Source organism: Labeo rohita, chromosome 18 (genome assembly GCF_022985175.1).
Source record: "Labeo rohita strain BAU-BD-2019 chromosome 18, IGBB_LRoh.1.0, whole genome shotgun sequence".
Lineage (NCBI taxonomy): Eukaryota > Metazoa > Chordata > Actinopteri > Cypriniformes > Cyprinidae > Labeo > Labeo rohita.
In genome coordinates, this window is record NC_066886.1 from 3,367,873 (window position 1) to 3,503,015 (window position 135,143).

The 135,143-nt window shown below is 32.4% G+C and overlaps 2 protein-coding genes across 2 annotated transcripts; both read left to right on the forward strand.

The window, feature by feature from the left end:
* The first annotated feature begins 18,422 nt into the window (after nucleotides 1-18,422).
* slitrk3a (SLIT and NTRK-like family, member 3a) lies at nucleotides 18,423-23,406 on the forward strand. Its single transcript, XM_051134313.1, has 3 exons — nucleotides 18,423-19,268; nucleotides 19,554-19,628; nucleotides 20,480-23,406. The coding sequence occupies exon 3, from the start codon at nucleotides 20,529-20,531 to the stop codon at nucleotides 23,142-23,144; it is 2,616 nt and encodes an 871-aa protein (XP_050990270.1). The 5' UTR covers nucleotides 18,423-19,268; nucleotides 19,554-19,628; nucleotides 20,480-20,528; the 3' UTR covers nucleotides 23,145-23,406.
* Nucleotides 23,407-46,170: 22,764 nt separating this feature from the next.
* si (sucrase-isomaltase (alpha-glucosidase)) lies at nucleotides 46,171-109,071 on the forward strand. Its single transcript, XM_051134312.1, has 48 exons — nucleotides 46,171-46,233; nucleotides 47,181-47,304; nucleotides 50,584-50,687; nucleotides 50,767-50,887; nucleotides 51,458-51,567; nucleotides 51,653-51,804; nucleotides 54,675-54,846; nucleotides 55,792-55,891; nucleotides 56,138-56,250; nucleotides 57,959-58,084; nucleotides 59,206-59,337; nucleotides 59,737-59,853; nucleotides 61,600-61,713; nucleotides 62,235-62,319; nucleotides 62,413-62,530; nucleotides 64,264-64,435; nucleotides 66,067-66,183; nucleotides 66,625-66,779; nucleotides 68,169-68,253; nucleotides 70,133-70,189; nucleotides 71,842-71,966; nucleotides 73,220-73,308; nucleotides 73,928-73,977; nucleotides 74,098-74,271; nucleotides 76,622-76,765; nucleotides 76,884-77,078; nucleotides 77,525-77,679; nucleotides 78,263-78,431; nucleotides 78,967-79,063; nucleotides 81,683-81,795; nucleotides 82,074-82,199; nucleotides 84,629-84,760; nucleotides 84,941-85,060; nucleotides 85,773-85,835; nucleotides 87,429-87,545; nucleotides 87,837-87,927; nucleotides 88,014-88,152; nucleotides 88,242-88,375; nucleotides 89,882-89,916; nucleotides 90,175-90,291; nucleotides 98,883-99,031; nucleotides 101,212-101,296; nucleotides 101,410-101,466; nucleotides 101,637-101,761; nucleotides 101,937-102,025; nucleotides 104,371-104,420; nucleotides 104,998-105,159; nucleotides 108,073-109,071. The coding sequence occupies exons 1-48, from the start codon at nucleotides 46,228-46,230 to the stop codon at nucleotides 108,151-108,153; spliced, it is 5,463 nt and encodes a 1,820-aa protein (XP_050990269.1). The 5' UTR covers nucleotides 46,171-46,227; the 3' UTR covers nucleotides 108,154-109,071.
* The last annotated feature ends 26,072 nt before the right edge of the window (nucleotides 109,072-135,143 follow it).

Sequence of the window (135,143 nt, forward strand, 5' to 3'; positions counted from 1 at the left end):
TTTGTGATATTCTCTTTATATTTAGATGCTTTTGATTCAACAATTCAAACATAATTGCTTTTTAACAAGTAATTGTGGTGGCAGTTTCTCTTTCTAATAAAGATGTATTGAGGGCCAGAAACAGCAAGCAAAATAAAAGAAAATCTGGTAACTGTTGTTTTGGTAGTAATGATCATAATAAATAATCCATTCGGGGATATCTAATTTATTTTTATTTAAATTGTTGCATTTGTAGTTAGAGCCCAGTTTCAAGAGTTTTTAATAACAAATACCATAGCTTGTTTATTAGGAAAAACTATCTGCAATGACAACGCAGTAATCACAGTGATGAGGAGGCATCGTACCTGTGATTACTTTCTTCATATTGCAAAAGGCATTTTATTCACTATGAAGAACTTCAATACATTTTCATAAGGGCAAGTACAAAGTAGAATCAAGGACTTTAAAGTCTGGACCTCCATGAATTATGGACCAAGCTTTCAGTTTTCCTCCTGTGTTTTGTTGTAATGATCTTTGATCATAGGGAAAAACCTGGCCTTGCTTGGCCTTCAGATATTCCAAGAGATGACTTGAATCATTAAGTGCCTGATGAAAGGAAAACAATGTTTGTAAAGAAGTAGGAAACAAACATCTTCAGCATGGTGCCACTAACGTTGTGCACTGCATATGCACAAGTCTATTTAATATCAACAAGATGTTAATTAAGTTACATGTAGTTTGCCTTCTCAAAGCAATTAGTACAAATGGTTTTATCTATCTATTAATCAGTCTATGACTGATAACTGAAGTATTATGTTTTCTTCTGTTGCTTATGAAGGATGCATTGAGATTAAATCTTCTGATAACATTGGGGAAATATTTATACCGAGGGAAGTGATATTGTCTGTTTTGAAAGTGGCTTTCAAGGTTCGTCACAGTAATTCAGCTTCACCAGTAACTCCATATGCCAGCGAAATGGTCGATTCGTTCCACATTAGAGAGTTATATGATATTTCGGAGAATAAGTCAATAAGTGTAAAAACTCAATTGATATTGCATGTAAACAGTCTTATGGATTGTTTTGCTGTGCATCTCATCATTGTTTTGGTGAACCCCAGTTGCTAATGCTTCTATAAACAGGGCAAAGAGTAATGGAGATAGTGAAGCCTTGTCTTGTTCCTCGGTAAAGCGTAAATTGTTTTGATATAATTCCATTAGTAATGACAGTAGCCCTAGGTGAGTGATAAAAAGCATTGATCCGCTGTGTAAATGACTCCCCAAAGCCAAACTTTCTTAGTGTCACAAACAGAAAAGTGCAGTTTACGTTTAAATGCATTTCCCGCATCTAAATCTAAGACAATTGGGTGTTTTATTGATTTTAGAAATATGCAATAAAATAGAGTTTATTATGGCATGAGGCTGTATTTAAAAATGAGTGCTGTTTTGATGTAGGTTTGATGTTTATTGCCAGTTTATTTGCTGATTATCTAATTGTTGACATATGATTGACTTCCCTTATTTGTTTGTGGTTTCAATTGATTTGATTGTTGTGTGTGTAGTTTATGTAATTCACGCCAGTTGAACTCATGTTGTTGGTCTGGAAACTCAAACAGTCACAGCAATGATTGTTAGCGATAGAGTGAGGCACTTTTTGGTGAAATTAACCTACAAATGGCTTCAAGTTGTCTCTGCATACTAAGTTATGATACGAGAAAGTACTTTAACATTAAGAAAATTACTTTAAGGCTGTTTTTCTCACTTGATTTGATCTGTCTATCTACCTAGTATGCATTATACTTTTACCCCTCATAATGTATTTGGGTCTATTTTGTCCCAGAAGACATAAAAATTCCTGAAAACTGCCTTGGAAAGGCAACAACAACAACAAAAAAGGAAAGTTCTTTAAGACCCTCAAAAAACACATATTTTTAAATAAATAAATACACAATGTACTTATTTATTTGTTTGTTTGTTTGGTAACACTGCAATATTTTGCATTTATTACAGGATGTATTAATCTTTGTTAATGTTAATTAATGTTAACTAATGAACCTTATTGTAAAGTGTTACAATTTATTTATTTATGTTTTTGGCAATTATTTTTTAAGAGATATAACCATTTACAAATGTTACATTTACCTCTGAAGTTATAGTAGTGCAAAAAAGTGTACATTTAGCTTTTTCCACATATATCAATTTATTTTTATTTTTTTTTATTTATTTATTTTTTGATAAACAATAAAACAAAAAAAAAAAACTTTTTTTTTTTTTTTTTTTTTCACGTTGCTGAATATATGTAATATAGTTTTAGCTGAACCAAATAATGACCCGAAATGCAAAAATCTTATACAGATTTTTAATACTGCATATTATGAGGATTAAGAAAGTGGTTCTCACATTTACATCTGTCATGCCCCCCTTTGTCACATTCTTTCGGTTTTTGTCCCTTTCTGTTGAATCCCAGAAACAGCTTTATTGAGAAAAATATCAACAACAACAACAATGCTTCATAAGTGTTTTCTGTTTTCACTGTCTGAATTCCCAAACCCTTCAAAATAAATCATCTATGGAATACAAAAGAGATGGATGAGAGAATTGTAACTGTCAAACTCCAGAAAGCACATAAAAGTTTTATAAAAGAGTCCATCCAACTCGTGCTGTTCAAAGTCTTCTAAAACCATTTAATAGATTTGTATGAGCGAGAGACTGAATTTGAGCCATTATTCCCTGCTAATCTTCCCTTCTGTCAATCAAATCCTGTGCATCAGTGATCTTTGTTTAAACAAGTGCACTCGACACCTGTGTGAAGAACTGCACAGAAAGTTCATCGGTTTTCGCACAGGAGATTTAAATGTGAGAAACTAAATGAGATTTTAAAACTAGGGAAGTCTCCCACGCACCTCACAGTTAGAGAACCGCTGCTTTAAGGGATCAGGGTGAAAGTGGAACCTCAATAGACCTTTTCTGCGGCTGTGTAATAGTGTGAAAATGTGTTGAGCTGAGCTGAATATCCGCAGGATTTGTTTGTAAAACCATAAAATACATTTACACACAGAAGTGGCTAAAAATGCCTATCGCGTAAGATCGAGATCCTCTTCAGCTGTATCCATTTATTGTCCCAGGGCTGAAACACCTTATTGTGTCAGTCAGCTGCTTGCATGCTTAAAAAAAAAAAGCATATTGAACACGGCAGGTATTAAGAGCTGGAAGTAGAGCAACAAGGTAGTATTTTTGGGGCGGGAAGCACAAAGACAAAAATAGAGGCCCTTCAGTTCTCCATCTCACTGCGCTTGATGTCAACAAATCCTTTTGTGTGATGACACTCAAAATGGAAGGTGTGCGTACAGGTGTCGAGTTGACAGACGGAGCATGTGCAATCACAACACACAATTTTTTTGGAAAGCCACACAGAGGATGTGCTCTTGTATTCAGTGATTTAATCTGGAACACAACAGAAATGAGGGGTCTTTAAAGAAACAGTTAACCCAAAAATTAAAATTTGCTGAAATTGTACTCTCCCTCATGCCAGTGTTGAGGGGTAATGCATTACAAGTAACACGAGTTATGTAATCACATTTCTTTTTCAAGTAACTACAATACAAATGCTGGGTTGTTTTTTAAACCAAATGCTGGGTTCAACTTGTTGGGTCATTTTATTGGGTTATTTTTAATATTTTTTACCCATGTGCTGTAACTAAGTTGCTGGGCCATTTTTAACCACTGGGTTGATCCTGTCTCTGACGAAACAACCCAGCTGCTGAGTTAGAGCGCAAGTTTTCTAGTCCTCTACAAGAGAGAGCGGTTCTCAGCGCCACAGATTTGCACTTCTTCAGCAAAATAAAGGATTGTATACATGCTATTGCATTTATGTAGTCTTTACTGTGCTCTTTATTTGTATTATTTTACACAACGCAACATAAGGACGAGATGTCAGTCAGCTGCGTCAGCAGCAGTTGTTTCACAGGATGGAAACACCTTTTGCCTTGCATAAAATAAATGGATTTTATTCGTTATTGAGTTAAATCTTAAAATATGTTCTTTAATGTCAGTACTGTTTGATTATGGGCCATTTTTGGAGTCAGTCATGGCATCTTTCAGCTATGAGCAAAACGCGAGGCTGTGGTCTGAAGTTTGCAGTTAACCCGGCAAACAGCAGCCCTTCAATGGCTCAGATTTCGCCGACACACCAGCATAACAGTTAGCACTATATTTTAGTAAAAAGCGATTACAGAGAACGTTTGAATACACGCAAATTAAATTGCCACTTTTAAATGTTACATTTTTATGTCTAAAATACTTGTTAAACGAGTTTAAACATATGTAATATTGTAAACTATACTGTATTCACCCAAATAAATTCAGTTTGTCTTGCGTTTTGTCCATGTGTTCTTGCTTAATAATAAACATTCATTTTTTGATTATTGCTGTTGCCTTTAGTAATTCTGTGTGTTTTTTTATAAGTTCTAGTCCATTTTAAACCAGCAATATCATAATTATTAAACAATAGTTGGCTTAAAATAACCCAGCATGTTTGGTAAACAGATTTAACCCAACAATCAAGTCAAAATAACGCAGCATGTGTTCTGTCCAATATTTACCCAGCCCTGGGTTGCCAAATAACCAAAAGTTGGGTTGTTTTTAACCCAGGATTTTTAGTGTAAAGTAACGTATTACTTTTCAATTCACAAGAAAATATCTGAGTTACTTTTTTAAATAAGTAACGGCAGTTACTTTTTTTCCCATTGATTGATTGCCCCCATGTTGAGAGAAATGGGAAGTAAGGTGTTACTTTAGTTCTAGAATAAATGTGAACATGCATTAATTCATCTCACTCACAAAAACGGATTCACTGTTCCTCAGAATGAATAAAAATAGTGAAATGCAACTCAGAGTATGATGCAAACCTGTAATAATTAAATATGTTAAATACAAATATCCTTTATGTTTTTAATCTAATTTTATTAACCAGTGTCTTTGCTGCTGACCTTCAATGATCCAATTCAACCATACTAATAAGCAAAAATTACTTAAGATACTCAAGATATTCTTTTTTATTGCTGAAATGTGTTGACTTTTCTTCTACTGCATTCTGCTGTACAGACATGAATTTACTTTTCCTTCAGTTTGAGGCTTTTGGCGTGAAAGGCCAAAAATAGAACTTCTTATATTAAATATTCTTCTTATATTATATTCTTATATTGGCCAAAATATATGTCCATAACCCATTATAACACTTCAGTCAGTGGAAAAAGTCCATCTCCTGTTGTCCTCTCACAATAAAATCCATCCACATATTTGTTTAGAACTATTTTGGATGTTTTTTAGCTTGTAAACAGTGCTTAATCTGTGCAAATTTCTCTCCTGATTCAGACAAGATGACTTTTTCGCCGGAGAAAGCAATGTTAGGACTCATATTTTAACTGGAAGCAATAGTTTAAATATAAAAATGTCATCATGGTGTATTTGTTTCTTACTAACATGCAGTTTTTCACTTCTCAAGATGTTAATTGATGGACTTGTGGATTGTTGTGGTGTTTTTATCAGCTGTTTAGACTCTCATTCTGACGGCACCCATTCAGATCCAATAGTGAGCAAGTGATGGAATGCTGAATTTCTAAAAATCTGATGAAAAAACAAACTCATCTACATTTTGGATTGCCTGAGAGTGTATAAATTTGAACCAAAACAGAATAATGTAATATTTTCAAATTATCTTCTTTTATTTTTTTTCAGTCACTTCATTATTTGATCGCAATTCGAATCTGTTTTCAACCAAACTTGAACATTTTACCCAGTAGTATTTTGATGTAATGTTCATCCTAATTGAAGGCAGAAGGCCTCATCCGACATAAAAAAAGGCTTGATTTACAGACAAATTGTGCTACTTCAATAAACAATCATATTCTCTGTCATCTGCGTTACTGTCGTCATTACCGTAATTGCCGTCATTTTAAACTCATTTGCACTAACACCGAGCGTTTTGTACTCTTCCCATAAGGTTGCAATTCTTGCAATTGTACAATGCTAATTTAAAGAAAATGTCCTCTCATTTGTGAAAAAAAGGACAAAACGCCCAGTTCTCTCAATCTCAATCTGCGTTTTGCTTCCATTATTGACAAGGAAAAAGACAAATAGTTCAATTAGTTCACAAAAGAAAGGTTGATGTAAGTTATTCAGCTAAGCTTTACCTACATTTAGGTTTAGGAAATGCTTGAATATGCTAATTTAAGACCTCCTGTTCAGTGTTTCACCTCTGACGTTTGGCACATCATTAACTCTTCACTTCACATTACGTTTTAATTGGAGCAATAATTATCATGAATTACAGTAATTACCATAGAGGTTTTTTTCTTTCTGTGATAATTCTTCACCGTCACTTTACAATCAGTGTCTCATATTTGTCCTGTGGTTGTTGTGGGCAGTGTGGCGAATTTTCTGTCTTGATGTTTGGCCTTTAGGCAGCCAGATGAGTCGAGGAAGATAATTGCAATAATTAACATGTCCACACAGTTTCTAGTTGACCTCTGGTGGGGCGACAGGTCAAAATGTCTCTGGTCCAAAAGTGTGTCAAACCTGTTTCACATGAAACGGTTTATAGGTATGAAAAATTGAGATGGGGTGTTTATTAAAATTCCTTTGATCGTGCAGCTTTCTTCTTTGGTTGCTAAATTGAACAAGGATATAAATACTAATGCAAGAGAGTATTTTACCATAGTGATTTTACAGTATACATCACTGTTCAGAAGTTTATAGGTCCTTATGCTTACCAAGGCTTTACTTATTTGATAAAAATGCAGTATTATTGTGGAATATTGTTGCAGTTTAAAATAAGCAATTTTAAATCATTTTATAATCATTCTAATATTTTGCTGCTCAAGAAACATTACATATTGTTGTCAATGTTGAAAATATTTGTTTATATTTTTGTGGAAACCATAATACTGTATGTTTTGTTTCAGGATTATTTGATGAATATAAAGTTCAAAAGAATAGCATTTATGTGTTTCACTTCTGAAGTTACTACAAACTAAAATATTTATATATACTTACATATATTTACATTATAACTATATTTTGAAATAAAGTAAATGTTTTATTACATACAGCATATATATATATATTTTAGTTTTATTATATTTTATTACATTTAACTTTATGTATTAAAATAACTGAAACTAAATAAAAAATAATAAAATTATAAAGAAATGGTAAAAAAAAAAAAAAAAAGAATAAAAATGGCAAAAACACACACACACAAAAACTTTAACCAAAATTAAAGTAAAAACAAAAATACATTTTTTTAAAAAATTACTTTTAAAAACTTTTTAAAAAGCGCTAACAGTTTCTCAGTACAATAACTGACAACAACAACAACATAAATTGTTCCAATTTAAAATAACAAGCCATTTTAAGTCATTCTAAAAATCATTTTAATATTTTATTTTATTTTATTTTATTTTATTTTATTTTATTTTATTTTATTTTATTTTTTAAATTCTGCTGGATCCCTAAGATCGTTTCTCATTTTAACTTAGTTTAACTTGATGTACTAAAATAACTGAAACTAAAATAAATAAATAAAAAATGAAATAGAAATATTTAAAAAGATTAAAAATGACAAACACACACACAAAAACATAAAAAAAAGACTTCATCAAAAAATTGAGTAAAAACAGAAAATCAATGTTGAAAATATTTGTGCTGCTTAATATTTTTGTGAAAAACCATGTTACTGTACTTTTTCAGAATATTTTCATGAACAGAAAGTTCATTGGAAAATTGTTACTTTGTTTTTGTTTTTGTTTTTTGTGTTTTTTTTATTGTTTGTTTATTTTTTTCACTTTTTTGTAATTCTGCTTGATCTCTAAGACCTTTTCTCATTTTCATTTAATTTAACTAGATGTACTAAAATTGAAAACTGAAAACAAAACTGAAACAAAAAAATGTAAAAATAATAAAATTATATAAAAACATTAAAAAAGAATAAAAATGACAAAAACACACACACAAAAACTAAAAGTTTAACAAAAATTTAAAAAATACAAACAAAAAAGCAATTTTAAGTAATTCTGAAATCATTCTAATATTTTGCTGCTCAAAAAACATTTTGTTTTATTATCAATATTGAAAATATTTGTGCTGCTTAATTTTTTTATTAAAAACCATGATACTTCAGAATATTTTGTTTGTTTGTTTTTTTTTTGTTGTTGTTGTTATGCTTTGTTTTTTGATGAATATAAAGTTCATTTGAAAATCGTTACTTGAATTTATTTATTTATTTAAATTCTGCTGGATCCCTAAGATCTTTTCTCATTTTTATTCAGTTTAACTGAAACTAAAATAATAATAATAAAAATAAAATTTAAATAGAAATATTAAAAAAGATTAAATATGACAAACACACACACAAAAACTGAAACTTTAACAAAAAGTAAATACAGAAAATATTAAAAATATTGAAACTATTAATAAAAGCTCTAACAGTATCTCACTAGAATAACACTGATAAAAACAGAAAAAAAATGTTGCAATTTAATAAAAATAACAAGCAATTTTATGTTGTTCTAAAATCATTCTAATATATTGCTTACCAAAAAACATTTTGTTTTATCAATGCCATGATACTGTTTTTTTTTTTTTTTTTTTTTTACAATATAATAGAATGAATAGAATAGATTAATAGAAAGTTGATTTAAAAATTGTTACTTGAAATCATTTATTTATCTAGTCAGTTTTTTTAAGTTTAACTTGATGTACTAAAAGAGCTGAAACTAAAACTTATATTAAAGTAATTTTAAAAAACAAGACATAAAAAAAAAAAAAAAAAAAAAAAAAAAACAAGCATGAAAAACTAAAACTTTAACAAAAATGAAAATATGACAATAAAAAAAAGTTCAAACTATTCAGTATCTCACTAAAAAAATATACTGACCCCCAACTTTGACTGATTTTCATCGTCCTTGTTTTCTTCCTCTTCTCATTCTCCGACTTCCTGTTTGTCCTTCTCAGAGCGATACAGAACGTGTTGATCATTTTACGGGGTCACCACACACTGCGTCAACACTACCATGGCCTAATTACTCAGCTGTGGCCCAAAGACAGGGAACGTTGTGATGTGCAAGCCAAACAGAGGAGCTGTAAAGTAGGCCAGCCCTGTTTCTATGTTTGAAGAGCAGTTTAAAATCGCATTACTGTGAATAAGCAAGCGCAAGGTCTTGTTTTGAGTGCTGTTTGCTATTGCTCATACTTTTAAACAAAATTCCAACCCATGTTTGTGCTACAGATATGACTAAGACATCAAATAATGTGCTTTTTATTGTATTTTCCATTCAAATTTAGGAATTTGCATTGGCAAACAATTAAATATCCTTGAAGCATTGAAGGAGGCATCCGAGCCCTGACTCTTTTGACTTTGGCCAACCTCATATTTCTTTAAGAGAAGGTAAAAATCTAGCTGCACTAGTTGTCAGCTGTTGGCCATAATGTGATATAAATGCATTCTTGCAGTCTAATTCTTTTTACCCACATATACGGGTCTGATTAATTGTGTCCTAGTTCTTTTACAGTCTCACGTTGTCAGAGAAGAAAAGGTGTTTATACAGGTGTGGGCATTGAGGGTGATGGGGCTGTTAACGTTTTAGCTTACTATGCTAAATTTCAGCCTATTAGTAGTTCCTCTGCAGGATTTTACCCTTCTCTCTCTCCCATTTTTTCTAGAACTTCATATTCTGAGTAAATTAGTATACCTCTGAGATATTATGCTTGCAAAATGGGACAGTTTTAGGCCATAGCAAACTGCTTCTGGAGGGAAAAAAAAAAACAGACGAAGCTGATTTCATTCCCCATTTGGGAGATTGACATCTGTCCCATGCGAAGCATTATTTGCAGACTAATTTTCTATTGGATAAGATATTTTAATAGTAATTTCCCAAAATAGCATTATGTTTTTTCTGTTTATGTTCACAAAGTTGTAAACAAAATTATTGGACTACATTTGGAAAACATATAATTTCATCTTTATTCATTAAGTGTGTTATTTGCTGGTTATTTGCAAATTTGCTAGTCATTTCTGAAGGAAAAAAGTAGTTTCTACACTATTTTTTTTTTATGTTAATAGAAACACATCTGTGTGAATGTATCTGTGCATATATATATATATATATATATATATATATATATGTATGTATGTATGTATGTATGTATGTATATCATTTGTGTGTATTAAATAAAAATAATAATAATTAAAATTAGAAATGTTGCCTTGCCCACTACCTGAAATAAAAAATAAAATAAGTTTAGATTCTGAAAAATGAAAATGAAAATGAATGAATGAATGAATGAATGAATACATCATTAAATAAATTAAGTAAGTAAGTAAGTAAGTAAATGTGTTGCTCTCTCTTTATTTGTTAATTTACTAGTCATTTCTGAAGGAAAAAGTTGTTTCTAGACTAACATTTTTTGTTAACCGAAATCAATCTGTGTATGTATGTGTGCATATAGGGCTGGCAAACAATTAATTGTGATTAATATATATATAAATAAATATATATATAAAATTTTAATTAAACGTGTATGTATGTGTGTGTGTGTGTGTATATATATATATATATATATATATATAATGTGTATTAAATACAAATAAAAATAATAATAATTAAAATGAGAAAATTTTCCTGTATGTAAACGTGTTACTTTCTCTTTATTTATTTATTTACTAGTCATTTCTGAAAGAAAAAAGTTGTTTCTCACTAACATTTTTTATGTTAATTGAAATCAGTCTGTGTATGTATGTTTGCATATATAATTTGTGTTTTAAAAAAAAAAAAAAAATCATAATTAAAATTTGCCTTGGCAAATTTTAAACAAACAAACAAACAAACAAACAAACAAACAAACAAACAAAAAACAAACAAAAAACAATAAAATTCATTCATTCATTCATTCATTCATTTAATGACTGAAAATACAAAAAAAAGTCTAAAAATAAAATTTAAATTTAAAATAATGAAATAAAAGCTAATTGAAAATATGAATACATACTACAACAGTACTAAAATAACACCATAATAACCTAAACACTCGAAATCAGGTGGCTGTATGTGAAAATCATTGTTAAAACTGTATTAAAATTACCTGAGACATTCCCAGGATGCCTTATTGTTCCCATCAACAGCTATCTTTTGAGATTTGGGTCGCCATCCTGCTAGCTTCTGGAAAATCCTCTGGATAATGTCTTGTGACCCTATTGAAGAAGAAGAGCAGGGTTGTTTGACCCAGAGACTGGGAAGAAAGCCGGCTCCACGCTAAAACATCGAATCAAAGAGAATTTAAAAAAAGCCCCGTCATGCTTGATATTTTTGGAGTGCTTTTGATGTTCTGGGTCAGCCTTGGAGAAACCTCAGCAAAAGATCTGGAACACGGTGCAGGCAGCCAAGCAAGCAGGGTGTTTTTCCAGCTTCTGGCAAAATACTGTGAAATCTGGCTTTCAAAGGGAGGCAATAATGAACAAGGTGGCAAATTCGGGCACCAGTCACAAATGAAGTGTGTCGTGACAGAGGCAGATGGAGTGAAAGATGGTTGATAAACAATGGAAGTGTAGGCAAAAACTTCAGTAACGCTTTAGATTAGGGAACGCATGTTCACTATTAAGAGTTTTCCTTCAATAAACTCTTAATTTGATGCTTGCGATAGCAAGTAAAGTAGCTGTTGTAATAGTTATGTTTAGTTAAGGTTTTTGAGGAGCAAATTATGGAGGTAGCCTATGTGTTTTGTCTGTCAATAGAATAGCCGCGTCTGAGGCAGTAAATTAATAGTATTATGTTTTCATCAATTCACAGGTTATAAAGATTGTTGTAGCTATATTGGTGCTCAGTTTTTCTTGCTCTTTAATACATTTGGCTAAAATCTTATGATATAAAAAATAAACCGCTATGCACAGGATATTTAAAACGTACAAAAGTATATTGGCTACAACTAGACGCCAAATGTTACGATGCTTCTCCGCTCTTCAAACACAAAAACATTTGCCTTTATAGACAGTGTTTCTTGAGTAAAGAAAACGCTGTACTTATTCAAATATCTGGGCCTGTATTCACACAACATCTTAAGGATAAAAGTAGCTCACAACTTGCTAATTTAGGAGAAAATCTTAAAAATAATGGGCATGTCAATCCTACATTTACGACTCCCTTAATATTTGCTCTAAGAGTATTTCACTCCCTGCTGAAAAAAAAACAATACATCACAGAAATTCTAATGATTTCCACAACAGATACCATTACAAACATTACAAACCATCAACTTTTAACCATTAAAAAAACTGTTTCATGTAATGTGTTTTGAGACATGTTCCATTAAAATTTAGTGGGTTTTAACAATGTATGATATGATTGAAAGAAAATGGTACTTTTATTCAGCAAGAACATATTAAAATGATCAAAAGTGGCAGTAAAGACATTTATAATGTTACAAATAAGTTTTATTTCAAATACATTATGTTCTTTTGAACTATTTTATTCATCCGTGACTACTGAAAACCAGAATTTATCACAGTTTCCACAAAAACATTAACTGTTTTTTTTAACATTGATAACAATCAGAAATGTTTCTTGAGTAGCAAATCAGCATATTAGAATGATTTCTGAAGGATCATGTGACACTGAAGACTGGAAAAATGATGCTGAAAAATCAGGTTTGATCTTATGAATTTTTAAATATATTAAAAAAGAAAATAGTTGTTTTAAATTGCAAAAATATTAAATAAATGATAAATGCATCCTTTGTTAGCATACACATTTCTGAAGGGTTTTGCACATTTTGCATTTTATTAAGAAAATGTGACTGGTGCTTTCCAGCTTGATGCTAATGTTTTGATATTGGTTTCCATGCCATTGGCATGTACTTGCTGTGTTTTGAGTGTTTTGGCTCGTTGCTATGCATTTGCTAGAGTGTTTTGCACTGAAGGTTAACTCTTAGGGTTAGGGATTTGAACGAACCCCTAACCAAACGTATAAGCAAAAGTGAAATTGATCGGACTATACATTGTGAATTTTCACAGTTCCAGCATGTCTGAGTGGAATGCTGTTATTTGCTGAAAGGAGTTTATTGTGGACGGGGGGATTTGCCCTATGTTCTAGTAATCCTGGTGGTCTTTCATGTCTCTTTGGCACAAGTACGGCATGCTCATAGTTGTGGCACAGACAGCGCCCGGGCTTTCTGCCACAGTGAAACATGGCTCCACCAACTGCCTCATGCTCTCGGTGTTATTTTTGGGAGCTGCTTGCCCACAGATTCATGTGCATCCGTGACCTGATACATCAAAGAGAGCTGAAGCACAACATGACACCTGCCTCAAATCAACAGACCTATTGACTCCGTTGACCATGGCTGTACTTAGCTTGGTGAAAAGTTACAAAATGCACTGGTGTGTCAACATTTCTTTCAAATGAGAGAGTGTGTTGACACAAACTGACTTGGGTCTTCTACAAATCCAACATGCGTAGAGGAATAAGCGTTCCACTTTCATCAAAGTGCAGTATCTTTAAATAACCTTTCCAATGTCAAGTCAGTTTGCTGTCACTGTGAGTAATGGCTGCTGCATTTAAGGCTGGACATGTCAAGTACTTTAGTGATGGAAGATGAGTTTGTATGTGATTGACATTGCCATATTTTTGTTTTCAGGACGGAGAGATTCCAGGGTGGCTGATGAACCGTGACAAGAGAAATGTTGTTTCAGGCCAAAGGACACCTTGAACATTTATTATTTAATGGTGTAAAGACATTTCAATGTAAAAACCCATTCCTTTTGCTCCTATGATGCATTGCGAATGATGCGGATGCCATTATTGTATATAAATACCTTGATTTTTCGCAATAAATAAATAAACTGAATTTTCGACAATTCTTCAGTGTTGCACAACCCTTCAGAAATCATTCTAATATGTGGATTTGATACTTGGTTTTCATCAGTGTGGAAAAACCATGCTCCTCAATATTTTTTTGCTCTTTTTTTTTAGGATTCTTTTATGAATAAAAAGTTGAAAAGAACAGCATTTAATAAAACATTTTTCCTAACAATATAAGTCACTTTTTATCTCTCTAACACATCTTTGCTGAATAAAAGTATTCTTTTTTTATGTACTGCCGTCAAACTTTTGAATGGTCGTGTGTATTGTTACAAGGCATTTCTATTTTGAATAAATGCTGTTCTTTTCAACATTTTATTTACAAAAGAGTCCTGAAAAAAAAGTATCAAGCAGCAAAAATTGTTGAAAAATTTCAGCTTTGATCACAGGAATAAATCATATTTTAAAGTATATTAAAATAGAACACTGTTATTTTAAATTGTAATAATATTAATAAATATTACTGTTTTTTTTCTGTATTTCTGATCAAATAAATGCAACCTTGATGAGCATAAGAGACTTTAAAAAAAAAAAAAAAAAAAAAAAAAAAAAATCTTACTGATCCCAAAGTTTTAAATAGCAGTGTGTATATAAAATTAAATATATTTTATTTTACACTTATAATAATAATTTAAATTGAAATGTAACATCAGACCTGTAGGTCTTCTTCTTCTTCTTTTAACAAATCTAGGTTGGTTTGGTTAACAAACCATTTAAAATGGCTCATTTTTTTATATTTATTTATTTAAATCTCTATGCTATGGGGAAAGTGCATGCACTCTATTTTTGGCAGCAGCATTACTCAGAGCAAAGCAGTCACAAGTGGATGTGAGAATTTGCATTTCCCGTACTACGACATGCATGTTTTGGCATTAATTAAAAAACAAGAAGTGACATCAGAGGTGATTAGAAATGGCAAATAGTGGTTAGAGAATTGCATACTGATGGAAAAAGAATGCAAATTAAGCAGGAGGAAAATAGCAACACATGTTATGAACTGGCTTCAGTACACTGGGATTTATAGAAGAGAAAAACAGCAGAACAAAAAAAAAAGGAATAAAGGGATTTAGGAGTGACTGGCAGAGGCAGAAATGAAAGATGGCTTTCACACAAGACAAGATGATTGACTGGCAGTTTTACACACTGCTGCACACCAACCCAGATGACGCTCTTAAACCTTCTCTTCACTCACCCCTTCATTCTCTCTTTCCTCTTCTTTTTCTTGCAGACGTTAATCCACCTTGTGCCGTCATGACTGATACTAACCAGCCAATCAGAAAAGGCCTCTAGGTGGGGCTTTATGTTGCATGCATCAATGCATTGTGAAAGGTGAGCACAGAGTGCAAATGTTTCCCACTGACCCTGTGGTTTTTTGGGTCCTTTTGTTTGCCATAGGCTTAGTCTTAAATCATAACTCACTAGTTTGCTCAACTTTCATGAGAGTGTGCTGTGCTTGCACTGCATTTAAATTCAGATCCAGTCCAATAAAGGCATAAAAATGTAATCTGTAAAATAATGGTGGTGAAGTTTCCCTTGTCAAGAAGAAACAACACAATAATTCAAATCTTGTGCAATATAAAAAATGCTGCTGTTTTTAAGTGAGTAACCAGCAATGATTTAATCTGAAAATTGGATGCTTTTTACGATCTATTTCATATTACTATTTCAATCAGCATTTGATATAATGGGACAGATTACACAAGCTGATTTCAAAGTACTAATCCTGATTAAAAAGGAACACATACATACCTGTAGCCTACATAAGCAAGAAGGGTCTGTTAATTTCAGTAAAACACGACGGTTGTATGTTGGATGAACTTCATATCTAAATCTTAGCCTAGTTCCAAATTCCATTATCTAAATCGAATTCAGTTATATGAATTAAATAGGTGTTCTTTTGTATCTTTGTCTGTTTAAAGGATTTGGTGACACCCATTTGGGGAAGTTATCTATTCAGAAGGACGGACGTGGGTGAGAACACCACAGGAAAATTAAAATACAGAGTTACCAGCCTTATGCCTGCGTCATGAAAACATTTTGATTAGCATCACAGATTTTATCTGATCTGTAATAACCAAAATGATAGTCATGATAGTTATAGCTGTAATCATCATCATCATCATCACCATCCTCAACGCAATATTTATCGTCCTTGAACAATCCAATTAAGCATGACTCATGAAAATTACAGAAACATCTCATTACAGAATCTTGTGTAAATTTGTTTAAACATATCCTACGCTCCACTTTAGAATAACTTTAATTAAGTAACTGAAAACAGGACCTATGTTAAATATTAACAGATCAGTAGTTCAAGTACATTCCTAAACAAAACATATAGAGAAGACCAAGGCTAGTTATCAAAGGTAAGTTGTCACAACTTCTAGCTATAAGGTTGCGAGTCAAAAGGTTTTGAAAGGTCAAACTGTGTTATGTTGTCAAGACTATTTTCCATAAATATAAGTTGCGGCGAGTTGTTGCATTTTATTGGACAATGAACTATGTTTTGTTAGTTTGTTTTCGGGGAATAACGGTGAAAATGTTCCATAGTTTTTTTAGTAGCTAAGACTACGATATACAGTATGTACAGTACCTATCCATCTTATTTTTCCCCTAAGAGTGTGTGCGGCCATTTGTAAATTTAATTTGTCTGGCTTCCAGTGTCATTCTCTTCCAGCTATTTTTAGCTGTACAAAACAGTTGATGCTTGATATTGCAAACTGGTGTGTCTTACCATATTATGTATTATCTTAATTATGAACACACTGGTTTGTAGTGCAAACAGTTTTACCATTTACTGCAATTTATTATTTTGCTCTTATTTCCCTCTTTCGGCTAATGAAGTCTCGTACATTTACAGAAAACGGCTTACTTCCGCACTGAAAATAGGGTGGATAGAACAAACCATTAAAAGGCAAGCTTGCAAACATTAGCCAAAAAAGTGTAACGGATAATAGTAATGCTTCCGGATTGGCAGAACGTGGATGTCAGTGGAGGAGAGGCTTCACTATGCTGAATAAACAGCTTTTTAGAAGAAACGGCTTATCATTTAATGAACCGACAGCCTATCTGCTAATCTTCAACATGTTTTGCACTAAACAATACTTTTGGATTGAAGTATTTTTAGAGTTTACCACAAAATAAATTCCGTTTTATAAGAGAGTCACTTACACTTTTTGCAACAGGTGGGATTCAGTTTACGGCACTTCCGATTCATTCCTATGGCATCTGTAAATGGCGATTGAGTATCGTACAACTGTGACTGAAATTCTGTGACATCAAGGCTGTAATGTGATTGGTTTTTAAAGGAGTAGTTCACTTCCAGAACAAAAATAATTTACAGATAATTTACTCACCCCCTTGTTATTCAAGATGTTTGTATCTTTCTTTCTTCAGTTGTAAAGAAATTATGTTTAAGGAATAACATTAAAGGAATTATCACCATATAGTGGACTTCTATGGTGCCCTTCCAAAATGTTTAAATGCAGCTTCAAATGATTCTAAACGATCCCAGCTTAAGAAGAAGGGTCTTATCTAGTGAAACTATTAGTTATTTACTATAAAAAAAATAAAATAATTATATACTATTTAACTTCAAATGCTCATCTTGTCTATTCTCTGTGATGCACATATGTGGTCTGTAGTCTGAGTAATCCAGGTCAATACAGTTAGGGAATGTCGAAAAACTCCCATCTTGTTTTCTTCTCCAACTTCAAAATCGTAAACACTGTAAACACTGGCTCAGTACTTCTGCAGCCATGTCGGACGATTTTAAAGTTGGAGGAGAAAATGAGATGGAAGTTTTTCGACATACCCTAACTGTATTGAACCGAACTGCACAGAGTGCGCATGCGCAGTGCAGAAAATAGACATCTTGAGCATTTGAGGTTAAAAAGTATATAAATTCTCAATTTGTTTATAAAATGGCAGATTGTTTCGCTAGATAACACCCCTCTTCCTCGGCTGGGATTGTTTAAAACCATTTGAAGCTGCATTTAAACTACATTTTGGACGTTCAAACTTGGGGGCACCATTGAAGTCCACTATATGAAGAAAAATTCTGGAACTCAAAAAACATAATTTCTTATCGACTGAAGAAAGAAAGACCTGAACATCTTGAATGACAAGGGGGTGAGTAAATTATCTGTACATTTTTGTTCTGGAAGTGAACTTCTGCTTTAAGGCACACGTGATCCAAGTTTGCCGTTACGCTTTCTTCAGTAGTAAGTATAACAGACCAGACCTCTCATCTCCCTTTAGTAAGACAATTTCTGGATAGAAACTGAATTTAAGAAATAAATCTACTCTTTCACAGTAAATCAAAGTTAAATTGCATATCTATTTGGATCCATATTAACGATCTCTTTAACATTATTCGAAGTAATAATGTTTTATGTTATTAATAAATCATATTACAGAGGGTTACCCATAACCTCTGCCTCATTTCCATGTAAATTTGCAGAATAAAGGTATCCTGTCATCGCCACTGCCCACGCGCAGAGCTAGATTGCCCGCTGCAGGCAGAGCGCGGGAAGACAGGGCGCGGGAAGACAGAGCGCGGGAAGCGCGCAGAGATTCACACTGGAGGACGATACGGAAGAATTTGCCTCAGCTGTCTTCACTGCAGATAAATCCAAACTAAATATATACAGAGGGAAAATAAACAGATTTTTTTGGTAGTTTCGTTTGTAATGTTGCTGTGTTAACCCAAGGAAGCGCGGACTCGCATTTCAACGAATGAAGTAACATTTTCCAAGGAAAGAAAGATGAAAAACTGTTTGAGACGGAACTGAATGGGACACTTAAAGCCTCAGAAGAGTTGAAGCTCCGTGTTAAATAATCTGTGACTTTTATCTCTGCACACAAATCGGAGATGAGATCGCCCTATAACATAACGTTACATCGCTGATGAAGAAAAAGAGAGAGAGAGAGAGAGAGAGAGAGAGAATACACGGATGCGTGCGCGCTCCCGGTGCGGCACTCAGCGCGCTCAACAGCTCGTGCCTCCTCCATCCCAACCCTCTCCGCCAACGCCGTCTCTCTCCAATCTCTGCCCTCTCCCTCCCTGCTCGCTTTTCTTAAAGCTCATTTCCGTGACGATCCGAAGCTTTTCTCCGGCACGATGAGAGACGCGAGCAGCGCAGCAGTGGGACGAACCGAACCGAACCGCTAGAAGCGGAACTGAGCTCCAGAACTGAACGAACCGGCATCATAAACAAACCTTTATAGGAAAAAAGGAGATTTCATTCAAATCACGTCTTCATCTTCTCTCTTCTTGGTCTTGGAGAGAGAGAGAGAGAGACTGAAAAAGAGGGAGAGAGATAGGGGAAAAGCACAGGAAATCTTTAAACTCGTCTTATTTCGGATGCTCCGGTGAAAAAGGTGAATTTTGAGCGTTCATAGACTTTTGGAGATTGGAGAATGATCTGGGTGATCCACAGAATAATCTCTGTATTTAACCAAATGATGCATTGATTTGTTTCTGATGTAACTGCGCAGACTGCTGTACAAATCACCCACTTTTAGTCATTTTAGCAAACGCATTTTTAATAAAAATACCTACAATGCAAGTTTAATGTTAAGTTTAACTATTTTTATTTGTGCGTAAAATACGGAGATTTTCTAACGCGTTTCATTCGAATGCATTCCATTTTTTTTTCTTTGCAGCCAACCATCGGAGGCAACCTGGGACCACCCGTCTCCAAACCCTGGAGATGTAAAGTTGGACACCACTAAAACCGAGTAGGTATCCGCTACTTTATCGCTTGGGAATGGAAGGACATTGGAATTGATTGCTAAAGCCAGGACACCAAGGGTGGGAGGAAAATACAAAGTGCGCTATTCATGGAAAATTGCAGTTTCTTCTGGACGGAAAACAAGGATCTTTCGAGGGCTTTTGGTCGTTTTTTTCTTTTCGAAATCCAAGATCCGCAGAGTGTGGCACACTCAGCAGCATTTGGCTCTGAGTTTCTCCACTGATCTGCTGATAACATCTGCGCTAATTAAGTGCGTTCAGACTGTGGAAAGCAAATAACCTCCGTTACGCATTAAAGGTCTAATTGGCGTTTTGGCGACAGTTTTAGGATGCACCTGTCATTTTTTTTTTTTAAATGTTAAGTGGATACAGCGGTTGATTCGATTTAAGTATGCATTTGTTTTTATTTCGTGCTTTACTGATCTAATGTTTTTGAGCTTTGCATGAGCATGGAAAGGAATGGCTATTCAGAATTGACACAAGTCATATTTTTCCAAATGTCTGTGCTTCTCATTGATGTAGTGAGAAATTGACAGTTTCTAACAGTGATATGCATTAAACAGTTCAGATGTGCTTTGTTTCATTCAGCGGTTAAAAAACATCAGTGGTGATTATGCCCTTGAGTCCCATTTTTTGGGTGTAATGCAAGCTATCATCGAATGAAAGATGTCAAATCCATGATAATGCATGATCTCTATCGTAAACATGTCATGATGTGGAAGGAGGAGGTGTTTGCCGTGTAGTTTATTGTGTGAAACGCTCAAAGCATTGCAACTGTCACTCGCCGTCTGAGCCTTCTCATCTGACACGCTCTCTTTTTTTCCGTGTTTTGTTGCAGTGCTGTGAAGTGGCTCTCAGCCTTAACTTCATCAGGACTCGGCGGAAGGATGCTGTGGTTTACCCTGCTAAGCACAATAGCTTTAGGATGGACTACGCCGATCCCTCTGTTGGACGAGTCGGAAGAAATAGATGAGCCTTGCTTTGACCCTTGCTACTGTGAAGTCAAGGAGGGCATTTTCCACGTCCACTGCGACAGCAAAGGATTTACAAATGTCAGCCAGATCTCCCAGACGTGGACGAGACCCTTTAAACTCAATCTGGCGAAGAACTCCATGCGCAAGCTGTATTTTAACAGCTTTTTGCACCTCAACAATGCTGTGTCACTCAATCTGGGGAATAATGCGCTGCAGGACATACATGTGGGCGCATTCAATGGCCTGAGCATCTTGAAAAAGCTATTTCTGCATGAAAACAAACTGGAGGTGTTCAGGAATGACACTTTTATGGGGCTGGAGAGCCTCGAGTATCTTCAGGCGGATTACAACGTCATCAAGAGAATAGAGAGCGGGGCGTTTCGGAACCTGCACAAACTCAGAGTACTTATTTTGAACGACAATTTGATACCCGTGCTACCCAATTTATTATTCAGGTCCGTATCTCTCACGCACCTTGACTTACGTGGCAACCGCTTGAGAATTCTACCCTACAAAGGGACGTTGGAATACATCGGTCGCAGCTTGATGGAGATTCAGCTGGAGGAAAATCCGTGGAACTGTGTGTGTGACATTGTGCAGCTCAAAACGTGGCTGGAGCGCATCCCCTACACGGCTCTGGTGGGTGACATTACGTGTGAATACCCTTTTCATTTACACGGTAAGGACCTTCGTGAGATCAAGAGGAGTGAACTTTGTCCTCTACTCTCTGAAGCAGAGCTGGAAGCCAAGCATGGCATTCCCAGATTACCGTTTAACAACGAAAACGTCTGGCCCACCAAGCCATCATCTATGTTGTCATCTTTTCATAACACAGCCTCCTCGGTAGAGTACAGAGAGAGACACGTAAAGCCGACTAAGCGGCCCAGACCCACAAAAACGCCGCCCACTCCTCGTAGCATTTACCCAGGGCTGAATCAGCCTCCAATCGCTGCCTACCAGACCAGACCCCCTATACCAATCATCTGCCCGACAGGGTGCATGTGCAATTTACACATCAATGACTTGGGCCTCACTGTCAATTGTAAAGAGAAAGGCTTCCACAACATCTCCGAGCTGCTGCCACGACCACTCAATGCCAAGAAACTCTATCTAAGTGGGAATTTGATTCAGAAAATTTACAGGTCGGATTTCTGGAACTTCTCTAGCTTGGATTTATTGCACTTGGGTAACAATCGGATATCGTACGTTCAAGAAGGCGCCTTTATGAACCTACCTAATTTAAAAAGCTTATACTTGAATGGCAACGACATCGAAAGGCTCACCCCAGGCATGTTCCGTGGTCTGCAGGCGCTTAGCTATCTGTACTTCGAGTACAACGTTATTCGAGAGATCCAGCCGGCTGCCTTCAGCCTCATGCCAAACCTGCAGTTGGTTTTTCTCAATGACAACCTGCTGCGCACCCTGCCCGTGGATGCTTTTGCTGGCACCTCCCTGGCCAGGCTCAACCTGCGCAACAACTACTTTCTGTACCTTCCCGTGAGCGGAGTACTGGAGCATCTCCACTCCATCGTTCAGATCGACCTTCACCAGAATCCTTGGGACTGCTCTTGCGACATCATCCCGCTCAAGCAGTGGATCGAGAAGCTCAGCTCCGTCATCGTTGTGGGGGAAGTGACCTGCAAGACCCCGGACTTCGCTCTTGGCAAGGATCTGCGCACCCTTGAGGCTGAGGTCATCTGCCCCGAGTTGAAGTTCACCGCTTCTTCTCCAGTCCTGCCCAACGACATGACGGCCACCAGCGGCTCCGAGTTGGGACAAGCGCCAGTGACGGGAGCCGTTCCACTCTCGGTGCTGATTCTCAGCCTTCTGATTCTCTTTATCTCCTCCGTGTTTGTGGCCGCCGGACTTTTCGCGTTCGTCCTACGGAGGCGAAAGAAACTTCCCTTCCGGAAGCGGCAAGAGGTGGACCTCACAGGCATTCAAATGCAGTGCAAGATCTTTGAAGAAAGGCAGACCGCCTCGCCTGAGAAGCCACCCGGTCACGTCTACGACTACATCCCCCATCCCGTTACTCAAATGTGTAACAATCCAATTTACAAACCACGAGAAGGAGAGATCGAGGGCGAGCAGTTTGCAGAAACCAAGGAAAATAACAGTAATTATCGAACTCTTCTGGAAAAAGAGAAGGAATGGACAATGGCTGTGTCCAATTCCCAGCTCAACACCATTGTCACCATCAATCAGTCAGGTGACATGGCAGGCTTTCACGAGAACGGAGTGCTTTGCCCCACCGTGATTGACAGCCAGAGACCGACCCCTACGGTGGGTTTTGTAGACTGCCTGTACGGCACCGTTCCCAAATTAAAGGACATGCACGTTGCACACGCACATCCCCCCGGAATGCAATACCCTGATTTACAGCAAGACGCCAGACTAAAAGAAACATTACTTTTCACTGCGGGGAAAGGATTCCCTGAGCAAACCCAAAGTGAATACCTCGAGTTAAGGGCAAAACTCCAAACCAAGCCGGATTACCTCGAAGTCTTGGAGAAATCGTATAGATTCTAATTGAATTGAAAAACAAACAAACAAACAAACAAACAAAAAGAGTAAACTCACCTACACAAACTCCCCTCCCCCTTCCACGCCCAAAAAGATAACGTATCAAAAAAGAAGCATGGCAAAATTATATGTTTCACACACGTACACATACACACTCTCACACACGTTTCCCCCAAGTCGCTTTTGGAGGAAAGGCCATACTCAGATTTTTCAATGAAGTGCCTTTTTTTCAGAGTAGCCAGCAATGTTACCACCCATTATTTTTGTACGGAACAGATTTGTTGTTGAACCTCCGGAGCGCCTGGCACAGTTTGTAGAATATTTGCAGTCTGCTGCATGCATTCGACTGCAGAAGGAGGCTGTCGATCAAAAACTTCACCTGCTATAGAGATACAGCGACGTATTACCCGTTGAGTGGTCTATTTAATTTTCTATACAGCAAAAGACAGAGTTCTATCTCAAGGACGCACCCGAGGATCAATATTTGTGAATATCTAATGACACTTCAAGATTTTATGGAGTTCGACGCACTTTCTTAAGAAAAATGCTTCTGGATACTATCACTAACAGCTTTTTAGGAAGCACTTTTAATGTTTTCTCTCTCTCACAAAGATTTGACAAAGTTAAAAATGTGCATATATTTATTCTGTAATTTCAGTGAAAGATTTAATTGTAAAGGTAATGTTAAATCAATGTATAGTGATTATGCGTCTGGTATAGCCTTCTTAATAAAAATACAAAGTCTTAAATCAAATAAAAAGGGTACCAATGCATACTGTTTGTGAGAAATAGACTTGACGTATTGGTATGGCGCTTCAAACGACAAATTATAAAATGCACATTAACTTATCAAGGTCTCACTGCTGCTAGTAGAGTCAGGTTGAGATGAGTTCCTGCCTGTATGCATGTTTCATCGATGGGTTTGGACAAGAAAAGGAGACCTTGGATTAGATTTGAGTCTTTCTGTAAGGTATGTTGTTATACCTGTCCACTGCTTACTAAATTACACAACGTTTGAGATGTATATTTAATGCAATGTCACTTTTACATGTGTCCACAAGAGGGAGAAAGAGAGACACACTCGGATCATGTCTGTGGATGGACAAAATTGATGTTTGATTATGTGAGGGAAAGCGCCACTTGTTTTTGTTTTTCAGGTATGATATACGACTTCGTGCAACATATGGCATTTGAATATAAATTCTGCTTGTGTGTGTGTGTGTGTGTGTGTGTGTGTGTTGGGGGTCATTTTAATGTTGATGCATTACTCAAGTGACGTATTAGAAAGTGATCTATCCAACAAAAACTGATTTTCTACTCCCCTTTGACAACAAAGTGGCTATTTTTTAAACCAAATATTTTGTCTGTTTGCCTTTGCCAGTTCATAACCATTGAAATACAGTTCATCTATTATAAAGCATAATTATTTCTCCTGAGGGTTGTCAAGGATGCAGAACAGTTTGTTTCTTATCATTCAGCTTCTTATCATTCCTCTGTTCAATACCCACCAAGAATTTTATTTATATTTTGTCCCTACATTCATCATTTACCCAGCCTGTTTTGTCAATACTTCAATAAATTTTGCTTGGTCCATATTTAACAGCACTCCCTTTTGTGCAAATCTGTTTCACATCAATAATGTGTCCGAACAGAGAGCTTCTGTGCATTTCTTGTCAAAAAATATTCATAAATGATTGTTACTGCAGTGCCCTAAAGTGCATGCAAGTGCTATCTTATCTAAGGTTCTTTCTTTCATGCATTCTCTCAGAGCTTGTTTGATTTATTCTGCTGTAGAATGAGAGATGTAACTGTTGTAAGTGAATGTGTCATTCATAGATTGTGTTGCAATCGCTAACAGTGTGTTCAGCTGCTGTCTGGATTCTTCAATGTGATGAAGAACCGCTCAGGGGACAGTAATGGTCAATGTCACCTTGCTGTGGATTACATTTAGGTTGTCCTTGTCTCTATGTTTCAACGTAATGATCTTACTTTATTTTTTGCTAAAGGGTAGCGAAGCTAATGATGTATGATGTTGGCGTCAACTGAGTTCATTTTTGAATGAATGATGTTCCTAAGGGTTGACCTGGAAAAAAGTCATTTTTATTTTGGCTACAGTTCATTTCAATATTGTTGTTTTATTAAAATGGCTAATGTAACTCTAAAACCAATTATCTTAAAGGAGACATTTTGTTCTTTTCAGACATTACTTAATGCACAATTTTATAGACTCCAGAAGAGTCCAGACCATTTTATGACTACTTACATATCCTACCCAGATCAAATTTGCTGTTTGCTACTGAGACGTGCAGGTTTTTGCTGAAATGTAATGCTATAGATTTTTTCATGCCATGGTATTGATTTTAATTCCATGTAACTTCCTTTGCTTGCATATGTGTTTATCTGTAGTTTTTCCCACATCTTGCCGTTTAATACATCCCCCTAAGGTCAATCTTGGCTTGTTAAATCTGTTCTTGGTAAATGATCAGTTGGTTGGGGTTTATGTAATCTATACTTGACTTATGTCAACAAACTGTAGCTCGTTTGTAGTATCGAGTGATGTCCTACATCAATATCATCGTTTTGTTTGTGGCTTGGTCCTGGCGAACCATTGACAAGGCCGCCTTCTTTGTCGTCTTTGGCTTGTTTGTTGCTGTGAGGGCTTGTTGCGATGCTTTCTGGAAGATGGAGCACTGAATCTGCATTTCACTTAGTTTCCTCCTCCTCTTGATGGTTTGTTCTTGGGCTTTTCAAAGGGCTTAATTAGCTAAAAATGATCAAAACCCAAGGAGGTGGATTGAGGGGGAAAATTAAAAAGGAAACGGGGGAGGAAGAAAGAGTTGAATTTAAACAGGCCAAGCATGCGGTTGGGCATGTAGAATCAGATAGTGTCAGATCTTCTGGAATGCACCAAAAATGAACTCAATTTTGGTGTTGTTGGAGTGCAATTGATCGAAGACCTTCAATTAATTTAAAATAGGCAAGCGTGCTTGGTTTAGTATAGCTTATCTTATTCCTTCAGTGACTTCAGAACATTTTTGGACACATTAAAATGTCTAAATGACATTTCGTTAGATACAGAATGTAAAGAAAACTGCTTTCTCTTCATTCATTTGACTTTTCACCAGCATTTATGCTCAATGTCTGGTGTTTTTATGATGTACTTGTTTCATTAATGACAAACACAAAGTGTCAAAAAGGCATTCAGACATTTTAAATGGCGCTTAAGTGTCCTTTCTAGGGTCTCTGTATATCTATGTACATTCCTGTGTGAGTTACGTGGATGCTTTTCATTACTCTGGCAAGTATTTGCTGGCTTTTTGAGAGATGTTGTCAGAATGGTGAAGATGGCTTCAGAGCCCGAGGGAATAGAGAATGTCTAATGACTCGTGGCGGTGCTGAAGGTTGCTGTCCAAGGTGCTGAAATCACTTTGCATGTGAATGGAATAGAAATTAACTCCAGCTCTGTCCTTATCCTTAGGATTGCACTGTTTTGAAGTTTGATTTTAAATTAGAATGTGGAACTGTGAAAATTATTCATTTGAAGTCTTGCATTTTCCATTACCAAACAGCATTTATTTCCTCTGAATTATGAAGCTGAGCCGAAATGTTTCAAATCCCATCACACAGCGTTAATAACGCAAATTACTTCAGTGTAAGTTTAATTACAGGAATCAGATTTTGTGTCATTTACTGTATATATTTTTTTAAAATGTGTAGGTATTCAATTACCTATTGTTTCTGTGCAGAGGTGCAGTAGGTAGGTCTGAGCTGATAGACATCAAACCTCCCCATGTGAGAAGCAGATCACATGTCATATCTATGCATGTGTGAGTTCAGTTTAAAAGAGGAGAGACAGTAGGAGGGAGACAAAGAACTGAATACCGTACTTGTGAAAAATCTCTCCCTGAATTTCGTTACAATTGCAAGTATTGTGTTAGACAGCATTGTGCTCGGGCTGATGTTTAGGTGTGAGAAGACAGCAGTTTTCTCTTTCTTCTTTTGTCTCATAGTTTTCTTTGCAGCTTGTTCATGTAGGACAAAGAATGAGAGCAGATAGATAAATGGAGAGAAGTGGGGGGTGTCATCTGCATGGTACTGTATCTGCAGCGGCAGCTGTATAAAAGCATTTACACATAGTTTTCTGGATCCTGCTGCTGTTAAAGGGCACAGAGCAGATGTTACTGATGCTTTTCTATTGTGAATTTTTCCATGTTAAAGGAATAGTTCACCAAAAAAAGATTAGGCTGTGTAAGTTTGTTTCTTCATCAGATTTGGAGAAATGTAGCATTGCATCACTTGCTCACCAATGGATCCTCTGCAGTGAATGGGTGCCGTCAGAATGAGAATCCAGACGGCTGATAAAAACATTGCAGTAATCCACAAGCAATCCACACCACTCAAGTCTATCAGTTAACATCTTGCAAATCCATCATTAAGATGTTTTTAACTTTAAAACATTGCTTCCGGCCAAAATATGAGTCCTCTATCCATAATATTGCCTTGTCTGAATCAGGAGAGAAATATGCACAGATCTAACACTGTTTACAAGACAAAACAGTTCTAAACAAATATGTGGGTGGATTTTGATGTGCAAAAGGCAACAGAGGATAGACTTTGTCTCTAAAGGAAGCGATATTATGGATTATGGACTCCAGAAAGCATTGGTTTAAATGTAAAACAAATTATGGATTTGTCTAAAACATTAACTGATGGACTGGAGTGGTGTGGATTACTTGTGGATTATTGTGATATTTTTATCAGCTGTTTGGACACTCATTCTGATGGCACCCATTCAATGCAGAGGATCCATTGGTGAGCAAGTGATGCTATACTTCTCAAATCTGAGGAGGAAACAAACTTTATCTAAATGTTGGATGTCCTAGGATGAGTAAATGTTAGCAAATATTCTTTTTTGAGTGAACTAGTCCTTTACCAAGGCTGAAATCTATATCTAGATGGACGGATACTCATTTGTGAGCGACGAGGTGGTGAATATTCCTGGAAATGTTCTGATCACATTACCAAGTGCTCTTATGCTATAATGCATCAGAGAGGTTCGTGTGAATGCTGGAAAGCAGTTGCTGTGTACTGTATTGTAGCAGGCAGTTAACTTCCTTTGGCTCTCGGAGCTATTAGAATGCACCTCAGAACGGTACAGACACAGCTGAGTGTATCGATCCAAGCTGGCAGCGCCTGCCACCGCTCGATAGAAATATCTATGCAAGCACTTGATCGTGACTCTGTGTGTGCGCGCGATCTTTCCTGTGATGTAAGTGCTTATGGTGGGGGGTGAGGGGGTGTAATTGGGGATGTAATATTTGCATGTGTGCATATGAGCTGATGCGATTGTGCGATTTCTTCCACGTTTAGGCTGTATTCGTGAGTGGGTTAATAATGGCAGTTTTGCAAGGTCACTTGCATCTTCTGTCACCTGGTGATGAAACCCACATCAGTCAATGAGGCATTTACTGATTGTATACCAGCAAAACCTTTCATACCTGCTTAATGCAAATCAGAGCATTGTTTGTTTATATTCGCATGCGACAGCTGCACGTCGACGCATCATTAATGACTGCACCGCTGACATTTACTCCTCAATCTGGCACTGTTGACTTCCTCTAGACTGTTAACATGCAGCCGATGAACAAAGAGGAAGTGTTGTTTGCTTGTGTGTTTTGTATGCACTTGTGTGCATGCAAATGGTTTTGCGTACATGCATTTGGTATTATTTGCCGAAACAACTCACAATGGCAGTTTGTGTTGCTGGATGGAACTTTTTTGAAAGAACGGTCAAATTTCAATCTAAAATCAAAAGAAACAGTAGCATAATTTTTATTTTATTTTATTGCTTTATTTATTTTTTATTTCCTTTTTTAAATTTTGTGTGTGTGTATGTGTTTAGTGTTAGTAAATTCTTATTATTTTCTGGGATGGTTCTCATTAGTTTATCAGTATACTAAAGTAATGAAATGTATTATGTTTTTTTTTTTTTTTGGTATTCAGTAAATGCTGCCAAAATGTAAAAATACTTAGTTTTTTTTTTTATTTTTATTTAATTTTATTTCTTCATATATATGTTTAATTTAATTTAATTTAATTTTATGTTTTATATATATATATATTTTATTATTGTCATATAATTTGTGTGTTTGTGTGTGTGTGTTTAATGTTAGTAAATTCTTGTTATTTTTTTTTTGGGATGATTCTCTATAGTTTATCAATGTACTGAAGTAATGTAATGCATTATGTAAATTTTTTTAACTGCCAAAATTTATAAATACTTTTTTATCGTATAATTTTTGTTAATCTTCTTAATGTTTATAAATGTAAATGTAAAAATACATTAGAATTTAAATGAAAAATAATTTAAAGAATAATATTATGTATAGTATATATATATATATATATATATACATATATATATATATATATATATATATATATATATATATATATATATTAAGAAAAAAATTGTGAGTGGGCTACATTTTAAAAAAATGATTTTTTTTTCTCCTTATTTTGGGGTAAAATATGATAGACATATTCTTGATAAGATTTGTCAGATTCATCCAGAGGGTGAATGCATTTGTGTGTGTGTTGCAGTTTAACAAGTGAATGGATCATAAATTCTAAAATAGCTAATATTAAGGAGCTGCTAAAAAGAGCTGCTTAATTAAATATTTTGCTAAATTATGATGGCATAATCAGTTCTGGTTCAGCCTAAGCCAGTCAGACCTTATTGATGTTCTGTGTTCGCTTGATTCATACAGTAAGTGCAAACAGTTCTGCTCTGAAAACCTGCAGGTTAATTAACACAGAATCCCTCATACTTCATCTGTTTCATATTTACTCGTATTATTACCTTCATAAAAGCTCTTCCAGAGGAAAATGTTATTGCTCTTTTAAATCTCAGCAGACGTACTGGAGATGTCAGTTACATTTTACTTCAAGGGGTCTTTCTGAGAATATCCGAGGAGCAGGTGACTTGAACAGAAATCTCCATTTGCTTTACATTTAATCTCACTGATCTATAGGACAGTGGAGATATTAAAGTAATATTCTCATTTGTGCTTTTTCCTTCCCACAGGCTGATCTGAAATGACTTGTGATGTGTAAATGGCTTCTCTTTTGTGAATATCAGGCTTCTCCAGCTGCCACTACAGTGACGTCAAAACTCTGTTTTTTTTTTAGATCAGAAACATTTGAGTACCACTACACTGAGCCAACCTAAAGTCCTCTCTTTTACATTGCAACCCACCATTGAAGCGGAAAACACTATGTAAACAAGCAGCTGAATAGTTGTTTTCTGTTTTCAAACTCTAAAACATTCTCGTCCATTTTCAGCGTGGACTTCATCCATGTGAAGTGTACAAACAACAGAGTTCTGTAAATGGATGTTGTGCACTTACAGTCGAGAGGTTTTGAAGCACTTCACGAAAGATCTGTTATTGCAGATGTAACAGCGCAGTCAAACTGAACATGGCTCTTAATACTGAGAGCTTTAGATGTTCTTTCACATAATGCGAAAACAACAATCTCTAACTGAATTCCTAAATGTTTGGAGTTTAGGTCATTCTATTCAATACAAGAACACTTGAGGTGTATTTGTTTAACTGCAATATATAGAATCAGGATATGATGTGGCTGTGTATTTAATGAATGAGCCAATGGGAGTTTTGTGCACGTAAAATGTACAGGGGGCCCTGGAAACTATTTGAAAACTGTTTGAAATTGTACAAATGTTATTGCATTAGATAAAAAATATTACAATGCAAACATTTTTTCTTCATAATTAATCATCTAATACAATGAAATTCATATTAAGATGGCCTGAGTGTCCAAACACTTTTTTTTGGGACTGCTTTGTATTAGAACATTTGTTTAGTTTAAATTGCACAATAATTGTATGCATTTATCCTACACACACAAAAAAAACAATTTGTTGAGTCAACTTAAAATAATTTGTTACCCTGCTGCCATAAAATTTTAAGTTCAGTCAACTCAAAAAAGTTTAGTCAACTTGAAATGTTAAGTTGTACTAAGTGACAACTTAGATATTTGAGATGATTCAACTTAAAATTTTAAGGCAGCTGCGTAATTTAGAACCCAGCTTTTAAGTTTAACAAGCCAAATGTCAAATTAAATATCAAATAATATAAGTTGTGGCTTTGTACAACTTGACATTTCAAGTTGACTAAACTTATTTGAGTTGACTGAACTTAAAATGATAAGGCACCAGGGTAACACATTATTTTAAGTTGACTCAACAAATTGTGTTTTTTTGTTGTTGTTTTTTACAGTGTAGGATAAATGTATACAATTATTGTGCAACTCAAACCCGGGTAACAAATTATTTTAAGTTGACTCAACAAATTGTTTTTTACAGTGTATTGCTGTGGCAGAAATGTGCAAAAACTCAGGATTTTTGGAAGAATGGACAGATTTTTTTTCTTTTATTCACAATATGTTGTTTTCCCAACACAATGTGTGTAAATGGGAGCAGAGATCAGGCGTGAGACTGCAGCCGTCTGTCAGATTGTGTCATGTGTGACTGAATTTGCCCCCCGTCTATTCGAATCGGGCCAGTGACTCATTTCTGCAATAACTCACAACGATGACCTTTCATAAATGGCAAAAATATATCTCGGTAGTAATGCTGTGATGGAGCGTTTAAAGGAGAGGTTGCTAACAAGTATTGTAGAAGGTGCATTCTCCTCCTCTTACGAATAGTAAAAAAAAAAAAAAAAATGCATTTTTGGCACAGTGAGAATATTTTAATGGAAACCAAGCACATTTGTTTGCAAATTCTTTTTGATTGTATTGCAATCTCATTCTCATTACCTGGAATCTATCTATCTATCTATCTATCTGTCTATCTATCTATCTATCTATCTGTCTGTCTGTCTATCTATCTGTCTGTCTATCTGTCTATATATCTATCATTTGTTTACTTGTTATATATAATATATATATATATATATATATATATATATATATATATATATATATATATTATGAATGTTACAATGCAATCTTAATCCTCTTGAATGTAAGATACATAATCATATACAATTATTCAGAGTTTGCAAAACCCTGCCTATTGAGATGTAAACATAATCTGAAAGCTGAATAAATAAGCTTTCTACTGATGTTAGGATAGAACAATATTACAACGATAGATACAACTATTTGAAAATCTGGAATCTGAGGGTGCAAAAAAAAAAAAAAATCTAAATATTGAGAAAATCGTGTTTAAAGTTGTCCAAATGAAGTTTTTAGCAAGGCATATTACTAATCAAAAATTAAGTTTTTATATATTAATGGTAGGAAATTTACAAAATATCTCCATGGAACATGATCTTTACTTAATATCCTAATGATTTTTGGCATAAAAGAAAAATTGATCATTTTGACACATACAATGTATTTTTTGGCTATTGCTACAAATATACCGTGCTACTTAAGAAATTGCAGATGTCAACACACAGAGGTTGTATGACATGCTCTCATCTTCAAAATCCATGAACAGTTTATTTTGTGTATGAATTATTGATTGTAGAGAGCATGAAATTTAGAAATATGACAGGATAGATTTTATGCATTAGGTCAATCACTATACATATTGGTATGGAAGCTTGTTTCTGCCACAGAATAAAAAATAATACACACAATTCTGACTTTTTTTTTTCTCACAATTGCTAATTCAGAGATAAAAATGACAAGATATGAACCTACAGTTCTAAAGGGGGAAAAAAACTTTTTTCTCTCTCTCTGAATGCTATAAATTTTACAGCTTCCATTTCCACCATTAAAAAAATAAATAAATAATCGCAAGTTCATATCTCAAGTATAATTAGAGAATAATTTGAAATTCTGCGTTTATATCTTACAATTCTGTTTATATCTTGCATTTGTGAAGAAAAAAAATTCATAGTTCTAAACTCAGAATTATGACTTTTTCTCTCCGTTATAAATTTACCAATTGTTTTTTGTTTCCAGCATGAAATGAAACATTTAAAAAAAGGTACACTTTTAAAAATGAAGGTTCCAAAAGGGTGTTTTTGCAGTGATGCAATAGAAGAACCATGTTTGGTTCCCCAAAGAACCTTTCAGTGAACAGTTCTTAAAAGAACCATTTTGAAGAACATTTTAAAAATCTAAAGAACCTTTTTCGACAATAAAGAACCTTTTCTGCATTTGAAAGGTTCTATGGATGTTCAAGGTTCTTCATGGAACCATCGATGCCAATAAAGAACCTTTATTTTTAAGAGTGTAATTGCAACCTTTTATCTCACAATTCTGACGTTGCTCCTCACAACTGCAAGTTTATAGCTCACAATTCTTTCTCAAAACCGTGAGTTTATATCTTGCAATTGCAAGAAAGAATCATAATTGTGAGATAAACTCTGATTTGTGAGAAAAAAATCAAAATTTTGGAATTAAAAAGTCTTTTTGGCAGAAACAAGCTTCCATATGTTGGTGGCCTGTGCTGTTTATGTTAATAAATGTCATCATCTGATTTTAAAGACATTTTTGTTTGCAGTCTTGTGTTAGGTCTTTGTTTGATGTCCAAAATGTGTCCTGAACCAAGACCATTTGAGTAGCACAGATCCTGCTCACTTCCTCTGGCTCACTGGCTCTGTCTGAGGGCTGATGGGATCAGTGTGTGGACAGTGAGTGTATCTGTCTGGGGTGATTCATGACTCCAGGCCTTCCCTTCTGACAGCCTTCCTCTGCCATTTCTCTCCATCTCCCTCTCTCTCTCTTTATCCTGACAGCAGGACTTTCTGAGCGTGCCTGGACGCAGAGCACCAACATTTCCGATGCAGCCTGTGGCCGCGGGGTCAGCCAGCACCCACCGATCCCGCCGTGCTCCGCCTGCCTGATCAGCCTCTGTCGGCTCCAACCTCTCGTGTGTGTGTGTAAGTGTGTTTCACTTACCATCTGCTTTTCTCTTCCTCTAGTTCTCCTCACTTGCCTTTCATTTCAGGACAAACCTAATTTTTTTCACAGCATTTTTCGTGTGGGATCCCTTTGATGTACGTGTGTGTTTGCGCAATTCTGTGTCAGCACAAGGGTTTTTTTTTTACTCTTGAGGACACAGACAGCTGAAATCTCTGCTGTGTTTGCGTATGTGTGTGTTGTGCATGTCTCAGCACACCTCCCATGTAGTGCCAGTTACTTTAAGACTCTATGGGAAGCACAGATAGCATTTATTTATTTATTTATTTATTTGATTATGCATCTATCTATAAACAATACTATATTTATATTTACTGCAAATTTTCTATAATATATATCAGCTTTATTTTGTTAATTACTATAATACATTATGTTCGCCTTCCTGTAGCTACTATGCACTAGCAATTATTTAATAAAATGTATTTATAATTTATATAGGTCTTGGGTTCAATTGCCAAGAACAGCAAGAACTGAAAAAGTGTTACTTGAATGCAATGCAAGCTGGTTGCAATATATTCTACAAACATTTGTCCACAAAAAAAAAAGTTTAATTAATGCATTCTAATATGTGTTACTTTATGGGTAGGATTTTGTGGCCGCTCGGCTCATTGAAGCCTGTTTGAAGTATGGTTATGAGACATACCTGTACAATTGATTTTAATAGAGTTGAGATTGATGTTCATACCATTCTTGTAGCTCAAACAGTAGACCATAGAGTTAGAAATGCCAAGGTCATGGATTCATTAAACAGGGAATGTATGAACTGATTAAAATATACCATGAATGCAGTGTAAGCTGCTTTGGATAAAGGCATCTGCCTAATGCATTAAATGTAAAGGTATATTTTATATATATATATATATATATAAAAAAAAAAAAAAAAAAACTTTATTAAACCTTAAAGGAGAAGTCCACTTCCAGAACAATAATTTACAGATAATGTACTCAACCCCTTGTCATCCAAGATGTTCATGTCTTTCTTTCTTCAGTCATAAAGAAATTGTGTTTTTTGAGGAAAACATTTCAGGATTTTTCTTCATATAATGGACTGATATGGTGCCCCAAGTTTGAACTTCCAAAATGCAGTTTAATTGCGGCTTCAAACGATCCCAGATGCAGTTGTAAATGATCCCAGTCAAGGAAGAAGTGTCTTATCTAGTGAAACTATCTGTTATTTTCATTTAAAAAAATACAATTTCAGTACTTTTTAATGCGTCTTGTCTTGCTCTCCCTGAACTCTGTATTTTGACAGTTAGGGTATGTCGAAAAACTCTAATCATATTTTCTCCCTAAACTTCAAAAATCATTTAAAAAAACATTTAAACTGCATTTTGGAAGTTCAAACTTGGGGCACCATACCAGTCCATTATATGGTGAAAAACCCTGAAATGTTTTCTTCAAAAAACATAATTTCTTTACGACTGAAGACAGAAAGACATAAACATCTTGGATGACAAGGGGGTGAGTACATTTTCTGTAAATTGTTGTTCTGGAAGTGGACTTCTCCTTTAAGTAAAGGTGAAAGAAAAGGAATTACTTTTTAAAAAGTGAAATAATTGATCAAGCCCAGAACTGTAATTTTACCAAATTTACACATGACAATGGGATGACATTTAGGCAAAATAAATAATAAATGTACACATCCTCATTCTGGTCAAAAGTTTTCACCCCCTGGCTCTTAATACATCATGTTTTCTTCTGGAGCATCAGTGAGCATCTGAACCTTCTGCAATAGTTGCATATGAGTCCCTCAGTTGTTCTCAGTGTGAAAAGATGAATCTCAAAATCACATTATTAAATTGCTTTAGTCCAGTTTAAGGTGGACGTTTGTACAATTATACTCTATGGCCTTTTACTTGGTTAAAAAAAAAAGAAAAAAGTATAAGTAACAAATGTGGTAGACTGTGTACAAAAGGTTTTGCTAATGTTGATCATTTAGAGGCCTTAGAAATTTGGATATCAAACAGTATACGGTAGGCTTCAAGGGTTAAAAAGCAGCTTTTTTGACAGATCTGAGGACACACTTGCGATTTATACTGTAAGATGCATCTGTGCTTCCCTTCTTGAAAAGCATTGGCTGTAACTGCTGCATATAGTTGTTGACTGATCATAAGTGCAGTACTGTGCATTTGTGTGTCATTTTATGTGAATGAACATATGCAATGTCTCTCTCTCTCTCAGTGTGTGTGAGTGTGTGTGCACGCTGTGGAGTGGAGGCTGTCTCGCTCTTTCTCTCTCGCTCCAGAAGAGCAAAGAAATGTTGCACTTTGATCCACCTCCGCCCTACTGGTTTGTGGCTGTTTCTTTGATTTTTCAGTCTCTGGGGTTCTTGTCTGCATGCATGTCTGTGTGTATATATACAATGTGCGAAGCTAATGGTTTATCCTACTTTTGAAGGACTATGGGGAAGGTGATATATAAACGGAGGCAGCGCGAAAGCAGTACAGGGTGGGCGACTCTCTGGAGCTGGAGGCTGCCTGACCTTGTAAAGAGGCCGTTTGTAGCGACAAAGTGACCGAAAGTCATTCGGTTTCAAATAGAATTGGCGATCTGAGGCGACATGAGCGACAACAACCACTAGCGAAGTGACAAAGTTCAACTTTATGCACAATGATAAGGAACAACCAGTAGGAGATAAACCACCATTAGATAAACACACTGTCTGAAGAGTTTATCTTCATCCCATGAAGGGCAATATTTTATTACTTTATGGTATATATTTTCCATGGAACACAAAATGAGCTTAGCAGATTGTCCTAGCTGCTCTATCATTAAGGCATTTTTTGACCAAAATAACAATTCATAATTCATAATAACGCTTCCTGCAGTGAAAAAGTCAATTTCTTGTTGTCCTCTCACATCAAAATTCATCAACATATTTGTTTAAAGCTGTTTTGGACTGTTTTGGGTTGTAAACGGTGCTTGATCAATATATATTTCTCTCCTAATTCGGACGAGATGACTGAAAACCACAAAAAAACATGAATTTGTTTCTTATAAACATAGCTATCTTGGCTTTGGCTTCTCAAGATGTTAATTGATGGATTGGAGTGGTGTGGATTACTTGTGGATTATTGTGATTTTTTTATCAGCTGTTTGGACTCTCAATCTGACGGCACCCATTCACTGCAGAGGATCCATTAGTGAGCAAGTGATGCAATGCTATATTTCTACAAATCTGATGAAGAAGCAAACTCATGAGGCTGAGAAAACTTCAGCGAATTTTAATTTTTGTGTGAACTGTTCCTTTAAGGTGTTTGACATCTTATTCATTCAGTCTAAAATAAGTTTGCATGCTTTAAATGCATTGGCCCTTTATTCCTTGTTTACTATGTTGTCTTTAATTTATTCTTTTGAATACGTCCTTCTGTTTCTCTGACCTCTTCCCGTTCTTCTCTTTTCCTGTCCTTTGTGCGTAATGCTCATGTCCTGTTCTGTGTCAGATGGGCCGTGCTGAAGTGGGTCACCATAAACTCTGAGGACATAAGAGCATACGGCTCTCAATGCAGTGTGTGTGAGTCACATCTCAGTGACAAACAACAGACGCTACACCACAATTCATTAGCAGACACGACTGCTGCATCATTTATCAGCTCATACGTGTGGCACAACCGCTTGTGTGTCCCGGTGTGAGCGGAGATATGAAGATATTGATATATAAAATATATATGTATAATATAATAATAAAATATATAATAATAAAAATAATTACACATCATTCATGGAAAATTTTTGGATGTTGATCTAACATTTTTTGATTTTTCTTTTTTTTTTTCAGATTATTTTTTAAAGTAATAAAATGGAATGTTTTCTTAACATTTGCATATCCAAGAGAAAATTTAAACATAAAAAAACATTAAACATTTAAATAAAAAAATAATAATAATAATAATTAAAAATGTTTTTGAACATTTAGAGAACATTCAGAAATAATGTTTTCATAATTTAATTTAACTAGTAAAGTGTTTCCATTGCTATATAGATATATACATTTTATCACCTTGTATTAGTAGTTTCCATTTTCAGAAAGAAAAAAAAAATCCTAGAAATGTCATAGCAGGGTTTATTATTAAAAAATGACTTTAGTTAATAACTGAATTACATCCAATTAAATCTATTAAGAAAATTATTATACATTCCATGTATGCCGTAATTTCATTATCATTTAATCTCCACCACATATTGAAAAATTAGACTTAAAACATATCACCAATGGTATTTCAATGTTAATTTAATAATAATAGCAATTTATATATAAAAATATATTATATTGTTTAAACATATTAAACAAGGTTCAGACAGAGAATACTCTGCTGTGAACAATATTGGTTTTCTGTAAACTGCATAATGAGATTTGTTTGGTGTTTTTTAAGTGGTCTGGCATTTAGGCAGTATACAGTATGAACAGCATATAGAGTAAAGTTTAAAAATGTATGTGGGTGTGTGTTTAGAGGGGACAAAGTTTAGTGCTGTAAATATTTCATATTATGCTCTGTCACATCTACCTGAACTTGCAGATATGATTAACCTTGAACCCACTCTATTGCAGAGACAGGGAATTTTTTTCCCCCTTTTTTGTCTAATTAGGTCCACCAGAGGCACACAGAAAATAAAAGGAACCTATAGATGAGTGGTCAGTTCAAAAGAGCTCATTACAGAAGCTAAATGAATCAGGCTATATTTTTTATTTAGGAGAGAATTTATGTCACCAGCTATGATTTTATCCAAATTGCAAATTTATTAGGATTATTATTTTTTTTTTGTATTATCTTTTTTTCTGGTAATAAACAGTTTATCCAATTTAAGTTAGGGAGGAGGAGTAGAAGTATATTTCTTTCTATTGTAGTTGTTTGATTTTTAGCATTCTTTAGATATAATTAAATATTTATCCTTTCCATTTGTTTATACAATATATGGCATTATAATAAGTTAATGGAAACCCTACTATGGATGTCTTAAAGGCACAGCAGCAAATTATATACAATTCTATCAAAAATGTTTTAATAATTAAAAAAAATAATAATAAAATAAAAAAATAATATTGATTATAATGGTAATTTTGGCCTAAATAAACCTAAATCATCATTTTAAATGTACTTCAGGTAAAACCACATTTTAAAAATGGTAGTTCTCCATAACTCCAGTGGGTAAACATAAGGGTCATTTTCCAGCTTTATTTTTATATAGATTAACAAATAAACATACAATTCATAAAATGAATTAAAAAAAAAAAAAAAAAAAAAAAGTCAAAATCTCAGATTTGACATAATAATAAGTGGATGGACCTCAGCTAAAATAAAATTATACGATGAAATGTAATTGCTTTCATTTCTCCGAAAAGTTATTGTACCTCAGGTGAAATAAAATTATACAATGATATTTAGTAGCTTTCATTTCTCCATAAAGTTATGGGTTATCATAAAGGTCATGTATTATTCTGTTGAAGGAGCTATCAGTGGTGCACATGTGCCAGTCAGGCTCACCTGCTGCCTGTCACCTTTCTTCAATGCCAAACACTAAGTCAACTGCATTTTTAAACTTAAATTTCAGTGCAAAAGAGTGTGATTTCTGGATGTGCCTAATAGTTAACTAATAGTTCACATGTCAGAGCATCAACGACAGAAAGTGTTTGAGGCAGATCCAAACACCAAATAATTGATTAATGACTCTAGACAAACATTTGAAGAAAAAGAGACTTCCTGGATTACTTCCTGGAGTGCTGAGAGCACTATGTGTGTGTGTGTGTGTGTGTGTGAGAGAGAGAGAGAGAGAGAGAGGTGGATTGTATCTCTGTATTGTGAGACTAGTACAGGAGATAATTAGCTGTCAGAGTGTATTACTGCTCTCAGCCGGAGCTGATAAACACAGGAGAAGAGCTTTCACCTTACACAACCATACTCTATTTTCATACTGTGAACACACACAGGAGCCAGAATTAACACTTGCCAAGTGCCAAATGCGAGTAAAATTTGGTGTAGACAAGTAAATAAAACATTACCAGTTGGCTGGAAACTTTATGGTTGAAATTGCTGTGGAAGAAGCAGATTTAGAAGTTTACAAACCCTAGGAACATTAATAAACCTTTCAGTCAGTTGCCTGCCTGTAATAATGATCTCAAAACTAAAATAGTTACACAACATTTATAGAAGATGTTTTTTTTTTTTTTTTTTTTACATTTCAGTTGGACACTGATCTAACATATTTTGAAATGTTACTTGTTTCGAAAATAACGTTCAGAATGTTCAGAAAACATTCAAAAGTAACATTCCCATCATTTTTTCAAAGTGATAAAAACATTTGCATATCCAAGAAAAAAAAAACATTAAAATAAATATTTAAATATATATATATATATATATATATATATATATATATATATATTGCATTCTGAAAGAACGTTTTTATTACTTTATTAATGTTATTATTATTACATATTAAGTGTGGGATATTGTATTAAAAACATAGAATAAAGAAAAAATATTATTTTATAACGTTTTATAACAAATTGTCCAAAAAATTACAAAAACATTCAAATAAACATTTAAATACATTTTATTATTATTATTATTATTATTATTATTATTATTATTATTATTATTTTTTTTTTTTTTTTTTTAATTTATTAAAAAAAAAAATTGAATTTGAACATTCAGAAAAAAAAAAAAACGTTTTTATAATTTAATTTCACTAGTAAAGCTTTTCCATTGCTGGTATATTTTCTAAATTCATAAACATACAGTAAAAATAAATAAACCTTTTTTTACAGTGGGTTTCCATCCACTTATTATTATTACATAATTAAGTCTGGGATATTGTTTTAAAAACATTGAAAAAAATAGTATTTTATAACATTTTATAAGAAATTGACCAAAATATTACAAAAACATTTAAATAAACTGAAATACGTTTTTATTTTTTTCATTAAGAAATAACATTTGCATAATTTAACTAGTGAAGCTTTTCTATTGCTGGTTTCTAAATTTTATAAATATACATAAATAAAAGTAAATATATATATATATATATATATATATATATATATATATATATATATATATATATATATATATATATATATATATATATATATATATATATATATATATATATATATATATATATATATATATATATATATATATATATATATTGTTTCCATCCACTTATTATTATTATTACAGGACTAAGTCTGGGATGTTGTATTAAAAACATAGAATGAAGAAAAAAATATTATTTTATAACTTTGTATAACAATTTGACCAAAATATTACACAAATAAATACATAACATTTGGGATCAGTAATTTATATATATATATATATATATATATATATATATATATATATATATACCAAAATATTACAAAAACATTTAAATAAACTGAAATACATTTTATTTTTTTCATTAAGAAATAACATTTGCATAATTTAACTAGTGAAGCTTTTCTATTGCTGGTTTCTAAATTTTATAAATATACATAAATAAAAGTAAATATATATATATATATATATATATATATATATTGTTTCCATCCACTTATTATTATTATTACAGGACTAAGTCTGGGATGTTGTATTAAAAACATAGAATGAAGAAAAAAATATTATTTTATAACTTTGTATAACAATTTGACCAAAATATTACACAAATAAATACATAACATTTGGGATCAGTAATTTATATATATATATATATATATATATATATATATATATATATATTTTTTTTTTTTTTTTTTTAAAGTATTCGTTTGATCAGAAAATCTGGTAAAATCACTAATATTCTGAAATATTATTACAATTTAAAATAATTATTTTCTCTTTGAATATATTTGAAAAAGTCATTTATTCCTGTGATTGATTAAAAAGCTGAATTTTTGTCTTCAGTGTCACATGATCCTTCAGAAATCATTCTAATATGTTGATAGATGCTCAAGAAACAGTTGTGCTGCTTCATATTTTTTTTCTTGAACCACAGCATTTTTTCAAGAATCTTTTGATTTATGAAAAGTATAGTATTCTTTTGCAACATTATACGTCTTCTCATATGATCAGTATAATCTGTCCGTATTATATTGTCTCCAAAAACCAAACTTCTCAGATTTACTCTTGTGTGTTGTCTTTGTCATTTTCTCCTGTCTTGTTGCCAGTGCTCTTTTTTTGTGATTGCCCATAAATATCTGCTTACGTGCCAAATCCAGCACAGCCTTCATCTGAGAGACATCCAGCCTGATAATTATTAAACCCCTCAGCAGTCTCTTTCTGTTCTTGTCTGTCTTTCCTTACCAGTCTACCAGATGACTTTATTTGCCTCATAAAGAAGTGTCGCAGCCACTTTGAGTGTGATTGTCGTGAAGAAGTGGAGAATCATGAAGGGATAGAGTCCAAGATCAAACTTTGTAAAGCTGCTTGCATGTTATTTTATTTTTATATTACACGCATTGTACTATTATACACGTTCACATTATTGTTCTATCATGAGCTGATAAGGACGGTTTTATGTGTTTATGCATGTATAATTAAGATTAAGAGCTGATGTAATCATATCAGTCAAGCTCGGCTCAGAAAATCCTAGAAGAATGTGAGCAGAAGTTTCTGTTGGAAATCATCATAATTTGTTTTTTTTTTGTTGTTTTGTTTTTTTGGATGCTAACATAACACAAAACAAAAAGTAGATCTGCCAGAACAAAAGGTTTGTAGTAGGATTATACTGTTTTTAGTATAATATAATGGTGTCTTGGGACATTAACAGAAATTAAAAAAAAAAAAAAAAAATCTGTATATTATGGCTCAAGCTCTGATTAGGATTATATCCAAAAGAAAGGCTTTTAATAATCAAATAAGAATAAAAAAAAATGCATTTAAAAAAATGAAGAATCTTATTTGATTTCCATTGTATTCCTTTAGGATGATTCTATAAGACTATGATCCATTCATTTATTTTTTTGTATGTATATGTGTGGCCAAGGTGCTTGATGATATAGTAGTAATAATAATAATAATAATAACAATAATAATAATGAAAACAACAACAACAAAACAACATTATTATTATTATTATTATTATTATTATTATTATTATTATTATTATTATTATTATTAAGTAATCATTTAAAAATATATATTTTTGAATGACTTAATCTATGGGTATTATTATTATTATTATTATTATTATTATTGTTGTTGTTGTTGTTGTTGTTGTTGTTGTTGTTGTTGTTGTTGTTGGTGTTGTTGTTGTTAGCACAAAGATTATTACAAAATATTGAAAAGAAAGGGTTTTAATAATCTAATATGACTTAATCAAATAAGAATAAATTATTATTATTATTATTATTATTATTATTGTTGTTGTTGTTGTTTTATTAATATTTTTAGTAGTAGTAATAAGTAATTAAAAATATATATTTTCTAAATGATTGAATCTAAAGGTATTATTATTATTATTATTATTATTATTATTATTATTATTACACCATCCAAACACATATCCATATATTACACATTATTACACATATCCAAAAGAAAGGCTTTTAATAATTAAATATGAATTAATCATATATTATTATTAATTATTATTTTATTGTAAATTTGCATAATAATAATAATGCTATTTTATATGTGTGTGTATGTATAATTATTATACAAATGTTTTCTTTTCAATATAACGTTATTCAATGACTGTGTAAAATGTTGTTTGTTGTTGTTGTTATCAGTTATTATACGTGTGTCTGATTAATAATCAGTTGTATGTCGATCATATTTCTGTCTCGTCATCTCCCATTATTCCTCTCTCAACGCAGTTTGGCTGGATTTGTGAATTTCGGTGCAGCTCTCTGCTTCACTTTTGTTCCGCATCCATTTCCCCACAGCCGGCTCCAAATCTATTCTTTCGCACATTGGACCTGCAGCTCCAATCCAATTCTGGTACCTGAAAGTAGAACTGGCAATTCAATCCTGCGGTATTGATTCCTTGAGTTGGGACTGGCTCTCAGCTGTGATAGCTGCTCACGTAGCTCTTAACCTGATATGGTCATCAAAGCTTGACTGCAGGCGTACAGGCACATCTGGAGAAATCGCTATGCTAGCTCATTGTGGCTCATTGTGCTAGCGCAAGAGAAAGCATGATGCCGTCAGCACTAGCTCCGGCTCTAGTGGTATCATCACAGCCAAGTAGTATTCAGTGAGCTATTAAATCACAGAGATCGCTTCAGTTTCGAGTGCTAAAACACGTTATAGGCTCTACGGATCAGGTTCGGACAAATTCCGTCACGCCGTACTTTTCTGTAGGACTGATAACCTCAAATGGTAACCTTTCAGAGCAAACAAGAGGATGTGAATTTGGTGACTAGATTGAACTGGTCATGCTCTCAATAAAGCATAAGAAACAGCTAAGTGTCCATCGACAGTCTATCTACACTGCACAAAGCACAAAATTTACAAATTTCTAAACATTCACAAAATTACGATACATTTACAGTTGAGGTCAAAAGTTTACATACACCTTGCAGAATCTGCAAAATGTTAATTGTTTTACCAAAATAAGAGCGATCATGACCTAAATAAGATATTTCCTGCCTGCTGTTCTTCAGAAAATTCTTTGTTTTTTCAGCATTTTTGTGTATTTGAACCCTTTCCAAAAATGACTGTATGATTTTGAGATCCATCTTTTCACACTGAGGACAGCTGAGGGACTCATATGCAATTATTACAGAAGGTTTAAATGCTCACTGATGCTTTAGAAGGAAAAACCATGCATTAAGAGCTCTGAATTTGAAGATCAGGGTAAATTGACCTTATTTTGTCTTCTGGGAAACATGTATCTTCTGTAGTTTCTGACGGGCAGTACTAAATGAAAAAAAAAAAAAAAATGCATCTTCATTCTGTTCAAGTTTTCACCCCTGGCACTTAATGTTAGTTTTTATAGTAAATCTCTGAAAATCTAAATCTGAATTTGAATTTTTAATGTTATTATAACCTAAAGATGCTATGTGAAAGTTTAAAACAGAAAATAGTAGTTTCTAGCACTTTCTTGGTAAAGAAAACACATTTTTACTCAAAATGAATCAAAATGGGTTTATAGCGTTTTGTAACCAAACTCTTTATTTGTATTTATTGGTTTAATATGTGGAAAAATGTTTTCTGAGAACAGTACAAGTATTGTTCAAAACATCGTATTTTGTAGTTCTTCATGCTGTGCTGTTTGTCCATGTAAGGCATGACGAAGCATTTCTTCCGTTTTTGTGTTGTAAGAGTGAACTTTTCCACCCAAAATGATATTATTAGCCACTTTATCACTGCATTGTTTATTGGGACATTTTACAATCCTCCACGCTGGATTTAGCTGTCAAATAACCGAGCTGTTGCGGGACGTCTTTAACTCCACATCTGTGTTGAATAAAAATCATTTCACAAGATATTTTCTGTTCCAAAAATATTGCATGAACTCTTTCAAAACGCTTCAAAGAAGCAATTAGACGAGACTGGTTTCATGAGACGTTTGGATTTAAGCTGGAAATGTGTGATTTCCTTTCAGTGATGAGTTGAATGAGAGCTCAGAGACATAAAATTATTCGCAGACTAATAAGTACATTTTAATGAAGCAATTACATGTGCCATTTATGAGCCTCTTTAAGACTTTATTAAGATGGATTGTTTTACGATCTGAGGACAGACCTCTGACCCGAAAGGATGGGCGAGAGAGTGACAAAAAATGCCTTTTTGAAGGTGTGTTGAACTTTCTTCCTGACTGGTACAGGTACACTGCAAAAATAATTTTCTTTCTCAGTATTTTTCGTTTTCCAAATATTATATTTATGTGGAAAATACTGTGGAATGGTATGCATTTTGAGGCTTCAGAATGCTGCGAAACTGGCATATATATATAACATCTGGTTTCCGTCGTCTTCTGTGAATGATTCCCTAATTGTCCTAATGAGCGCTGCTTCATAACTATGACCTTTGGTAAACCATGGTGCAATGTAAGTTATGGTTGTAAAGCTGTAAAACACAAAAACACTTACTCAGGACTTTAATTTAATTGGTACATAAAACAGACGCTCCAGCTCTGCCTCTTCAGTGTGCCCTGACTTCAACTTGCACACAGGACTGACAAAAGGAAAGAAATAACAATGAAGGTAGGACAAATACATTTGTAAATAAATAAATAAATAAATAATATATATTTTTTTATAAAAAAAAAAAATGTTAAATATTTTTTGCATTTTTGTTTTTTAATTTTTATTTATTTTTATTTTTTTTTATAGTTTATATGCATTAATAACTTGTATAAAATATACTATATATATTTAATACAAGATGTCATAACTTTTATAGCTTACATGCAGTCATGTTTGTCGCTTTAATAAGATGATTTTTGTTATCTTGACATGTTTATGACTCTTAATAGACCATTTGCTGCACATACAAATGTTCGGTAGTTTAGCAAGATGAGAATGCTTTGCAAACATTTTATCTTGATGGGATTGTTTCACCCCACAAGCTGCTGAAAATGAAAAACAATCAATTTAATGTTGAAGGACTGAAATTAAATTGAGACTGTTTGATCTATAAGAACAATTATGTGGCTTTTTTGTTTTGTCATGCAAGTCTGTTCAAGCGAACAATCATTTTTTAAATACTCTAAAATCTGCTGTTTTGTTGAAAAAGGATTAAAAAAGATGGAAGACAGCATAAAGTGTAGATGATAGTGGGCTGAAAACAGACTAATGCACAGACTTAAGTTCCTCTTTTCGAATTAAACTTACATAAGAAACATGCAAAACACATATTGGGCAACAATAACAAAAATTAATACAGTATTAAGAGAAACAACGAGCATGTTCCAGATGTTGTATCACTTTGTTGCTGGATTTTCCATGCATTTAAACCTTTTCATAGACTGAAATATAATACATCTAAAAAAAAAATGTATTACAGAAAGCGTTATCTCTGTGAATGTAAAACTATGGCAAAATTAAAAAATCTTTGAACATTAGTGAGGACATATACTGTGTATGTCAAAGATGTGCAGGTAGATGAATTATAGTTTGCTTACGGTTGTCTGTGTTTGTGTGTTGATCAGTTGAGAACGCGACGGTTCTCGGGGCTGGAGCTGTCCCTGATGGTGTTGTTTGCGTTGGTGCTGGTGGTCGCTGTCGCAATGGTCGTTCTCCTGGCCACTGGGGAACCAGGGACAATCAAAGATGGTAGGTGATCAGATGCCAGTAATTTTGTCATATAACAACTACACACACTCTTACAGGGACACGAACACGCATGTATAAACTCTGCAGGGATAAAAAGACAAGTACAGAAGGTATTTCTTTGTAAATTTGTTTTCTTTGGAAGTTCAAAGCATTTATTGAAAGTTCTAAAATAGAAGAATAGAATAAAAGCTCAAAGTATAGTTACTTAGAATTATTGTAATGTTCCTGTACAAATACCTAAACATTCTTAAATCAAGATACATTTACTTCAGAAGCAGAATGACTTAAGATATTAAGGCTTGTTTTCTGAAAAAATGTTGAACATTAGTGGGTTTTTGCTTAAAAAATACTATTTATATGTAATTCAACTTCACAAGTGCATTTTCATGTTTTTAGTAAGGAAAGTCCAAACTTATAAAATTGGATTTATAATTTTATATTTAAAAATATTACTTTAATTTAGCAAGCATGCATTAAATAGCTCAAAAGTGACACTAAAGTGTGAAAGTAAAGTATAGACTTTTTACATTAAAATTCTTTTGCATTTAATTTTTTAACCCCATTAGCAGATATTTCCTCTTATTTCAAACTTAAACTCACTTAATTTTGATGCATTTTTTAGAAAACAAGATGTAATATCTTAAGTCATTTTGCTTTTCAAGTAAACATATCTTGATATAAGAATATTCAGATATTTGTATTGGGAAAAAAAGACAAAATACTGAATAAGAAAATCACTTTTTACAGTGTAGAAGTCATTTGTAAGACAGAAATAAAATAACTGACTCATATAAAAGAATTAACATTTTTTTAAATTCACCTTATCGTCATTTAACTCTGATTTTATGACAAATAAAAAAACAACCTGTATGATACCCGTGTTTACAAGATTGTGTGTTCAATAATTTATCCAGTATAGTAGGAATGACCTGTCAATGTTTAACAGAGGTCTATAACAGTATAGCAGCTCAACAAAGAAGTTCTTTATAAGGCAAAAAAAAAATTGTATACAGTACTAGTTCAATTAAATGTGATATTGATAAAGAAAAATTACCAGTATGATTTCCGAGTTTACAAGATAAGATGCAAGTTTAATAGTGCATCCAGTATAGTGCAAATGACCTATCTAATGCTTAACACAGATATTAGACACATATTATTACCCTGTTAATTATAAAAAAAAAAAAAAAAAAAAAAAAAAAGTGTTGTGGACCGATGAACATATTGTCCTGTGGGACTGCAATTCTTGAGAAGTAGTTTATTAATGATAAAAAACAGCAGCTGCCTTGTCAAGGACAGCAAGAAATGTGAGTCTTTGATGTTGCACTAAAGAATAAAGAATATGTCCATCCTGATTGTTATCAAGGACACCCAGCAGAGAGAAAACCAAAAGCAGAGGCAGCGTGCAGAGGCACTGGTGAACGGCTCGCACGGGGACGAGAAATCAAGCGCGCACAGACGAGCTTATTATGACAGCTGTCACTCGCAATTTCAATTTACCGCCCTGATGTTGGTCAAGTGGTTTATATTTAAAGGGGACAAAATGAGCCTGGGACAGCTGGTTTGGGTGGGGCGAGTCTGTATGGTCTCAGATAACCTTGTTTTAGGGGTGCAGGGTACTGATGGAGATCAGGTTACAAAACAAGCAAACAGATTTCTAAAAAACATCACATGTAGCAGGTTTTTAAGGAAAAATGTGGTGGTGTTTGATATATGATTTTATCAGATCAGTCAATGATTACAGCGTCTGTCTGGCAAAAAGCCAGTGTTTGATTACTAGAGATTATATAACAGTTAAGGTTAAGGAAAAGTTAAGGTTAAATTAAACAACATGTTAAATAACATTACTCTTCAATAAATCACATGTAGTTGCCAAGCAACTTGTAATATTAATAAAAAAATCAGCTGATGTCTGGTTACAAGCGTGTTTTAGTTTAAATGTATATTGAAAAATTAATACTTTAATTTAGCAAGAATGCATTAACTTAATCAAAAGTGACACTAAAGCACTAAAAATCTATGTTGTCAAATAAATGCTGTTCCTTTGACCTTTCTAGTCATCAGATAATCCATAAAAAACTGTGGTGCTCACAAAAAGGTTTAAGCAGCACAACTATTATTAAAACATTGATAATAGTGATAATAATCAGAAATGATTCTTGAGCAACAAATCAGCATATTAGAATGATTTCTGAAGGATCATGTGACACTGAAGACTGGAGTAATGGATGAATAATATTAAGCTGTGCAAAAATATAATACAATTGAAAGCAATTGTTTTAAATTCTAATACAGCTGAGATCAAAAGTTTACATCCATTTTTCAGAATCTGCAAAATAAGAAGGATCATACTAAATGCATGTTAGTGTTTATTTAGTACTGACCTGAATAAGATATTTCACATAAAAGATGTTTACATATAGTCCAAGAAAAAATAATAGTTTAATTTATAAAAATGACCCCATTCAAAAGTTTACATACACTTGATTCTTAATACTGTGTTGTTACCTGAATGATCTACAGCTGTGTCTTTTTGTTTAGTGATAGTTGTTCAGGAGTCCCTTGTTTGTCCTGAACAGTTAAACTGCCTGCTGTTCTTCAGAAAAATCCTTCAGGTCCCACAAAATCTTAGGTTTTTCAGCATTTTTGCATAGTTGAACCCTTTCCAACAATGACTGTATGATTTTGAGATCCATCTTTTCACACTGAGGACAACTGAATGACTCATATGCAACTATTACAGAAGGTTCAAACGCTCACTGATGCTTCAGAAGCGAAAACGATGCACTAAGACTGTTTCCCAAAAGACAAAATAAGTTAACTTTACCCTGATCTTCAAAGTCAAAAAGTTTTCACCCCCCAGCTCTTATTGCATTGTGTTTTGGACAGGGTCATTTTTTATAAATTCAGCTATTATTTTCTTTATCTATCTTTTATGTGAAGTATGTTATTCAGGTCAGTAGTAAATAAACAATAACATGCATTTTGTATGATCCCTCTTAATTATTTTATTAAAATAATTAACATTTTGCAGATTCTGAAAGAGGGATGTAAACTTTTGACCTCAACTGCATTCTAATAATGTTTCCTTTTTTCTTTCTTTCTTTTTTTTTTTTTTTTTTTTTTTTGTGAAGTAAATGCAGTTTTGGTGAGCATAAGACAGTTTAAAAACATTTCAAAATCTTATTGACAAATGGTTTGGAATTGCTCAAATAAAGATATCTTAAAGTATATCAGAATGGTCATTTTCTATGTTTGTCCTTTTGTCCCCAACTTTAGATTCAGGAACAACTCCAGAACCAGATCCAGACATCGTCCCAGAATGTCCCAGCATTCCAGATGCCGAGAGAGTGGACTGTTACCCGGATGGCGGCGCTTCCCAGGTAAACTGCAGTGGATATGGCCTACATTCCATACAAACTCCCATCACGCTTTGCTTAATCTTCATATGTGTGCTTACAGCAAAAGTGTTTGGAAAGAGCTTGCTGTTGGAGCCCCCTGAACGAGACTAACGTCCCCTGGTGCTTCTTCTCCAAAAACCACGGCTACAGCGTGGTCAGCGAAAGCAAGCCAGACAACACACGTAAGTTCATCCTGAACCGAGATGATGCGTATGATACGTATTATTGGCTTTTAGATAAGTCTTTGTATTACCTCTTTTGTCAAGAGCCAGTTATTCAGAGATTATTTAAAGTTGGAAGTGGTGTCTCACCATCAGATATCACCACTGTACCCTTGAGCAAGGTTATATCAGGGCAACAATATTTTCATAATGCTGTTATATGACGTAATTGTAAAACAAATTCTGCTGACCCTAGTTTTGTGGTGCCAAAAAAAAATTGTATTCAAAAAAATATTTCAAGGCTTTTTATTAACTGTGTTCGATTACTCTTACTGCTCATAATAAAGTCTGGGGATTTCAATAAACTCCTTTATGCAACTTAGAAATGTTTGTGCCACGAACATAAATTATATCTCAAATCTGTTGAGGATAAGTTTGCTTTTATTTCTCTAAGCAATCAAACTTGAATAAGGGAGACATTTTCTTCAGAAAATTATTTTCATTGTATTTTTAAAAGTTCATATTTGACCATGTAGCAAATACAGCAAACAATTCACCAAGACCTCATGGAAAATGTTTGTTTTGCTGCAGATATTGAGGCCAAGCTGACAAGAATGGATGCTCCATCTCTATTTGGAGCTGATATTAAAGAGTTGACCTTCCTCGCTGAAATGCAGACAGAAAACCGTCTTCGACTTAAGGTCTGTTTACAAACTGACGCAAATAGCCCAGGAAACGTGTTGGCGTAAACGTACGATGACGTGCAATGTTCTCTTTGTCTACCAGATCACCGATGCAAATCAAGCCAGGTTTGAGGTTCCTCACGAGCACGTGCAATCGCTTTCCGACACTCCCAGAGGACCCCTAAAATATAGACTGGAGCTGATCCAGAAGCCCTTTGGACTGAAAGTTTGGAGAACCTCTCCTGAAAAACTCCTGTGAGTGGGGAGCTTTCTCTTCCTTTTCACACACAGATCATGCGTTGGTTCTTTGTGAGCTCGGAGCATTGCTAACAATGCAGCACGAGTGTTTCTTTGACTAAATGAAGAGCAATCACAACACCAAAAAGACAGAAATTAGAGGCATGAATAGAATGAGGGAATCCGGCGAGGTCTGAAAGAAGCCTGTAGCAATGCAAACAAGCTTTTTGTAAAGCAGCCAGTCTTCGTCTCGCTGTCTACGTGCCGTTGATGGAAATTGCTTTGTTTCCTTTTGTTATTGTCTGCCGTCATCGGTGTGTTTTTGTGCAGTGTTGAAAAATGACAGGCAGGTAAAGAGCAAGTCCTGATTTATAATTCTTACACGAGTTTGAGTCAGATTTGATCTTTTTTAAGTCAGGCCTGCTTTTATGCATGTTGCATCCGTCACAAAAGCAATGTGTATTCATTTCAGTGACCTTTTTAAAGAAATATTAAAGAAATCAGAGCAGCGCTACATATTGGACACATATACACTCTAAAAATGTTTTGTCACAGTTACAGTTTGCATCTTTTGATAATGAAGTAATGTTGAACCAACAAATTACAAAGAGTTATAGGAATTTAATGTGGTGCATAAACACACATTTTTAAGTTGATTGCTAAAAAAACTTATTTAGTTGTGACTCTGAAACTAATTAATCTTAGTTGTTTAACTTTACCTGTAAAGTTGCATGTAAATTTTAGATTAAGCACTTAAAATAACACATGATTTTAACATTTATTCTCCTTATCCAGTTCTATGCAAAGCATGCTGGAAACTACTGACCAGTTTGCAAAAAGTTATCAAGAATATTTCATAAAGTTACTACAACTTAATCAAAATGTTAAAGGAGAATTCTCCAGAACAACAATTTACAAATAATTTACTCACCCCCTTGTCATCCAAGATGTTCATGTCTTTCTGTCTTCAGTCGTAAAGAAATTATAGTTTTTGAGGAAAGCATTTCAGGATTTTTCTGTATATAATGGACTTCATTGGTGCCCCAAATTTGAACTTCCGAAATGCAGTTTAAATGCAACTTCAAAGGGCTCTAAACGATCCCTAAACGAGGAAGAAGGGTCTTATCTAGTGAAACCAATTGGCCATTGTTTTCGAAAAATAAAATTTTTTATACTTTTTAAGCACAAAAGCTTGTGTAGCAAAGGCTCTAAGATGCGTGTCCACGGGTCGTTCTTGAACGATTCATTCATTTTGACTTTGAATGTGACTCGGAAAGAACGAGTCGTCTCGGGGAGTGATTCGTTCAGTCGCGCATGAGCAACATCCTATTAGGTTCTGTACTGGAATTAGCTCACCTGTTTCGAGTCTTCGGGGTTTTTGAGTCGTTTGTTCATCTTATGGGGCTGAACGAGACTCAAAGGTGCGAGTCGGTAAAATGATCCAAACTTCCCATCGCTATTATGAATCACGTCTTCAAATCACCACAGTTTCATCGTCTGTGTACCCCAGCTCAAAACGGTAGAGTGTGTCGAAAAACTCCATGTTATTTTCTCCTACAACTTCAGAATCATCCAACATTGTTGTACCTTTTTGTTTGTAAACAGCGTTTGTCTGTAGCAGGGTCTGTAGTTCCGTGTGACCTTTCGACGTGATTCAATAGTACATGAACGCGCATCCCAGAGCCTGTGCTACACAAGCTTTTGTGCTTAAAAAGTACACAAATGACAGACCCTTCTTCCTTTGGCTGGGATCGTTTAGAGCCCTTTGAAGCTGCATTTAAACTACATTTTGGAAGATCAAAATTGGGGCACCAATGATGTCCATTATATGCAGAAATATCCTGAAATGCTTTCCTTAAAAAACATAATTTCTTTACTACTGAAGACAGAAAGACATGAACATCTTGGATGACAAGGGGGTGAGTAAATTATTTGTGAATTATTGTTCTGGAAGTGGACTTCTCCTTTAACGTAATGCTCAACAATATTATGTCAACAGAACTCATCAAAATAATGTTTGCAACTTGGAAGTTTTAATTAAATACTATATATATATATATATATATATATATATATATATTAAATTGCAACCACAACTTCAGCATTCAGACATTAACAGGTACTCCGGTTTATTTATTTTTTTTGGAGTGTTTACTACTTACTTAATAATTACTACTTACCCATTGTTTTAACAAATCTATGTAAACATTTATGACATTTCATTAAATGAATTACCATTTAAAAATGGTAATTTACAAATAAAGTTTAATCATCATTTATCAACAAACTGTTAACCTTTAAGCTAATGGTCATACAGTAATTTGCCACATACAGTGCAGAAATGGAACATATCTACAAAAACGTTTTTTGACCACAGTCACGTCTGTAGGTGTTGCAAAACAATGTAATCTTTTATCTGATAAAAAGGTTGATTTAAAAGCCTAATAATGATGTATTTAATCAAAAGAATGCATGATTCATAAAGGTTTCAGCATGGATTGATATATCAGAAGGAAGTATATGTGTGTAACATGCTCATTAATCTTATCTGTAGTGATGTTATTTTTAAAATTCCTAATAGAGTTTTAGATAAGATAATGCACGTCACACAATGACTCACAGCTATCAGTTTGGGTTTCAAGAGTAGGACGTTGTTTTCCTGGTAACACAAGATGATCTTTAGATGACCCATATACCAGTACTTGTTATTTATCCTGGTGTTTTCATGTGGTTTGGCTGTGCATTTTTAATGTTTTTGGACCCCTCTGTATTTGAAGATATGCTTGAAGGGTGAATCTATTGGTCAGTATGTTCTTGACAGGTTTCATGAAGCTGAACTGTGCAAAAACTTATTTTTTACACCATGTCTTCCTCTCTTGCTCCGTCAGGTTTGACACGACCCTTGGGCCGCTGGTTTTTGCTGATCAGTACCTTCAGCTCTCAGCTAAACTCCCCTCTCACAATATTTATGGACTTGGAGAGCATGTCCATCAGACCTTCCGCCATGATACCAACTGGAAGACCTGGCCTATCTTCACCAGAGATGCTTTCCCCAATGGAGTGAGTCGTAACATTGAAATTTTCACTATTCCGAATTAGTATGATTAGTATGAAATACAAGTTTTAGGCAAGTTTTTGAAGAATATACTAGCCACTCTGAAGAACTGAGGATGTCAAGCTTCAAAAAGGATGCAAAACATCAAAAAAGTTTATAAAACTCATACACCATGACGTTTTGGAGCTCAACTGTCCCAACTTAATTTAATTTAATTTAATTTAATTTAATTTAATTTAATTTAATTTTTTATTTAAATTTTTTAAATATTTAATTTTATTTTATAAGCAGTCGTGGAGAGTTCACAAAGTTGAACCTTGCAGAATAAAAACACAAGTGACACTTGTGGGAGAAATAGTAAACACTTTAGAAATGCTTTTTTTATGGCTTTTTTAATACATACATATATATATATATATATATATATATATATATATATATATATATATGTATATATATATACACATAGACATTTATTTTATTTTGTGTGATGTGTTCCAGAGAATACATATACATATATATATATATATATATATATATATATATATATATATATATATGTATATACATTTATTTTATTTTGTGTGATGTGTTCCAGAGAGAAATTTAGGATAATAACTGATGACAGAAATGTCATTTTTTTCTTTAATGAGCTATTTTGAACTGATTTAACTCATTTAACTGACTTTACTTAGTATAACCCAGTGTAATCAGGTAGATTTTTTGTCATATTAACTAGTTTTAGTTTTTTTATTTGTTAATAAAAAGTCATTTAAATATTTCACATGAAGCACATTTTGAGATAGATTAGATTTCCTTACAAACAGCTCCTGTAAGGTCACTTTATCCTGGCATTTATATATCAAAATCATGAGACATAAACGTCGCAATAAACTGCTTAAAAGGTTAAAATTTGCCATTACATTTCTTAATGTCTTTTCCTACCGCAGGGCACACACAACCTGTACGGCCACTACCCTTATTTCACATGTCTGGAAGACGCAAGCGGCCATTCCTTTGGTGTTTTCCTCTTAAACAGCAATGCTATGGGTAAACAGTCCCTCTCTTGGGTAGTTCTATTCTGTCATTGTGTTGGCTTTTTTTTGTATTGCTGGTCACAGACATGAGTTTTGCCGTGGGCTGAAGTCATAGTCTGTAATAACATGATTTGTGATATCTGTGCACAGCGTGTATGGCACGTTGTGTTTGTGGGTTTACAATGGCTGCTTTTGTTAAAGGTTAACAAATTAGAGCAATTTAAGTTGTTTATGTCTGTCTATTCATGTCTGTGTGCAGAGGTGACAATTCAGCCTGCTCCGGCCGTAACCTTCCGGACTATCGGAGGGGTTCTGGACTTCTACATTCTGATTGGAGAAACACCGGAAGCAGTGGTGGACGAGTTCACAAAGGTGAGCCTTGCAGGTGGATATGAATAAAAACAAAAGTGACACTTGTGGGAGAAAATGTAAACACTTTAGAAATGCTTTTTCATGGAAGAGATACACGGTCATTTCATTGTCTTTCTGGTAATTTCTCTGCTTTCCAATTGGATTAAACGTAGAATCTCATATAAATAGAACAAAAAAAAAAAAAAAATCTAATTGATAACTTATATATTAATTCATTTTACAGATTGTTTATTCTCTCACAAATGTTATGTATTGGTTCATATTTCTGCAAATATTTTAACAAAATACAAAAATTCATTCTACAGAATTACTTGATTCTTATTATTTGAAAAAATATTTGAAAATAAATTCTAAAATGCTTGATTCATTTGTGGCATTCTGAGGTCAAATGTTTAATTATAAGTTATAACTATTATGAATTATAATCGTAAAATATGTAATGATTTGTTATATAATAATTTATTACACAAGTCTTACTAAACTGCATAGGCCAGTGTGACTATTGTCCTGGTCAAAATATGATTTTATTTCATATAAAAATTTCAAATCACATAAAGATTTGCTGTCAGTTTCAGGTTATTATTGTTAACGAAAACTAAAACCATAAAAAAATGTATTAAAATGTTAAATGATATAAAAGACAATATTTTAAAAAATGTGTTTTTTTTTTTTTATTTTGGTAGTTGCTGAGACATTTCTCTTTGTTTTTCTAGTAAACTAAAAACTAAAAAATAAAATTAAAATAAAATTAATAACTATGTAGACCAAAAAAATGAATACAAATGTCAAAACGAAATTACTAAATATTTCAAATAAAAATTTCGAATCACTTAAATATTTGCTGTCAGTTTCAAGTTATTATTGTTAACGAAAACGAAAATCATTACAAAAAAGTTATTAAAATGTGAACTGAAATAAAAGACTATATAAAAAATTGCTTTTAAAAAAAAATAGCTAGTTGCCAAGACACGATTTCTCATTTTCTTTCTAGTAGTGAAAACACTAAAACTAAAACTGAAAAAAATAAAAATAAATAAATAACTAGGTAGACCAAAAAAAACCCTAAAAAAGAAAAAAAAAGAAAATATTGAATAAAAAAAAAAACTAATATAAATGTCAGAACACCCAATTAAATTACTAAAAGTTTAATTTAAATTTCATATAAAAATTTCAAATCACATAACAATTTGCTGTCAGTTTCAAGTTATTATTGTTAGCGAAAACTATAGTCATAAAAAAAAATGTTATTTAAATGTGAACTGAAATAAAAGACAATTAAAAAATAGCTTTTTAAAAAAAAAAATAGCTAGTTGCTGAGATAAAGTGAACAAAACAAAAACTATTTGAAATAAAATTAATAACTGTAGACCAAAAAACTTTAATTTAAATTCAAATGAAAACCAAAAGCATAAAAAACCCTTATTCAAAATATTAATAAAAATGAAAATAATGCAACAGTGATACTAATATAACTCTGCTCTATTTATGTATTTATTTATTTATTAGTAATTAGCCATAATAAGTAGTCAACTGGTCATTATTGCAAAATAAACCCTGACAGGGTGATCAAAACTTCATCAGTGCTAATTGACAACAGCTCTTGCTGAAGGTTGAAGTATAATCATATAGGCCCAGATGAGGCTTCTAGATTAGCCTGAGGGAGTCCTGTGATGTTCAGCGTGTTTAACATTGCTTTATGCGTCTCCAGCTGATTGGCAGACCCTTCATCCCTCCGTACTGGTCTCTGGGCTTCCAGCTCTCTCGCTGGGACTACGGCAGCCTGGCGGAGGTGAAGAAAGTCGTGGACAGAAATCGACAGGCCGGCTATCCGTATGTAAGTGCCAGGAACAGAAGGAGGGTCCTCGCTTTGTTCTACAAAACTTGATTCCACCCAGTACTTCAAAGCCACAACTGAGAGCACGAAATAAAGCTCACCGATTCATGAATAATGACTTCACATATGTGCATTTCACCTGTACATGCAGTTAGAAGCGTTTAGCACCTTATGGCGAGGCTCTAATTGCCGAAGGATGGACTGAAGCTCAATGTTTGATGTCATTCGAACAAAGAGGGCATTAGCATGTCAGGATATTGCATCTCTGCCTGATTAGCATTAGAAAATTACTGGCAGGAGAATCTCACCATCTGCTGATGGTTGATGGAAGTCAAGCTTTCCAGAAAAATCAAAACAGACAACAGTGATTCTACAATGTTAGCATGCAAAAGAGGCATTAACCATTGTAAAGGCTGAAGGTGCAGCTTCTAAAGGACGAAACCTTCGTTCATCTTCAGAACACAAATTAAGATATTTTTTGATGAAATCTGACAGCTTATTGACCCCGCAGGAACGCAACTGACACATTCAATGCCCAGAAAGGTAGTAAGGACATTGTTAAAACAGTCTGTGTGACATCAGTGCTGCAATCGTAATGTTATGAAGCTACGAGAATACTTTTTCTTTCTTTGTGCAAAGAAAGTATTCTTGCTTTATAAAATTAAGGTTGAACCACCTTGGCCTGGGAATGTTTTAGTTGTGTTGCTGTCTATGCAGGGTTACAAAGCTCTCGGATTTAATCAAAAATATCTTAATTTGTGTTCCGAAGATGACCGGGTTTGGAATAACATTTTCGCATTTTACTATCCTTTTAAAAATAAAGGTTCCAAAAGCAGGATTTTGTAGCGGTGCCATTGAGGAGCCTATTTTTTTTGTTCCTCAAAGAACCTTTTAGTAAATAGTTCTTAAAAGAATCATTATTTTCTTAGTGTAACGAACATTTTAAGAACCTTTTACACTTTTGTGCAGTGGAATGGTAATGGTTTTTCATGGAACCATTAATTTATTTTTAGGAGTGTAACTTCCACAGACATTGTGAAACAGGATATTCAATGAGAGGAAACTTTGATTTCATGTTGATTTAAACAGGTCTTAAAGACGATCATTATTTTGTGTTCCAGGAAGTCCAGTACACTGATATTGACTACATGGAGAACAAAAAGATCTTCACCTATGATATGGAGAAATTTGCAGAGCTGCCTCAGTTTGCTGACTACATGCATGATGCAGGACAGAAATACATCATCATACTGGTGAGCCATCGATATTGCAGTTTCATTTATGCTGTGGTTCAGAGTTTTATAGGTTGTTTTAAGTTAGTTCTGGGTTTTGAAAAGGTTTGAGTTGTACAAAAGTTGTCCAAATGAAGTTCTTAGCATTGCATATTACTAATCAAAAAATACATTTTGATATATGTACAGTGGTAAAATTACAAAATATCTTCATGGAACATGATCTTTACTTAATACCTTAATGATTTTTTGCATGAAAGAAAAATCGATCATTTTGACCCATACAATGTATTGTTGGCTGTTGCTACAAATATACCCATGCTACTTAGGACTTGTTTTGTGGTCCAGGATCACATTTCGACTCCTTGCCAAATTTGATTTTGTCCAGTTGAACACCTCAAAACTTTTTCTTCTTGGTAGGATCCTGCCGTATCCACTGGTCGACGGATAAACGGACCCTATGAAGCTGTTGACAGGGGACATGCAGCAAAGGTTTGGGTCACTGAATCAGATGGAGAAACACCTCTACTAGGAGAAGTAAGATACTTTAAAGATGTTGGTTAATTGTTACTAGTAACAATGACAAATTGTTACTACACTACACAAATTCTAGTTAAAATATCTAAAAAAATTCATAAACTGAGATGCATTTACTTGATAAACAAAATGACATAAGTCTCGTTTCCAGGGGGAAAAAAAACCTAAATTAATTACAGTTCGCTTCCATTTTGCTTGTCTAGTAAATGCATCTTAATTTAAGAATTTTTAGATATTTTGACTAGAAACAAGATTAAAAAAAATAAGATAAGCCTTTTTTGCAGTGTAGGAACTGGTTATTTTTCTTTAAAAAAAAACTGAACGTAATGATTTACATGCATTTGGTTTTAGACATTTTTGTTGGACATGTGAATTTTTACACTGATATAGACAGATGACATACCATATTGCATTGCTTTGTTCAACAGGGTTTGATCTGGGAATAAATGACTGAAAACTTTAAGTAAAATCATTTTTAGAATGATTTCTGAAGGATCATGCAACACTAAAAATTGGAATAATGATGCTAAAAATTCAGCTTTGATCGCATTAAAATGAAGTTAGAGCCAGAATCATTATTTTTTTTTTACAATTCCAATCCACCATTTTTTACCCATTAAACGTATTAATTGCCCAGTTCTACTTTAGGAGACAGTTACATTGTACAGTCAAACCAAAGTTTATTCAGACACCCTTCAACATTTCTCACATTATCACAGTTTATTCACTATAGTTTATAAAATGATCATAAAATATGACAAGAGCTCAGAGATAAACTGTGTCAGAACAAATTCATCTTGATAATGTCAAATAACTTTGATAGAAAGGTATGTAATGTATTACAATCAACCAAAAATGCAGCTGTTAGTATGACAGTATTTACACAACTATCAGTACTTTGTTGAGCAATTACCAATCAATGCTTAATTTTGTTCAGTCAAATGTGTAAAAAGGTTGCATTAGCAATTAAAGAAAAAGCACTTAAACATGGTCGGGTAAAAGTGTCTGAATAATTTGGCCCCCAATTTTACTGGTAGTCCACTGTACGAAGGACATTTTGGTAATATGTCACAGTATATTTTGCTATCCTCTCTTACATAAACTATAGTGTCCTGCACCCACTAGTAAAAAAACATCAAAAATTATATCTGGTGTCTGAATCCTTTCTGATTTGACTGTATTTAGAAATGTATCTTTTGTAAACATTTAAGAAAATAGAACAGGTATAGAGTAGGTTAAGAGACGTCAAATAAGTAAGATTGAATGAAAAACATCTGGAGTTGCCATGTGATTTGCCATAAGAGAGATCATTCATTTACCATCTGTAACCTTGAGTTAGATCATATATCAGTCAGGACAACAAGGCACGTATCACATGGCAATAATATCACTTGTGATTATTTAGCCGATTAAGCACAGGCAGATGCTAATTGCTTTTTTATGGTTTAACTTCAGGTCAGTATTTGCATTGATTTTGCATTAGAGTTTAATATCACGCTTTCATGCAGCTCAAAGCCATTTGAGATGAGGAACAGAAAAGAACTCGAGAGGGAATAGAAATGCCAGTGGCTTAAAAACTTAAAGACATAAATAAAAGGCAACATGTAGACGGGTTTTTTTTTTTTGCAGCCCTAAATGTCATCTGTGACCAAATAACCAAAAGAAACAGCAAATATTTTTCACTTTATTTTTTATTTTAGTTTTTTATTTTTCATTCATTCATTCATTCATTCCATTGTGTTACAGGTTTGGCCAGGAGAAACTGTGTTTCCTGACTACACTAACCAGGGTTGCATTGATTGGTGGGTTGATGAAATTTCACGTTTCTACAAGGAAGTCAAGCATGATGCTCTCTGGATTGTAAGTAACCCGCAGAGATCATTACCCGTGAGCAAATATTGAACCTAATCATTTTACGACTTGGTGGAAAGGTCACGAAAGGTCGTGAAAAAATATTCCGATTCCAATCTACAACTTCCTACGGAGTCTCCAAATCAATACTATATATGTCACTGCATCAATATGTATTAATCAAAATATACAAACACAGAAAGTCTATAAACATCTGATCTAGAATACAATATGAACCACAAAAGCTTTTAAGTCAACATAATATCAAAATCAACCTTGCTTACAGTAGTAATTCATCAATACGCTCTTTCACAGTGCATATAATTTCAAAGACAACATGTTACACCATCCAATCAATTCCTGATTGATAAAATCAAGTCTCGCTGACTATTCTGAAGAAAAAAGTAAAATGGTTGCGAATGCCATTTCGTGTTGACTTTAAAGCCTCCCCAAAGGGTTTTGCTTTAATCTCGAGACAATTAGCCGCCTGAATTAGGGAGCGCTGAACTAATTGCTGTTTTATTTCTAAGGACATGAATGAGGTGGCCAATTTCGTGAAGGGAGGCATCAAAGGCTGCGCCGATAACAGACTCAACTATCCTCCATTCACCCCACGTGAGTCTCAAATGCATCTACAGCTAGATTGTTATCAGTGTTTTCTCAGCATCTGTAAACATCCATTCTCTTCATTTCTGTTCACCTCTACAGGTATCCTTGATGAGCTGATGTACAGTAAGACCTTATGCATGGATTCTAAACACAAATGGGGAAACCACTATGATGTGCACAGTCTCTATGGGTACTCTATGGTCCTGGCCACTGACAAGTAAGTGTTGGTTTTTCCCACACTCTGTATGCAAACGCTCTCTGTCTTGTCAGAATGATTAATACAGATATTCGTATATTAATTGTGACATTACAACCCTGATGAAATCTGAATTATGTTTTTGAATCATTTCGTTGTAGCTGTAGGATGTTGTGAATGTTGTCTGCGTAGTATATTAAAATATTTTTATTGAATTCTCTTTAGCCCTCTATTGTACGATGTTGCCTCTGGATAACTTATTTTCTTCATTTTGCAAGCACCTGATTTATTTAAGTTGAAAAAAAAAAGACATGGTTAATAATGCATGGATTGTTTTTAATAAACCAGCAAAAAGATCTAGGTCACACTACGTCTTTGAGGCCTGTTTTTTGGGATTGTACACCAGGATGCATATTTTTACTTTTTAAGCACTGTCATTAGAAATATGATTCACATTTCTTGATGAGTAACGTGTAAACTTTATTTTAATTTATTTTAGGGAGTTGCTTAAATGTGTTTGTTTTCAAGCAACATTGTGTGACAGTGATTTAGATATTTTTCCCAAATTCTGTTTAATTGTTTGTTTTTTTCTGGATTCAGGTTTAAATTTTTCTAGATTCTATTCTAATGGTTAAAGTAAAAAAATACATTAAAAAGCTTGTCTAATTAATTGAAATTGTGGAACTTGCAAAAATTAGCCATTTATTAAATTAAGGTCCTATGAAATACTTCTCTCTTTTTTTCCAATTCGGTTTTATTTTTAACAAATTATGTGTTTTCATTCATTTTTTGTATTCCACTTATTACATTTTAATAATCAGTTAATTAATTTAATTAATAAATTAACAAAATAATTAATTGATTTTATTTTAAAAAAGCGTTTATTATTTTATTATATTATATTTTATTAAAAACATTGTTTTAATAATAATTTTAGTAGTAGTAGTTGTAATATATTGTGTCTAGAACTAGTGCATATAATAGATTAGGGAAACACATTTAAAGCTTTAATTTCTATAATAATGATTCTTCTAATAAACGTTTATTTAAATTATATTTATAGTATTTTTTTTATTCTTCAGCAAGCCTTTAATTTATTTCCTAAGAAATATAGGTACTGAAGTTAATGCAAGAAAATAGTGCATGAAGAAATAGTGGATAAATAGTGTTCATTTTAATTTCCAAAGAATTTCTTTTAAAAAATCTATATAATAATGGGGTCAGTTGAATGCAAAAAAAATTGTTTCATTTTTTTTCTTTTCTAGTGCATGCAGTAGATGATTAAGAAACAAGTTAACAGCTCAGAAGATTGTTGAATTGATGCATTTGATGAATGCTGGACAGCACACAAGAAGTGTTAGTCAGTCACAGTATTGGTGACTCAAGCGGCGTCACCCGTGACTCAGTGTTTTACTAACGTACGGCCAATACTGTCATATGGCAGGATGTTCTCCTCATAGGGGGGTGAAGAGAGTTAAATTGTATCATGCTTGTTTCTTTTTTCCCTCCTTTTATTTTCAGCAGGAAATCTGTTTTACTCATCTTGTAATTTCTACATCATTGATTTGTTCCACTCTCGTTCCTCTACGCCCCCTCTCTCATTCAGCTAAACTCCCACATTTAACTCCTGCCTGTGTGTTTGTCATCTCTACGCTTTCCTCGACCACCCAACGGTGTTGTGTCTTTCCAAAACCGACGTTTTTAATGTGGTGCCAACACTCCTTATATATCTAATGTTGTGTTTTTGCTTCCAGGGCCTCAAAAGCAGTGTTTGGGAATAGCCGTTCCATGGTCTTTAGCCGCTCCTCCTTCCCCGGGGTGGGCAAGTACGCTGGGCACTGGTTGGGCGACAACGGTGCCAACTGGAATGACATAAAATGGGCGATACCTGGCATGCTGGAGTTTAACCTCTTCGGCATTCCTTACGTAAGTGGTTTGACTGCAAACAAAATGTCTTTTCCAACAAGGGTAATTGATGGTCAACATCAGTATGTTTCATAACACAACAGCCCCACTGAGATACATGGAAAGTGTTTGGAGAAAGCTTTTGGCTTTGATTGAGTTTCCATGAAATGCAATGAGAAATTGAATGGGCGTTTGTTCAGGTTGAATTGAGTTAACATTGACTGGCCGACTCAACAGTCAGATCCAATAAATGTATCATGAGACGGATGATGTAAACATTTTTTGCTGCGTAATATTATCCGATCGCCAAGCTTATTGTGTTTTGTATTTTGAGGTAAATACGTTTTTTAACCCAATATTTTGATGACATTTATTATTATTATTATTATTATTATTATTATTATTATGTAGAGGCTGATCTGTCACAGCTTGGGAGTTCTCACCTTTATTGCTTTTTTATTTATTATCAACTTTGATGATGTTTCTCAGAAAATTTATTGAGGGCATTAAAAATAGACTCAGTTGAGTCATTGGTTAATAATTCATAAAAGCTATAATATATAATAAATACAAATTAATGCAAACTATAGAAAAAATATTTTAAAAATTCATATTGACTTTAATTTCGACAAAAATATTTATTCGTATGAAGAATCATGTACTGAAGTCAGTTTAATGCAATAAAAATGAATCAACCTTTTTTCTTTCAAAGTGCATAATACATAAAAGAAATGTATAATAATAATAATAATAATTGTTATTATTATTATTATTATTATTATTATTATTTATTTTAATTTAAATTTTTATTATATATAGAAAAAAAACTATGTAAAAAGAATTCATATTGAATTTCATATTGACAAAAATATTTGTTCATATAAAGAATCATGTACTGAAGTCAGTTTAATGCAATGAAACTGAATCAAACTTCTTTCTTTCAAAGTGCATAATATATAAAAGAAATGTATTATAATAATCATAATAATAATAAGAAGGGGACATTAAAAAGCTTGTCTAATTAATTGAAATCGTGAAACTTACAAAAATTAGCAGCCATTTATTCAATTAAGGCCCTATGAAATACTTTACTTTTTTTCAAATTAAGTTTTATTTTTACCAAATTATGTTTTTGTTTTTTGTTTTTTTTTTCCATTCATTTTCTGGATTCCACTTATTAAATTTTGATAATTCATTATTTTAATTAATTTAATCAACAAAACTCTCTATTTGCTTTCCATTTAAACTCCGCTGCTTAGGAAAAACAACTGGGATAATAAGAAAATCTCATTTGTGATTTTTCTTTCAAAGAAAAGAGATTTTCACTTACAGCCGCTTAGAATTGTTTATGACGTGAAAAAAAACAAAAACAAATGTGAGAAAATTTGTGTTGAAAGCGAATGACTTTTATGCTTTTAATTGCAGACGTTGGTATTTTGGTAAATATGAGCACAATCTGAGACATTTTTGATCTTCTGATACGCTAGGAAGACGTTTGTCAGACTATTGATGTCTTTTTCACATATAAAATACTGTTATCTCCATTTGATCTCCATTTAATTGCTTTGCTTTTTTGAGGAAGTGTTTGAGAAAATAAAGAGTGACTTTCTCTCCTCTGGAGAGATACTGAATTTCATGATATTATTCTGCAGATCGGCGCGGACATCTGTGGTTTCTTCGACGACTCTGAGGAGGAACTTTGCACTCGTTGGATGCAAGTGGGCGCCTTCTACCCCTTCAGCCGTAACCACAATGCGCAAGGCTACGCGGTACGTATCGTCCTACAAATAATCATAAACATTCAGTCTCAAAGTGTACAAAGCGTCTTCCTCTTCAAACATCTGTGCTACGTGTTTCAGGCCCGACGGCAACGCTCTGAATTGCAAACGTGTCCTCTCTCTTTAAATGCTATTTGTAGAAGATTTATTTCTCTAATCATTATTGTGAGATTGGCGTAAGAGAAGCAATCAGACCTCCAGAGCGAGAGTTTGAGAGGGCAAATGAGGATGAATGGAAAATTATATTCTTGGTGAAATTAGATGAATAAGATTTGACCTTTTAGTCGGAGAGTAATCATTCCACGGCTGTCTCCGCGACCGATGGCTCTCCGCCATGATGAACATATTATCAGTATCCACACAGTAAAATCCATTTCTATCTTTGCTCTTCAGCTTACTCTCCCTGACTGGTTTTATGTCCCTTTCTAACAGGACCAGGACCCAGCATCATACGGCTTAGATTCTCTTGTGATGAACACCTCCAAGCACTACCTGAACATCAGATACACCCTCTTGCCGTACCTCTACACTCTGTTCTACAAGGCCCATGTTAACGGAGAGACCGTAGTGCGTCCCTTGATGCACGAGTGAGTTCAGACACATGCAAACAGCAGTGCAACAGTTTCAGCCTTGACAAACAGCAAGTGTTAGTTTTGTGGTTATGAACATCATGTATTTCTTTATGTGAGCTCTTACGCACAAAAGAGGTGTATGTAGAAATGCAGAGCACAAATTCCAAGTATGGGCACATCATGTCCTTCCCTCCTTCCTTTTTAATTTAATTCACCAACCTAATTATATGAAGCAAATGCAATACTGTTCAAAAGTTTTATTAAGTTATTATTCAGCAAGGATGCATTAAATTGATCAAAAGTGACAGTAAAGACATTTATAATGTTAGAAACGATTTCCATGTCAAATAATTCTGTTCTTTTGAACTTTCTATTCATCCGGGAATCCTAAAGAAAATTAGGTATTAGAATAATTTTTGAAGTACCATGTGACACTAATTTGTTTTGTTTTGTTTTGTTTTTTGACTTTTTTGTCTTGTCTTTGCATTTTTTTTTCTTAATCTTGTTTTGGCCTGTTTTTTATTTGTTTGCTTTGTTTTGTTATTTGTTTTGTTTGCTTTGTCTTGTTTTATCTTGTTTTGGCATGTTTTGTTTTGATCTTTTTTGTTTTATTCGTTAATTTGATTGTTTTTTTTTTGTCTTTTGTTTGCTTTGTCTTGTTTTATCTTGTTTTGGCATGCTTTTATTTTGTTTGTTTGTTTGCTTGCTTTGTTTTGCTTTGTGTCATTTTATCTTGTCTCTGCATGTTTTGTCTTGTTTTGATATGTTTTTGTTTTGTTTGTTAGTTTGACTTTTTTGTTTGTTTTTTTGCTTGCTTTGTTTTGTTATTTGTTTTGCTTTGCTTTGTCTTGTTTTGTTTTGGCATGGTTCATCTCGTTTTGATCGTTTTGTTTGTTAGTTTTTTTTTTTTGTCTTGTTTTGGCATGTTTTGTTTTTGTTTGTTTGCTTTGTTCGTTATTTGTTTTGCTTTGTCTTGTTTCATCTTGTTTTGCCATGTTTTTTGTTTTGTTTGTTTGCTTTTTTGTTTTTCATTGTCTTGTTTTAGCATGTTTTGATCTCTTTTGTTTTGTTTGCTAGTTTGTTTTTGTCTTGTTTTGGCATGTTTTTTTTTTCATTTGTTTTGTTTATATTCTGGAGCGTTTATTGTTTTGTCTGTTTGCTTGCTTTGCTTTGCTTTGTCTTGTTTTATCTTGTTTTGATTTGTTTTGTCTTTTTTATGTTTTTTTATGTATTATTTGTTCATTTTTTTGTTTTGTTTTGTTTGAGCATGTTTTGTTTGTTTGTTTGATTGATTGTTTTTTTGTCTTGTTTTGGCATGTTTTGTTGTTTTGGCACATTGAGAATTCTGTATTAACCAATCAGCATTCAGGAACTGCTTTATGATAATTGTTACCCATTCTGCAGGTTCTATTCTGACAGTGAAACCTGGGCAGTACACAAACAGTTCATGTGGGGACCACATCTTCTCATCACACCTGCACTGGATCCTGTGAGTGAATCACGCATACACTCACACACTGTTGTAAGACTTCCTGTGGGCCCCATGTGGATGACCTCCTCTGGGACAAATGCGAGGAAGATGGGACTTTTTCTCACTCTTTTCATTTCCATCGCTTCCTTTTCTCTCTTTCTAATGAGATCGTCGACCTCATTATGAAGAAATTAGAACTGAATATAGATCGCGGCCATGTGAAAATGGGTGATGAATTGTTTGAAGAGTCTAATGTGGCTTCATGCATTTTATCAAGAATATGACTGAAACAGACATTTCATGTTCAAAGAGCTTCCCATGAGAACACGGCAAAAGGCCGTTTTGAGAAAGTTTGATGCACATACGTCAAGAGACGCCTGTGTCGGGGTTATTCAAATCTTTAGAGAGTATATGTGATGTAAACACTTCAATCAGGGGCAAAATCCATATGCATCAGCTGCATGAAAGATTATGATAATTACTGGACCATGTGGTACGAAAAAAAAAAAAGTTGTAAGGTGCAATAACAAGTTGTAGGGAAGAAAAACTGTTGTTGTTGTTTTTCATCTCGCAAGCATTAATTTAATGACATCCGACATCTAACTTGCAGATCAGTTGAACTTTGATCTTCTCAACATGGGTTCTGACTAGGGAAATCTATTCCCACCTTCAGGTTTTTTGTCATCTTTGCCATCTTTTTTAAGTGCTCAAATGTTCTCGCTGATCTCACGCTCTGAAATGAAGACTCAAGTATGTTGGTGAGCTTCAAAGAGAGAGAAGTTACTGCTGTGTGGAGGTCAGGACTGCTTTCAACTCCAAAAACTCCAAAAAGTTATCTTGTCATCTATTTGACCAGGCACAAAAAAGATTGATGGTTAAATTGCAAGTCTGTGCCTTTGACAATGACAGTACAAGCTTTATATGTTTAAGAAGATCAAATTTTGCAAAGTCTTATATGTGCATTTATTTATACACTACTGTGCAAAATTTGGGGTTCAGTAAGATTTGTTAAAATAAATAAATAGGTAGCACAAATCAGCATATTAGAATGAATTCTAAAGGATCATGTGACACTGAAGACTGGAGTAATGATGCTGAAAATTCAGCTTTGCGTCACAGAAATAAATTTCATTTTAAAATGTATTCATATAAAAAAACAGTTGTTTTGAATTTTAATAATATTTTATAATTCTACTTTGTGCATAAGAGACTTCTAAAACATAAAAAAATCAACCCCAAACCATTGCACAGTAGAGTATTTATTTATTTACTTATGTTTACTTTCTTAATTTTATTTATATATTTATTTTATTTTTCTAGTTGTTTGTAAGATTCAGTTAAATTGGATAAAAAAAAAAAAAAAAAAACATCCCATGTACCTTTTGCCAAGTAATATATTTACTAACTGTAGGCTGTTTATATTTGCCATCTGTTTATATTTACAATGTCTTCAAACTTGGCTCAGTCAATCAGATTTTAGAGTCATAACTATTCGTTTTTTAAGCACACACACACACACACGTACGCTATTGCTATCTTAAAGTCACTCACGGTCGGGTCTTCGGTGCACATTGCTTTCAGCTTGATATGAATATCACATTTGAGTGCCACCATCTGAAGTGTACAGTGGGTTTTCCCTCAGGCACAGGGATGAATCATCTTTTCTTTTGGTTCGTTTGCTGCTTCGCTGTCTGTCAACTTCTTACTCTCCGATATCTCGCTCATATTTTCTCTTTCTGAAGCTTGAAACACCATGACAGGAGGAGCATACCTCTCTGAAAAAACACCACTGGTGATGGTCTGCCCATTAGTTTAATGAACAATGCTCATTATTAAAGCATCAAAATAATGTCCATCATTATGTTCAGCTGATTTCCTTGTTTTTTTATTGTTTCAGGGTGTTACATTTGTGGAGGCCTATATCCCAGACGCCATGTGGTATGACTTTGAGAGGGTAAGACCATCCTCTTGCATGTTAATTTTTGGGTGAACTATTTCTTTAAAATCTGCTCTGGTGAGGCAGAGGTTTTCGTTTAAGCCTCTCTAGAGTCTGGTTACCGCTCTAAGAGCCAGATTAACTAGCGCCGATCAGATCGCTGATAGGATTGGTCCCTTGCGTCCGTGTGTTGCGCGTCTCAAAGCGGGTCGATTACAGAAGCCGTGATTGGCAAAGCAGGGCTTGAGTGACCCTGGCAGAGCGAGGGAGAGTTTGATGGAGAGGAGCGACACGGAGAACCTGATTGGATCTGAAATGACTTATGGATAGAGCGGAGACTCAATGTCTGTCTCGTCGTCTCGGCATTGACCTAGTCGCACAGTCAGAGAGAGGGGTGAGGGGTCTCGAGCTAGAGAAACGAGGCGAAAAACATGCTGAAAATAAGTTTAAGTTAAGCTCAGCTTCTGCTGAAATATTATAGTGGCTACTTATTGTTATTACTGTAAAATCAGTAATTAATATGGGATCTCTGACAAACAGTGTAAGATGCTTTCAGAATGTCTATGTCACTTTATGTAATTGTATTGTTTTTGTAAAAATGGTGGTGAACACCAGGTTATGACTCTGTTCATAAATCTAGTAAACTGTTGATTATAAATATTTATATGTGACCCTGGACCACAAAAACAGTCATAAGGGCCAGTTTTTTTAAACTGAGATTTATACATCATCTGAAAGCTTTCCATTAATGTATGAATGTATGATGTAGGCCAAAATGTTGGCCAAGATACAACTGATTAAAAAAATCTGGAATCTGAGGTTGCAAAAAAATCTAAATATTGAGAAAATGTCCTTTAAAGTTGTCAAAATGAAGGTCTTAGCAATGCATATTACTAATCAAAAATTAGTTTTGATAGATTTAAGGTAGGAAATTTACAAAATATCTTCATGGAACATGATCTTTACTTAATATCCTAATGATTTTTGGGATAAAAGAAAAATCAATAATTTTGACCTATACAATGTGTTTTTGGCTGTTGCTACAAATATACCCATGCTAATTAAGACTGGTCCAGGGTCACATCAATACAAATCAATACAAAATACAAAATTTTTGACACTATGTAATTTATTATTTTTGTTTAAATAAATTGTAATCAAATTAATTTATATTCATGCATTTAGCTGTTACTGTCACGCTCTACTAAATAAGATACAGGAATACACAATTTGAAATTAATTTCACAATTTTAATTAACTGCAAACTACATAGTAAAGTTCAAATGTTTTCTTCTGCTCACCAAAGCTGCATGTATTTGTTTAGTAAAATACAGTAAAAACATTGTAAAATTTTGTTACAATTTTTTTAAAATAAAATGGTAAATAAAAATATTAAATAAAATGTAACTTATTCCAATGAAGCTGAATTTTCAGTCTTCATTATCAAATTATTATTTTTTTAAAAATGAAATATTTATTTTTATTATTTTATTTTATTTATTTATTTATTTATTTTTTTTATAAATTTTTAGTCCCTTTTTTGCCCCCCCACAATACAATTTAATAATCAATTTAATAATAAAATGTACAATTTATTCATCAATTAAAACATAGATAATGTATTTATAATGTATATATTTTTACAGTGTGATTTTTGGTTTGTTTTACAGGGAGTAAAGATTACAGATCGCAAAGCAAAAATTAGCATGTCCATTCCATTAGATAAAATTGGATTACACCTGAGAGGCGGAGCCGTTTTACCTGTACAAAGACCAGACATCACCACTACTTACAGGTAATGATGGAAAACTCAAAAAACGTACATGTAGATTTCTCCTAAAAAACTCATATAGCCTTAAATAACTAAAATACTCGTATCAAACTACAGCCAGTCCGCTGTCAGAGAGTCCTGTAGCCCCGCCCACTTACATAAACCACATCCAATATCCAATCAAACACTATCTGCTGCTTTTAGAGATTGTATTATAATGTTTTGAACAAATACTGTAGTATTCTTTAAATTATCATAGTATATGTGACCCTGGACCACAAAACCAGTCTTAAGTCGCTGGGGTATATTTGTAGCAATAGCCAAAAATACATTGTATGGGTCAAAATTATTGATTTTTCTTTTATGCCAAAATTCATTAGGAAATTAAGTAAAGATTATGTTCCATGAAGAAATTTTGTAAATTTCCTACTGTAAATATATCAAAACCTAATTTTTGATTAGTAATATGCATTGCAAAGAACTTAATTTGGAAAACTTTAAAGGCGATTTTCTCAATATTTTGATTTTTTTGCACCCTCAGATTCCATATACTGAGATAGTTGTATCTTGGCCAAATATTGCTCTATCCTAACAAACCATACATCGATGGAAAGCTTATTTATTCAGCTTTCAGATGATATATAAAGATGATATATAAATCTCAATTTTGAAAAACTGACATTTATGACTGGTTTTGTGGTCCAGGGTCACTTATGATTATGACAAAACAGGCCAGTGCTAGATTCACAGTATCACTATATCATGGTTAATATTGCAAAGTGAGTTTATAATACTGAGACGGAAAGTGTCTAAATGCTTGTGTTCTTTGTGCACCTGCATCTGTTTTATTATTATTCCTCTCAGAGGTAGTTCTTTGTTTTCATTCAGCTCATTCCTGTTCATCTGCATGAGACCCGAGTTTCTGTGTAACGTTAGGAAAATTGTTCGAATTTCTCTCTGTGTTCAATAGATGTTTATGTTATAGTGCTTGTATTTCCATCTAACTATACGACACCTTCAGCAGTAGAAATGGAAATGTACTGTATCTCTCAAAGTATCTTTTGGGGTGCGCTAACATTCAAAGTAGGGGTGATACACGAATACAAGGTGAAGTACAAGTTATTTAAAATTCATCCGGCTGTGCCGTACGGTGTCTGTGACATGTTATTCACAAACAAGAATCCCATCTGAACTTCAAAGGATCCGTTTTCTATCTGCTCTTCAGTTTCTGGTAAAAAGTTGTACGTTTGTGCGATGAAAGTTGTGTGTTCCCTCAGCCGGAGTCATCCCATGGGACTGATCGTCGCACTCGATGACAACAAGGCTGCGTCAGGCGAGCTATTTTGGGATGACGGAGACTCTCGAGGTATTTTTGAGGGACTTGCTATTAATTAAAAGTTGTTTTTTTCTCCTACAGTTCACTGTCAGAAACAAAAAATCTACCTTATGCAGCGCTCGAAAACAAGAATGTTTTTTTTTTGAGGCAGAAGTTCAGATTTCTACTTATATGTCTTATTTTTCACTTTTTTTTCTTTTTTAATCAAAACAAGGTGAATATATATTTCATTTTAAGTAAATTTTCTAAAATAATCAATAAAAATAAAAGTTCTACGATTTTTAGTTTGCAAAAACAGCTGTAATTTCACCATACGACAGATATGAATTTATAGAGTAAATACACATTTTGCTTGGATGCATCCAAGACTTTTAATTTTTTAAGTCTTTGAAATGTGCTAAGAAAAAATAAACAAAGCATAAAAACAAATGAACTTGAGCAATGTAAGATGTCGTGAAAAAGCAACGCTGGGTTGAAGCTCTTTCAAATTGGTCACAGGTTCATTCTTATTGCTGCACCCTGTAATAGGCTTTTTGAAGCTAAATTATTAGATTTGCCCAAATGTTTCTTGGAACAACAAATAATACTTGTGTGACTCACATTTGAGTTGATTTGTCTTTTATAACATTTCAGTCTGTCTGTTTCTTAGATACGGTTTCATCCGGTGTTCACATCCATTACCAGTTTTCTGTGGCTAATGTACGTCATATCACGTTTTTGTTTGTTTTTTAGATTGCATTATGTTATATGTCCAAAGCACATTTAAATAAAAAATCCGTAGTAATATCCTCTTTTTTCCTTTTTTGTTGGCTGGATCAGGGTACCTTGTCAATGCAAGTTACCCACAATGGATACACGGATCCAAACAACTTGAAGTTTGAGAACATCACAGTGTGGGGAGTGACAAAAGCTCCTGCTCTTGTGCTCGTGACGGACGGAAACAGTATTATCTCTCTATCTGAGTCCCAGATTCAATACGACACTCACAAGCAGGTAATTATAGTTTTCTATTTCTGTTCTTTCATTAAAAAAAAAAAGCATTTAAACATAGTGCAACAAAAACCACCATGAAGTATGCTTACATTTGCATATGCATGCTTACAGTTGTGCACTTTTTTAATGAAAGTAATGTTTTTACATTATAATTGTATTTATTAAAAATTCACAGGGTAATGACAATGTTTTTGCATTACAGTACTAAATAATACAGCAGTATGCAAACATACATGATGCACTGCATCTGAAGTAAAAAATTAAAGCCAACAAGGAAAGAAATTGACAGAAACCTCAATCTAATATTTTCATTAAAGCCAAGGTTTTCTCAACAAAAAGCCATCTGAAAATAGCCGTCCTTCAAAGGGCTTTACAGAATTCTCAGAAACGTATTAGCTAATTTGACATTCGAAGAACATCTCTAAACGAAGTGAAAAATGAAAAAAAATCACAGCCGACGTAACGTAATTAGGACTGTGAGCCGGTCCAACAAACCATGTCCACAAAATGGAGCCTGACTTCTGTTTAATACGGAGCAGGATTCCCTAGGGTACCAGGAGAGGCCCTGTCATTCCAAGTGAGTGTCCAGGGATGCTCACGGACCAGAGATTGAATTTGTCAGGCCTCTCTAAAGCACACACGCATTAGCCTATGATGAAGGGCATCGCTTTCTCCCAGAGCTCAAGGTCTTGGAATGACAACACGAGGACGTGCAGGCTTTGGTCTTAAACTACGCTTGACACATTAATGTCAGTTGCTGTAATTTATGGCACGTCCGCCAACTAACGCAAACGCAACAGTGTTTGTCATTTTTGTCATCCACATCCATTAACTAGAGGCATCATTCTGACGTGAATACACCTGTTGTCTTTTGTGTTATATGGAAGGCAGACGGGGCCAAAAGTTTTTAAACGGAACACGTGAAATTATGACCGTGTTTATTGAAATTTGGCCATAATTTATGGAACATGGTTGACACTGACGTGAATGTACCTGCTGGCTTTTGTTTGATATTAAAGTATGGAAGGCCGACGGGGCTAAAAGTTTTTAAAACGAATACGTGTAATTTGACCGTGTTTATCGAAATTTGACTATAATTTATGGCACGTCATCAGCGCTGGCTAAGATTCTGACGTGAATATACCTGCTGGCTTTTGCGTGATACTAAAGTATGGAAGGCTGACAAGGCCAAAAGTCTTTAAACAGAACATGTGAAATTTGACCGTGTTTATCGAAATTTGGCCATAATTTATGCAACGTGGTCAACGCTGGCTAAGATTCTGACGTGAATATACCTGCTGGCTTTTGTGTGATATTAAAGTATGGAAGGCCGACGGGGCCAAAAGTCTTTAAAGAGAACACGTGAAATTTGACCGTGTTTATCGAAATTTTACCATAATTTATGGTATGTCATCGGCGCTTGCTAGGATTCTGACATGAATGTACCTGCTGGCTTTTGTGTGATATTAAAGTATGGAAGGCCGACGGGGCCAAAAGTCTTTAAACGGAACACGAGAAATTTGACCGTGTCTACTTGTACTGTTTGTCTGCATTAATGCACACATAGCAGCCAGTGAAACTTCTGTATTTGAGACTATATAATTGCATATGTGACACAACGGCATGTTGGTATACATGTTCAAACAGTATAGAAGTTATAATGGTACACTGGTATGCATATATGCGAACATCAGACAATATATTTGTTCACAAGGGTTAACACATCATGATTTGTCATTTCCTTTTTAGTTGTTTAGTTCAACATTCTTTCTTAGGTAGAAAAGTCTTAATTTACATTGTAGCATTAATTATTTTATTTTAGCACAGTAGATATCAGTAAAGCAGTGCTGCAGTAAACTAAAAAAACAATTAATATCTAGAGGTAAATCTGATTTAAGAAATAATACATTTGAACACGGCCAGAATGTGCGCACATTGAAAGATTTCAAATTCATCGTCTCAACATGGTAAAACTATGTTTAAATGTACTAAACATCTTTAAATGTACTAAACAAACGCTGTGAAAACTGACGCCTGAACACAGCCAGAATGTGCATGTCTGGACACACAAAGAAATGTGTTCAAAATTGACAGACAGTGCATGCTGTCATGGTTCAATTTCATGCTTTTTGTTTAAAGACTTTTGGCCCCGTCAGCCTTCCATATTAAAAGCGTAATGAAATGTAGGTTCAAATAAAAATCTTCTGACATCACGATTTCCTTTTGATGCTCCGTTTAACATACGTCATCTTTGTATGTACTCAAGAAAGCGTTCTGAAAAACTAATTTCTATCCTTCAGTCACAAGAGACATACTGGTAATTGGTCATTGGGTGTTTGTGGTCTTCTAGGTGCTACAGCTGAAAAATCTGGAGCTGCACCTGGGGACGAACTACACAGTCAACTGGGAGGCCAAAATCACTGGAAATATTGATTGCTACCCTGAAGGAGGCGAAGATCAGGCCAAATGCGAAGCCCGTGGCTGCATCTGGGAGGTCAGAGAAAGACAGTATTCAAAATATTTGGTTTGATGTCTGTATACGGAAAGTGAATAGCGAATTTGGAATTTTACTGCATTTGCTGTAACGTAATTGTTTTTGTTCTCTTTCGTAGTCTTTAAGTATGCCTCAGTGTTATTACGCCGAGAACCATGGCTACATTGCCGGCAGCAAGAATGTGAAACCAGATGGCATCACTGTAGAAATCACCCGCAATGCTGACTTCCCAAGTCAGCGTTCTCGATCTCGGGACATCAGCAAGCTACAGGTGGAAATCACATACCTGAGTGGAAGAAGCCTACGTTGGAAGGTATGCTTTCCTCAGTTTAGGATTAGGACCAAGACAGTAACTAAATCTGCAGTGTACATTTATGCATTTGGCAGACACTTTTAAAGAGTTTTCTTTGGCAATAATGTGGTAGCTTTGCTAGTTTTCACTGTGAAAATGTCCATGTCAATTTCATAAAAAATAAATAATTTCTCCCCTCTCAATTTCCAACAACATTTAAAATTAAAGTGTATATGTATTTATATCTGGTGTCAGTATTTTAAGTCACCATGTGTAATCCCAGCATAAAATACATTTATATTTACACATTTAGATTCATACATTTTGTAGATGCTTTTATCAAAATTACACCATGCTGTATTGTTGTTTTGTTGTTGTTGTTTTTTTTCATTAGGAATTTAGAAAATAAATTAATAGATTTAAGACTCAGATTAAGACTGTGACTGATTTTGGTCCTATTCATCTAGATATATGATCCAGACAATGCACGTTATGAGGTTCCCATTCATCTTGACCTGCCTGCCACACCAGAAACAGACGAAGCCAAAAGAGATTATACAGTTCAAATCAATGAAAAACCGTTTGGGATCCAAGTGATCAGAAAGGAAACCAATGAAGTGATGTGAGTATCCTGAATTACCCTGGTAACATTGATTCTTTTGGCAATAATGTGTTAATGCTTAATAGGTAACTACCTAGTAAGTTAAGTTTACTAAGTTACAGTGTGTATTTTATCTGCTGTCACCATTTATTGGATGCATTATATTTATGCATTTTGCATTTACATTCATGCATTTAGCATCTAAAGTGACTTGCATTGCACCGAAGGTATATTTTTTATTAATTCATGTATATGGTAAGTAAAATACATAAAATAAAATAAATATATAGTTTTTATATTAAATAAAATGCATGCATATAAAATTGTTTTAGAAGGAGAGTAGCGTGTCAAAGTTCCCAAAGGTATTGCAACTATAAATTAATGGGGAAAAAAGCAATAAAAGAAGCAGTTTTGTAAAGGAGCACATGAGTTAAGCGCAGAAATAACTCTGAACAGCAGAGCTGATGGTGCACTTTTAGGGTTTTTGGGACTATAAAAGCACAGTTTGCCTTCCTAATGAAAGCAACTTAGTTTTCAGAAGACAGAAAACATCTTGCATGTTCTGTTTTGTCAAATCTCATTCTCTCTCTGTCTCTTTCTCTAGATGGGACTCCGCCGTGCCAGGCTTCACATTCTCCGATCAGTTACTTCAGATCTCCACACTCTTGCCCTCGGAATATGTCTATGGTTTTGGTGAAACAGAGCACCCCAGCTACAAACATGACCTCAACTTCCACAAATACGGCCTGTTTGCGAAAGACCAGCCTCCAGGGGTGAGTGTCAGATCCAATGGTGATGTTTTACAAGGCTTCCTGCATGCATGTCATCTGCACATTACACAAAACAGTACAGCTGGCCTTAGTTTATAGTTTAGACTCTCAGTGAAGTAATCAAAAGCAGTAATAGCTGTAAAAGTCAGTTCACTTTAAACGTTAAATATATATATATAAATATATATGTATGAAAGACACATGCAGAAAGATCAGCTGCAATGATGTTCTTGCACCTCTCGACTGAGGCCTACTAACCATCCTGTTATTGGCTGTCAGTTGTCCACATTGGACACGCTAACAACCTTATTCTCGGACTCACTTCATGCCCAGAGAAAGAGAAGCAAAGAGAAAGCTTCATGAAGGAAGAGAGAGAGATATAATTAGGTTAATTAAAACAGAGAGATGGGATTTGCAGGGTTCATTCCTTTAAGCCAAATAAAAATCTCTCATTAACACTTAATTGTCTGTTTAACTCTGAGAACAACCGAAATCGCATCACAAACTCAAAGTCTAATCTCTTTCTCCCCATCTGCAGTATAAGCTAAATAGTTATGGAATCCATCCTTTCTACATGGGTCTGGAGAAATCCAAAAAAGCTCATGGCGTCCTCCTGCTCAACAGCAATGCTATGGGTGAGTAAAATCACACATACTAAGCTATTTGTGTTGCTTGGACACACTGGACACAACCTGTGCTGGATGCTCTTTCTTCTAGGCTAAGACTAAACTAAACACATCTTAATCCAGCCTAAAATGGTTTGCTGGTTTAGCCTGGTCTTGTTGGCAGCTTGTGCATAGAGAAAAGCAAAGAATACACTTTCAAAATAAATAATTTAAAGCCAATTACACAGCTAATTAGTAGTTGGAAAAGAAAATTATGTGTTATAATTATTTAGATATATATTATTTACTATTTATTTATTCAAATAATTTTCTAAAGGTTTATATAATATTTTCTATATAATTTAGGAGATGATTCACATTCTTTTGATCAATTTAGTGGACTAAATTGTTTGTGTGTGCATAAAAATGTGCTTTTATGAAATTGCGTTTTGCTTAAGTTAAGGCTGTAGAAAGGCTATTTTAGGCATATAATAGGCAACAGTAATGAGAATTTAATAAAAATTATTATTAATAATATTGTGAATTATATATATATATATATATATATATATATATTACTAATTGTGAAATTAGAGATTTTTTTACGTTTGCCTAGAAAACCAAATTAGGCTGGAATAAGATTTTTGTTTTTTATTATTATTATTATTATTTTATTATTATTATTTTTAATGGATATCTAAAGATATACACTTGTGTCATAGGTTATGGTGTTATTATGGTTATGATGTTAAAAAAGCCTCAAAATTGAGAAAAAGCATTGCAATTGTAGAACAGAATTTTCTGTCAAATAAAGAGGTCTTAATTCAGGTGTTCTTAGTGCATTAACCACGGCAATTAAATTGTTGAAAACACATTTTTATGTGCCCTTCACATTTCTGTTTATGTAAAGGGCACTACGGTATCTCCGGGAACAATGCTTTTATTGTCTATTTATGAGTCTAAAAGTCAGCCAGTCGGCCACTTGCTGCATCTTTAGCATTGGAACAAATAAGTCCATCGCTCACTGGCTCTAACAGCGGCGTAAGTTTTGTCAGCAGGTCTTAAGGTCGTGATTAGTGCGGACGCTATTTATCAGAGGCGAGAGGCTGTCATTGAGCTTTAGTGTGAGGAACGCTTATGCTTATTGCAGGAGTTTCTCTTGAGCTGCTTACACATAATAGTGGTGCTGCAGTGGGGCTTTTAACAGAGTTCTGCTCTTCTGCATTCAGCCGCCGTCTCACAAACGCTCACACACACATTTTAATTCTTACATAAACACACATGCGCAGGCAGTCGAGTAAATGAGCATCCTGAAAACCGCAGCAGGAGAATAGCTTTGATGTGGTTCACTTTACACAGAGAAGTTCAAAGTAGTGCCCTTCAGTTTGAGTGCAGATGTGTTTAACACCTCAACGCGTACAGAATTAAGGAGGTTAAAGTTAAGTTGAGGAGTTAAAGACCCCTGAAATCATTTGAAGGTTTTATTGCATGTGTTGACATTTCTTTTGTAAAAATGAAATTGGGAATGTACATACTGAAGGACTCTTCCTATTTTAAAATAGTTCAGAGTTCAGTTTTTGTCGCAGTCAGGCAAAAATCACATTTGGCATTTGCGCAGACAAAAGCAATGAACACACTTTTAGAATTAATAAATTAAAGCCAATTACTTCACAACTAAATCGTAAAAAAATTGTGAAAAAAACATCAATTTATATATATATATAATTGTAGATCTTTTCTGTAGTTAATTTGTAGTTTATTGTAATATTTTCTCAATAATTTAGGGAAATAGTTCACATTCTTTTAAGCATTTTATTTGACTAATTTTGTATTTTTTTTTAAATATATATATATATATAATTAGATTTTCTTTTAGTAAAGGCTATAGAATTTTAGACCTGTTAAAATAATAAAAATAAAATAGTAAAAATCTGCTACAGTAATGAGAATATAATTAAATATAATAGAATTTTTTACAGAAAAAAAGCTGCAAAAAATGTTTTTTTTTTTTTTTTTCAAAGTTTTTAATAAACAGGAAAAAAAACATATTATTTAATTTAATTATTTAAAAAAATCACTTTTTATTTATTAGAATTGTGTAGTTTTTTGCTACAAATTTAAAAGTTAAATTTTTATACTTATGTTCATTTAAATGTAAAAATCATTATATTACTGCACCCTCAGATTCCACATATTCAAATAGTTATATCTCGGCCAAATATTGTCATATCCTATAAAACCATACATCAATGGAAAGCTTATTTATTCAGTTTTCAAATGATGTATAAATCTTAATTTCTTAAAATTGACCTTTATGACTGGTTTTGTGGTCCGGGGTCACAAATTTTGATTTTAGGATGAATTGTAACCTGGATGTGTTTTTATGAGTGTTTTCAATCCATAGACATGGACTTAAAACCATAAAAGTCTCATTTTAATTTTATGTGTCCCTTACGATGTAAACATGGTCATTAACTGTGTCCAGTGTGTCTGTCATAAAACCATTTTAGGGCATCCAACAACTATTGTTGTTCAGAGATTGTAAGTGTAGGTGTGTAAAAAAAATTAGCTGAGGCGACACATTGAAGCACAGGGATGATCTCATCCTTTTTTTTTTTTTTTTTTTTTTTTGGCTTGTTTTGCTCTTAGATGTGACCTTCCAGCCTACTCCAGCTCTGACCTACCGCACCATCGGAGGTATCTTGGACTTCTACATGGTGGTGGGACCCACTCCAGAAGAAGTGGTTCAGCAGTACACTGAGGTGTGTGTGTGTTTCCTGGCTTGATGAGGTTTAGCAGCTGGAGTCTCTCTGCCTCATTGCCCACAGTGTACTCAATCTAAGCACACACACAAAATAACATCCGAAAACTCACATGCATAAATGAAATACATAAATATTTATCTAAAGGAAGCTCGCTTGACACATAGACAGAAGGGCCCATTAGATTCTCTTAAGCCACTTGAATATTTATGTCCTTAAATTGTATTTGCATAAAATCTAAAATATTTTTCTCTCGGTTTGTGCGATTTGTCTGACAGATGATCGGCCGCCCGGTTCTTCCAGCCTACTGGTCTCTTGGCTTCCAGCTTTGCCGCTACGGCTACGCCAACGATTCGGAGATCACAGATCTCTACAGAGACATGAAAGCAGCTAAAATACCTTATGTAAGAATCTCAATTTGCAGTTTGTGCATGTGTCTTTCAGTCTCCTCCTGAACACAACAATAAACACAGTTATGTAACTCTCACCGACCTTCAAAACTTTCATTAGAACTTCAGGAATATTGCGAATGATATAAACATAACGTTCTGTGACTGTATTAAGACTTAAAGTGGTACCTGGAGTGAGTCACCGACTTATAAAGTTCATAAAAATGCCTTCATATTCCTTTTATTGGACGTTTTTTCTAAGATGAGGATGACTAGTAATATTTATAATTGCTTTTACTTTAAGCTAACAGTTTGAATAAAACCTTTACTCTTATTAATCTATTAAACATCAACATATAACTTGCTTTGCGAGGTTTCTGCTACTGATAATGAATGATAACTCAAATGTTATGACCTGAGAAGTCTGATGTTCATTTTACAAGGGATTTTTGACAGGCAGACCATCAAATTGTGAAAATATCCCATTGACATTTATATATTTCTAAATATATTTCAAAATTTACAGAAAATGGCCGAAAATATGTTAGCTAAAATATAAAATAATTTCTATATTATTTCTAAATTATGTATTTTTTGGTAAATTTTTTGGTATATTTTTAAAAACATATTTATATGTAATATATATATATATATATATATATATATATATATATATATATATATATTATGGCATGCCGTTCAGGAAATAATTATATTTATAGTATGAAGTTTGAGTGTATGGAATGAAACTCCGAATATATGGAATGAAAGGCTGAAAAAATATATATAGAATCAAAGTCTGAATATATGGAATGAAATTCTGAATATATGGAATAAAATCTGAATATATGGAATGAAAGTCTAAATATATGGAATGAAAGTCTGAATATATAGAATTAAATTCTGAATATATGGAATGAAAGTCTGAATATATATAGAATCAAAGTCTGAATATATGGAATGAAAGTCTGAATATATGGAATGAAATTCTGAATATATAGAATCAAAGTTTGAATATATGGAATGAAAATCTGAATATATAGAATGAAATTCTGAATATATGGAATAAAAGTCTGAATGTATGTAAAAGTGTGAATATATGGAAAGAAAGTGCAAATTAAACAATTCTCACTGAATAATGTATATGCTTTATCATTATCAGAGCAATAGGCTTTTGAATTGTGATTCATTTAAAATGTCATTCCCAGAAATTTTCCAATATTTTGTTGAACTACAAGACTTTTTTTTTTGCAGCAGCTGGTCATACTCCAAACAACACAAACACACTGTTTAAAAAAAACAAAAACAAAAAAAAACTAAGTCAACTAAAATATTCCAGTTGTCACTTAAATACTTTTAACATTTTTTTTTTGATTGTTTTTTGTTTTTTTTTACAGTGCAGTTTGGAGTCTATATCACATCATCTTGAGGATCATATTTCCATTATTGCAACATTCTTAATGCATCAGATTTCCTTCAATAGCTACAAATTTTGCTCCATAAATTCAGACATTCATCTTATATATTCAGACATTTATTCCATATATTCAGACTTTTATTCTATATATATTCTGACTTTCATTTTATATATTCAGACTTTCATTCCAAATATTCTGACTTGCATTCTATATATTCTGACTTTTATTCTATATATTCAGTTTCATTCCATATATACAGACTTTGATTCTATATATATATTCTGACTTTTATTCCATATATTCTGACTTTCATTCTATATATTCTGACTTTCATTCCATATATTCAGACATTCATTTTATATATTCATACTTTCCTTCCATATATTCAGACTTTCATTCCATATATTCAGACTTTCATTTCATATACTCAGATTTTCATTATATATATATATTCAGAGTTTTGTTCCATATACTCAAACTTCATACTATAAATATAATTATTTCCTGAACGGCATGCCATAATATATATATATATATATATATATATATATATATAAAAAAAAAACACACACACACAAATGCTTAATTTGCTTAAGTATGTTTTAAATTTTATTTACAAAAATATATTTTCTACCAATGTATTTTTTAGCAATTATTTTTAAATATAATTTTAAATGTATTAAAATATATTTTTAAAATGACCTCCAAGAAAATGCATTAACATATGTCACTTTTGAATAAACTTCAACAAGGAACATACTTTTGAATGCTCAAAAAAGTGCAATTTTATGATATATAAAAATATTAAACTTTATTAAATCATTATAAATACATTTAGAAATACATTTAGAAATATATTTTGGTATATGAAACTAAATATATTTTCTATTTCAAAAATAGATTTAATTGAGCTTCGGTGTTTGCAACATATATTTAGCATATATTTCAAAAATATGTTTTTGCCTATGGGTTGGTTTTTCAACCCAGAGCATTGCAAAGTTGATGTCTTTTTTTGATGTCTTTAAGGACGTGCAATATGCAGACATTGACTATATGGAGAGGCAGATGGACTTTACGCTGGACCAAGTGAATTTCAAAGGACTGCCTGCTCTGGTGGACCAGATGAGAGCTGAGGGAATGCGTTTCATCTTCATCCTGGTATGAACTATTCTCAATTACTGGGAAAAACAAAGCTGTTTCCGTGAAATGGTAACTGTAATGAGAACAGAGCGATCGATGTAGTCTGGCATCAGTATGGTGTTCTTATTCTGGCCAGAAACATGCAGTGAAATGTATTCTGTACCAGAACTACATGCTTTATTTGTTTGTGTGCTTCAGGACCCAGCGATAGCGGCCAATGAGACAAAAGGCTCCTACCCTGCATTTGATATCGGGATTGAAAAAGACGTTTTCATCAAATGGCCTCCTGAGCTGAGCAATGACATTGTGTGGGGAAAGGTATGACAAACACAAAGAGGAAGAGAAACATATATTGATTCAAAGTCAATGCCTCATAGTTTTGTTGACAGTATATTTTTCTCTGCTCTGTGGCACAAGTTTGAGGTCCTTCTTGCTCTTGTACCTTGAACTCTGTTTGTAGCTTGGTTTGCTTGTGTTGTTATTTAATGCATTTTACATAAAAGTGGTTATAAAAAAAAAAAAATTCAAAAATTTTCTCAAACAGGATGGATGTTTTATAGTGAAGCAAACCAAATGATGCCACAGAACAGTACTGAATTCATCAAATCCATTGCTAATATACTTAATACTGTTTTCCCTCAAAAAATGATGTCATTGACATCAATGTCATTGTTTTGTTATGCTGCAGTTACACAAGTCCTAAATTTCCAATTGGAGTTTTTGATTTGGTCTGTCTGGCTCCGCCCACTGCCAGTTTACCCAATAGGATTTCAACACCCCGGGTTGCCAGTTGGCGGAAAATACACCTGACCTAAAAAGCCTTGGCATCTATTTAAAAAGCTCTATAACCAGAGGCATATTAAAATATGGATAAATCAAAAGGGATTTGACAAAAGACTAAGAGGATGAAAAATGAGTGACGCAGAAAACACTTCAGGAAAAAATAAACCAATTAATCACACAATAAAACCATTAAAGCTTGATTTGTTTCAAGCACGTTGATTTTCACTGTTGTTTCTGTCTGTCATAGGTGTGGCCTGATTATCCCAATGTCACCGTGGACAATTCTTTGGACTGGGATACTCAAGTGGAGGTATGTGTCTCTCTTACTTCATTATTGTTCTCAATAAATCACTCTCTTTCTCTTTCTATATCCTGTTAATCAGAGAACAGGACATCTTCTCTTGTTCCCCCTATCCAAGTCTATTCATACTGAAATCATCAGTATAATGGGCGATAATTGCAAATGCAATCAAGAGAGTTGACTGTGATAACATAGATATTATCAACGAATCAGCATGTAGAAGACACACCGACAGCCAATAACAGATACTATATCGCTTACTATTATATCAGCCAATCAGCATGTAGAAAACACCCCATCAGCCAATAACACATACTATATTGCTCACTATTATATCAGCCAATCAGCAGTTAGAAGACACACCAACAACCAATAACACACAATATATCACTCACCATTATATCAGCCAATAAGCATGAAGAAGACATACCATCAGCCAATAACACATACTGTATTGCTCACTATTATATCAGCCAATCAGCAGTTAGAAGACACACCATCAGCCAATAACACATACTGTGTTGCTCACTATTATATCAGCCAATCAGCAGTTAGAAGACACACCAACAACCAATAACACACAATATATCACTCACCATTATATCAGCCAATAAGCATGAAGAAGACATACCATCAGCCAATAACACATACTGTGTTGCTCACTATTATATCAGCCAATCAGCATTTAGAAGATACACCAACAGCCAGTAACACACAATATATCACCCACTATTAAGTTAGCCAATCAGCATGTAGAAGACACACCATCAGCCAATAACACACACTGTATTACTCATTTTTATATCAGCCAATCAGCAGTTAGAAGACACACCATCAAATGGTGACTACTGGCTGAACATGTAATTGATTGGAAAGGGGAATATTGAATACTGTGATAATGTACGAAGTTTTGACTGCTGAACAATAAAAAAGCTGAATTACAAAAAAAAAGACACACTATCAGCCAATGAGAACAGACTAATTCTATACTATATCACCCACTCTTAAATCCGTCAATCAGCATGTAGAAGACACAGCAGCAGTCAATAACACATACTATTTCGCTCATTATATCAGCCAATTCAGCATGCAGAAGACACAACAGCCAATAACATACTATAATGCTCACTATTATATCAGCCAATCAGCATGTAGAAGACACACCAACAGCCAGTAACATACTATATTGCTCATTATTATATCAGCCAATCAGCAGGTAGAAGACACCCCATCAGCCAATGAGAACATACTAGTTCTACACTATATCACCCACTATTATATCAGCCAATCAGCATGTAGAAGACAAACCAACAGCCAATAACAACTAATATACCACTCACTGTTATATCAGCCAATCAGCATATAGAAGACACACCAACAGCCAATAACACCTAATATACTACTCACTATTATATCAGCCAATAAGCATGTAGAAGACACACCATCAGCCAATGAGAACAGATCAGAAGTGAATCACCACATTATTATTTAAACACATTTGCATGTTGCACTACTGTAACATCCAATCAGCATGTAGTAATGGTTAAAGACCTTTGTCAAACCTGCAGCAATAATCTAATAATGTTTTATTTAAACTTTTAGCGATTTAGGGCTTTCGTGGCGTTCCCTGATTTCTTCAAGAGCAGTGCGGCTGAGTGGTGGGGAGAGCAGATTAAAGACTTTTACAACAAAATCATGAAGTTTGATGGACTTTGGATCGTAAGTGCTTTGCGTCATTTTTCATGTTGGAATGAAAAGTAAAGCAATTTTATTCATTAAAATAGTTAAAGAACATCTGTGCCATTGCACACCAAAATATATAACTCTAACAGTAACCATTAAATATGTTCATTTTGGAATATATCCTACTTGACAAAGTTATGTTGAGCTGTAAGAACGAATGAAGGATTAGCATAGCCACACACCCTTTCTACACTCATTTGCATACGGTCACTGTTTTCTCCTTCGCATTCTTTGAATGATAACCTTGTCATGTTCTGCTGTCTGAAGGACATGAATGAGCCGGCCAGTTTCGTGCATGGAACCGTTGGAGAAAAATGCCTCGGGAAACCGGAATTGGAAGATCCTCCATACATGCCCCGTAAGTTCTTTTGAGTGCACGACGGTCAACATTTACACTTGCACTTTCTGTTCAAAATTAATTTGCATGTGTGTGACTTGTCCCAGCACTGGAGTCCATGCATAGAGGTCTGAAGCACAAGACTTTATGCATGAACAGCGAGCAGATTCTTCCCGATGGCAAACGCGTCAAGCATTACGATGTCCACAACTTGTACGGCTGGGCTCACACCAAACCTACTTATGAGTGAGTTTTCTGTCCTTTTGTATTGACAACTATTTTATTTCTTGGCTGTTCTGGGGCCAAATGAGTTTTAATTCCTGTGTATTTCACAGTGCTTTGCTTAGTACCACTGGAAAGAGAGGTGTTGTAATTACCCGTTCAACATACCCATCTAGTGGGCGCTGGGCAGGACATTGGCTGGGAGACAACTACTCCGGCTGGAACCAGCTTCTGAGGTCCATCGTAGGTATGTGGTTCTTGGGAAGATAAGATGAGCATCACTAGTGCTTTTTGTCCTTTTTGAAAGAAATCAATACTTTAATTCAACAAGGATGTGTCAAATCGATCAAAAGTGACAGTAAAAACATTTATAATATTACAAAAATATTATATTTCAAATAAAGGCTGTTTTTTGAACTTTCTATTCAGAAAAGAATCCTGGAAAATAAACGTATTGTGGTTTCCACAAAAATAGTAGGCAGCACAACATTATTAATGATCAGAAATATTTTTTGAGCAGCAAATCATCATATTAGATTAATTTCTAAGTGACACTGTAGTCTGGAGTAACGATGCTAATCTAGCATCTATGAAACTATGAAATCAATACTTAAATTTAACAAGGATGCATTAAATCTATCAAAAGTGACAGCAAAGACATTTATAATATTACAAAAAAATCATATTTTAAATAGATGCTGTTCTTTTGAATGTATTATATTAAAGATAATGTTTAATGTTTATTGAGCATGAAAATTCAGCTTTGCATAATTGAAATAAATTACAGTTTAAAATATATTCAAATAAAAAATCAGTTTTTTTCAATTGTAATAATATTTCACATTTATTCTGTTTTTACTGGCATTGTAATAAAATAAAAACAGCCTTGGTGAGAAATAAGAAACTTATTTCAATAACATTAAAGAATCCTACTAACCCAAAATGATATTGATATAGAGTTGTATACTAAATGTTATCATTAAAAGTTAGTTATTTTTAATAACAGTTTTGCAGTGAGAATTTAATGCATTGGTCAGAGGCATTTAATTCAACAAGGATGCATTAAATCTAACAAAAGCGACAGTAAAAACATTTTTAATATTACAAAAAAAATCAAATAGATGCTGATCTATTGAATGTATTATATTAAATATAATGTTTAATAAATGTTTCTTGAGCAGTAGATCAGCATATTAGAATGATTTCTGAAGGATCATGACACTGAAGACTGGAGTAATGATGCTGAAAATTCAGCTTTGTATCACTGAAATAAATTATATTTTAAAATATATTCAAATAGAAATCAGTCATTTTAAACTGTAAAAATATATCACGTTTATTCCATTTTTGCTGCATTTTAATGAAGTAAATACAGCCTTGGTGAGCATAAGAGACTTATTTCAAAAACATCAAGGAATCCTATTAACCCAAAACTTTTGATATTGAGTTGTACACTAAATGTTATCAGTCTGTTATTTTTAATGAAAGTTTTGCACTGAGAATTCAAAGAAAGAAAATGAGCAAAAGAAGAAAAACCAGGTGCTAAACTGAAAACAACAGAACTATAAATTAGACAAATCACTTTTTGCAAATAACTAAGCATTAAAGAGGCTTGAATTCTCGAATTGGGCCAACAACCAGCCAGAATGGCAACAAGTTTTGCACAGGCAATGAACGTCTACTGTACAGTTCGGTATATAAAATGTATGTCTGTATACATGAAAACCTCTCGTTTTCTCTCTCTGTCTTTCAGGCATGATGGAGTTCAGCATATTTGGCATCTCTTACGTAAGTGGTTCTCTTGTCCTGCCGCAGCACTTGCTATTGATTTTTCATTTGTGCTTTATTTCCTATCAAACAATGTTTTTAGTTCAATTGGGTGCATTACACTAGCATGCAGCCATTACACTGACTCTAGAGTTTATTTATTAATGTTTTGGAGTTGGCTCTTGTGGCCCTGTTTTTACAGAGATCTATATTTGTGTTTTTCTCTTTCTCTCTGTGTCTCCTTTCCCTTCTCATCCTCCCTTTTCGCTTGTATTTCAGACCGGTGCTGATATCTGCGGCTTCTTTGATCCTGCCCAATACGAGATGTGCCTGCGTTGGATGCAGCTTGGAGCTTTCTATCCATTCTCCAGGAACCACAACACCATCAACATGCCAGTAAGAACACCGCTTTAGAGAAACTTTATTTGCACATTCGTTTTTTTTATGGACAGATTTAGGATTTTTTTAGGATGTTTTTCATCACATATTTATAATTCTTGGAAAAATAGCGATTTTTATTATTTTTATTATTATTATTATTATTTTATGAAAATAAGTACAATTCAATTCAAAATGTGATTTTAAAAAGGGGTCCAACTTTGCTGAGTTTGTTTGTAGGGGTGCACAGTATAATAAAAAAATTAATGATTAAATATTAATGATTTAAATATTAAATAATAAAAAAAAGTGATGAAATATCAATATGCCTGTAAAATAAAAAAAAATAAAATAAAATAAAATAAAATAAAATAAAATAAATGCAATTATTAAAAAGCAAAAACTGTTACTGTTATAACCATTTGTTATAAATAAACAAATGGTTTAAAGTTTGAAAATAGTAGTAGTAAATGCTAAATAAGAAATATTCCTATTGTAAAATACTGAAATAATAATGATACTAATAATTAATGTTGTTCTTATTCTTATTATTACTAAATAAAATCATTAAATTAAATATTACTTTTATAATATGTGAAGGGGTGCACAGTATGATTTAAAAAAATGTGATTAAATATTTAAAAAAAATGTGATGAAATATTAATATGCCTGTAAAAAAAAGAATATAAATGCAATTATTAAAAGGAAAAAGCTGTAATATAGATGGTTTAAAGTTTGAAAATGAAGAAATTAAATAATAATAATAATAATAATAATAATAATGATAATAATTAGTACTAGTAGTAGTAGTAGTAGTATCAAATAACTAACTAAATAAGAAATGTTACTATTGTAAAACTAACTAACTAAATAAGAGAAATAATAATATTTTTTATTTTCTATTTCTAATGGTCATTTCTAATTATTATTATATAAATATTAGGATTGTAATTAATATCATAAAGTTGTACTGTAACATAATAATAATAATAATAATAATAATAATAATAATAATAATAATAATAATAATAATAATAATAATAATAATAATAATAATAACAATAAATATTATTATTACTCATTAATTTTTATTATTGTTGTTATTAGTATATAATAATAATTATTATTATTAATAATACATAAATGCATTAGAAATTAATTTTCAACACATTTTCAAGCTACAAACCATCTATGTAACAGCCTTTGCTTTTTAATAATTGCATCAATCAATTTTGGTTTTATTAAGCTTAATGATGCTCAACCAAAAATCTGGTCTGACAGAAAATTGATGGCCGTGTGACAATGGATATGTGGGGCCATTGTTCAGCAAACAGTGTGAAATGGACCTTAATTGAGCCTTATTTGGTGTTAAGCCTGATCACTAATCGGTGACAGTGAGTGACAGGCATCAAAACAGAGGGTGAAACAAGATAATGTCGCTGTACGGACAGCCATGACAACTTCCTACAAGAACGCTTGTCTGCATGAAGCCCTGAGAGAGTATGAAAATGATCTGTGAATCACAGAGACAGACAGTAGTTCATCACGACGCCCCAAAACGCACAGCGGCAATTGAAAAGGGCCTCCCGCGCGGGCTCTGACTAATATCTGGCATCCGTAGACAGGTGGGCTGTCAGGTATTCACTCTGGCACTTGTTTAAAATGTGACCTTTGCAAGTGCTGGGACCTGTCACAAAAATCCAATAAGCCTGGGGAGTGAGGGGGATCGATATGGCGTGGGGGAAATTCTTCAGTGAGTGGACGTGGCAGCCTTCGTTGCTAACAGATACATTTGGGGGGTGTAATTAAATGCTCAAAGTTATCCAGAACCCTTCTGGGCCTTAATCATTTAGAAACGGCTTTGCTAAATGGGTGATTAAATGAAGGATGAAGAAATAGAAATAGTTTGGAGGGGGAATGTAGCCTAAAATACATCCTAAAGGAATGGCCACAAAATGTCTTGTAGGATCCTGTAGCTCAGGTGGGAAAGCATTCGACACAAATGGTCTGTCAAAATGAATAAATGTAAACCTACTGGGAATCAAATAATATTCTATTGGATAAATAGAAATTCAAATTAATAAATAATTAAATGTCTTTGTTTAAGCAATTTAAATTAACTTAAATGTATTTATTTACTTATGTTTGTTTGATTTGATTGCTTAAATATTTTTAATTTTAACTTAAGTCCTGTTGGGAGTAGATTTATTGATTGATTGATTGATTGATTGATTGATTGATTGATCGATTTAACATTTAAATTAAATTTAGCTTTATTTAAATTTAAATTACCCCAATTTAAATATATTTGTTTGTTTTTGTTTAAATATGTTGAAGTTTAAATTTAACTTTATCCACATTTAAATTAAATTAAATTTATGTTTAAATATTTTAACCCAAATTTAAATTTAAATATATTTGTTTTTATATAAACTTAATATACATTTTAATGAACTTCAATAAATGTATTTATTTATTTATTTATTGACATACATCTATGTATGTATGTATGTACATTTGTTTGTTTGATTGTTTAAATATTTTAAAATTGTAATTTAATTGTAACTCTTGTTAATTTAATCCTGTTGGGAGTAGATTGATTGATTGACTGATTTAACATTTAAATTTTGTTTAGCTTTATTTAAATTTAAATGAACCCAAATTTAAATTAAAATTTCAATGTATTTGCTTTTTTAGTTTTTTGTTTTTTGTTTCTAATAATTTATTTGAACTTTATCCACATTTAAATGATCTTACATTTATTTGTTTGTTTTTTGTATGAAATATTTTAGTTTAAAATTAATTTAATTTTATATAAATTTAAATTAAAACTTACATTTATTTATTGATTGATTAAATTATTATTTATTTATTAATTATTTATTTATTTAAGTTCATTTGTTTGATTGCTTAAATATTTTAACATTTTTTGTAATTTAACTGTATTTAAATAAACTGTTTTCATGTTTTAATTTAATTAACTAATGCAATTTTAAATTTAGATTTTATTTTATTTATTTATTTTTATTATTTTTCCAATTGTTTCTCTACTAAATGGTTAAAGGAAATCTGTAGAGAAGCTGTAGGAACGATTAAACCAGGCAGGATTTTCTTCAAATTTCTTTTGCTATCCTACAGTGGCTTTCTATCCTGTTAGTAATTATAATAGTCCTTTTGGGAACAGTGTATTGGGAACTAAAAGATCAAATTTTAGTTTTGTGTTACGTTGCAATCGTATGAGAATTTCTATGACAATCCTTTAGGATTTGTTGCAGATTATGACAGAAATTGGGGTTGGAGACATAGCATTTGCTATCTACTCCCTATCATTTCGCTGTCTCTGTCAGTAAAAGAAGAAACATTTGTGCAATATTATACGTGCATAATCCTTTGGGATTTGGGCGAGAGTAAAACACAGAAGTAAAAACGCTAACAAAAACGGTTTTAAAATGGCATGATATGTATTAATTCTGGCATTCGACACGCACTGACAGTGAGCAGGCAATTTAGAGGGCTTTATTAAAACGAAAGTGCAGAGCAGCGCTTGCGAGACGACATGTCCGCATATTTTCCGCTGCCGTTCTGCCGAGTCATTGGCTTGCTCCGGTGTGGATGTGCCCTCCACGTGTCTCAATGACAGTTCCAATAAGAGACTGTCCTCAGCTCGCCTCTACCCCTGCGCCTGGTTGTGTTTATCCCTGCACGTCCCCTTGGTGCTGTAATTACCCCTCCAAGATGTCATTAGCTTTAATGTGGCTACGCAGGCAAATGGAAGGTCATCCAGAGACAAACGGCAAAGGATGGAGGGCGTCAAGGTGGCCTGAATTACTAAGTGATAGAGAGAAAGACATGCCAGATAGTGAATAAGAGACAGAGAGACACTTCATGGAATCAGAACGAGGGTTTTGTGTTATCTAAATGGTTGTGTACTTCTAAAAGTTGAATAACTTCATTGAAAATATTTCTTTTGCAAGAAAACTGACTAATATTAATGACCAAATTTTGTCAAAAAACACATGACTACTAGCACCTCTGTAGCAACCGTGGTTTGTGCCCGTGTATGTTTTTGTAAATTAATTTCAGTGTTGTAGTTTAATACATCAATGGAAATAAGAAATTATGTTTTGGCAAAATAAAATAAAGTGTTTTTTTTCTTTTTTTTTCGTTAATGTTTATTTAATTTCAGTTAACCAAAAAAAAAAAAAAAAAAAAAAAAAAAGTTATGGTTTGGGTTTTAGTTTAACAACCCTGGTCCCAAAAATGTAACATTTGTGCTTTTTTTTTTTAAAGAAAAGAAAAGAAAAGAAAATAATAAAAATGGTCAATAAATACATAAATAATCAAAGAAATGAATTTAAATAAATAAATAATTTATGTATACCTTTCCATCTTCATAATTAGATCAAATATCCAAAAATCTTCATAAAAAGATCAAATATCCAAAAACCATTTATTTCAGTTTTAACCCTGGTCAATGTTTCAAAAAAGAAAAAATAAAATAAAATAAATAATTTATGTATAAATTTCCATCTTCATATTTAGATAAATATCCAAAAACCATTTATTTCAATTAACCTAAAAAAAGAATGAATGAATAAATATATATATATATATATATATATATATATATATATATATATATATATAGTTTGAGTTTTAGTTTAGCAACCCTGGTCCTAAAATGTTTCAATTGTGCTTTTTTTTTTTTTCCTAAAATAAAATAAAATAAAATAAAATAAAATAAAATAAAATAGCCAATGTATCAATAAATAAATAAATAAACAGGAAAATGTTTACTTTGTATCAAATTAAAAAAAGTTTATTATTGTTGTTGTTAATATTATTATTGTATCAAATTAAAAAAGTTTATTATTGTTGTTGTTATTATTATTATTATTGTTGTTGTTGTTGTTGTTTTCATTTTTTTTGGTCATTTGTACTTTTTTTCCTCTAAAATAAAATAAAATAAAATACAATATTATTAAAATAAAATAAATTAAAATAAAATTCAATAATTTTATAAAATAATATTAAATAAAATAGTCAATGTCAATCAATCAATCAATCAATAAATAAACAGGAAAATGTTTACTTTGTATCAAATTAAAAGTTTATTATTGTTGTTATTATTGTTGTTGTTGTTGTTGTTGTTGTTGTTGTTTTCTTTTTTTGTCATTTGTACTTTCTTCCTCTAAAATAAAATAAAATAAAATAGAATAGTCAGTGTATCAATAAATAATCAGGAGAAATGTTTAATTCGTATCAAATTGAAAGTTTATTGTTGTTGTTGTTGTTGTTATGAAAATGTTTTTCAATTAAATTAAAATGTATATAGGTCCAAACAAGTTTCTGGTAAAATAATAAAATAAATAAATCAATTTAAATAAATCAATAATTTACATATAACTTAATCTTCACATTCAGATTCAGTCTTCACAATCAGATCCAAAATATCATTTTCTTAAAACATATCTTTGTGTTTTCTAGTTCTAGTTCTTTAAAACAAGATAAATTTACCTAAGAAGTAAAATGCATATGAAATACTTCATTTGCAGGAAATTGACTAATATTAGAAGTGTCCAACTCAGTAGAAAGTGTGTTCAATTTAGCAAAACAAGCTAGTGGGGGGGTTAACGACAGATGAACAGACACCAAAAAAAAAAGTTCAGAACGACCACCTTATTTGCTCCTAATATCTGGCAAAGTCATTTGCCAGTGCAAAAGTTCCTGCTGATGCCAGCTGCCAGAGAGAGAGAGAGATGGGCTTTTGCATCGCAGCTCATAATTCTTACACTCCTGCCAGGCTTTCCAAGTTGGTCCGTCTCTCCATCACGCTAAGTCACATGCTAATGGAGTCAGAGGGCAGCACATTTGGAATAATTTGGCTTTTTGTCTGCGAGCAGCAGTTGGCTCTAACAGGAGGAAGGTCTAGTTCATTCAAACACTTTAACACAGAGATATTAGCTTTTCCCATTACATTAGGAGAAGGAGTTTTCACTCTATGAGTGAGAAAGGGGAAAATACTAAAGCCTTTAGAGGTCAAAAGGGCAAGAACAATATAAACCTACAGTATTCAGTGTGTTCAGTGCTTAGGCTGCCATCACTATTATTATTATAATTCAATACTTGAGGTTAGAGTCTTATTTTATAATATTTTTAACACTTTTCTGAAAAACAAAATAGTTCATTTTTACAGTTTTAGTCATTTTATTGTGTTTTATCAGTCGTTGTTTTTAAATATGTCTATTTTTTATTATTTAATAAATAAATCAAGTATTCAGGTAATAGAGATATTTAATGAAATATCAATATTACCTGTGTCTGTTGCATTGCTGTTAGTATAATGGAGATACCATTATAGTTTTTATCTATAAAACCTATTTAAAAATATTATCTTATTTTATAAGATATTAAAATATAAAAATATTAAATCTTATATTTTCTGGGGTATATGTTATTTTAAGTTTTAAAGTTTTAGTAATTTTATTGTGGTTTTGTAATTTTTTAGTAATTATTTTTAAAATATATTTATAGTTTTTATTAGTTATTTATTAAATGAATCAGTTATTCAGATAATGCAAATATTTAATGAAATGTTAATATTAACTGTCTCTGTTATATTGCTGTTAGTTATAGTTTGTATCTGTATTTTCCTGAAAAGTCTTATTTTGTAATATTTTTAACACTTTTTTTCACAATTTTATTGTGTTTTTGTAAATTTTTTAGTAGTCATTGTTTTTTAAATATATTTATAGTTTTTATTAATTATTTATTAAATTAATACATTATTCAGATAATACAGATATTTAACAGAATACTGATATTAACTCTCTCTGTTACATTGCTGTTAGTATAATTGAGATACTATAGTCTGAAAAAAGTCTTATTTTATAATATTTTTAATACTTTTCTGAAAAATTAAGCTGTAAAGTTTTAGTAATTTTATTGCGTTTTTGTATTTTGTTTAGTAGTCATTGTTTTTTAAATATATTTATAGTTTTTATTAGTTATCTATTAAATTAATCAATTATTTAGATAATTTAGATAATTTACTATTTAATAATTGATACTATAGTATAAGTGAGATACTATTATAGTTTTTATTTATGTTTTTTTTTAATAATATTTATATTAGTATTTTAGTTATTGTTTTTAAATATATCTGTGTAGGTTTTGTTATTTTTTAAGTTTTAGTTGTTTTAGTACATCAAGTTAAAGTAAAAGAAAATGAGAAATGTTCTGTAAGTAATTAAATAAAAGTTTTTTTTTTTTTTTTTTTTACTTTTATTTTTTTTTTTTTTTTTTTTTTTTCACATTTGTGTTAAAAAAAGGTCAAATAAAAAGTAAGTGTAGTTCTTTAAATGTTATTCCCTACAAAAATACTTACTATATATAGTTATGAGGGTTTTTTAACCTTAAAAACTTTAATGGACTTGACAAAATCATATTTATATGCTAAAATAATTTTGTTAAAGAGTATCTTTGTGTTTTCCAGTTTTAAACTCATTTAAATATCCTTTAAACAAGATAAGTTTGCCTATGAAACAAAACTGTGTAAGATATTAAAGCTCATTTTTAGATAATTTATGTTTAATATATTGTATATTTCATTTTGAGGCGCTGACATTTTTTCCCCAACTTAGTTTAACCATGCACAGGTGAAAAACAAATCAGTAACAGGACCAAATATAGTCAAAATACATTCTCTGAAAACAAGCCTTAATAACTTCCAGAGTTCTGCATATGCAGCTTATTTGAAGGACGTTTACAGAAGCTGTTTTTAGCCTTAGCACAACATACAGAAACTGTGAGGAGTTCTCACTTCATAAAGTGTTTAGTTCATGTTTAAGTGTTAGCACACGCGCATTAGCGGCCAGACCTGTGAACGTGTGGTACTTGAGAAATAATTATCAGATATAGTTCACCTTTATATCTGTGAGCACATTAACTCACACCCACCGCTCTTAACAGCACTCAGTGTGAGCGCCAGACCCGCGTACAGGCCAGCGACGGGGCAGACAATTAACATTCAGCCTGTACACACACACACACACGGGCACAGATGCTCAACATAGAGTACGGATACGTCTGGATTCAGCGGGACACAGCTGTACGGATTTGGATCATGCAAATATGAAATATAGTTGAGGGTTAAAGTATTTATTCCCATGGTGTCACAATGCATAATGCAGGACATGTGCTGCTGTTCCAGATCTCTCTGTTTGCAGCTGGATCATAAATAAATCAGCTATTGAGATAATAGAAATAGTTAATGAATTATTGATATTAACTGTATGTGTTACATTTCTGTTGCTAAATATTTCAGAGGTCCTTTTTATATTATTATTATTATTATGTTTTTTTTCCTCTCAATTAAATTCCAGTTTATTTGCATAGTGCTTCACGTTTAAATATTGTTGCAAAGCAGCAAAAAAAAAAAAAAAATATATATATATATATATATATATATATATAAAACATTTAAAAATGTATATCACTATAAATAATACAACTATTCTTGCATGTACATTTCAAGGAAGAATCCATTGAGGTTTTCTCTAGAAGTGTTGAATGGCTGTAATCTGATGAGTTTTTGTGATCTTTAACAGAGGCAGGATCCTGTGGCCTGGGGACCAGAGTTTGCTGCTGTATCTCGTGATGTGATGAACATTCGCTACACCCTCCTGCCGTATTTGTACACGCTGATGTACGAAGCCCACGTTCACGGAAGCACTGTGGTCAGACCCCTGCTGCACGAGTGAGTGTCTACCATTAAGTTGACCCACAAATAAAGATCATTTTGTCATAATTTGCTGACCCAGATACAGTTTTAAAAAACGTTTTTAAAACAATTAAAAACTGGATGTGGCTAATTCTCATTTTAGAAACCGTTGTTATGCAAACATTAAGGGAACATTCCATTTTAGCATTTTGCTAACATTGTGAGAATGTTACTTTAGATAATGTTCTCTGAACATTCTAAAACAAGTTTAAAAATCATTTCAAAACATTTAAAAATCTCAAACATTCCACCAAAACATTTTAGAAAAATTTTCTATTAATAAAGTGATTTATATGCACATAGAAAGCATATTAAATCAAGTAAAGTGTCTACTTTAATGTTTCAGATAACTTTTGTGACAATAAAATTTCAAAATATGGGTAAAATAATTAATTTACTTATATACACTACCAGTCAAAGTTTTTCAAAGAGGTCTCCAAAATACAGCAAAAGTTGTAATATTGTGAAATATTTTTACTATTTAAAATAACTACTTTCTATTTTAATATATTTTAAAATGTATTTTATTCCTGTGATCAAAGCTGAATTTTCGGTATCGTTACTCCAGTCTTCAGTGTCACGTGTTCCTTCAGAAATCATTCTAATATGCTGATTTGCTGTTCAAGAAACGTTTTAATTATTATTATTATTATTATTATTATCATCAATATTTAGCAGTTGAGTAGTTTTTTTCAGGATTCTTTGAAAGATTTTATCTGAAATAAAAAGCTTTTGTAACTTTATACACTATACCATTCAAAAGCTTGGAGTCATATTTTTTGGGAAAGAAATTATAGAAATTAACACTGTAATCAAAGAAACCTGAAACCTGAGTACCTACTCAACAAAATAATGATAATAATAACAATAAATGTTTTTGAGCAGCAAAACAGAATAATAGAATGTGACTGGAGTAATGATGCTAAAAATTAAACTTTGAAATCACAGGAATAAATTCCATTTGAAAATATATTCAAAAAGAAAACAGTATTTTAAAATTTTAAAATCTTTCAAAATGTTACTGTTTTTGATGTGATTTGGATAAAAAATGCAGACTTGGTGAGCAGAAAAGACTTCTTTAAAAAAAAAAAAAACAGTAAAATCTTTTGACTGGTAGTGTATACAAATAATACAACATACTCATTCTGACCTGTACAAATTAAAATGCATAAAAGAATAAGCCATCATACATAATTATATTTTAAATTATTAAAAACTTTGTGCTGACAAATGTGTAAGACCTAGTGTTTTGAAGGATAGCGGCAAAGATTTAAAATTACAGTTAATTAGTATTTTAGGGCTTTTTTTTAATATCATCTAATGATTCTTGTTCTGAATTAAATATTTTTTGGTATGTGAACTATTATTATACTGAAAGACATGTTAGTAGGTCTTCTGTAAATGCATGATATTCATTTTTTTCTTCTAAAAATAATAGTAAAATAAAAAGAATATAATTCTAATGTAATAGGCGGCAACAAAATGTCAAGCTCTATTAAACATTTATTGTTTTGATGCTTGAAAACCCCTTTTTCAACCATGACTCGTATAATGTTTTTGTGCTAATATTTGGAGAGCATTATAAGATCGGATAACTTTGAACAAACGTTCTATTGATGTTACTGGAAGCACTTTTTCATAATTTAAGAAACGTAGTTCTGCAAATGTAATGACACCTGTGAGTCAGTGAAAACAGAAGTTTCCCTTTTGTGTGAAATATGCCTTTAAGACCTTCATTCATGTTCTCCTTGTCTCTTTCCTTCCAAATATATCTTCATTACACCATCTTTTCTTTCTCACACTATTTTCAGTCCATCCTATCGTTTCAATTACATCTCCCCCAAAGCATCATGGGAATGACTAATCAGAACTTGGGCCAAATCCTGTCTCTATATTGGTCTTTTATTCCTGTATCTAATGATTTTTTTAGGCTGCTTTGATATCACTGCTCCGTTGACCTGTCTAACCTTCCTCGTCCACGCTGTTTTTAGCAGCCTGATCTATTGGACTGAACGTACTATTTTGTTCAGCATCATGACCTGTGGTTTCATTACAAGCTCTAAAACTCTCTTTTACTCATTTTTTTGTTCTCTCTCATGAACTGCATGTACAGTGTCGGGTGGATGATGTTCTCAGTGCTGTGTTCTGTACTGTAGGTTTGTCACAGATGAAAAAACATGGGACATTGACAGACAGTTCCTCTGGGGTCCCGCTCTTCTAATCACACCTGCTTTGGACCCGGTATGAACACAACATTTTTTAATAATATAATAAAAGTCACACACTGTCACATAGCACTATATTCAGTCAGTAAAGACTTGTGGTGTTGTTTATTAACTTTTTGTTTTGTGAAGAACGTTACTGTGGTCAGGGGATACTTGCCATACGGTTTCTGGTACGATTACCACACGGTAAGCATTTTACCAACATGCATTTTATTAGTAAGCTTGCAAATCTTTGTTAGCTTGTCAATTTAACAACCAGTCAAATTGATGCTGGCTTCCAAGCAAATGCAGCCTGTGGTACATTGTCCTTTATATGTTGTGGTCTCTTATCTGCTTGTATGTGATTAATCATCCAGGAAAAAGCTATAAGAGTATCAGGAGAGTTTGTGGATATGGAGACACCATTAGAGAAAATTAACCTGCATGTGAGACCAGGATACATCCTACCCTGTCAGAAAGCAGAGATCAACACGCACTACAGGTGAAGCAATGCTTCATCTTTGTTATTACCTATTTAATAGGCCCTTTCTCTGTACTTTCATAGTGCATTTCCATGTTCAGGACCACAAACAGTCACTTTTCTCTCTGTGGCTTTAAGAGTTCATACTGTTCATGTGAGTGGTTGTAGGTTAACATGTTTCGTTTTATTCTTGTAGTCGTCAGAATCCTCTGGATCTCATTGTTGCTCTTAATGATGGAGGTGTAGCACAGGGATCTCTGTTCTGGGATGACGGAGAGGGAATTGGTGAGTTTTGTGTGCTTGTGTGTAGGGTTGGGAATCATAAGGAATTGAATGCTTTTCATTTGTCTTATTCAACCTGGTTAATATGTGGAAATACGACAGTTCTGCAAAATTATATCACATTGCATTCTACACCATTTTGTGACACATTCAGAGTAAAATGTTCAGGGAGTACTGCTAAAACCGTGTTTATTATTATCCAAAATGGGCAAAGTTGGCTCTGGCAATGTTTTAAGCTGGTTGCACATACTGCGGCAGTCAGGAAGTGAAATATCCAGTGTGTGGCGCTAAAAGGTTAATTCCTATTGCGTTTGTAAAATAAGATACTACCTACACTGAACCGTACTTTAAAAAGGGTTCATTGAACATAGCAATATTCCTGAAGAGGTACTTGAAAAGTGCTTGAATTATTGAAAGACAACGTATCTATGAAATAAGTGTTTCATTTTGTTAATAAGCCCAATCTTTTCATTGAATTTAAAAAACATAACTTTTTCACTTATTTCAGTTAATGTCAGAAAACAATCGAGCTAAGCAAGTAGTAGTACTGACAGTGTTGTGTAAACATGGCTGAAGATGCGAAAAGACACTCAGATGGACCAAATCAATTGAGTCGTTTATGCTGGAACTGCTCTGATTCAAACTTGTGACTTCGATCATTCATTTCAAGCAATTCACTAACAAAAATCAGATCAAATTAAAAGATTCATTTTCGCATTCCGACATCGCTAGTAACGATTTTAAAAAGCACGTAGTGATGGGTGAAACAGAGCTTTATGAAACTCCAAATCAGTTAAACCAGTTAACTTTGAAGTGATCTAAATCAGGTTCAGATTGAGACTTCAGAGCGTGGAACACGAATCTTTTGATTTAGATTGAAACTGCGGAGCACGGATTGTGAATCATTTGATTCAGATCGGAACTTCGGTGCGGGTTCACAAATCATTTGATTTAGGTCGGGATTCGGAGCGCATGTTGCGAATCATTTAATTTAGATCGGAACGGGTTTGTGAACCGTTTAGCGAATTGAATAATTAAAATCAAATGATTCACGATATGCGATTTTAAGTTTTGATCTAAATCAAATTCAGATTCGGACTTCAGAGCGTGGATCACGAATCATTTGATTTATATCGGAACTTCGGAACATGGATTGTGAATCATTTGATTCAGATCGGGACTTCAAGTGAGGGTTCGCAAATCATTTGATTCAGGTTGGGATTCGGAGCATGTATTGTGAATCATTTCGTTTATATCAGAACGGGTCTGTGAATCACTTGGTGAATTAAATAATTAAATCAAATAATTAAATAAAATAATTTGCAATACACGATTTTAAATCTCGATCTAAATCAAATTCAGATTGGGACTCCAGAGTGTGGATCACGAATCATTTGATTTAGATCAGAACTTCAGGTGCGGGTTCTCAAAGCATTTAATTCAGGTTGGGATTCGGAGCGCGAATTGTGAATCATTTAATTTAGATCGGAACGGGTCTTTGAATCATTTAGCGAATGGAATAATTAAATCAAATAATTAAATCAAATAATTTGCGATACGCAAATTTAAGTCTCGATCTAAATCAAATTCAGATCGGGACTTCAGAGCGTGGATCACAAATCATTTGATTTAGATCAGAACTTCAGAGCACAGTTTGCGAATCATTTGTTTCAAATCAGGATTTCGGAGTACTTTTGCAAGTATTTTTTTTTAATGATATTTGAAAAAGAAAGCATACATAAATACAAATCCCTTAAGCAAATTAACAGTGGTTTTACTATAGTAAAGGTGTAGTATACGTCTTTTATGTAGTATACTATTTCTAAGTAAGTCCCTGAAAATCAAAAAAGTAGTGTTGGAAAGGTCCTTGAAAGTCCTGGAATTTCCTTTTACAGCATCTGTATGAGCTCTGTTTAAACCTAAATGACATTAAACACTTTTTCTCTGCAATGCAATGTTGTACCGGGTGCGCTACCGAGCAGGTTTTCTAAGAAAATTCATACATGTACGGCTAGTTATGTGATGCAAATGTCAAAATGCGTTAGTTTACAAAACATGAACTATGGTAAAAGTCCTAATCATAATTTGCGTAAAAAGTAATAAAAGTTAGCGTGTTACTGCCACTAGTGTTCATTTTAGCTGGAAGCTGCAGTGAATTGTATGTATAGGCATGCTTTTGGAGTCTACTTTTGTTTTATTGCTTTTTTTCTCGTAATTAATTCAAAGTCTTTAGAATCACTAAAACCCTGCTCTAAAAGTATATTTTCTTTTTTTGTGTGTGTGTATGTTTTTTTTTATTACAGTGTTTAAACTTGTCTTCTCTTAATTTTTATTCTTCCTCCTTACAGATACTGTTCAGAATGGCAAATACCTCTTGACATCTTTCTCTGTGTTTGAAGTAAGTATGTGTTTTGAAGAATAAGTGTGCTGTTTTTTTCAGATTAATTTGGATTGTGGTCATTAAATCCAATAGGGAATCCAAGATTGTCCATTTCACTTGAAGCCAAACATCTGTGGCCACTCTCTATTTATAAACAAATCCAGATCCAAAACTGTTTCATGCTGTAGCAGCTCAAGGCCACTTGGCCCAGGTCAGAGCTCTCTGGATGTCCTGTTGGTTTGATGTCATATGTGCTGAGATTATTTGAGCAGTGGGGAAAACACGGCCCTATGGAGTTGAGAACTGTTTCCAAAACGAGGTCACACTCAGCTAGGTTGAGTTGTCTCGGCACAGATGTTACATAAATACTGAAACAACTATTTTCTGTTATTGTTTATTCTGTTCTAGTAGGATCTGAGTGAATGAATCTCAAGAAACGGGTCACATGTCCCTGTTTTTGCATTACATTTTCCTCACGTATTTATTACTATATTGTATCCAGATGTCAGCACTAATTATTTGCAATAGCATTTTTGATTCTACTGTAAATAGGTATGTGTGTGTAACAGCTGTGCTGTGTGATTTATGTTTATAGCGTAAACTTACCAGCGAGGTTTCCGTAAATGGGCTGGCCGAGGCTGACAGACTGACCCTGGGTGTTGTGAGGGTTTGGGGTGTAACAACTAAACCCACTAAGGTTACCATGAAAGTGAATGGGAAGCCTGACACTGACTTGGGTTTCGTATATAACAGTGAGGTGAGATGCTTTATCCAAACACATACTTTATCCATTCATACTGTCAGAACCACTAATACAAATATGAGAAATGGTACCTTTTATGTGGACAAGAGGTGCTGCTTAAAAATTAAAATCAATTTATTTTATATTATTTAACTTGTTTTTACACTTTTAGTGCAACTTTTAAAATGCCTTTTTTTTGATTGTTCTTAAAGCTATGTATTTGCCATTTTATAAAATGATTTATTTTTTAACCAATATTACTTTTCTGACAATAAGAAATTTATAAACACTTATGTTATTTATATTTAAAATGATTTATGTTTTATTTATTATTACATTTTTAATATTTCTAAGAATTATTTTCTTTTATATTAATTTTTAGAGATTTCAATATTTTAATTTTAATATTTCTAAGAGAAAAAAATGTCTTGAAAATTAAGAATATTATAAATAATTATATTATTTAAATTGAAAATACATCATTGAAATCTTGGTCAAATTAATACAAAGAAATATATAATTATATTTTTTATAAAATGATTTTTCATTTTTAAAGAGATTTTAATTGTAATATTTCCAAGAGATATTGTTTTCTTAACAGTTAAAAATATTATAAATAATTATATAATTTAAATTGAAAATAATTTAATCATCATCAAACTATTTGTTTGCTGTGTGTAATTCATCATGCTCGAATTTCACCCCAAAATTAATACAAAGAAATGTATAATCATATTTTATATAAAAGTATTTTTCATTTTTTAAGAGATTTTAATATTTTAATTTTAAGTGATATTACTTTTATGACAATAAGAAATTTATAAATACTTATGTCATTTATATTGAACATTTTTTAAATTTGAACATTTCTAAGAGATATTTTTGTAAAAGATAATAATAATAATATAAATAATTTTTACACTATAAAAAAAGTAATAATAATTGTTTCAACTTTAAATAATTAAATAACTAAATACCCAAGTTGTCACCTAAAAACATTAAGCAACTTAACATTTGAAGTTGAACATGACATATTTTTACATTTTGTAATTTAAATTGAAAATAATTTATACATCATAGAAGTATTTATTTATCGTTTAATTTATTCTGGTCATAATTCACCCCAAAATCAATGCAAAGAAATCTGAATTTATATTGTACTTAAGAATTATTTGTCAGTAATCACTACTGAGAATAATTTGAAGCTCACCATGTAAATGCATGTTTTCCTAGTCCTTTATACTTTCACCCTTGTGCAGTGAGCTTGATGAAATACATTGAGAAGTTTACATTCTCTTGGTCTGCTTAAAAAGAAACACTTTTAAAAGTTGTATGCGCATCGACCGCACCGTTTCTATTAATAAGACTGCAGTCAGGAGCTCCAGAGACTGAGATTTATACGAGTCATGAGAAGAATCGAAGGAGGGGGAAATGACAAAGAAACTGTGCGCATGTGAATCTGAATAACTAGTGTTCCAGCCCACACCGAATCATTTATCTTTCTTAGTATTTCCCGACTGCATAATAAGTCTGAAAGAGGCGAGGCAGCTCCATCTGTCTCCATGTGTGTGTTTGCCCTCAGCGGCGTATGTCAGATCAGAGGTGGCGTTTCCCAACGATTCGCTCCAACATCTTTTATTTTTCTTTATCATGCCATTATGAGGTCATTGACTGAATTGGTCTGTAATCGCACACGCGTTTAAGCTCTTAAAGGAATAGTTCGCCTAAAAAGTGAAACTTTGCTGTGAACGTATTCACCCTCAGGCCATTCGAGATGTAGATGAGTTTGTTTCTTTATAAGAACAGATTTGGAGAAATGTAACATTGCATCACTTGCTCACCAATGGATGCTCTGCAGTGAATGGGTGCCGTCAGAATGAGAGTCCAAACTGCTGATTAAAACATTACAATAATCCATAAGTAATCCAAACCACTCCAATCCATCATTAAGATGTTTTTAACTTAAAATTGTTGCGGCGGCACCCATTCGCTGCAGAGGATCCATTGGTAGGCAAGTGATGTAATGCTGCATTTAGCTTCTGTTTTGTCTGATTTTTTTTTTATTTATTTTTTTTTTTTTGTTGGATGAATTCTCTCTTCTCCCTCAGATTCAGGAGCTGCACCTTAACGCAACATCACATTTCAAAAATTATTTATTTTTTAACCAATAGTACTTTAATGACAAAAAGAAATGTATAAACACGTATGTTATTTATATTTAAAAATATTTTTTTATTTATTATTATATTATATTTATTATATGTATTTTCTTAAATATTAATTCCATTTTTAAAGAGATTTAAATATTTAAATTTTAATATTTCTAAGATAAATTATTTTCTTGAAAATTAAGAATATTATAAATAATTATATTATTTAAATTGAAAATAATTTATACATCATGGAACTGTTTGTTTGCTGTGTTTAATTAATCCTGGTCGAATTTCACCCCAAAATTAAAACAAAGAAATATATAATTATATTTTATATACAATTATTTTTCATCTTTTATTTTTCTTCATCATGCCATTATGAGGTCATTGACTGAATTGGTATAAAATCACACACGTTATGCTCTTAAAGGAGTAGTTTGCCTAAAAAGTGAAAATTCGCTGTGAATGCATTCACCCTCAGGCCATGCGAGATGTAGATGAGTAGATGAGATTTGGAGAAATGTAGCTTTGCTCACCAATGGATGCTCTGCAGTGAATGGGTGCCGTCAGAATGAGAGTCCAAACTGCTGATTAAAACATCACAATAATCCAAAAGTAATCCACACCACTCCAATCCATCATTAAGATGTTTTTAACTTAAAACCGTCATGACGGCACCCATTCACTCCTGAGTATCCATTGGTTAGCAAGTGATGTAATGCTGCATTGAGCTTCTGTTTTTCTGCTGAATTAACTCTCTCTTCTTCTCCCTTAGATTCAGTGGCTGCGCATTAACGCGACATCACAATCTCACACCATCGAAACGCCTTTCAGCATCACCTGGACCACAGCTTAGTCACGGACACAAGTCAACAGAGAACGGCTCGAGCCAAGAGCAATCGCATGATTATTTCTGTTTATTTATAAATGTTCCGTCAACTAGTAATTTATTTGGAAGCTTTTTATGGTAGATGTCATCTGGACATAAAATACGAAATGATGTCTTCTAAAGCAAATGTTTTATTGCCGTGTTTTTGGTTCGGATCTCATGTTAGAAACTAATAGTGGCAGTGCGTCTTCTGGCCGAACTTGGAAGGCTGAATCTGTAATGGGGAAGTAGGAATATAATGATAACCCTTAATTATCGACAATCACAGCTTTTTAACGAGAAAACCTCTCAGCGGCGGCTACCTGCCGGGCGTGCTTCACGCACGACTACGGTTTGATGTAATGATACAATAATCAATTATTCATTCTACAGTAAACATAATGATATCAATTAAGCGATGGAGACTGTAAATTGATTTCTGCTCTAATTGGCAATCACGGCGAGCTGGAGAGATGGACGCCGCAGGGAAGAGGGCGGGAAGGGTGTGCCTTCGATATTTAGACGCTAGCCAAAAACAATGATAATTGAGGAGCTTTTTTTATCTGAGTGTGAAACAGGATGGAGCCGTTCTGACTGAGACTGTAATTATTTGGGTTTTCTATTATGCGAAAGGGGTTGTATTTAATTAGCGAAAAACAGTGGTCCGGGGTTTTTGCAAGAAAAAGAGACGTTTTCCTTCTCTAGTCAGGCAGTGAGAAAACGTATCATTATTCTTGGAGTTTATACGAAGTTTCAGAACTTCCGTGTTTTAAAAACATCAGCTCTGCCCGAGTCGGTTGTGTTAATCTTTACCATTAGAACTTCATCGCTGTGCATTAAGCGATGTACATGAAAGAATAATACAGCTGTAACATGCATTTTAAAAGTGCAATAAAGTGATTTATACCTCAGGAAGCCTGTGACTGATTTGACTTGCTGATTTTATGGTAATATTTGCTTTAATCTCCAAAGAAACTTTCTTTTGTTTCTTTCCTGCACGCACGCAAACCAGACATCAGTCAAAAGTCAGGTGCATTAAAACAATCAATCTGATTCACATAAATCAAAACCAGACAGAGAGTGTTGTCTTGATTTAACCAACCCTCCAAACAAAGACTGGGATTGAGAGGAAAGTACTCATGTTAAAAAAAATAGAGGGAAATAACAAAAAGACGACATGAAAGATGAAACGCACACTCAAGTGACTTCAAAGCGTCGACATGTGATTGTGAGTGTTTGCGATGTCTGTATGCTGGAATACATTAGAGAAAACATGGATTAGAGACAAAAGCACAAAGAAAACATCAACACACACGGATCCAGAACACTAACGCTTTGTTTGCACACAGGTTACAGATGTGACATCTTGTTTTAATGTTAAATATTCAAAAATATATGTATATCTAGAGGTGTTTTTATTATCAGTGATCAACTTTCTCAGTATGTCTCAATTTTACTGTGCAAATTTAAGAGAAAGCTACAAATCTACAAATCTAACTTAGTACGTTGTGGTCATGTGACCAAAACCAGTCTTAAGTAGCACGGGTATATTTGTAGCAATAGCCAAAAATACATTGTATGGGTCAAATTATCGATTTTTTTAAAGATCATGTTCCATGAAGATATTTTGTAAATTTCCTACCATAAATATATCACAGTTTTATTTTTGATTAGTAATATGTATTGCTAAGAACTTCATTTGGACAACTTTAAAGGTGATTTTCTCAATATTCTGATTTTTTTTTTTTTTTCGAAATTTACCAAACCATACCATAAATCTGAGTTTCAAAAAATGGACCCTTATGACTGGTTTTGTGGTCCAGGGTTACATATAGCAATATATTTTACAGCTTTTATGAATTTTTGTTAATAGTCAATAAATACAATTGGTCATTGTTTGACTCGTAATTGTTAACTAAAAGTAAAACTATTAACTTCTTTTTTGTTGTTGTTGTTAATTGCAATAAAGCTGAAATAAAACAAATACATGAAAACATACTCTTCAAAATGTAAAAACTAACAGCAAAATCACAACACAATTACAAAAATATGAAAACTAAAATACAAAAAAAATCTAGTTTAAAATATTAAATAGCAAAATCTATAACTAATACTAAAATAACACTGGTTTTACATTATGTTCACAAACATTTATATATATATATATATATATATGTTTGTGAACATAATGTAAAACCAGTGTTTTTTACTAAACTCACTAAAACTTTAATAAAATGATCATATAAATAATAATTTATTTAAAAAAATAAAAAAATAATAAAAAAATAAAAACTAATAGCAAAAGCACAATTACTAAAATATGAGAATTGAAAATACAAAAATGAACGCCATTTTAAAATATTAAATAGCATAGTCTATAACTATTGCTAAAAATAACTACAAGCATTATGTTAACAGATGTAACTTTGTATTTATGTTGACATTAATATTATAAATATTAAGATTAATAAATGCTACAGAAGCTTTGTTCATTATTCCAATATGGTTTATCTTATTTTTCAACGCGGAAGTAAGCCTATGTGAGAGACTTCCGGCTTTTTTTCCTGGGAAATAACGATAAAAAAAAACAACATAAACAATAAAACTCTTTGCACTACAAACCAGTGTGTTCATAATTAAGATAATACATTACAATAATATGCCAAGACAAACCAATTTGCAATATCAAACAGTAAAACGATTTGTTTTGTACAGCTGGACGAGACCGGAAGCTACGCCCATAAAGTTTACAAATGGCTGCGACCGCAATTACAGAAAAATAAGCCGATAGGTTTCCTCAAAACCTCTGTGATGCTTCATTTTCAGACTGGCATCTTGACAGACGCTTTGCATTTTGTCAAATAACCTTCAAAACTAAGGTTAACAGCTTTCCATTATGCTAATTCGCTAGCAATAAAGCTAATCGTTTTCAAAGATGGAGTTTTTGTTTCTAAAAATGTGATGCAAAAGGCCTGGGTTTATCTCAACACACACACACTTGTACTGTCAGTCCGAAAGTGACGCTAAATCGCTGACAGGCCCAATAACAGGCCGCGTCTGAGCCGTTCCTCACGAGTCATTTCACCACGTGACACCCGGTGACACGGCGACGCACCCACGCAATTTTCCCTTCACTCGTACGCCAATTAAGGCTGGCCACTGACGACAGGGGGCAGAGGGGGACGATACCTGGTAATTGCAGCTGCTTATGCTTCACTTCACACCGGCTATGACAGGTGTGTGTACGTGTGTGTGTTTGTTGAGACGAACTGAAGCTATTCGGTCTGCTTTGAAATTCATTCTGTTATGGCTGTGGATGTGCAGGTAAACACTGTTTAAAATACGTCGTATGTGCTTGCATTGTCTGCGTTTACTACAAGCGCACATACTGATTTGTAGTTTGCAATAATAAATAGTAATTTGACAACAAACAGTTTGTCTGAAAGGAAAAATGCATTGAGACAAACTATCAGAATCTATGTGATGTTTAATAATTCATACTCTATTTATGTGGAAAAGGTTTTAGGATTATTGGAATTTTGCACAAATTACATGCTACTTTTAGGGCAACACAATTAATGCACATTTTATTTTAATATTTATTATTTGATTGTATTTAATTTGGTTAGTTAATTTAATCAGTGTTTTAAATGTTAATAAACAGTTTTTAAATCAATTGACATCTTTTTGCGCCTGATTAAAACAAGAACACGCAATTTTTAAAGGCTGTTACATTATATTGGTGTCTGTCTCAAACATAAAACTCTGTATTGTTTCTGTTTGACCCTCCACATTTATTTTTCTGTGATTTTATCTGTTTTTAGTTGCGTTTGCCCTGAAGAGTGTTGATTTGGAAAACCCTACGACTCCCGAGGACTGATTACTGCGCTCACAGTCAGGTTATTACCTTTTCTTTTAGACACAGCACCATGTGAAGTTTTACATTTCGGGTCAGATGTTACACATTTGCAGAGTTGATTCTGTTGTAATTTTCTCACCAATAGACTACAGTGTTAGTTTCTGTTCACACTACAAGAATCATTCTTCAGCTATTTTAAAACCCTAGTTGGCTACAAAATATTTATAATTTAAAATCATGACATGCTATAACTGGAATTTAATTAGAGCAGAGCAGTGTTTCATATGCCGACATTAATTAAATAAAACCTTAAAAAGATACAATTGAACTTAATACAACTAATTTTGAAAGCAGTGATGAAGATCAGTTTTCACTACATATTATCACATATTATCACATTTAGTATTTTTGTAAAATATACATAAAAATATAATTATAACTAATAATGTAGTATAACACTTTATAGTATAATTTATTTAAAATGTATTATAACATATTATATCATAATAATAGTTAATTATAATGTTTTTGGTTATATAATTTTTATAATTATATTTTGTATTTTAAAAATAATAAAATAAAATATTAATAAAATTGTATAAAATTAAATCATTATAATTTATATATAAAATAATATAATATAATGTTGTATAGTTTGTATATATGAAAAAATATATATAATATATACATTATTATATTATATTATATTGTAGTAATTATATTATACTTTGATTAATAATATAATAATAATAATAATAATAATAATAATAATAATAATAATAATAATATATGTAAAATGGCACATGCATTCCATAAAATTATAACTAATAATTTAATGTAACATTTAATAATTTGTGTAATTTGCATATATGTAAAATGTGTAATTATAATTATAATAATTAATAATAATTAATTTTTCAGTTATATATTTTCATATAATTATGTTTATTGTTTTGTATTTTATCAAATGAAATCATCAAATGAAATAATCATAATTTATAATATGTAATATAATATAATACTATAATGTATAATAGTTTGTATGTGAAAAATATATATCATATTATGATAATTATATTACATTATATTATTATTTCATGTTGCATAATATATATGCAATATAATGTAATATAATTATAATACTTTATCAAATTAAATAATCATAATTTATAATATAATGTAATATAATAAAATACTATGGTGTACAATAATTTGTATATGTGAAAAGTATATAACATATTATAATAATTATAATATATTATTATTTCATGTTGCACAACATATATACAATATAATATACTTATAATACTTTATCAAATTAAATAATCATAATTTATAATATAATGTAATATAATAAAATACTATGTTTTATAAATGTTTGTATATGTGAAAAATATATAATATAATATAATATAATATAATATAATATAATATAATATAATATAATATAATAATTATAATATATTATTATTTCATGTTGCACAATATATAAGCAATATAATATAATATAATCCTGTATTGCATAATACTTTGTATATATGAAAAATAAATTATATTAAAATATTTCACATATATTATTAGTTAATGTTGCATACTATTAATATGAAATACTATATTGTATACTAGTTTGTATATATGAAAATTATATTATATTATAATATAATATTTAAAATATATTATTATTTCATGTTAAGTTTGCTGAAAGACTACAGTTCCCCCAATGCATCCATCCATGACCAACCCAATGAGATATGGTGTTTTGTCTGAAAATGGCTTCTGCTGTTTTCGTCTCCACAACAGTCCCTGAGATTGAATGGGATTCCAGTTGGCAGTTTAAATCACAGGGTTTGCCAAGAGACCCATTTCATTAATAAGTGAAGCACAGCACCTGACATAATGGCACTCAGAGCGTCAGTTAAGAGAGTGTTGTGCAAAGTCAACCGGTGCTGCGGACGGACACGAAGCGCACGAGGCCAGAGCTAAACGCTGCTTTAATTAATACACACATCTGCTGTCCTCACAGAGCCGCAAGGTGTGTCACAGGTGAGCAATCAGTGTTACCATCATTTCAGCAGATTGCAGTGTCCATAAACATAAAATATGAATGTTTTAATGGGGCGACATTCACTGGGAGATTTCTGCAGAAAATCGGGACAATTTATAGAGCCACGCTTCCTGCCCGCTTTGCTTCATTTCACTTTCCACTTTCCACAAGTTTTAGGCTTGAAAAATCTGTTTGGATTCATCATTTTTAGACAGATTTGTGTGGTTCTTTGTATCTGATTTTACAAAACAAAAAAAAAAAAAAAAAAAAAAAAAAAAAATAGAAATATTGCCTTGGAAACGAACTGAAACAAAATAAGTTGAAGTTGAAGTGCTAAAATTGTTAAAACTAAAAGTGAAATTAAATAAATAAAAGCTAAATAGCAATATTTTTAAGTTGAATTATTAAAATGATTAAAATAAATAGAAATATTTTCAAGTTTAAACTAAAGTACTAAAATGACTTAAAACAAAAAATAGAAATAAAAAATAAATTAAAGCTTCTCTAAATACCAATACTTTTAGGTTGAATTATTACAGTTATTAAAACTTAAATAGAAGTAAAGATAAATTAAAGCTAAATAGAAATATTTTCAAGCTTAAGTTGAAGTACTAAGATGATAGAAACTAAAAAACAAAGCTAAATAGCTATACTTTTAGGTTAAAGTACTAAAGTTATTAAAACTAAAATAGAAATGAAATCTAAATAGAACTATTTTTAAATTTAACTTGACATTCTAATTACTAAAATTAAAAAGAAGTATTTTCAAGTTTAGGTTGAAGTAGTAAAATGATTAAAGTGAAAACAGAAATAAAAATAAATTAAAGGTAAATTGAAATATTTTTAAATGTAACTTGAAATATTAAAATTACTAAAATAAATAGAAATAAAAATAATGCTAAATAAAAATATCTAAAGTTTAAGTTAAAGTATTGAAATTACTAAAACTAAAGTTGAAATAAAATAAAGAAAAATAGATTTAATAGAAAAGATAGAATAAATAGAAATATTTAAAAAAATCAAAGATGACTTAAAAATGACAAAAACACAAAACTTATTAAACTTGATTTTACAAACAAAACTTAAAAAGTTAAAATGTTAAAATTCAAAAACTAATATAAATGCTAAAAGCATATAACAAAATTAATTAAACTTAAACTAAAATTAAAGTGAAAACTGAAAATATAAAAAATAAGTGAATTCAACATATTAATAAATACTATAGTGTTATATAATATTGAAATAACATTGGTTTTACAGTGTGTTAAATAAAGTTAACATACAACTAATTAATATTAACTAATTAAGATTAATGCTGGAGATTTGACATTATTGTAAAGTGTTACATTATTTAATTATTTACAATATAACAATTATATGATTATTTACAATTAATTTGTTGAAATATTGTTTTAAAGTCACTGGGAGTTCACCACAAAACTCTTGAAAAATAGGAAAAAATCTATTAGGAAAAAATATCGAATATGATGCTTTTGGACACACATTGTGTTGTATAATCTGAATTTTTATTTCTGTTTTAGTTTTAGTATAGTAGTAATGTAATAATAGTAATAACATTTCTTTGGCAAAAAAAAAAAAAAAAAAAATAAATAAATAAAAATAAAATATGTTAATGAAATGAATTTTTTTTTCAACATTCCTCATTTAATTTCTCTTCATTTTCAATATATATAAAAAACATTAAAAGAAAAGTTTATTTTTTTAAAGATGTTATTATATTATTTTTTTTTCCAAGTAATATTTTTTTTTTCCCTTTATGTTTGTAGTTTGTAGATTTTTTTTTTTTTTTTATTTCACTATAATAACCCTGGCTGACTGGTCTAGTAGTGAAAAAATATTATTATTATTATTATTATTATTATTATTATTATTATCTTTATTTTATTTATTTATTTTTTTGGTTGTTTGTTTGTTTACTATAGCTAATAACCCTGGCTGACTGGTCTGGCTAATGGATCTGTAAACGTTCAGGTTTATTTTGTTTCAGGTGTAATTGAGTCGGAATATAAGGGAGACGTTATCGATCTGTATTTCGGCGGGCGGCACGGTTAAAGCGAGGTCGTGCCGTCCGGTGAGCGAGGTTGAGGTCATTTGGGTGTCATTGGGAAGTCCAGAACAGATCTGGTGAACGGCCTGCAGTCTGGCACTGACTCACGCTCATTTGCATTTGTTGAAGTGCTATTTGGCCTTAACCGGAGAGACTGCGAATGAACGGCGGCTCATAAAACATCACCTTTGCCTTCTGGAGCGTCCAGCTGCACGCCAGTCATCAGCGTCCAGGAGCTGTTGTTATTCCAGACGAGTGCCATAGCGTGATGTATCAGGTGGCTAAGATAATAGTTTTATTCAGGAAGACATTTTCTTCCCTGATTGTCAAATTGAAATTTATAGTGCTGCTTCTGATAGCAGGATGGAATTGGTGCTTCAGATAAAAGGATAAGATTGTATTTTTCATGCATTATGAAATTGCATGTGCCTATTTAAATAATCACACTACTCATATTTTATATATAGCCTGTGTTTTTACGGAGGAAAGAGAAAGAGTGATGAGGAGAATGAAGATGATACTAACAATTCAGTTTTCACTCCAATCCTCATTAAAGACACAATCCTGTTTGAACTGCTGATCTCTGATCAGGAAATCTTACTTATATGCTACTCATTATTTCTATCCTGGCTATTGTTTTCCCATAATGCAATGTGCTTGACTTGACCTTTCATTTCTAGTGGACAGATGAACCAGAAGTAATCAGCATGATTTTTAACATGTTCTTAATTGTGGTAAAATCCTGTTGTTTTTGTTGTTTTGTGTATATATAGACACAATTTAAATAATGTATTTTTACATGATAATAATGCAAACAAAAATATTCAATTTTACTCAAAATAATATATACAAAAAAATATTTTTTTATAATCTACATAGAAAAAAAAGTGAAAATAAAAAAAATATGGACAGTCGATATATTATTTATATAAATAATAGTTAAAATACTTCAATTTAAATAATATCTGATTTTTCATGTGACAGTAATAAAAACAAAATATATATACAGGGTGGGCCATTTATATGGATACACCTTAATAAAATGGGAATGGTTGGTGATATTAACGTCCTGTTTGTGGCACATTATAAGTGGTCAGAAACTTGTAAATAACTCATGAAAGAATAAAGTTACGTTAAAACCAAGCACACCATTGTTTTTCTTGTGAAATTCCCAATAAGTTTGATGTGTGATGTATCCATATAAATGGCCCACCCTGTAGTATCACAATTTAAATAATGCATTGTTACATGAAAATAATGCAAAGAAAAATACTTAATTTTACTAAAAAATAATATATACAAACTAAATAATTTTATAATTTACATAGAAAAGGTAACAAAAAAAAAAAAAAATGTTGACAGTCCTTATTATTTATATAAATAATATTTAAAATACTTCACAATTTAAGTAATATCTAATTTTTCATGTCACAGTAATGCAAACAAAATATATACAGTATAAAAAAATAAATAATGGATTTTTACATGACAACAAAGCAAACAAACATCCTTAATTTTACTGAAAATAATATAAACTGAATATAAAATAAATATTTGTTTTATAATTTATATAGAAAAAAAGATCTTGACAGTTCATATGTAATTTACTATTTGTATAAATATTAAAAATACTTCACAATTTAAATATCACATTTTTCATGTGACAGTAATGCAAATAATATATCGCAATTTAAATAATGTATTTTTACATGAAAATAATGCAAAGAAAAATACTTAATTTTACTGAAAATAATAAATAAATAATAAATATATTTTTTTTATAATCTATATTTTAAAAAAGTAAATAAAAAAAGATATTGACTGTCCATATATAATTTATTATTTATATTAATAGTAATTAAATACTTCCCAATTTAAATAATTTCTCATTTTTCATGTGACAGTAATGCAAACAAAATATATACAGTATCACAAATTAAATAATGTTTTTTTACGACAATAATGCAAAGAAAAATACTTAATTTTACTGAAAATAATATAAACTGAATATAAAATAAATATTTGTTTTATAATTTATATAGAAAAAAAGATCTTGACAGTTCATATGTAATTTACTATTTGTATAAATATTAAAAATACTTCACAATTTAAATATCACATTATTCATGTGACAGTAATGCAAATAATATATCGCAATTTAAATAATGTATTTTTACATGAAAATAATGCAAAGAAAAATACTTAATTTTACTGAAAATAATAAATAAATAATAAATATATTTTTTTATAATCTATATTTTAAAAAAGTAAATAAAAAAAGATATTGACTGTCCATATATAATTTATTATTTATATTAATAGTAATTAAATACTTCCCAATTTAAATAATTTCTCATTTTTCATGTGACAGTAATGCAAACAAAATATATACAGTATCACAAATTAAATAATGTTTTTTTACGACAATAATGCAAAGAAAAATACTTAATTTTACTGAAAATAATATAAACTGAATATAAAATAAAATTTGTTTTATAATTTATATATCTTGACAGTTCATATGTAATTTACTATTTGTATAAATATTAAAAATACTTATTTAAAATCACATTATTCATGTGACAGTAATGCAAATAATATAGCAATTTAAATAATGTATTTTTACATGAAAATAATGCAAAGAAAAATACTTAATTTTACTGAAAATAATAAATAAATAATAAATATATTTTTTTATAATCTATATTTTAAAAAAGTAAATAAAAAAAGATATTGACTGTCCATATATAATTTATTATTTATATTAATAGTAATTAAATACTTCCCAATTTAAATAATTTCTCATTTTTCATGTGACAGTAATGCAAACAAAATATATACAGTATCACAAATTAAATAATGTTTTTTTACGACAATAATGCAAAGAAAAATACTTAATTTTACTGAAAATAATATATACAAACAATAAATATTTCTATAATCATATATATATATATATAGCATAAATTGAAATAAGTATCTATTTTTTTATTTTTTTATTTTTTTATTTGTTAGAATCCCATATCCTCTTGTTTAAATAAGCAAGTGGTGATTAGATATGGTGGTTTATGCTTTTTAATTCAGTTCTTTTTATTTATTTATTTTTAAAGCTTTCTTTTTATGCATCCTTAAATTCAGTGCAGTGAGTGGGAAAATGTGTTATAACTTACAAATGGCACTGTTACCTGTTCATTCATCACACTGTAAATGGAAGGTCACGTCGAGCACAGTGCATTGTGGGAAACAGTTAATGATGCAGTGTGCTCTGATTGCATGCTATACACTTTGGCAAATGAAGCAGGTGATTTGAGTGTTTCATGCATACTGTTTGTGTGCTGCTTGAAGATGAAGCAGGACTAGATGACATCATGATTGTTTATTTGTTAAAGGGAAGCTTCATGCTGCTTGAAGTGTTAGTCCAACAGATTTAATGGAGCGTTTAGGCAAGTATAATAATTTGCTCCGTCAAGGCGTGCATGACTCAGTAGTACTGGGTAATGGAATTAGCTGTGGCTTTGATCAATATGAGATGTATTTGGATGGGCCAAAGGCCACAGATCTCCAAAGAGCCAATTTTTGTACACGCAAACAAGAAGTGGGAGTGCTTGTTAGATCTGCTCTGACAGATTCATCTGTTTTATCCCGACACACAACTGAAACGTTCAAAAGCCAAAGCATCTAGGACAGAATCGCTCTCTTAAGACTTTTTCATTTCCAGGAAGTACTTCGAGAATTCTTGAAATTGTGATGATTATTGGTGATGGAAAGTTTTGTACGCATCTTCAAGAATGTCTTTTATTTTTATTTTATTAGGAATGTTGAACAGAATGAATGGGGGAAAAAAATGTAACACATGCTTGCTCTTTTGACACAGTCCCTAGAATATAGCCCGTAGTATTGTGCTTTTCAAAGAATTGGTCTAAAAAATTTCATTTTTCTCTGAATGCACTGAATGTCCTTCACAGGACAGTCTCTCAAGTCCTTCCATGTGATTCACAAGGCTATGAAAGTTTCTCAAGCATCAACTACACATAAACACGTGAGTGTATATTTAAGTCATTTTATATCGCTGTCGTATGCAATTGCGAAGCCAATTGTGTATGTGTTTTAAAACTTGACCTGGAAAAAATGTACTGGAAAAAAAAAGTAGATAATGAGAAGGCATGTGGATAATGTAAATATTTTTTATAATCTATAGAAAAATGTAAACACACAAAAAAAGGTTTTGACAGTCTATATATAATTTATTATTTATTTATATAAATGCAATGCAAACAAAATATGCGAATCACAATTTAAATAATGTATTTTTATGTCCCAATAATGCAAACAAAAATACTTAATTTTACTGAAAATAATATATACTAAAAATAAATATTTTTATAATCTATGTACAAAAATGTAAAAATAAAAAAAGAGATTCTGACAGTCCATGTATAATTTTTGTATATATTTTTTTGTGTATCACAATTTAAATAATGTATTTTTGCATGACAATAATGTAAACAAAAATACTTAATTTAACAGAAAATAATATATACAAAAACATAAATTTATTTATAATGCTAAAAAATGTAAAAAATTGATGTACACAAATGTAAAAAAAAAACAAAACGATATTGACAGTCCAAATATAATTTATTCTTTATTTATATAAATTTAATCCAAACAAAATATGTGTAACACAATTTAAATAATGTATTTTAGTTGACAATCGATGCAAACAAAAATACTTAATTTTACTGGAAATAATATACATATTTTTTATATATGAAAATATATATAGAAAATCTTTGTAAATATAGAAAAAAAAAAAATATATATATATATATATATTATATATATATTTTGAAATAAAATTGCAGTTGAAGAAACGTATTTAACATATTGTTAAATATTATTTATTCCTGTGATCAAAGCTGAATTTTCAACATCATTATGCCAGTTTTCAGTGTTAAATAATCATTCATTATTATTATTATTATTATTATTTTATCCAATAAATCCTTGGTGACATAAAACATTAAAAAAAAAATGTAAATAAATATTCTAAACATTTGGTAATACCAGCTTTTGTATAAAAAATAATCAGTATACTACAGACTTTTTTGTGGCTTTTTTTTTCTCTGTCTCTTCGGGAAATTGCTTCTGACTGGACAAATGCTAATATACGTATCAGATATCAATATGGAAAGGTACTGAAGAAAGACTTGTGTCTGTGTCAGTGGATAGTGATCTGTCAGTCATGTGCAATCCAGAGTATTGCACACATGAAACAGATGTTCATTTATCTCAGTGGTCATTACAAAACCCCAAGCTCTTTCCTACTAATTGTAGGCTAAGTTTAGCTGCTGACCCAAATGTTACTCTGTCATGAACAACTGGTCAAATCCATCCTCCATACTGAGCCACTGATATCTAAATCAAACAAGAGCTCTCAGCTGCTCTAGTTTTGCACGTGTTGCACGTTCAGCACAAAAAGCGAATGACATTCAGTTTCTTGCACCTCACTTTAAGCCCTTTGTCCTGTTTGAATAACGTATAACTCCTTTACATATTTTATTGTTGAGCCACTGTCAGCTTTCATGTCTCAATTGAAATTCGACCCTCTTAAAGCAGAAGAGGAAAATTTCATATGCATCCAACAAATCAACATACGACTAAATTCGGTTCCATATTTTATTCATCAGCGAGCAGTTAGCAAATGAAAGAAGTGACGCGCTTGAAAATGGAAGGGCTGAGAGATTGTGCGCCTTGATTTTAAGCAGCAGTTGTAATGTAGTGTCCTCTGGGCCTTGTGCATTATTCAAGTCAACATCTTTTTCCCCTCAATAGGGATGACAGGGACGCATGGAGTGGCTAGAAAACAGCATTTCAAATATAAATGACCGTGCGATTTTTCTCTCTCTCGCTCTGTGTGTGTGTGGTCGTGGACCCATCTGTTTATTAACATTTGCAAATGCGTCTTCTTCTTTTTTTGCTACGTGCTGATGCGCTCCATGATCTCATTAGCATTCAATGTAAGTATGTAAGTTGTTGTTTTTAGATTAAATATACTATACACAGACTCTGGTAGACTCTGGCTTTCATTTTTTGTGTACACTAACTTTAGAGTTTTTAAGATAAACAGGATAGATATTTTTTTGATAGATACTGTTTTTACAGTATTTATTTATTTATATTGATTTATTGATACTGATTTTAAATGTGTTTTTTGATAGACATTAATTTTAGAGTTGTTTTTTAGGATAGACACTGTATTTAGAGTTTTTTTACGCTTTGTTTTTAGATTTTACACACATTTTTAGTGTTTTTTTTTTTTTTTAATAGACACAAATTTTAGAGTTGTTTTTAGGATGGAGGTTTTTTAGAGTTTTTTTTTTTTTTTTTTTTTTTTAGATTTTACACACTTTTTTTACAGTTTTTTTTTTTTGTTTTTTGATAGATACTGATTTTAGAGGGGGTTTTGTTTTCTGTTGTATTTATTTATTTTGATATACACTAATGTTGGAGGTTTTTTAAGCGTAGACCCTTTAGAGTTTTGGTAGATACTTTTTCTAGAGTATTTATTTATTTAGACTGATTTATTGATGCTGATTTTAAAGTGTTTTATTTTTTATTTTTTTAGAATAGACCGTTTTTAGACACTGACACAAATTTAGAGGGGGTTTTAAATATTAAATTATTTATTATTAATTATTTTATTATTAATTATTATAATATATAAAATTATTATTATTATTATTATTATTATTATTATTATTATTTGATAGACTAATTTTAAATGTTTTTTGTTGTTTGTTTGGTTTTTTTTTATAGATGCTGATTTTAGAGGGTTTTCTGTTGTATTAATGTATTTATTTATTTTGATAGACACTACATTTAGAGTTGTTTTTAAGATAGACACTGTTATTATATTTTTTGTTTTTAGAATGATTTTATACTTTTTATTTTTTACAGCTTTTTACAGGCTTTTTTTGGTAGATACTGATTTTAGTTTTTTTGTTTTCTGTTGTAGTTATTTATTTATTTATTGTGATAGACAGTAATGTAAGAGGTTTTTTTAAGATACACTCTTGTTAGATTTTTTTTTTTTTTTGATGGATACAGTTTTTAGAGTATTATTTTATTTATTATTTATTCATACTGATTTATTGAAACTGATTTTAAAGTTTTTAATGCTAATTTTGAGAGGTTTTTTAGGTTAGACACTGTTTTTATAGTTTTTTTTTAAATATATTAACTTTTTTTTTTTGATTTTACACAAATTTTACATTAGTACACAAATTTAAGAGTTTTTTTAAGACGCTGTTTTTAGAGTTTTACCTTTTTACTGGTTTATTTTGTTGTATTTTATATTGTATTTTTTTGTTGTAATTATTTATTTATTTATTTATTTTGATCGACACTAGGTTTTTTTAGGATAGACACTGTTTTAGAGTTCTTTGATAGACCAATTTTAGATTTTAGTTCACTAATTTTAGAATTTATTAAGATTTTTTTAAAGATTTTTTTACAAACTTTTTAGTTTTTTTCATATATACTGATTTTAGAGTTTTATTGATAGATTTTGATTTTATTTTTAATTTAATTTAATTAATTAATTTTTAATAGACACTAGTTTATTAGAGTTTTTTAGAGTTTTGTTTTTTGATAGATACTGATTTTAGAGAGTTTTTTGTTTTCTGATGTAGTAATTTTATTTATTTATTTATTTATTGATGCTGATTTTAGAGTTTTATTTTCTGTTGGTTGTATTTATTTATTTATTTTTTATACTGATTTAATAGATACTGTTTTTTTTTTTTTTTTTTTTTTTTTTTTTTTTTTTTTGTATTTAATTTTAGGGTTTGGTGAATTCAGTGAATTATAGGAAACTAAACAGAGAATCTCTAAAGCTGTAAATATGTAAAACTATCTGTCCAAACACTGAAATTGTTCACATCTGTGTTTTCAAACTTCATAATTAGTTAACGCAAATCAAACAGAATAATTAGATTTACACAAATATGTCAATACTAATGAGATCACTTTGTATTGTATTATGTCAGAAGCATAACCAGCATAATTTAACTAGTTGTCATATCAGACAACATCAGCAGACATTTCTCAGTTACCACAGCTGTGAAGTTTCCTTCTGAAGCTGTGTGGAGTCCCTCAGACAGACTGTAAGGGTTTGTTGAGTCGCTGTCCGTGGTGCTGAATTGCTGGTTGCGTTTTCTGTAGCAGAGATTACCTTAAACCCAACTGACTGACTGACACATATCAAAGCAAGGTGCTGATCTGGCAATTCCAGCCTGCTGAGAAGCTGGAGTATCTCTTTGCCCGTATTGTTGTGTAAGGACAGATATCAGAGTGATCGAGAGCTTTTTGCTATAGCCTGTTGCTCCAATCCGTAAGAAAAAAAAAGAAAACTCTTGTAATCTTCTCTCTCTTTCTCTGTCTCCTTCTCTATTTTTACTCGGCCAGCGTGCACTGTCAAACTAATCCTCTTTGGTTTTAAAGTTTGCACTTTGTGTGACTTCTGATACAGCCTCACATTCTGCCACTGGATGCATGCATGCGGAAATAAAATCTGAGAATGTGAGAGGAGAAATAACTGATGGACAGAACAAATGAAAAGATGACAAGCAAGCAAAAAAGCAAATAAAATTGTGTTTATTTATTTTTTAATATTATTATGATATCAGCATAAATTAAAGAAAATATTTACAGTTACTACTGATACATGTATGGTACAATTTAAATTTTATTTATTTATTTGTTTATTTTTCTTTACAGTAATGAGACTGATCTTTTATAATTGTAGAATGCACAATAAATAAATAAGTTTAAAAAATAACTGTTCAGTGTGAACTAGTGGGGCTCTAGTAAGCTAAAGCCTTTTTATTCCTAACTTTGTGTAATTTAGTCTAAGACTGAAGCTTTGACATTTGACTTATTTTGCAATAAAATATATATTTTAGTGACTAATTTCTTAATTAGTGTGTGGAGTGTACATAAAATCAAAACAGGACTTTTATTATGTACTATTTTTATTATGTAAGTTTTCACAGAAATATCAATGGCTACTTTACTTTACATCAATATATTACTTCACATTTCAATTAAGAAATTAGTCACCAAGATATTTTTATTGCAAAACAGAAGTCAAATAATGAGCAATATTTATTGAAGCTTTTTCCATTACAGTAATGAGATTTCAGTGAGAAATTGTACTTGATTTTTATGAAAATAATGCCAGAATAAATGTAAATAAATAAACAAATACATTTTTTTTTTCATTATTATTATTATTATTATTATTATTTACTCTTCAATAAAACAATAACATAAGTTTTACTTATTATTATTATTATTATTATTATTATTATTATTATTATTATTTTCAGACACTAATTTTAGAGTTTTGTTTTCTTTTTAGGAAAGACACTGTTTTTAGAGTTTTTGAAAGATACTGATTTTAGAGTATTATTTATTTATTTATTTGTGGATGCTAATTTTAAAGGATTTTTTTTAAGGATAGGCACTGTTTTTGGAATTTTTTTTTAGATACTGATTTATATATACACTAGTTTTAGAGGATTTTTTTAGGATAGTTTTTAAAGGTTTTTTTAATAGATACTGATTTCAGAGGGGTTTTTTTTTCTTTCTTTTTTGTTTTGAAAATAAATGTTTAATATGCACTATTGGGGACTCTAGTGAGCAGATTCTTGTTTTTTATTTATTTATTTTAACTTATGAATAAAACAATAATATTTTATTTATTTATTTAGGCAGACACTAATTTTAGAGTTTTTTTTTTAGGAAAGATACTGTTTTTAGAGTTTTTTTATATATACAAATTTTAGAAGGTGTTATTTATTTTGATAGACACTCATTTTAGAGGGTTATTTTAATTATGTATTTATTTATGTATTTTTGATGGATGAGTTTTGAGTTTTTTTTTTTTTTTTTTTTTAAGAATAGATGTTTTTAGAGTTTTTCCACTTTTTTAATTTTATTTATTTTTAAGATATACACCTTTTTTTTTTTTTTAGAATATACAGTTTTTATGTTTTTTTTTTTTCCTGAAAAAATAGTAGTTTTTTAATCTTCACAAATGGTCTATCCAGTGGCTAATTTAAGACTAAATCTTCAATATTTGACTTCTCTTTTGCAATAAAAACATCTCATAGTGACTAATTTCCTAAGAGTAGGAGCAGGCCATATATAATACATAATAAAAGTCCAGTTTTGTTTTTATTTAGTTTACATGGCGAGGACTCGTTACCCAGCATCCAATTAAAACATTTAGTGTGCACTGAAATATTAATGGATACGTTACTGCACATTTCATTATAATTTCAGACTGCTATCTTTCTTCTTTTTTAGTTTTTTTCAGGTTTAGTGAGATTCAGCTAAAGGTGAGGTCAGGAAGTAGACGTGAGAGAAACAAGCAGACACTGACAATACCTCGGAAAGCTGCGTTTGCATTATTTCACACACCAAGTGCATTTAATTACCATTTTCTAATTACAGCTTTGTGGATTCATCTAAATCGCTTTTTTTGCCACCGAGCTCAATCTCGTCTACTGTTAGCCATCTACCTCTTCCTCACCCCGACCGGCCGAAAAAAAAGCCTTGCAGATAATTACCGAACATGGAGATCGCTTGCTCTGCGGTTTGGTTTAATTAGCCCTCCTTCCTTCATCTTTGCCTCTGTTCTCGTTTTCTTTCCTTCAAGCTGGCCGGCAAAAAGGAAGTGTGCGAAATGCCCAAAAGGTCACTGATGATTCATATACGACCCGCTGTTTCTCCTTCCTGTGTATTTCTGGTTGTTTGTAGCATTCTGCTAAATTCCTGGTGGCATTTGAATACGACAGCGACTTCTGCTGTTGCCGAAGACCTCCAAAACATATGGATTCACTTCAGCAAATGTCAGGCATTAATTTGAAACACTGGGCTGGCGAGCAGATGGCGAAGTGAGACGACAAATATTAGCAATGGGGGGAAACGGAAAATTATCGAGTTAAATATGACAAAAAAAGGACTTTAATGAAATAGCCGTTTTGTCTTGCGCTAACAGTCATTGCAGTCTGTTCCTCATCATTAGCCATGTCTGCTCGTGTATATACAGGCGTCGAGACAAGGACAAAGTCAAGGAGAAATATCTCAATTATGGCACACAGTGAGTTGAGTACAGGAAAAGCAGCATCAATAGTGTATTGCGATTCAGTCAGCACTTACACTCGCTGTACAGTCTTCAACTGAAAATGCCATTTTTCACCGCTTACATCTTTCAAGGGGCGTAAATGAAAAACTGTTTATTTTCGCCTTCCAATTAAATACAGCATAAACAACTTGTTCATGAGGCTCTGCAGTATTTCTATGGAAGATCTTTGGGGACTTTATTTAGTGTCTGGAATATTGTCATCAAAATATCCACTGATCACAACCATCTGTGTCTGATTAGGCTGTAATTCTTTGATGTGACTTGATTAGTTTTTAAATGAAATTATACAAAGGCTCAACTGTAAAAGTCTGTGGTTAGTAAACTATTTATTTATTTATTAGTATTTTATTAAAATCCAGTTATTTTATGTATGTAATAGATGTTTTGTGATTAAAAGTACTATGAAAACACGTCCACGTCACCACGCCATCAGTAAAAAATAAAAACTGTGCAGTATATTGAATTGAAAATTGTTTATTTTTTATTTTATGTTATTATTTTTTTATTTGATTTGCCATCATTTTTATTAAAAGTAGATTTGCATTTGTGTAAAAAAAAAAAAAATACAGCTACTTCAACTTGAAAACATGCATTTTTTAAGACTAATCAAATTGGCTGTATAATTCATTTCAATTTAAATTATATTTAACTAACTAAATGAGTTTTGATTTATTTATTTTTTTATTAATTTGATGCATTATAGTAATATTTTATTTTTTAAAATAAGTTAAATTAAAAATATTATATTTTAATTTAATTTTTTAAAAAACACAGCAAACATCATCTTAGTAATGAGATTTTATTTTATTATTTTTTATTTGATTTGCCAAATAATTGTTATTAAAATTAAGTTCATTTGCATGAACACTGCATGTGCATGTAAAAAAAAAAAAACAAGAAGAAGAAGAAAAAACCTACTTCAAATTAAAATCTTAAGTTCAGTTGCTGCCTTTATTTTTAAGTCTAATGAAATTGGGTGTAGAATTAATTTCAACTTAAATTATATTCAAACGATTTTTTAAAAATGATTTGAATCTTTAAAAAAAAGTAAAATAATGTTTTTTTTAATTTATATTAAAATTATTAATTAATAATGAGTGTATTAATATTAATAATTAATGAATTGAAATTAATTAATTGAAACAGCATTACAATAATGAGAAAATGTTTTAACTGCAATTAAAAATTAAACTGAAGCTTTTGTTGGTTTAACTGTAATAAACATAATTTAAAAATAGAACTGTAAAAAGAAAAATTGTTGGTTTAAGTTTTAAAAAAACTGGTTACCTTTAAATTTTGAGTTCACTGAAGCTAAAAATGTGAGTTAATACAAAACTGTTATGTTAGCTGAACAACATGAATTATTAAAGTTGATTTGACAAAAAAGGTGACGAGAAGTTGTGATAAATCTTAAAAAATATATATATATTTTTTGTTTACAGTGAATGTGTGTAAATTAATGCATGAGCTAAAGCATGAGGTTGCTTTAGATAAAAATATCTGTAAAATGCATAAATGTACATGAGTACTCTACAATAAACTAAAATAAATGACTTAAAGAAAGAGAAAAAAAAAAATATTCCAGAATGTTCTTTACCTAACAGATGGGAAAAAAAAGAATGCTAACCTGAAGGACCATAGTCAATAACATCAAGAACTTTTTCTTAAGGTGCAACAAAATTGCAACAAAGAACTCTTGAGGATCCTTCAATTTAAGAGTGTATGTGAGATATAAAAGCTCAAACTGGAGTGAGGTGGTTGTTTTGAAGAGGGAGCAGGTGGGTTTTCACCAGAACAAGCTGTTCTTGAAGATGATTTGAGCCATGTTGCTTGCTTGCTACCTGTCAGAATCGAAAATTGCAATTCACTTTCTGATGCTTCCAGCTGTGCTGCGTAATCCCGCTCTTACAGGGAAAAAAAAGTGGATAAAAGAAAGCCGCTTCCAATCTTTTTAATGGAAAAATGAGCGTCTAATCCATTCAGACCACAATAAAAGAGCAAATAAAGGTGATTCTCCATCGAAAGCATAAAATCAAACTCACTGCCGTTTTATGTCTTCTCACAAACCTTTGTTAAAAAAAATGAGGCGCATGTCCTTATGTGATGGAGCTGTGAGATGGATGACCTGCTGTGTGGACCTTTAGTAAGTTGTAAGTAATGAAGGCTTTTACAAGGTTACATCAGGTTTAGATGTGAGGGAGGGTTTTGTAAGATAGATGCAAGGTGCAGTTTTGGAAGAGGAATATATGGAGAACTTCAAATGGATAGTTCGCCCAAGTCATACAGTGCTATACGATGCTGTGGAAGCCTGTAAAAAAGGTAATTGCAACTTTTTTTCCCTTGTAATTCTTACTTCTTTCTATATAAACTCAGAAGTCAGATTTATTTATATCACGCAATTTTGACCTTAATTTGAATTTATGTCATGCAGTTTTATAAAACTGACTTTATAACTTGAAACTGTGAGTTTATATCTCACAATTTTGAGGAAAATAAGTGAGAATTACAAGTTTATATCATGCAATTCTGACTTTATTTTTCACAATTGTGAGTTTATATCACGCAATTTTGAGAAGTCTGAATTGCAAGTTTGTATCTTGCAGTTTTTTGCAATTGTGAGTTTATATCACGCAAAAGAAAAAAAAGTCCAAATTGCAATGTCAGACTTTAGAACTCACAATTGTTTATATCATACAATACTAAGAAAAAAGTCAGAATTTCGAGTTTTGATCTTACAATTTTGACTTTATTTTTCACAATTGTGAGTTTGTCATGTAATTGAAAAAAAAAGTACAAATTGTGAGTTTTTGTCACAATTCAGACTTTATAACTCGCAACTGAGTTTATATCACGCAAGTCTGACTTTATGACTCGCAGTTGTGAGTTTATTCCACAATTCTGAGAAAACAAAAGTCAGAACTACAAGGTTATATCACGCAATTCTGAGAAAAAGTCACAATTGCACGTTTTTATCTTTCACAATTGTGAGTTTGTCATGTAATTGAAAAAAAAAAAGTCCAAATTGTGAGTTTTTGTCACAATTCTGACTGTATAACTCACAATTTTGAGTTTATCACTTCTGAGAAAAAGTCAGAATTACAAGTTTATATCTCGCAGTTCTAAGAAAAAAGTCAGAACTGTGAGTTTGTATCTTACAATTTTGAGGAAAAAAAGTCTGAATTGTAAGTTTGTATGACAAAATTCTGAGAAAAAGGTCAGAATTGCACATTTGTATCTTGCAATTCTGACTTTATTTTTCGCAATTGTGAGTTTATATCACGCAATTCTGAGAAAAAGTTTTTATCACGTAATTCTGACTTTATATTTTATAGTTTACTACTGTAACTCGCAGTTGTTTACATCATGCAATTCTGACTTTTTTTCTAACTCACAATTCTGACTTCTTCTCAAAATTGCGTAATACAAACACGTTTTTTCTCAGAAGGGTGAGATAAACTGCGAGTTGAGATAAACTGCAAGTTATAAAGTCAGAATTGCGAGTTTATATCACGCAACTTTTTTGCATGATATGAACCCACAATTGCGAAAAATAAAGTCAGAATTGCAAAATTAAAACTTGCAATTCAGACTTTTTTTCTCAGAATTGCGAGATACAAACTCGTAATTCTGACTTTTTTTTTAGAACTGCATGACAAACTTTTTCTCAGAATTATGAGATAAACTCAGAACTGTGAATTTTAAAGTCACAATTGTGACAAAAAATTACAATTTGGACTTTTTGTCAATTGCATGACAAACTCACAATTGTGAAAAATAAAGTCAAAATTGTAAGATAAAAACGTGCAATTCAGACTTTTTCTCAGAATTGTGTGATATATCCTTGTAGTTCTGCCTTTTTTTTCTCAAAATTGTGAAATAAACTCAATTGTGAGTTATAAAGTCAGAATTGCGTAATATAAACTCACAATTGTGAAAAATAAAGTCAAAATTGCAAGATAAAGATTTGAAATTCAGACTTTTTTTCAGAATTGTGTGATATAAACTCAGTTGCGAGTTATAAAGTCTGAATTGTGACCAAAAAAAATCACAATTTAGACTTTTTTTTCTATTGCATGACAAACTCACAATTGTAAAAAAGTCAAAATTGCAATTTGGACTTTTTCTCAGAATTGTGGAATAAACTTACAACTGTGAGTTATAAAGTCAGAATTACGTGATATAAACTCACAATTGGTCACGCAATTCTGAGTAAAAAAAAGTTAAAATTGTGAGTTATCTAGAAATTCTAGCTTTATAAGTCACAATTGTGTTTACGTCACGCAATTCTGAGAAAAAAAATTGTCAGCTAAAAAGTCACAGTAAACTTTTTTAATTGTTATTCAGTGGCGGAAACGGGCTTCCATAGCTATTTGATTACCAACATTCCTCAAAGTATCTTCTTTTGTGTCGAACAGAAGAAACTCATACAGGTTTTTCAGGAAACTCAAACATGCCTTCTCTTAGCGTATTTGATTTCTGGAGTTTTCTTGCTGCATTAGTAATGAACAGCTGCTAAGTAAGACTAATAAGATTGTTAAAGAATGGATTTTTTTTTTTTTTTTTTTTTTTTTTTTTTTTTTGCATTTTAGGCAAACAAATTAATTGCAATAAAAGGACGGGCTGTTTAACAACAATTAAGCAATTGAGTAATTAGATGTGATGTTTAACCCACTCCACGGGAAAACCTCCACTGAATAAAACAGATTGAGAGACAAATTGTGGATGAACGGCGCACTCGCTGTCGAGCAGTGGGCAGCAGTATCGCAGTATGTACGCCGTGCGGACAGATGCTCACATTATGAGTGGGGCGGGCGAGGGGCGGATCTGTGCCAGTAAGAGCAGCTGGGGCAAATGCTTGCTGGAGACACTACGACCCCCTTGTGTTCTTCCAATGTACCGTCTGTCTAATTGCGTTAATCTATGACATCAGAGACCTGATCTATCATATGATGATGGCATAATCTCTTTCCCATGAAGTGAAATGCATAGAGAGCTCTGCACGTCCAGGATCAGTGCTGCCCCTTCTGGAGGTCTCTATGTCTTCAATAAAAAAGCATGTGTTTGTGTGTACATGCACTAAAAAGAAAATAAAAAATGGTATGTATATATATATTTTTTTTCTTTAGAAAAAAACTGGGCAACCACCAAACCAACCGCATCATAAAGCACAAGCATCATGGTTTCAAGCACGCAAGCACCCGAAACTGTAGTTTGTCCTAGTACTAGGAAATCAAGTGCATTTATTTTTGGCAGCACATCAGCTCAAATTAGTTCACACATGATCTTCACAAATTCCTGCCTACCCTCAGAGGACCAGCTGGGAACACAGCGGTGGCTCTGTGAAATAAAGCATGTGAGCTTACCCATAATGCCCCCAGTGCCGAGAGTACATCAGCACACACTGATATAGCTTGACGTCATTGAGCTTCTGTAGAGGTGCACTGCAGTGAAGAATGCACCTTCATTTTGCATTTCAAGGTAATTTTGATGCTCTCTTCGCCCATTAAATGAGCAAGCACATGTTTATTTTTGAGCTTGTGTGTGCAATATATTGTCTGGTGCTGGCTGCAACAGTTCTGCCTGCCAAAACAAGCAGTCAGTGCTCAGTGTGCATCTCAAATAGCCTGGCTTACATCCAAGAGCCTGGCCAGGACGCTCTCTCACAATCAGCTTATTTCAGACGCCAGAATGCAAAGCATTGACGTCTCCTCAGTGATGTTGTCATTCAACATATTGTGTTCTGTTTTTTAACAACAAAATGCCCCCAAGCAACAGGGCTGATGTACAAAAACTAGTGAAGTGGATTGACAAAGAAAGGGAGAGAAAAGATGCTGTCAACTGCCTAGGCAGCTACCTACTAAGGTAGCATCATGCAAACTATCAATCACGGTACATCACAGAGTGATTCTATTAGATGGTGGGCAAATACCTTTGTGCTTACATATGGTGCCAAATGTTTACTGTATTCATGTACCATAATGTTCTCATCCTAAAAAAATGGTACTGTATATGTAATGGTATTTTTAGGGGTTGAAGCACATAGCGCTGAAACCCTATTGTAATTGTTAGAATGGCCAAGGATCAGGAATGCCCACGTAAAACTGATCATGCAGAACAAACCGTAAGTCGTAGAGACTTGAAACTTGGAGAGATGGTAGTACTCACATTGCTGACAACGTGACCAAGGCTCACCCCAATCAGCCTGACGGGGGCGCTACAACGATCAAAGGTACGAAATCACTCATAACTCCTAAACCGTCAGTAGCAGGCTCAAGTGTCTTATGTCGTTGGACTCTTTGGCTCACACCAGACAAAACAATCAGATTCAATTGTGAGCCTGATGAAATTTTCAGATATTTTGGATTTTTTTGAAAAGTCTACTTTGCAAACTAGTCTTAGGTTTTCACCCAGTTGGAACTAAACCAGTGCAGAAGATCCTCTGGAGAGTGAATATCATAATTATCAAAAACAAAAAAATTACTTTCAACTCAACGTCGCAAAGGGACGCCAAAACATTAAAAAGTGGCGGGGACACTTTTAGTAAAATGCCTATAACTCCTAAACGGAATGAGATATCTTTGCCAAACTCAAAATACATATGCAGCAGCTCAATCTGAGGTCACAAGAAAAAGTTGAGGTGTTTGGCCACTTGGTGGCATTGTAAGAGGGGAAAAAACTTGAAAATGGCTATAACTATGCAACCATTTGTCCTCTCAACATGAAGGTCCAACATGCCACAAGTATCTATAAGAATAATTGCGTATCTCAAAAAAAAACATGGCTGCCATTGGCCAATGAAGTCTGAGCACCTATTAGACAGGATTTACGGAGGCCGATTGGAACGAAACTTAGTGGACCCCAAAGGTCTTTGAGAAATTTGAAAGAAATCGGCTACTGGGGAATGCGATATTGCATTTTTCAAGAGCGTAAACGAATGTACATTGCCTGGTTTTTCGCCCATATATGCAATATTCATATCATTTGATAGAACTCCTCATCCTGGACAACTTTGCCTCTGGAACCACTGCTGTCAATTAAATTGTTAAATGTGAGGTGTAAAAAACATACTTTTGCGGACAAGTTCTAGGAAAAAACACTGTAGTACAATTCTCTGGACGTATAGAAAAGGGTCCTGTCCAAATTTACCCCAAATCCTATAAAGCGTAAAGGAAAACTCAAAACTTCACAAAACCTGCTGAGCACATGCAACAGGTGATTCTAAACAAGTATGCAACGTTTTAAAGTCTGACCACATCTGGCGCTATAACAGTCATAAACGTTAAAAAATCATGTTTATGTGGTAAATTATCTGGATTTGCCAAAAATGCTTTTTACTCATTGATTTAGGTGGTTAAAGGCTTGCAAATTAAGGGTGTGTGTTCAGATTTGTTGGTTTATTTGGTCTGGACCAAAAAGAAAAATGATACATTTGGTCCTGGTCCATTTAGCTGGCATTTTTGACAGCAAACCTAAAGATTGAACCCCAGCAATTGCTGCTTACGGTCATATTTATTAATGTTTCTACATTATGTAGCAGAATAATGTTTCTATATAGGCTAATCAATTACTTAAGTTAGAATCCATCATGGTGGCTCTGGTTGATTACTCAGAAAAGAGTTGCTATAGGCAAATACATTGAATAACAAAGCACAGTAAATGTAAAACTATTTGCATTTAAAAACCAGCATGTTATGATAATGAATTAAAATAACATGATAACAAATACCAGTTTGCGATATCAAGCGACATAACTAACGTTAACTGTTTTGGTACAGGTAAAATAACTTGAAGT

Bases quoted from the DNA above. Each gene is read 5' to 3' on its own strand.
- slitrk3a (XM_051134313.1), top strand. From the start codon at position 20,529: ATGCTGTGGTTTACCCTGCTAAGCACAATAGCTTTAGGATGGACTACG.
- si (XM_051134312.1), top strand. The intron at 54,847-55,791 runs GTGAGTCGTAAC...TTCCTACCGCAG, and splicing joins GAGATGCTTTCCCCAATGGA to GGCACACACAACCTGTACGG. The intron at 62,531-64,263 runs GTAAGTGTTGGT...TTTTGCTTCCAG, and splicing joins ATGGTCCTGGCCACTGACAA to GGCCTCAAAAGCAGTGTTTG.